This window comes from Coregonus clupeaformis, chromosome 7 (assembly GCF_020615455.1).
Source record: "Coregonus clupeaformis isolate EN_2021a chromosome 7, ASM2061545v1, whole genome shotgun sequence".
NCBI lineage: Eukaryota > Metazoa > Chordata > Actinopteri > Salmoniformes > Salmonidae > Coregonus > Coregonus clupeaformis.
Window position 1 is genome coordinate 14,183,179 of NC_059198.1, and position 144,179 is coordinate 14,327,357.

At 43.8% G+C, this 144,179-nt stretch overlaps 3 protein-coding genes and 1 pseudogene across 10 annotated transcripts; 1 reads left to right on the forward strand and 3 right to left on the reverse strand.

Annotated features, from left to right (window-relative positions):
- Nucleotides 1–6,780: 6,780 nt before the first annotated feature.
- Nucleotides 6,781–28,669, reverse strand: LOC121570630 (ADP-ribosyl cyclase/cyclic ADP-ribose hydrolase 1-like). Its single transcript, XM_041882104.1, has 10 exons — nucleotides 28,560–28,669; nucleotides 27,500–27,629; nucleotides 27,267–27,390; nucleotides 11,481–11,607; nucleotides 11,121–11,259; nucleotides 10,603–10,685; nucleotides 10,366–10,439; nucleotides 10,182–10,274; nucleotides 9,785–9,871; nucleotides 6,781–7,388 (listed from the first exon to the last, which is right to left on the reverse strand). The coding sequence occupies exons 2-10, from the start codon at nucleotides 27,552–27,554 to the stop codon at nucleotides 7,292–7,294; spliced, it is 879 nt and encodes a 292-aa protein (XP_041738038.1). The 5' UTR covers nucleotides 27,555–27,629; nucleotides 28,560–28,669; the 3' UTR covers nucleotides 6,781–7,291.
- Nucleotides 28,670–29,387: 718 nt separating this feature from the next.
- LOC121570629 (E3 ubiquitin-protein ligase TRIM47) lies at nucleotides 29,388–33,505 on the reverse strand. The gene is made up of 10 exons (XM_041882103.2): nucleotides 32,818–33,505; nucleotides 32,626–32,721; nucleotides 31,916–32,149; nucleotides 31,605–31,764; nucleotides 31,299–31,345; nucleotides 30,970–31,209; nucleotides 30,695–30,835; nucleotides 30,101–30,337; nucleotides 29,838–29,942; nucleotides 29,388–29,626 (listed from the first exon to the last, which is right to left on the reverse strand). Exons 1-10 carry the CDS (start codon nucleotides 33,403–33,405, stop codon nucleotides 29,615–29,617), a joined length of 1,860 nt encoding a protein of 619 aa, XP_041738037.1. The 5' UTR covers nucleotides 33,406–33,505; the 3' UTR covers nucleotides 29,388–29,614.
- Nucleotides 33,506–41,975: 8,470 nt separating this feature from the next.
- Nucleotides 41,976–68,893, reverse strand: LOC121569931. Of its 8 annotated transcripts, none has more exons than XM_041881282.2 (18): nucleotides 68,729–68,893; nucleotides 67,439–67,549; nucleotides 66,635–66,727; nucleotides 65,423–65,656; nucleotides 65,103–65,252; nucleotides 64,603–64,839; nucleotides 64,254–64,358; nucleotides 63,769–64,017; nucleotides 63,434–63,529; nucleotides 51,301–51,525; nucleotides 46,440–46,551; nucleotides 46,147–46,170; nucleotides 44,932–44,981; nucleotides 44,532–44,771; nucleotides 43,142–43,267; nucleotides 42,647–42,883; nucleotides 42,457–42,561; nucleotides 41,976–42,268 (listed from the first exon to the last, which is right to left on the reverse strand). In XM_041881282.2, exons 3-18 carry the CDS (start codon nucleotides 66,719–66,721, stop codon nucleotides 42,233–42,235), a joined length of 2,313 nt encoding a protein of 770 aa, XP_041737216.1. In that variant the 5' UTR covers nucleotides 66,722–66,727; nucleotides 67,439–67,549; nucleotides 68,729–68,893; the 3' UTR covers nucleotides 41,976–42,232. The 8 variants fall into 8 exon arrangements, with proteins under 8 accessions (XP_041737216.1, XP_041737210.1, XP_041737214.1 ...); XM_041881276.2 differs by having other exon boundaries at nucleotides 67,439–68,309; XM_041881280.2 differs by lacking the exon at nucleotides 68,729–68,893 and adding an exon at nucleotides 67,782–68,704.
- Nucleotides 68,894–107,781: 38,888 nt separating this feature from the next.
- LOC121570273 lies at nucleotides 107,782–118,840 on the forward strand (annotated as a pseudogene).
- Nucleotides 118,841–144,179: the final 25,339 nt, after the last annotated feature.

Consider the following 144,179-nt stretch of genomic DNA (forward strand, 5'->3'; position numbering starts at 1 on the left):
TAATGGGCAGTTGGAACGGGTAAATAAGGATGTGGGTAGGTTTCTGCGGTCCTACTGCCAGGACTGGCCGTGGGAGTGGTCGGTGTTCTTGCCATGGGCCGAATATGCCCAGAACTCTCTCCGTGACTCCTCCACTAACCTAACGCCATTCCAATGCGTTTTAGGTTACCAACCGGTTCTGGCACCGTGGCACCAGAGCCAGACCGAGGCTCCTGCGGTGGATGACTGGTTTCGGCGCGCGGAGGAGACGTGGGACGCTGCCCACGTCCACCACCAACGCGCCATGCGTCGTCTAAAGGCCAACACTGACCGCCACCGCAGTGAGGCCCCGGTCTTCGTACCGGGTGATCGGGTCTGGCTCTCGACCCGAAATCTGCCCCTCCGCCTGCCCTGCCAGAAGCTGAGCCCGCGGTTTGTGGGGCCGTTCAATGTCTTGAGGAGAATCAACGTGGTTACCTATAGGTTATTACTCCCCCCTGATTACTGTATTAACCCCTCGTTTCATGTATCTCTCCTTAGGCCGGTGGTGGCTGGTCTCCTCCAGGAGTCTGAGGTGCGGGAGATCCCTCCGCCTCCTCTGGACATCGAGGGGGCCCCGGCGTACTCCGTCCGTTCCATCCTGGATTCGAGGCGTCGGGTGGGGGGCCTTCAGTACCTCGTGGAGTGGGAGGGGTACGGTCCGGAGGAACGGTGCTGGGTCCCGGTGAGGGATAACCTCGATCCCTCCCTGTTGCGGGATTTCCACCGTCGCCATCCGGCTTGCCCTGCTCCGCGTCCTACTGGCCGTCCCCGAGGCCAGGGTCGGCACGCTGCTGGAGCTGCGCGTCAAGGGGGTGTGTACTGTCACAACTTCCTCCGAAGCTGCCTCCCCTCCTTGTTCGGGCAGGCTTCGGCGTTCGTCGTCACCGGCCTTCTAGCCACTGTCGCTCCATATCTCATCATTCCATTTGTCTTGTCTTGTCAATTACACACACCTGGTCCATATTCCCCTCATTAGTACATGTATAAGTGTTCCCTCTGCCCCCTTGTCATTGTGGGTGATTGTTTCATGTGAGATGAGTGTAGCTCGGTGGCGCTACCTGTACGTTGTATTGCCGGGGTATATTTTCCCTGTGTGCCTGTATTTGTTTCAGTGCGCCTGTTTTGCGTAACTGTGTACGATGGAATAAACTCTGTATTCTGTGATTTACCTTCCTGCGCCTGACTCATTCAAATCACACTCTCACAGCCCCTGGCCTGAGAGGATGGAAGTTCACACACACAGAAATCAGAACCATGGACAGCCACATCATAGTTAGTTTACGTTGATTGGAATAAATAGTATTTTAGTTGTCACTGTATTAGACTAAGCATAGGTGATTTCATGATGTTGGAATGTTGAAGTCAGCTTCTGATTTCTTTGCGACTTGCGGTAACTCTCCATGGTTCTAAGACATTAGTTGTTTAGCAGTCAAACATTAACTTGCTTGACCATGCTGTAGGTCATTTAACTGTTTGTTACCTGCAATATGTTTTGTGGACTTCAACGGACAGAGGTTGCTCTCTAGTTTTGTGATGAAACAAAGGTGTGGTTGAATTTATTCTGCCACTGTGTCTTCTTATTGTCTCGGCCTTAGGCTTATACAACACGGTGGCAAGGCATAAGAACTAACAGGTTATAGTGCAAACAACGCAATTATCACAACACATAGGTTGTAATATGGCTTTTTGGGGGGGCTTCCCCAGTGATTTTACCGATGCACTGCTACTGTATAAAGCTTACTTCACCGCATACAATTTGTAGATGTTAAATACCCTATAATTAAAATTTGATTTTACATCTCATTCCAGGTAGTCTAATAAAGTCATACATAATCCTAAACTGTAGTAGTTGTGGAACTGTTGAGGGAGGATTTTGTTCTGGCACAATGCAGAAGTAACCTTTACAAAAGGTAAAAGCATCACTTCGTACAAAGGGTACTGACAAGCTTTAGAGAGCAACACTGAAAAATAAAGTAAAGTTCGGACATGCCATTAAAGCTGATCATGTCAAGGTGTTTGAGAATGAGCACAAACTGGGAGAACAGGGTTATTGATGTTATCACAGTCTGACTAGTCACACCAGAACTCTGTATGACCTTTCCACTGGCCTGTATACCAATATCACCACCCATATATATAGAGCGGCTTGCGAAACTATTCACCCCCCTTGGCATTTTTCCTATTTTGTTGCCTTACAACCTGGAATTAAAATTGATTTTGGGGGGGGTTTGTATCATTTGATTTACACAACATGCCTACCACTTTGAAGATGCAAAATATTTTTTATTGTGAAACAAACAAGAAATAAGACAAAAGAACTGAAAACTTGAGCCTGCATAACTATTCACCCCCCCCAAAGTCAATACTTTGTAGAGCCACCTTTTGCAGCAATTACAGCTGCAAGTCACTTGGGGTATGTCTCTATAAGCTTGGCACATCTAGCCACTGGGATTTTTGCCCATTCTTCAACTGCTCCAGCTCCTTCAAGTTGGATTGGTTCCGCTGGTATACAGAAATCTTTGACTAGGCCATTCCAAGACATTTAAATGTTTCCCCTTAAACCACTCGAGTGTTGCTTTAGCAGTATGCTTAGGGTGATTGTCCTGCTGGAAGGTGAACCTCCGTCCCAGTCTCAAATCTCTGGAAGACTGAAACTGTGACGTTCTGGCTCCGGGACTTTTAGTAGTGAGCCAGGGTTGTCATTTTCATTTGGGTGTAGTTCTATGTGGGATCTAGTTGTTTCATTTCTATGTTTGGTTTTGATGTTGATTAGTCATATGACTCCCAATCGGAGGTAACGAATGTCAGCTGTCGGCTCGTTATCTCTGATTGGGAGCCATATTTATACTGTGTGGTTTCACCTGGGTTTTGTGGGTTTTTGTTTCCTTGTTGCTGTTAGTCATTATCAGTATTGGACTTCACTTTCGTCATATTTGGTTTGTTGTTTTGATCGTGGTTTCTTTATAATAAAGTCTACGATGTTCGCTCAACACGCTGCGCTTTGGTCTCCTCCTTTCGACGATCGTGACAGAAAAACCCACCACAAAAGGACCAAGCAGCGCGTCCAGGAGCAAAGGGTCTGGACATGGGAGGAACTGTTGGACGGTAAAGGGTCCTGGACTTGGGAGGAGATCCTGGATGGTATGGATCGCCGACCATGGAGCGAGACGGTGGAGAGGCGACGGCGAGAGGAGCAACGGCATCGGCAGGGCCATCGTCGGAAGGGACGGGAGGCAACCCCAAAAAAATTTTTTGGGGGGGGGCACATGGCAGGCGGCTGGGCAGCAGGAGGCTGCCACAGGGAGAAAAGGAGAGAAGGCTAACGGAGTACGGGAGCCATTGGCGAGTAGAGGGAGGGAAGTGTTTGTGGCACGGCGTGAAAGACTGATGTGTGTTGCCAGTCCGGTCCGGCCCGTTCCTGATCCTCGGTTGAGGCCAGTGGTGTGTGTTCCCGGTACGGACCGGCCTGTTCCTACTCCAAGCACCAGGTCCACGGTGTGCTACGCCAGCCCGGCCCGGCCTGTTCCGGCCACTCGCACCAGGGATGCGGTGCGTGTCGCCAGCCCAGCCCGGCCTGTTCCTGCTCCACGCACCAGGGATAGGTGCGCTCGCCAGCCCGGCCCGGCCTGTTCCGGCCACTCGCACCAGGGATACGGTGCGCGTCGCCAGCTCAGCCCGGCCTGTTCCTACTCCACGCACCAGGGATACGGTGCGCTTCGCCAGCCCGGCCCGGCCTGTTCCGGCCACTCGCACCAGGGATACGGTGCGCGTCGCCAGCCCAGCCCGGCCTGTTCCTACTCCCCGCACCAGGGCTACGGTGCGCCCCCCCAGCCCGGCCCGGCCTGTTCCGGCCTCTCGCACCAGGGATACGGTGCGCGTCGCCAGCCCAGCCCGGCCTGTTCCTGCTCTCCGCACTAGGCCTTATGTGCGTCCCCAGGGTCCAGCATGCCCTGTTGCTGCTCTCCGCACTAGGCCTTATGTGCGTCCCCAGGGCCAAGCATGCCCTGTTGCTGCTTCCCGCACTAGCCCTGAGATGCGTGTCCTCAGCCCGGTACCTCCAGTTCCGGCACCACGCATCAGGCCTACGGTGCGTCCCCAGGGCCAAGCATGCCCTGTTGCTTCTCCCCGCACTAGCCCTGAGATGCGTGTCCTCAGCCCGGTACCTCCAGTTCCGGCACCACGCACCAGGCCTACGGTGCGCCTCAGACGGCCAGAGTCTGCCGTCTGCCCAACGGGCCTGAACTGTCCGTCTGCCCAACGCCGTCTGAACTGCCCGTCTGCCCAACGGGCGCCTGAACTGCCCGTCTGCCCAACGCCGTCTGAACTGTCCGTCTGCCCAACGCCGTCTGAACTGCCCGTCTGTACTGAGCCTGCAAAGCCGCCCGTCTGCCATGAGCCTTCAGAGCCGTCCGCCAGACCGGAGCCGCTAGAGCTCTCCGCCAGACAGGATCAGCCAGAGCCTTCCGCCAGACAGGATCAGCCAGAGCCTTCCGCCAGACAGGATCAGCCAGAGCCTTCCGCCAGACAGGATCAGCCAGAGCCTTCCGCCAGACAGGAGCAGCCAGAGCCTTCCGTCAGACCGGATCAGCCAGAGCCTTCCGCCAGACAGGAGCAGCCAGAGCCTTCCGCCAGACGGGATCAGCCAGAGCCTTCCGCCAGCCATGAGCAGCCAGATCCGTCAGCCAGCCATGAGCAGCCAGATCCGTCAGCCAGCCATGAGCAGCCAGATCCGTCAGCCAGCCATGAGCCGTCCAGCCAGGATCCGCCAGAGCCGTCCAGCCAGGATCCGCCAGAGCCGTCCAGCCAGGATCCGCCAGAGCCAGCCAGCCAGGATCCGCCATTTAGTCAGGTGCTGCCCCTTAGTCCAGTGCTGTCCCTTAGTCCAGTGCTGCCCCTTAGTCCGGTGCTGTCCCTTAGCCTGGTGCTGCCTCTTAGTCCGGTGCTGCCCCTTAATCCAGGTGGGTTTAAGTGGAGGGTGGTCATTGGGAGGAGGTTAAGAAAGCGGGTAGTAACTATAGTGGGGTGGTGGTCAAGCCCGGAGCCGGAACCGCCTCCGGGGGAGCAACACCCACCCAGCCCTCCCCTATTGTGGGGTTGTGAGGCGCGGTCGCAGTCCGCGCCTTTAGGGGGGGGTACTGTGACGTTCTGGCTCCGGGACTTTTAGTAGTGAGCCAGGGTTGTCATTTTCATTTGGGTGTAGTTCTATGTGGGATCTAGTTGTTTCATTTCTATGTTTGGTTTTGATGTTGATTAGTCATATGACTCCCAATCGGAGGTAACGAATGTCAGCTGTCGGCTCGTTATCTCTGATTGGGAGCCATATTTATACTGTGTGGTTTCACCTGGGTTTTGTGGGTTTTTGTTTCCTTGTTGCTGTTAGTCATTATCAGTATTGGACTTCACTTTCGTCATATTTGGTTTGTTGTTTTGATCGTGGTTTCTTTATAATAAAGTCTACGATGTTCGCTCAACACGCTGCGCTTTGGTCTCCTCCTTTCGACGATCGTGACAGAAACAGGTTTCTCTCAAGAATTTCCCTGTATTTAGCGTCATCCATCATTCCTTCAATTCTGACCAGTTTCCCAGTCCCTGCCGTTCTCGGGGTGATGAGAGGTGTTGGGTTTGCACCAGACATAGCGTTTTCCTTGATGGCCAAAAATCTCAATTTTAGTCTCATCTGACCAGAATACCTTCTTCCATATGTTTGGTGAGTCTTCCACATGCCTTTTGGCGAACACCAAATGTGTTTGCTTATTTTTTTCTTTAAGCAATGGCTTTTTTCTGGCCACTTTTCCGTAAAGCCCTGCTCTGTGGAGTGTATGGCTTAAAGTGGTCCTATGGACAGATACTCCAATCCGCTGTGGAGCTTTGCAACTCCTTCAGGGTTATCTTTGGTCTCTTTGTTGCCTCTCTGATTAATGCCCTCCTTGCCTTGTCTATGAGTTTTGGTGGGCGGCCCTCTCTTGGCAGGTTTGTTGTGGTGCCATTTTCTTTCCATTTTTTAATAATGGAATTAATGGTGCTCTGTGGGATGTTCAAAGTTTCTGATATTTTTTTATAACCCAACCCTGATCTGTACTTCTCCACAACTTTGTCCTTGACCTGTTTGGAGAGCTCCTTGGTCTTCATGGTGCCGCTTGCTTGGTGGTGCCCCTTGCTTGGTGGTGTTGCAGACTCTGGGGCCTTTCAGAACAGGTGTATATGTACTGAGATCATGTGACAGATCATGACACTTATTTTGCACACAGGTGGACTTTATTTAACTAATTATGTGACTTCTGAAGGTAATTGGTTGCACCAGATCTTATTTAGGGGCTTCATAGCAAAGGGGGTGAATACATATGCACGCACCACTTTTCCGTTATTCTTTTCATTTCCCTTCACCAATTTGGACTATTTTGTGTATGCCCATTACATGAAATCCAATTAAAAATCCATTTAAATTACAGGTTGTAATGCAACAAAATAGGTAAAAACGCCAAGGGGGATGAATAATTTTGCAAGGCACTGTAAGTTATGGGCATACACACCCATCAATAACTCAGGTATGGGAATCCTATCTCCTCGTAACCTACTGTAGTGGAGCAAGGATTTGTGGCTATTTCGTCTTGCGCTCGTTTATCAACCAACCATACAATCTAATCTGACTGTAAAATAGCTGTGTGGTCATATTCACGCAAAGATGGGTATTTATCAATGTGAATGTGATCGCTTGGTGTGCACAAATCCCACGTCTGCTCTGAGCTGGGCGTACACAGGTGAACAAGCGGTGCTGGTTTTGGAATACATTATAAAATAGAACTTCATTGTCAAAGTACATAATAGACTAATAACTGAGTTTGATCAACAAGATTAGAGACCAATCAGAGAGCAGGGTTATGATGATGTCATTATGAAAGGACCAACTAGAGCAGGGTTATAATGATGTCATTATGCAAGGACCAATCAGAGCAGGGTTATAATGTTGTCATTATGAAAGGACCAATCACAGAGCAGGGTTATGACTATGTCATTATGAAGGGACCAATTTGAGAGCAGAGTTATGAGGATGTCATTCTGAAGGCACCAATCAGAGAGCAGGGTTATGATGATTTCATTATCACAGAAATATAATTATTCTGTCTTTATTTCAGTTAAAATCAACAGACATAGTAAACAAACAGCTAAATGTATCTGTGTATCTAAAGAGAACTTGGACAGAGTATAATGCATTGAAAAGTGACACATTGCCTACTATGGGGGTAATATTTTTAGGGTGGATGTAACCTCTCTATAGATGTAGCCTCTGTCTGTGCAGTAGGCTATTAGCACAGGGCAGGCAGGAGAACTGTTGAGGGTTCCGGATGCACTGGAGGATCATCAGAGTTCTGTGAGGAGACATGAAGATTAAAAATAACGATGTGCACTCTACTGTGTTTAGGGTTCTGTTCACTTTCCCCAAATTCCCAGGTTTTCCAGAGATCCTGGTTAGATGTTTCCCAGAATCAGGATTGAACCCAATTGGTAGTTACAGTCTTGTCCCATCGCTGCAACTCCCATACGGACTCGGGAGAGGCGAAGGTCGAGAGCCATGCGTCCTCCGAAACACGACCCGCCAAGCCGCACTGCTTCTTGACACACTGCTTGCTTAACCCGGAAGCCAGCCGAACCAATAGGTCAGAGGAAACACCGTACTGCTGGCAACCTGAAGTCAGCGTGCATGCACCAGGCTGCAACAAGGAGTCGCTAGAGCGTGATGGGACAAGGACATCCCATTTGGCCAAACCCTTCCCTAACATGCGCCAGGCTGCAACAAGGAGTCACTAGAGTGTGATGGGACAAGGACATCCCATCTGGCCAAACCCTCCCCTAACCCGGATGACGCTGAGCCAATTGTGTGCTGCCTCATGGGTCTCCCGGTCACGGCCGGCTGCGACACAGCCTGGGATCGAACCAGGATCTGCAGTGACGCCTCTAGCACTGCGATGCAATGCCTTAGACCGCTGGGCCACTTGGGAGGCCCTTATAGAATGTGTTTTTAAGCTCTCAAAATGTTTTAGTTTGAACATTCTAATAGTTCTGTGGCAGTGATTTCAGTTTAGAATGGAGCCTACATTCCGCACTGAAATGAATGGGGATACAACAAGCGTTATACTTTATAGTTTATAAACAAATGTGGGGAGGTTTGTAGGTGTGTAGTTATTATAATGGTCTATATTGTGTTAGTATAGTAGGCTAGAGTGAGAACTATAGCATCTTAAGCCATATAATGTGTTTTTAAGCCCCAAAATATTTTTGTTTCAACATTCTGAAAGATTTGTGGCGGTGATTTCAGTTTAGAATGTTAAAGCCTCCATTCCACCATTGAAATGAATGGGGATACTACAAGCTGTATAGGTTATGAAGTATGAATGGTTCCAAAAAGCAGTGTTGAGGCCATCTAAGTTGAGTCAGTCTGCACAACTCTGGGGCGGTGTTTGTAGCTGGAACGGATCAACGCAGCTGCAAATTAATATTTTGCCTTTGAAGTCTATGGAGCTTTTATCCTAATTTAAAATGGTTATAGTTAAAAAAGTACAAATAGCATCAACAATCTTTTGACAAGCAATCTACAATGAACAAAAATATAAATGCAACATGCAACAATTTCAAAGATTTTACTGAGTTACAGTTCATATAAGGAAATAAATTCATTAGGTAGGCCCTAATCTATGGATTTCACATGACTGGGCAGGGGCGTAGCCATGGGTGGGCCTGGGAGCACAAAAGGCCCACCCACTTGGGAGCCAAGCCCTCTCACTGGGGAGCAAGGCGTGGTTACACGTGGTCTGCGGTTGTGAGGCCGGTTGGATGTACTGCCAAATTCTCTAAAACGATGTTGGAGGTGGCTTATGGTAAAGAAATGAACATTCAATTTTCTGGCAACAGCTCTGGTGGACATTCCTGCAGTCAGCATGCCAATTGCACGCTCCCTCAAAACTTAAGACATCAGTGGCATTGTGTTGTGTGACAAAACTACACATTGTAGAGTGTTCTTTTATTGTCCCTAGCACAAGGTGCACCTGTGTAATGATCATGCTGTTTAATCAGCTTCTTGATATGCCACACCTGTCAGGTGAATGGATTATCTTGGCAAAGGAGAAATGCTCACTAACAGGGATGTAAACACATTTGTGCACAACATTTTTGAGAAATAAGCTTTTTGTGCATATGGAACATTTCTGGGATTTTTTATTTCAGCTCATGAAACATTGGACCAACACTTTACATGTTGCGTTTGTATTTTTGTTCAGTACAAGTTGAGTCAGTCTGTAACATGTCAAAGTTGGTTTGGTGTTTGTAGCTTTAACGGTTCAAGAACAGTGGCAAATCCAAATGGCATTTCTAGCTTTAAAGGTTGAAGACTAGTTATGGTCCAAACTTTTTCCATGTTAACCTATGCCCATTGAAATGCATTGGGATTTATGTAAATATGGTTATAGTGTCAAAAATAATCAGTAGAATCAACAAATATTTTTTCAAGCAGCAGTGTCAGTGGTAGTCTGGACGTTTTAAAATTGTTTTGGTGTTGGTAGCTTTTACGGTTTTGGCACTAGAGGTTCCAGCAGAAGGTGAATAATAATAATAAGTATGAACAGTTTCTAAAGTTGTGCTTTGCTTTCAGCAAGCAGACCTAATAAGCAGGAATACTCAGGATTTCTGGAAAACTAGAAAGTTACCGAATTGTTCAAAACAAATTGTGTTTTAGTGAAGGAGGAAGTGATGTTTTGGTGATGTGACTCACAGGTCACTGTCTGTGCAGGTCCAGCGGAACCCTCTGGTCTGTAGGACTTTGATCAAATCCACAATGGAGCCCTGAGTGCAGGATTCTCTAAAGGAGGAGAGAAAGGGGATACATACAGTACATAACACACAGTATTTCTAAAGGTTAGTGTATTGTAGACAAACCATTTCTATCTGATGCAACTTGACATAAACATAATTTGCATGACATTTGCATAGATAAACTGATTTCATGTTGATATTTAAAGATATGCCCAGTTTGTAACTTGGGTATTTATCTAGGGTCCGTTCCAAATGGCACCCTATTCCCAATGTGGTGCACTACTTTTGACCAGGGCCCAAAGGATTCTATGTTGGGAATAGAGTGCCATTTGAGATGCATTCCTAGTCATTCTCACATGAAAGGTCCCTCCAGGTTGGCCACCACCTTGATGTTGACATGATCTACCATCCTGGGGTTCAGGCTGTCCAGCTCTACACTCCCAAACATGCTACAGCAAGATGAAAAGGACCAGAGTGAAACAATCACTACCACTGTTAGACCACTATGTACTGTCAGTGGTTGTCACGTCTTCGCCTTACCTTTTCCTGTTGAAAGCATTCTCTATGGATCCATTGAGCAGCACTGTGATGTTGCCACATGCCACTGCAGCAAACTGGCAAACATACAGAGATGAGGCAATCATAGCCAGACACAGCCCACAATATACAGTAGACATGTCATGCAGTCACCCAGTATCTCAGAATCACAAGGCATTTCCTTACCACAAAAATACTGCATTCATGTAATTTAAGCTACCATTTTGTGAGTGAGCTTACGTTTTGTGAGGCTTGTCTCCACAAGGAATAGACAGGATGGTTTACACATGTTGACCACTCCGGGCAAGAGTTGAAATCAAAGCCTAACAAAGAGAAACACATGAAGGAGCTTCATAAGAAAGAGCCAGCCATATTTACATAGGTAAACCACCACAGTGAAGATTACATCATCTCTCTAAGGAAAAGTTAATTCATTCTACTTGTTTGTTTAGTGTGCAGAGCAGGGGGGGGGGGGGTAAAGCTCTCCGGTGCACAATTGGGAGAGTTTACCACAGAGATGGGGGTGTAACACATGGTGTTGTGAAACAGCTGTGCTACATAACACCCTATGTGGGCGATATCCCCCCTCTGTCTCAACTTCCTGTAAGCACTGACCCAAACATTACAACTGTGGCCAACCCCAGAGCCCCAGCCTGTCATATTGTGACCTCTCTCCTCATCCTTCAGATCTTTTGGGAACAATGTGAAGAGAGGAATCATAACTCTCTCTCTCTCTCTCAGATCATGATGAATCCTACCTCTGTCTTTCTCTCCCTGTCCGCACCAGATGAGGTCATTGAACATGTATCCCACCAGCGTGTCCTCCAGGGTCCAGAAACGACGTGTTACAGCTGCATAGCTGTGCATCAGCTCCCTGGTCTTACTCCAGAACAGCAGCTACAAACCATGAGGGCAACAAGCACACACCAGATACTAAAAATTAGAGGAATCATAGATACTCAATAAATCAAAGATACTCAAAAACACAACACAGTCAGTTACATCCTCAGATGATTCAGGGCCCGCATTCATAAAGCGTCTCAGAGTAGGAGTGCTGATCTAGGATCAGGTCCCCCCTGTCTTGGATGAGAATCCAGCGCTGCCATGGTGATACTCACCTTACCACATGTCAGAGTCTGTGGCGTGGCACGGAACATCCTTTTGTAGTCCTTAACCTTCACATTGCAGGGAGACTTCCTCACGACAGCCTCCTCAAACTCCCTCCAGATCTCCTCACAGTCATAGCTACAGTAACACACACAGCACTTATACCTATATCTAATCATAGATAAAATAATGAAAAATATGTCATGTTGAGAGCATGCTTATAATGAAATAAGAACCCTTACGGAAAACGACATGAATTTCAAATGTGATCACGTGATTTTATGTGACGTTAATGTGATAACATGTGGCAACATGTGAGCATATGTGAAAACATGATCTCATGTGAAATAAATGTGACAACATGGGGATGCAAAAAAAACATGTGATACCATGAAACCACACTTGACATTTGAACATGTGAAAACCCAGGTGTTAAATGCCATTGAGAATATTTTACTTTAAAATGCTTAATTTACATTAATTCAATTTAAAGAGTCATGGTCCCCTACAGGTTTTGTTTAGGTTCCGGTTTGTTCCAGGGACGTCCCCAAGAACATTTTTAAAACATAGTGTCATGGTCCCCTGGATTACTTGGGACTCAACCTCACAACCTCTTGGTTGCTACCTGAAGTTCCTGCTGCGCCAGCAGATCTGTGGACATAATGGAGATTGGCTATACATATATTGCCAAGAACACATTTATGCACTTTGCCTAAACTATATAAAACAACTTGAATGTGTTATTTCTATAAAATGAAAGTATGCTGCTCTATTCTGATTTCAATTAGTGTAAAAAGTATATATTGTTTAATTTTGTACTGTGACCACACTTGGGATTCAGCCTTAACTGGGATTTGAACTTAAAACCTCTTGGTCGCTAGCTACCTGAAATGTTCTGCTGCATGTCCTGCTACACATCCAGGTCTGGTATGGTTAGGGTATAGTGTTGTTCCCTGGGGTACAAAAAAGTCAGAAGCTACAATTCACACAGTGGCGGTCGGTGCCGTTTAAGATAAGGGAAGACAATTATTTTTTTAACGAGCATGGCCTTATTTCTATTACAGCATATTGGATGACTGTCATTCATATTCCATTCACCCAGCTCAATGTAACATCGATAGGTTTAGACTACGACATGATACTAACATTTTCCCTATACCCATGAGGTTGCTACAACCTAGCCTACGAATGAAAGTTTACAACATACAGTGCATTCGGAAAGTATTCAGACCCCTTAACTTCTATTATTCTAAAATGGATTAAATCGTCTTTTTCCCCTCATCAATCTTCACACAATACCCCATAACGATAAAGCAAAAACAGGTTTTTGCAAAAATAAAATAAAATGAGATACCTTATTACATAAATATTCAGACACTTTGCTATGAGACTCGAAATTGAGCTCAGGTGCATCCTCTTTCCATTGATCATCCTTGAGAAGTTTCTACAACTTGATTGGAGTCTACCTGTGGTAAGTTCAATTGATTGGACATGATTTGGAAAGAAACACACCTGTCTACAGTTGAAGTCAGAAGTTTACATACACCTTAGCCAAATACATTTAAACTCAGTTTTTCACAATTCCTGACATTTAATCCTAGTACAAATTCCCTGTCTTAGGTCAGTTAGGATCACCACTTTATTTTAAAAATGTGAAATGTCAGAATAATACTAGAGAGAATTATTTATTTCAGCTTTTATTTATTTCATCACATTCCCAGTGGGTCAGAAGTTTACATACACTCAATTAGTATTTGGTAGCATTGCCTGTAAATTGTTTAACTTGGGTCAAATGTTTCGGGAAGCCTTCCATAAGCTTCCCACAATAAGTTGGGTGAATTTTGGCCCATTTCTCCTGACAGAGCTGGTGTAACTGAGTCAGGTTTGTAGACCTCCTTGCTCGCACACGCTTTTTCAGTTCTGCCCACACATTTTCTATAGGATTGAGGTCAGGGCTTTGTGATGGCCACTCCAATACCTTGACTTTGTTGTCCTTAAGCCATTTTGCCACAATTTTGGAAGAAAGCTTGGGGTCATTGTCCATTTGGAAGACCCATTTGCGACCAAGCTTTAACTTCCTGAATGATGTCTTGAGATGTTGCTTCAATATATCCACATCATTTTCCTTCCTCATGATGCCATCTATTTTGTGAAGTGCACCAGTCCCTCCTGCAGCAAAGCACCCCCACAGCATGATGCTGCCACCCCCGTGCTTCATGGTTGGGATGGTGTTCTTCTCCTTTTTCCTCCAAACAGAACAATGGTCATTATGGCCAAACAGTTCTATTTTTGTTTCATCAGACCAGAGGACATTTCTCCAAAAAGTATGATCTTCATCCCCATGTGCAGTTGCAAACCGTTTTCCTTCCTGAGCGGTATGACGGCTGCGTGGTCCCATGGTGTTTATACTTGCATACTATTGTTCGTACAGATGAACGTGGTACCTTCAGGCATTTGGAAAACCAGACTTGTGGAGGTCTACAATTCTTTTTCTGAGGTCTTGGCTGATTTATTTTGATTTTCCCATGATGTCAAGCAAATAGGCACTGAGTTTGAAGGTAGGCCTTGACATACATTCACAGGCACACCTCCAATTGACTCAAATTATGTCAGAAGCTTCTAAAGCCATGACATCATTTTCTGGAATGTTCCAAGCTGTTTAAAGGCACAGTCAACTTAGTGTATGTAAACTTCTGACAAACTGGAATTGTGATACAGTGAATTATAAGTGAAATAATCTGTCTGTAAACAATTGTTGGAAAAATTACTTGTGTCATGCACAAAGTAGATGTCCTAACCGACTTGCCAAAACTATAGTTTGTTAACAAGACATTTGTGGAGTGGTTGAAAAATGAGTTTTAATGACTCCAACCTAAGTGTATGTAAACCTCCGACTTCAACTGTATATAAGGTCCCACAATTGACAGTGCATGTCAGAGCAAAAACCAAGCCATGAGGTTGAAGGAATTGTCCGTAGAGCTCCGAGACAGGATTGTGTCATGGCACAGACCTGGGGAAGGGTACCAAAACATTTCTGCAGCATTGAAGGTCCCCAAGAACACAGTGGCCTCCATCATTCTTAAATGGAAGAAGTTTGGAAACACCAAAACTCTTCCTAGAGCTGGCCGCCTGGCCAAACTGAGCAATTGGGGGAGAAGGTCCTTGGTCAAGGAGATGACCAAGAACCCGATGGTCACTCTGACAGAGCTCAGGAGTTCCTCTGTGGAGATGGGAAAACCTTCCAGAATGACAACCATCTCTGCAGAACTCCACCAATAATGCCTTTATGGTAGAGTGGCCAGACAGAAGCTACTCCTCAGTAAAAGGCACATGACAGCCCACTTGGAGTTTGCCAAAATGCACCTAAAGACTCTCAGACCATGAGAAACAAGATTCTCTGCTCTGATGAAACCAAGATTGAACTCTTTGGACTAAATGCCAAGTGTCACATCTGGAGGAAACCTGGCACCATCCCTACGGTGAAGCATGGTGGTGGCAGCATCATGCTGTGGGGATGTTTTTCAGCAGCAGGGACTGGGAGACTAGTCAGGATCGAGGGAAAGATGAACGGAGAAAAGTACAGAGAGGTCCTAGATGAAAACCTGCTCCAGAGCACTGAGGACCTCAGACTGGGGCAAAGGTTCACCTTCCAACAGGACAACAACCCTAAGCACACAGTCAAGACAACGCAGGGGTGGCTTCGGGACAAGTCTCTGAATGTCCTTGAGTGGCCCAGCCAGAGCCCGGACTTGAACCTGATCAAACATTTCTGGAGAGACCTGAAAATAGCTGTGCAGCAACGCTTCCCATCCAACCTGACAAAGCTTGAGAGGATCTGCAGAGAAGAATGGGAGAAACTCCCCAAATACAGGTGTGCCAAGCTTGTAGCGTCATACCCAAGAAGACTCTAGGCTGTAATAGCTGCCAAAGGTGCTTAAAAAAAGTACTGAGTAAAGGGTCTGAATACTTATGTAAATGTGATATTTCCGTTTTTTATTTTAAATACATTTGCAAACAAAAAATCAGTTTTTGCTTTGTAATTATGGGTTATTGTGTGTAGATTGATGAGGGGGGAAAACGATTTAATCAATTTTAGAATAAGGCTGAAAAGTAACAAAATGTGGAAAAAGTCAAAGGGTCGAGAGAACAATTTGAGTAATCAAGATGACAAACAGTGACACATTCAACACTGCCTTGCACACTCTTGCCTGCATCTAGCTGATCTAGGATGTAATCATTAGTCCAACAGTTGAGATGAGAGTTTCAATTGGGCAAAAGTTTTGTTCCGTTTGCTCCTGTTCAAGAAATGTCTTTCAACAGAATCGGCGGAATGAATATATGCCTGATCACCCGCAAACACAGTTCACTTTCGTAGCAGCCACATAAACAGCGTGATCACTTAGCTCGTTGTATAATTCCATCTTGCATTAACATGCTGTCCTCCTCTCACCTTTACCCTTCGCTTGTGGACTTCAGTGCACAACACAAAAGCTGTCTGTGACCAGGCGAAAAAACTTTCCAAGCCAAACCTTCTTACCATAACCGCTACACACAGCCGACATTGTTGTCACCATATTAGCTAATGTCATAGTCAACATAGCTATTGGAACTAACACGTGCAGTACAGTGTATAGCAAGCAGTTTAGCAGTTATACCGGTGGGCCCCGGTGGCAATACATTAATAAAACCAAAAGTTTACCTTGAATTGGAAGGGTTCCAGTGTTGGACAGCCATAGCCAGCTAGCTAACATAGCATCCCTCTCTGTTTGAGCCGGGTGTTTGAGTAGGTTAAACTAGCTAGCAGCGTTCACTAGCTAAGTAAGTGAAAGTGAACAAAAATACAACAAAATATAGCTAGCTCTCTCTCTCCTGCTTTTCCTTCATTTTTTAGGGAAATGATTTGTTCAAAACTGTTTCATATATTGTATTTCTCTCTCTTTGAGTCAACTGCAGTGCTAGCTAGCTGTAGCTTATGCTTTCAGTACTATAGATTAATTATCTGATCCTTTGATTGGGTGCACAACATGTCAGTTCATGCTGCAAGAGCTCTGATTGGTTGGAAGTTGTCCTCCGAAAGTTGTCATAATTACTGTGTAAGTCTCTGAAAGGGGGTGAGAACCGTGAGCCTCCTAGTAAAAGAAAAAGACAATGTACCCATAGGAGGACGGGAAAAACACTATATAAACAAAAGTATGTGGACAGCCCTTCAAATTAGTGGATTCGGCTATTTCAGCCACACCCATTGCTGACGGGTGTACAAAATCGAGCACACAGCCATGCAAACATTGGCAGTAGAATGGCCTTACTGAAGAGCTCAGTGACTTTCAACGTGGCACATTCATAGGATGCCACCTTTCCAACAAGTCAGTTCGTCAAATTTCTGCCCAGCTAGAGCTGCCCCGGTCAACTGTAAGTGCTGTTATTGTGAAGTGGAAACGTCTAGGAGCAACAACGGCTCAGCCGCGAAGTGGTAGGCCACACAAGCTCACAGAACGGAACCGCGAGTGCTGAAGCACACAGCGCGTAAAAATCATCTGTCCTCGATTGCAACACTCACTACTGAGTTTCAAACTGCCTCTGGAAGCAATGTCACCACAAAAACTCTTTGTCGGGAGCTTCATGAAATGGGTTTCCATGGCCGAGCAGCCGCACACAAGCCTAAGATCACCATGCGCAATGTTGTGTCGGCTGGAGTGGTGTAAAGTTCACCGCCATTGGACTCTGGAGCAGTGGAAACGCATTCTCTGGAGTGATGAATCTGGCAGTCCGACGGACTAATCTGGGTTTGGTGGATGCCAGGAGAACGCTACCTGCACCAATGCATAGTGCCAACTGATGTTACACCAGAGAGTGCTGCTGAGGCTACTGTAGACCTCTGGAACTGCCGTTCTGCTGCCAACAAGGCTGACTTCATCCCAGCCTATGCTACCCTCCAGTCCCTCGACTTCCTGGCGCTGACGGAAACATGGATTACCACTGAAAACACTGCTACTCCTACTGCTCTCTCCTCGTCTGACCATGTGTTCTCGCATACCCCGAGAGCATCTGGTCAGAGGGGTGGTGGCACAGGAATCCTCATCTCTCCCAAGTGGACATTCTCAATTTTCCCCTAACCCATCTGTCTATCTCCTCATTTGAATTCCATGCTGTCACAGTCACTAGCCCATTTAAGCTTAATATCCTTGTCATCTATCGCCCTCCAGGTTCCCTTGGAGAGTTCATCAATGAGCTTGACGCCTTGATAAGTTCCTTTCCTGAGGATGGCTCACCCCTCACAGTTTTGGGGGATTTCAACCTCCCTACGTCTACATTTGACTCATTTCTCTCTGCCTCCTTCTTTCCACTCCTCTCCTCTTTTGACCTCACCCTCTCACCGTCCCCCCCTACTCACAAGGCAGGCAATACGCTTGACCTCATCTTTACTAGATGCTGCTCTTCTACTAATCTCACTGCAACTCCCCTCCATGTCTCCGACCACTACTTTGTATAATTTTCTCTCTCGCTCTCCTCCAACACTACTCACTCTGCCCCTACACAGATGGTAATGCGCCGCCGCAACCTTCGCTCTCTCTCTCCCACTACTCTCTCCTCTTCCATCCTATCATCTCTTCCCTCTGCTCAATCCTTCTCCCTCCAATCTCCTGATTCTTTCTCCTCAACCCTCCTCTCCTCCCTTTCTGCATCCTTTGATTCTCTGTGTCCCCTATCCTCCCGGCCGGCTCGGTCCTCCCCTCCAGCTCCGTGGCTTGATGACTCATTGCGAGCTCACAGAACAGAGCTCCGGGCAGCGGAGCGGAAATGGAAGAAAACTAAACTCCCTGCCGACCTGGCATCTTTTCACTCCCTCCTCTCTACATTTTATTCATCTGTTTCTGCTGCTAAGGCCACTTTCTACCACTCTAAATTCCAAGCATCTGCCTCTAACCCTAGGAAGCTCTTTGCCACATTCTCCTCCCTGCTGAATCACCCCCCTCCTCTCTCTCTCTGTGGATGACTTCGTCAACCACTTTGAAAAGAAAGTTGACGACATCCGATCCTCGTTTGTTAAGTCTAATGACACTGCTGGTCCTGCTCACACTGCCCTACCCTATGCTTTGACTTCTTTCTCCCCTCTCTCTCCAGATAAAATCTTGCGACTAGTGACTGCAGGCCGCCCAACAACCTGCCCGCTTGACCCCATCCCCTCCTCTCTTCTCCAGACCATCTCCGGTGACCTTCTCCCCTACCTCACCTCGCTGATCAACTCATCCTTGACCGCTGGCTATGTCCCTTCCGTCTTCAAGAAAGCGAGAGTTGCACCCCTTTTTAAAAAAACCAACACTCGATCCCACTGATGTCAACAACTACAGACCAGTATCCCTTCTTTCTTTTCTTTCCAAAACTATTGAGCATGCCGTCTTTAGCCAACTCTCTTGCTATCTCTCTCAGAATGACCTTCTTGATCCAAACCAGTCAGGTTTCAGGACTGGTCATTCAAATGAGACTGCTCTTCTCTGTGTCACGGAGGCTCTCCGCACTGCTAAAGCTAACTCTCTCTCCTCTGCTCTTGTCCTTCTAGACCTGTCTGCTGCCTTTGATACTGTGAACCATCAGATCCTCCTCTCCACCCTCTCCGAGCTGGGCATCTCCGGCGCGGCTCACTACTGGATCGCGTCCTACCTGACCAGTCGCTCCTACCAAGTGGCGTGGCGAGAAGCTGTCTCCGCACCACGTGCTCTCACCACTGGTGTCCCCCAGGGCTCAGTTCTAGGCCCTCTCCTATTCTCCCTATACACCAAGTCACTTGGCTCTGTCATATCCTCACATGGCCTCTCCTATCATTGCTACGCTGACGATACACAACTAATCTTCTCCTTTCCCCCTTCTGATAACCAGGTGGCGAATCGCATCTCTGCATGTCTGGCAGACATATTAGTATGGATGACGGATCACCACCTCAAGCTGAACCTTGGCAAGACGGAGCTGCTCTTCCTCCCGGGGAAGGACTGCCCGTTCCATGATCTCGCCATCACGGTTGACAACTCCGTTGTGTCCTCCTCCCAGAGTGCAAAGAGCCTTGGCGTGACCCTGGACAACACCCTGTCGTTCTCCGCTAACATCAAGGCGGTGACCCGATCCTGCAGGTTCATGCTCTACAACATTCGGAGAGTACGACCCTGCCTTACACAGGAAGCGGCACAGGTCCTAATCCAGGCACTTGTCATCTCCCGTCTGGATTACTGCAACTCGCTGTTGGCTGGGCTCCCTGCCTGTGCCATTAAACCCCTACAACTCATCCAGAATGCCGCAGCCCGTCTGGTGTTCAACCTTCCCAAGTTCTCTCACGTCACCCCGCTCCTCCGCACACTCCACTGGCTTCCAGTTGAAGCTCGCATCTGTTACAAGACCATGGTGCTTGCCTATGGAGCTGTGAGGGGATCGGCACCTCTGTACCTTCAGGCTCTGATCAGTCCCTACACCCAAACGAGGGCATTGCGTTCATCCACCTCTGGCCTGCTGGCTCCCTTCCTCTGCGGAAGCTTAGTTCCCGCTCAGCCCAGTCAAAACTGTTCGCTGCTCTGGCACCCCAATGGTGGAACAAGCTCCCTCACGACGCCAGGACAGCGGAGTCACTCACCACCTTCCGGAGACATTTGAAACCCCACCTCTTTAAGGAATACCTGGGATAGGATAAAGTAATCCTTCTACCCCCCCCTAAAAAAAATATATATATATATATATATATATTGTAAAGTGGTTATCCCACTGGCTATAGGGTGAATGCACCTATTTGTAAGTCGCTCTGGATAAGAGCGTCTGCTAAATGACGTAAATGTAAATGTAAAATTGCAAAACAGTGTGTTTTAAACAATTATTTGGTGACATTAATATATTTAGTACAGTTTTATCTAAAAATGATAACTTTTTTATGTTTCACTATTTTTATTTTTATGAAATTCGCTGGGGAGGATGGTTCTCCCCTTCCTCCTCTGAGGATCCTCCACTGATTTCACAGCTACACATATGAACTCACATGGTACAATTCAAACCGTAAACGGGGGGACCGGAGGTCCTTTTCTACTTTTTAAAACACATTTCCTGCAATTCTAAAATAAGTGGAAGGTTAAGTGGAAGACCCCCAACCTCAGAGAGAAAAATGTGCAGCTTTATAATGTGATTCTACAAATGTTGTCATGAGTGAGAGGAACATTTGTAGTTTGTGCAATTCTACACATTTTGCCATGGAGGAGAGATTGAAATTTGCTGTTTTAAAGCTGATCTCATGTTATTCTTCACATATTGCCATGAGGATGAGAGAAAATGTTGCAGTTTTAAAGTGTGTCTGGTGAAAATCTCACTTTTAAAAGTTCATATTCTGTTAACTCACACCCAAATAATGACTTATCCTATACTCGCATTTGTGGCCAAAGCATAAATTGGAGAAGAAAACCCTTGAAAAAACATACCTCAAACCTGTATCTCAAACAGACCTTTTAAGAAATGCTTGCTATTTCCTCACAGAGAATGATTAACAAGAATGTATCTGGTCCCTACTATTGCAGTCATGACGCAAGTGGTGCTATGCTGTCAAATACTCCCACATTTCTATTTTGACCAGCTGTTTTCAGCAACTGATCTTTTTTAATTTGGTTGTCATATAAACAGGTTTGCTAGCAACAAACTATTTGGCTAATTTCTAGCCTAGTGTGTGATATCCAATGCGATCTCCTTGTAATTCACTCTTTCCAGTGTCCTGAAGAGAAGGCCAACTTTTCTAGCTCATTGTTATGGATGTATCCAAATTAATGTCAATAGAAAACAGCTACTTTGCTGTTATTCTGGCTGCAGAGGTCGCGACTGTGTTAGCCGTAGCTAGCTGGCTAGCTAGCAAGCAAGGGATAAGAACGTTGCCAGCGAGCATGGTAACGGAACATAAAGAACGAACGACTAGGTCGCGTCCATAAATATTGAACTAATCTAGCAACCAACAGATCAGAAAGTATTAATTCACTATATAAATGAAAATATCAATGAAAACATGTTTTTTCTACCGGTAAATGTGTGCTTATAGTACTGTTTTCTTTGGCAACTGTGGTATAAGCGGGATAAACAGCTTAAACAAATGCATCGGAATAAACTTTGCTGTTATTCTGGCTGCAGAGGTCGTGACAGCCACAGATAGAACAATGAGGTTTAGTTATAAAACTCTTTGGTGTAGCCGTAGCTAGTTGGCTAGCAAGGGATAAGAACGTTGCCACTGAGCATGGCAACGGAACATAAAGAATGAACGACTGGGTCGCATCCATAATATCGAACTGATCCAACGAACAACTGGGTCACGTCTCTAGAAACCAAAAGATGATTAAGTATGAATTTGCTTATAAAGATGAAAGTATCAATGAAAAAAAAGTATTTCTACCAGTAAATGTGTGCTTTCATATTGCTTTCTTTGGCAACTTTGGTATAAGCGGGATAAACGCCTCCGTTCTGTACATTACTCGGCTCTGCCTCTTCCCACTGCATCCTCCATTATTTGCAAGGTACTGTACAGAACGTCAGCGTTTATCCCTTACATATTTTAACCTCTACGGGATTGGTGTCCTGTATACGGGACGGTTGATATAAATGCGCTAATGTGATTAGCATGACTGTTGTAAGTAACAGCAAACTTTCCAAGACATAAACATGTCTTATATGGGCAGAAAGCTTAAATTATTGTTAAACTAACTGCACTGTCCAATTTACAGTGGCTATTACAGTAAAAAAATACCATGCTATTTTTTTAGGAGAGTGCACAACAACAAAAAACTTATCAAGGCAACTGGTTTGATACATTCACCCATGAAGCTAAATAATGTACTCTTGCTCTGATTTGTCATCCTAATTGTCCCAGAGATAAAATGTAGCATAGTTTTGTTTGATAAAATCAATTTTTATATTCAAATGTAGGAACTGGGTTCTACAGTTTGAACCCCTGCTGTCTCTGTCTCCACACCCACCCCGCCCGGCCATCTAGATGTGTGAAAGTTAGTGTATAAGCTAATGATCCATCATGTATGACATTCCTGGGAGTGTGTAAACTTACATTTTGTATTACCATATCATTGTTGTATGTTCTCTATAGTTATGTACTTGAAAATGTATAAATTGACCAATTCGGCACAATTGGGCAGACTTGATACAAAATAGTCCAGTATTGCAATGCGTCACTGGATCAATCTGAAACTTTGCACACACACTGCTCGTGGCCAAAATCTAAATTGCACCTCAACTACAATATTATATTGTGGCCTTTCTCTTGCATTTCAAATTTGATGGAACAAAAAAATAAATATAAAACACATGTTTTTTTGTTTGTATTATCTTTTACCACATGAATGACTTTCAGCTCTAAAGGCAGGTTTAAAACGCAGCTCATTTATGTAGCCTAACTTGCGTTTGAAAATGCATCACCGTTTATGGCAGTAAAGACAGGCTACATTAGCGCAGCGATTGTGTGTGGGAGTTCGCGCTTGCACATGTGCATTTGCGAGCGCGGAGAACCTTCGGTTTCTACCACTCCTTTTTGGGGTCGCGGATAAGTTTGAAAACCACTGGGATACATGATAGTGGCAACAAATGGATTTGGTTTGGGTATAGTTATGGGTAGGCTACAGTATTTCTTACAATCATCTATTTTGACTGGAATTGTGTTGGTCATTGTTAATAAATTCATAATTTATTCCAGTTCAATATAGTGTTGCAAAATACTCATCAGATTGGGCTGCTTTCCCCAGAGCATGATATTTTGCTCTTTCACACCGAGGCCATTTTTTATTTTTATTTTTTATTTCACCTTTATTTAACCAGGTAAACCAGTTGAGAACAAGTTCTCATTTACAACTGCGACCTGGCCAAGATAAAGCAAAGCAGTGCGATAAAAACAACAACACAGAGTTACATATGGGGTAAAACAAAACAAAGTCAAAAATACAACAGAAATACATATAATATACAGTGTGCAAATTTAGCAAGTTATGGAGGTAAGGCAATAAAATAGGCTATAGTGCAAAATAATTACAATTTAGTATTAACACTGGAATGATGTGCAAGAGATGATGTGCAAATAGAGATACTGGGGTACAAATGAGCAAAATAAATAACAATATAGGGATGAGGTAGTTGGGCTGGCTAATTTCAGATGGGCTGTGTACAGGTGCAGTGATCGGTAAGGTGCTCTGACAACTGATGCTTAAAGTTAGTGAGGGAGATAAGTGTCTCCAGCTTCAGAGATTTTAGCAATTTGTTCCAGTCATTGGCAGCAGAGAACTGGAAGGAATTGCGGCCAAAGGAGGTGTTGGCTTTGGGGATGACCAGTGAGATATACCCGCTGGAGCGCAGACTACGGGTGGGTGTTGCTATGGTGACCAATGAGCTAAGATAAGGCGGGGATTTGCCTAGCAGTGATTTATAGATGGCCTGGAGCCAGTGGGTTTGGCGACGAATATGTAGTGAGGACCAGCCAACAAGAGCGTACAGGTCACAGTGGTGGGTATTATATGGGGCTTTGGAGACAAAACGGATGGCACTGTGATAGACAACATCCAATTTGCTGAGTAGAGTGTTGGAGGCTATTTTGTAAATGACATCGCCGAAGTCAAGGATCGGTAGGATAGTCAGTTTTACGAGGGCATGTTTGGCAGCATGAGTGAAGGAGGCTTTGTTGCGAAATAGGAAACCGATTCTAGATTTAACTTAGGATTGGAGATTCTTAATGTGAGTCTGGAAGGAGAGTTTACAGTCTAACCAGACACCTAGATATTTGTAGTTGTCCACATACTCTAGGTCAGACCCGTCTAGAGTAGTGATTCTAGTCGGGTGGGCGGGTGCAAGCAGCGTTCGGTTGAAGAGCATGCATTTAGTTTTACTAGTGTTTAAGAGCAGTTGGAGGCTACTGAAGGAGTGTTGTATGGAATTGAAGCTCGTTTGGAGGTTTGTTAACACAGTGTCCAATGAAGGGCCAGATGTATACAAAATGGTGTCGTCTGCGTAGAGAGTGTTGGAAGAGTTGGAATGATTGTTCAAATACTGTGAGGAACTATTATCATTCAGGGCTGACATAATATGAGCGGGCCAGGCCCCCTAGGTCCTCCTTGCCCGTCCAAATAAAATATTGAAATATTGATAATATTTGACCGAGACGCGCGCCGACAGAAAGACGCATCAATCTCAGATAAAGCATTCGAGTGAGTGAAACAGCGCTCCTCTGTCTCCGTATGTGTAGACCATGTACAGTATCTGATGATGTCTGGAGAATGGCATGTCATACTTTTTCTGGCCAGACAGCATCAGATACAGACAGAGGGGCGCTGTTTCGCTCACTAGTTTCAGCAGAGAAGAAGAAGCGAAGGGACGGATCACTCTCGCGAAAATCTGTCCTGAATAAAAGGCGCTACATTGGTCAATCTGACATCTGCATTGGCCGTGCAGCATTTACGTGATAAATTGGCCTTGTATAAGTCAGGGCATTCATACTTCTTGCGCTTCGCGGAGCAGCGCAGAGCTGTTGAGCAGAGTTGTTGGGAAGGAAGTTGTCAAGGAAGTGAGTTTGTGTTTATACAGGACCTCCCGCCCCACCTACTGTCAACCAATCATGTCAATGCGGAGCTATGTGGAGCCCTCCTTATTGTTAACAAATTTGGGAGGCGGACAGTGATGCGGTATGGAGCTAAATTTGGCCTCTACATGCCTTCGTAGGCTCCGCAAATGGGTCACATCCTCCACACGGAGCCTCCTACCACAATTGTGGATCAAGCATAAATTGGCTTTTATCCCAATGCGTTTCTACAGGCATAATATGCAGACATAAGCTTGTCGCCTGCATTCCTGTCTTTGGGACAGCGACTCGCTTTGTTAGGGTGGAGACATGAGCATCTCGTCTCTGGTTTCAGACACTTGTGAAATAAAAAGAGGGTTGGCAGGTGCACAGTTCTGATGCTGGCTTCCCCTAAAGTAAATTGATGTTTTGCCAAAATTAAATAATTACTCCTGTTTAAATACAAAACATTCAAAAATAATTTACCAGAGAGCTTAACTTAGCCACAGAGGATCATTAGCTTCTATAATGTGTGAAGATAATGTGTCCTGAGTATAATTTTAAATGTTGTGACAAGAAGAAGGGGAGGGGTGTGTGGCGAAGATATGGGTGTCTCTCTCCAGAATGCATGCACTCAGCTCTCCAGAATGTCCTCCGCTGTCTCCCACCAATTCTTGCACATTCATTGTTTCATTGTGTGAATTGTTTGCCCTTAGAATTTTTTTTAGCAATTCCCCATTACATACTGTGTGTTTAGTTGGCCTAGTAAATGTACCATTAATCCTCCTCATTTGGTTACATTAATTTCTGTTAATCTATGCATTGCAGTCATTTACCCATTCTCATTCTTGGAGTGGAACAGTTGTTTGCAGAGCTCACAACCTGCTACACTTGTGAGAAACACGTTTTGGTTTATTTCATAACCATTATTTAGGAATTTTGTCAATGGTTTCATTGTCTTTTGTTTGGAGAGCTCCATGTGAGCAATGAGCACGTCACGTGTATGGTTTTTCTGTCCTGATAACTTTGAGGGAGCGGGCATGCCTGAGCACACCAACCTGCTGTGTTGATACAATGTTGCACTTCACTAGCTATAGCTCAAGTCAAGACAAATAGAAAGGGAGGCAGACAGGTGGAGTAGAGAGATTAATGCGATTGAAATAACCTTCATTTTCATCAAGATATTTTCTGCTGTTTTTATATGTCGGCATTAGGCCTATGCATTTTATTTAGTTGACAATGAAAGTTATAGGCCTACTGCTGCATTGCCCTATAGGCTATCTCGGAGTTCCATGGGCTAATTTCTTTAGCTGCCAATGGATCATGGTGTATCAATGTGTCCATATGGCAAAGGCTGGTGCTCTTGTATTAGTTGAACTTTAACAGTTAGATTTTTGTCATTTTAATTAAAAAATGTATGATTAACCACGTGACAATAATGTTGAGAAACTAAATAAAAACAGGCCCGCCTATAGAAATCAAATGCCCCTCAAACTGATTAATTCTGGCGCCGGCCCTGATTATCATTCACAATGGATTCACAAGTGTAGCAGGTTGTGAACTCTGCAAACAACATTTCCACTCCGAGAATGAGAACGGTAAATGACTGTAGGCCTGATTAATCCATGGATTAACATAAATTGATGTAATCAAATGATGGGGATTAATGGTGAATTTACTTCTGGAGACATATGCTTGTCTAAATATTTCGAATTATACTCAAGACACATTATCTTCATTCATATTAACACAATAAAACAATGTATGCCAAGAATTGGCGGGAGACAGCTCAGGCATTCTGGAGAGAGACAGGCCAATATTTGAAACAATCCACAGCTTTTATAAGAAGCTAATGATCCTCTGTGGCTAAGTCATGCTCTCTGGTGAAGTACTGTACTTTGAATGATTTTATTTATTTATGTATAGACAGGAGTAATTAGGCCTATACATCTTGGCAAATTTATTTCAATTTACTTTAGGCTGCAGTGACTACTGTTACCGAATCTTGTCCAATGCTTAGGCTACTCATCACATCAGCAATTGTATTTTATTGTTAGCCTGCAAATACTTTATTATAAAAGGTGGCTATTTCGCCTATGTTCCACAAACACGTTTTCACATTATTTCGCATGTTAAATCATGTGGTTTTCCGTAAGTGATTCTATGTTAGAAATACATTTGATTTATCAAGAAACTAAGTCGTTCAAACTGCCTACTTTTTCATGTCTTACCCACACTTTACCTGGAATTAGGGAAAACTAGTGTTATGTAGCTGTAACATCGACCAATCACAATGTGTTTCAGGTTAGGTGTCGTCCCCATCTCAGCTCTCAAACCATCAGTGCAAAACAAGACAATGGCAAACCCTGATGAAATAAATAACACAAGTACAATACCTCTTTGAATGTATTCATCAATGTCTACAAAAGTGTTATTTCACTCAGGTTATGGAAGTACTATGGACAAAGAACTCACATAATATGAGCATGTGGAATATCCTAGAGGTCGACGAAGACATCTGAAAGGTCATGGTGTTCAGAGGTCATGGATGGAGCTCTCCAGGTACGCCCCAAACCTCTCTTACTTTCAGAAATAGGCCCTGTTGCTGTAAATAGAGAGAGAAAGAGTGAGTGAGAGTAAGGAAGTGTGTGTATGTGTGTGCACGTGCTTGGTGACATCAATAGACATCAAGAGTGTGAGGTCAATGACGAGACTAACTCAGTGTTATCCCCAAATGTGACTCTATAATTTCATGCTGTGTGTGTGTTTGCAAGCTTGGTGACATCACGTGTGAGGTAAAAGAAGAGCCGACCCATGTGTTGTCCCAAATGTGACTCTAATTATACTTTCACACTATACTAATAAGAGGCACTTTTGTGCGATAGGAGGAGAGGTCAGCCACTGGGATTTTGCAGAAAGAAATACCAACAGGCCATACATAATGTCAGGCCAACATTTTTGGTAGGTAGTGTCAGATTTTGGTCAGTGTGTGTAATAGTGAGGAGTTGATGAGTCGGAGGGTATGACTTTAGTTAGAGATAGGGTTTATGAGTTGGGATAGTAGAGTAACAGTGGTTACCAGTGGCTGGCAGAGCTCCTTGCGTCAGAGAAACGCACTACTCTCAAGAGAACACACACTGGGTTTGTTGCCTGTTAAATCTAATCAGCCAAGGGAATGTGTCTGTCTCTTCCCACTGTCTTTGTGTCCTGTCATAAAGGTGGTTGTCTTTCAGCTGTTTACACTAGATGTAAGGGTTAACAGTCCGTCAAGCACACACACTCAAATTAAGGCAGACATTACTGATGAATGATACATCTGTTAAAAGCCAAACATCATAATCTATTTTCTTATCACTGATGAAGTACAGTACAGTTCAAACTCACCAACTCAACACCAATACCTTACCTAAGATTAGAATAAGTCAGGAAACAGTAACATGGTAATAAATTAGTAATCATGTCAAACATATTCGATAGAAACACTCAGTCAAAAACCCAATACATACAAACCAGACAAAGACCAAGAAGTGCTTACCACTGCATAAGAAGGGACACAAACATTGATGAGTTGATGAACAGTTAGCTCCACAACATCTGGATGTCCGTAGGAGTGGTGTTCATGTCTCTCCCTGCACAGTAGCAGTGTCCTGGGGTTGTGCAGTGGACATCTACCCTCCTCCCTTGGCCACAAAGAAGCCTGAGGGGCTGGGCTCCCAAGACAGACACAGCCCTTTCCCAATCCATAGAGCTGGACTGAGGGAATAAACCAGGCCTTTTCCTGCCACAGACAGACAGACGGATAGCAGCCCCGCATGACTCTCATTACAACCGTCTCCACACAGAGGGCAGGAGAAGGACTCTGGGGAAGGACACTTACCATATACAGGGACGAGCACACATATATCATATGAATACATAAAGAGACGCTCTTTGGATTGACATATCTTACTTTAATGCTAGAAAAGGGGTGGAGTGCCAATTAAGATACGATGTGTGCAGTGTCACTTAGTGGCCAGTAGGTGGTATTAACTGTCTTGTTTGTATGCGAGTTGTGGTGGGAATCCCCATCCCAGCCTTGCACTCTGTTTCAATAATACAGTACCAGGAAGTTGTTCCTTCCATCACATACAGTATGTAAATAAGAATTGTATGATTATAATTATAATTTGTAGATTATAACCCCTCTCCCCTAGAACTCTTCCCCCATGTTGCTGTAAAAGAGAATGTGGTTTCTCAGCCAATTTACCTGGTCAAATGAACACATACATTTTATTGTCGGTTTCATGCAAATCCTTATTTCTGCTGATATCTTAGTAAACCAGGTTACACAAAACTCTGATATAGAACTACAGAGACTTTCGGGTAATATACATATTTTTATTGTAGGAAATACATGTTTAATATCAGTTTAATTGTATATATCAATAGCAAATTGTCTTACATTATCATACTTAATTTCTCAAATAATTATATCTTACACACGATTTCACTCTTATTACATATTGATGTGTGTGTGTGTGTGTGTGCGTGGCGTGTGTGTGCATGGTGTGTGTGCTTCCATCTTGTCCTGTGCATATGGTCTCCCCTTTACTACAGATGAAGCTAGAGAACGAAAAACATACATACAGAGAGAAACATTACATCACTCTTGTAATGACGCAATACAATAATCAGTATTAAAGGACTGTAATTCCTACAGTTGATGCATACAAACTATACTATGCCTTGCTATTTTTTTTTGCAAGAAAAATAGGCAAGCAAACAACGTTTTTTATGTAGACGTTAAAAGAGGTTGAGGGATTACTGGTCATACCTTTCTGAGGTCCAGCACATCCTGCAGCATATAGCGGATTCTCGGGGAGGTTGTCCTGTTCTTCACAATAGTCTCAATATTCCTGTAGTACTGATTCATTCTGGGCTGTGGAGATATAGACAGGCCAAGTGAATGCGTTGACTGATTTGTAGATCTTAATCTATTGGATTGATCTATCCAATAATTTGGGATTAAAATGCACTGTACTCGTATAAATATAACAGATCAAATCAATGATTCAAAACAGACAGACAATGCTGTACCCTGGCCTTCTCTACGTCCAAGTCCTTGCCGATGGTGGAGAGCATTGTGCACAGACACTCCAGAGAGTTATCATCGCCATCATTAGATAGCTTTATGATACAGGTGTGCACAATTGACTCTGTAAGCATCTTCAACTTGAACAACTCGCAAATGAATCTGATGTTGCCTAGAGACCGTCTGCACCACATGGCCTTGGCCTCCTCCGGTTCCTCCTTCAGTCGCTGGCTGACCTCCCCCTGGAAGGTTTGGACAGGTTTCACAAGTTGTATCAGAGTGTTTAAGCACTTTTGATAAAATTCTAATTTAATTGGGAATAACAATTTATTTCCACTGCAATGTAAGGAGCAAGTTCTGATGTCATATACTGTATATCAAATATGTGTCAGTGTGTTCTGTCTATGGAGTAACCATGGAACATTTGTTTTATGACATGCATATTGCAGTGAAATCAGGGGGATAATCCCAACCGGGGCTTGAAACCTGGGAACTAGCAACTGTCAATCCAACCCCTTAGCTGTTAAAACGAGAACCAAACCTCTTGCCAAGATCACTAGGTGTCAGCTTAAGCTAGCCCCTAAAATATGTTATTGTACCTTGGTGGCGGTGTCCAGCTCCTTCTGCTTTCCTCCAAACAGCTCAGATGTATCATTCTCAAACTCCCTCTGGCATCGATTCAGCAGATAATTACGGAAATTCACAGTCACTCTCGGATTATATGACTTTGGCACTTTGAGCTGAAGAGTAAAAATTATGTTTTTACATCAAAGTTACAAAAAGTCAAAATGCCTGTGAATCAATGTTTTATTATGGCATTTGGCAAACAAGAGCTAAGACAAAGGGAGACGGGCACAAACAGTTGCAGACTTACCCCCATGAGGCAGCGGCACAAGTTGGCGTACACCACAGAGCTGGCAGGGTGTGCTATGGCCCTCTCATGTATGAGGTCAACGATGCCCTTCAGCTTGTTGTCTGTGTCAATGGTGAGCTCAGTCACTACCACCATCAACTGCTGGAAGTTCTTAGGAGTCAACCTGTCCAGGATGTGACACATAGGGACAAACAGCTTCTGCATCTGTGGATCCTCAGCTTGCATGGTTTCCTTCAAGCCCTATAGGGCAGATATGGGTGACATGGTAAAATATCACTGGCAATATTCAATTTAGAAGGTACTACAACACAACTACAGTAGGCACTTACCAGGTTCCGTTCTACTGACTCCTCACTGACAAAATTGCCAGTTATATCTAGACCAGATCCAAAGATTAGAGAGAGATAAGTAGAGAGAGACAGAGAGCAGAAAAATACATACATTAATGTTGAGGAGCTGGTGGTGTCCTAGTGGAGACTGTAGACAATGTACACTGTCTGAGCTTTGCTACCTACATAAATAGACTGTACACATCCTCAGCTGTGTAGATAAAGACATAAGGAAAAAGAGAAGGGAATTATCTTATATACAGAACAATCCATTAAGAGACACATTGAGTAATATTTAATGAGTACCTGTTTTAGAGACCTTCACCAGTTCCTCTGTGCAGACATCCTCTAGTTTGTCTTTCAGTGTAGAGGTGAACATCTTAACTTTCTCAAAATATACTTGATGACCAACAGGAATCCTGGGTATGTCTTCAAATCCAAGAGGGGCAACTAGAGACTTGCAGCTCTAGATTCAAACAGAAACAAAAGAGAGATGCAGGATTGTAAATAGAGAGAAAAAATAGCAAGACTCCTATGTACATGAAAATTACAGAGGAGCATAGTTACCAGAGCCATATATTTCTAAATGGCTCGGAGAGTTACTAATGCTGCAGTACCTGGAGGAAATGGATGTGATCCTCTGTCTGTGTAAGCAGAATAATGTTAGCATCAATCTTCCTCAGCTCAACATTGTCCTTCTCCAGTGTCTCTAGAAGTCCTTCAGTCTCGCACACCATATCCCTCTCCTTAGCTTTGATAATCTCTCTCACCTCAGAGCTTCTTCTCTCAATGAAGCGGATCAGCTCATTGAAGGTCCTCTCACTGTCCACCACAGCTTCCTGTGCAGAGCACTGATAGGGAATTCAGAAAGTAGGAATTTAATTGAAGCCGCCATCGTAATATACTTGTTTACAACCTACAGTGTTGCTGTTTACAACTTACCTGGTTGTATGTTTTAATAGTTCCTGAAAACATTCTGTGGTTTTATTTTACCATTGAAAATATGGCTCTACTTGAGCTCCATCAATCTGTTGCCCACAGTGAGATACAGGTTGAGTGGCTAATCTAACTATAGGAGAGCCGCCCGGAAATAAGACAATAAATGGCATTTACATGTTTAAGGACAACACACTGTGCTGACGAACGGTTAATTAAAAGCAGTGGGTGGCCGTCCTATCTGCTCAGACTAGAACATTGGCATTCAGTACATCATTTTCTGTTGATATCCTGACACACTGCAGCCACCCTCTACTTTTAGAGGTTTGTCTTCGCAATGTGTTTTGTCCTTTAATGTTGCCATATTTTACATCCACAGGTCAAAACTTACCTTGACAGAACCCATCACGTTTTGCAGATCCAGCATCACAGTTTCCCTCTCCTTGATTTTCTGCTGACATTCCATTTGTACCTTCTTCACCTGTTCCTGTGAATATACATATTAAACACTATTTGATAGTATTAATGCTGTGATGACAACAACAACAAGATTACATTGAAGAACAAAAGCTTTCTGGCATACCTGTTTCTTTGTCCTTTCAGCTTGAGCTACAACAATTTCATGACCTCTGTGTTGATCTATAGCACACTGATAACAAATGCACTGTTGATCAGTGCAGCAGTAGACCTCCAACAGTTTGTCATGGTGAGGGCAGATCTTCTCCTTTAGTTGTGTGGAGGCTTTACACAGACTATGTTTCTTCAAAACTGTTGATTCATAGTGAGGCTGAATGTGAGTCTCACAGTATGAGGCCAGACACACCAAACAGGATTTCACTGCTCTGTGTCGTTTATCAGTACAGATGTCACATGGCACATCTCCAGGTCCAACATACGGCAGAGAAGGTGAAACTTCTTGTCCCGTCTTCTTCAGTTTCCCCACTACTTCAGTTAGCATGTTGTTTCTGCTCAGGACAGGCCTTGGGGTAAAGGTCTGTCTGCATTGAGGGCAGCTGTAGATAAGCTTTTGATCATCCTGATCCCAGTGACCCTTAATACAGACTCTACAGTAGCTGTGTCCACAGGGAATAGTCACCGGATCGTTCAGTAAATCCAGACAGATTGAGCAGCTAAACTCATCCAGGTACACTGAAATACAGACCTCTGCCATTTTCAATGTCCTTAAAAACACTGAGAATAATCATCTAGTCACATTCAGTTTCATTTCTCTGAAACGGTTCTTCTTCTTCAAGTTTTATTGGCAAATCGCAACCAACTGACATGTGCATACACCGCCACCTACTGTACTGGAGTGTGAAGCAGCTCACAACCAACCTATACCACTATATTCTCTTAACTAACCCTACATTTCTAATAAAATAAAATAATTCCCTACAAATCTCATTACTCCCATCACCCCCACCCAAAATACCACCCACTCCCCATTCCCGTCCAACCTCTCTGACCCTGTCAAATAACATCTCCCTTTCTACATCATACATTTCACAAAATAATAATACATGTTCAAACGGTTTCTCTACCATACAGCCATTACACATTCCAGTACCATGTTTCCCTATCAATTTCAAAGATTAATTAAATCCCGTATGCCCTAATCTCATCCTACACAACATAAATTCCTCCCTTTCATTTCCATTATATGACACTATCTACAGATTTCATTGTACTATAAACATGTCTGCCCATACTACTTTCATCCCATTGTCTCTGCCAGCAATCTAACCCATTTTTCCGAATTAATGATTTAATTTCCCCTCTACCCAACTGCACCTTTTTCACTGGTCTTTTTGCTATTGTATCTACTATATCATTTCCATAAACTCCTGTATGAGCCGGAATCCAACAGAACTGAATTACGATACCATTACTTTGGAACCCCAAAAAGAGCATCATTATTGCTAACCATAAATCCTCACATTCTGACTTTCCAGATCTTAAACTACACAAAACTGATGTAGAGTCAGAACATATTACTACTCTTCTTGGTTGCGCCGCCTCTATCCATTGCAATCCAACAATTATCACATCCATTTCTGTTGCAGATACAGATAAATCATTTGTTAGTCTCTTGCATAAATTAACATCGAACTCAGGAATAAATACACCTGCTCCTGTCTTCCTATTCATGGGATCCTTTGAACCATCTGTATACACGGCAAGAAAATAATAAAACCGATGACTAATATATTGATCCACTATTGTTCCTACATTATCTTCTTCACACCACTGTTTATTTCCTTCAATCAGGCTAAGATCAACATGTGGTCTGGTATAAAACCACGGTGGCACATTTCTGAAACCGTTTTTCAATGAGTCAGATGGGGAGTGGCCTTTACCTGCAAGTGTAGAACATAGAGTTGGATAGAGGGTACGTCTTTGCCATTATGGCTTCTGTGACAGCATGGGCAGCACCATTGAGGCTTATCTCCATGTTAAAGTAGTACATTTCTTCGTCTTCTACTTCTATGAGTTTTATTGACACTCGCTAAACAAACAGAAAGGGTGCATACTGCCACCTGGGTTGGTGATTTACTGCCACATTCAGTTATGGAACGTTTACTCAGGAGTATAATTCATAGGCTGATACCTCCTGTTGATCTGGATGTTATTTTCTGTGTGATCCTTCCTTAACCTAGGGTTTCCCAAACTTGGTCCTGGGGCGGCCCCCCTGGGTGCACATTTTGGTTTTTGTCCTAGCAGTACACAGCTGATTCAAATAACCAATTAATCATCAAGCTTTGATTATTTGAATCAGCTGTGTAGTGCTAGGGCAAAAAACAAAATGTGCACCCGAGGGGTGTCAGGACCGAGTTTGGGAAACCCTGCCTTAACCCATGTCAAGTGTTAACAGTGTTTGGCCACCAAGTGCTAACAGTCAGTATCTAAATAATGTGTGTGAAATGCTAGATAGTGTATGTGATGTAAACAGAGAGATCTACTTTCTTGGGGACCTGAATATTGAGTGGTATTTATCAAGCTGTCCGCTCAAGAGGTAGCTTCTCTGTGTAACCAGTGCCTGTCATCTGGTTCAGGTTATTAATCAACCTACCAGGGTGTTTACAAACACTACAGGAACAAGATCATCCACATGTATTGATCCCATTTTTACTAATACTGTAGAACTCTGTTCTAAAGCTGTATCCGTACCCATTGGATGCAGTGATCACAATATAGTGGCTATATCTAGGAGAACCAAGGTTCCAAAAGCTGGGCCTAAAATAGTGTATATGAGATCATACAAAAGTTTTTGCTGCGACTCTTATGTGGATGATGTAAAACATATTTGTTGGTCTGATGTGATTAATAGGGAGCATCCAGGCGCTGCACTTTATGAATTTATGAAATTGCTTCTTCCAATTATTGATAAACATGCCCCTGTTAAGAAACTGTAAGGCTCCATGAATTGATGAGGAATTGAAAAACTGTATGGTTGAAAGAGATGGGGCAAAAGGAGTGGCTAATAAGTCTGGCTGCACATCTGACTAGCTGACTTATTGCAAATTGAGAAATTATGTGACTAAACTTAACAAAAAGAAGAAGAAACTGTATTATGAAGCCAATATCAATGACATAAAGTATGATGGAAAAAAACTTTGCTGTACTTTAAATGAAATTATGGGCAGAAAGACAAATTCAACTCCATCGTTCATCGAATCAGATGGCTTATTCATCACAAAACCATTTGATGTTGCCAATTATTTTAATGATTACTTCATTGGCAAAGTGGGCAAACTTAAGCAGGAAATGCCAATAACGAAAAGTGAGCCACTGTATTCATGCATAAAAAAAACAAATAATGAAAGAAAAGCATTGTACGTTTTGAATTTTGTAAAGTTCGTGTGGGACAGGTGGAAAAATTATTGTTATCGATCAATAATGACAAACCTCCTGGCATTGACAACTTAAATGGAAGGCTACTGAGGATGGTAGGTGAGTCTATGGCCACTCCTATCTGTCATATCTTTAATCTGAGTCTAGAGGAAGGTGTTGGCCTGGAGGGAAGCCAAAGTCATTCCGCTACCCAAGCTGCCTTTACTGGTTCTAACAGCAGACCAATCAACTTGCTGCCAGCTATTAGCAAACTGTAGGAAAAAAATGTGTTTGACCAAATACAATGCTATTTCTCTGTAAACAAATTGACAACAGACTTTCAGCATGCTTATAGAGAAGGGCACTCAACATGTACTGCACTGACACAAATGACTGATGATTGGTTGAAAGAAATTGATAAGAAGATTGTGGGAGCTGTACTGTTACATTTGATATTATTGACCATAACCTGTTGATGAGAAAACAGCTGTGCCACTAGAGATCCTGGTTCGAATCCAGGCTCTGTCGTAGCCGGCCGTGACCGGGAGACCCATGGGGCGGCGCACAATTGGCACAGCGTCGTCCAGGGTAGGGGAGGGAATGGCCGGCAGGCTTGTGGGTTTGTTTCCCACGGGGGGCCAGTATGAAAAAAATAAAATATTATATATATATATATATATATATATATAATGTATGCACTCACTAACTGTAAGTCGCTCTGGATAAGAGCATCTGCTAAATGACTAAAATGTAAAATGTAAATGTAATATGTTTTATGGCTTTTCAACCTCTGCTATATCATGGATTCAGAGCTATTTATCTAATATAACTCAGAGGGTTTTCTTTAATGGAAGCTTCTCTAATGTCAAACATGTAGGGTGTGGTGTACCGCAGGGCAGTTCTCTAGGCCCTCTAAATTTATACAAAATTAAAAACGGAAATATTACATTTCCATAAGTATTCAGACCCTTTACTCAATACTTTGTTGAAGCACCTTTGGCAGCGATTACAGCCGAGTCTTCTTAGGTATGACGCTACAAGCTTGGCACACCTGTATTTGGGGAGTTTCTCCCATTCTTCTCTGCATATCCTCTCAAGCTCTGTCAGCTTGGCTGGGGAGCGTTGCTGCACAGCTATTTTCAGGTCTCTCCAGAGATGTTCGTTCGGGATTAAGTCTGGCCTCTGGCTGGGCCACTCAAGGACATTCAGAGACTTGTCCCGAAGCCACTCCTGCATTGTCTTGACTGTGTGCTTAGGGTTGTTGTCCTGTTGGAAGGTGAACCTTCGCCCCAGTCTGAGGTCCTGAGCGCTCTGGAGCAGGTTTTCATCAAGGATCTCTCTGTACTTTACTCCGTTCATCTTTCCCTCAATCCTGACTAGTCTCCCAGTCCCTGCCGCTGAAAAACATCCCCACAGCATGATGCTGCCACCACCACGCTTCACCGTAGGGCTGGTGCCAGGTTTCCTCCAGACGTGACACTTGGCATTCAGGCCAAAGAGTTCAATCTTGGTTTCATCAGACCAGAGAATCTTGTTTCTCATGGTCTGAGAATCTTTAGGTGCCTTTTGGCAAACTCCAAGTGGGCTGTCATGTGCCTTTTACTGAGGAGTGGCTTCTGTCTGGCCTGATTGGTGGAGTGCTGCAGAGATGGTTGTCCTTTTGGAAGTTTCTCCAATCTCCACAGAGGAACTCTGGAGCTCTGTCAAAGTTACCATCAGGTTCTTGATCACCTCCCGGACCAAGGCCCTTCTCCCCCAATTGCTCAGTTTGGCCAGTGGTCAGCTCTAGGAAGAGTCTTGGTGGTTCCAAACTTCTTCCATTTAAGAATGATGGAGGCCACTGTGTTCTTGGGGACCTTCAATGCTGCAGAAATGTTTTGGTACCCTTCCCCAGATCTGTGCCTCAACATAATCCTGTCTCGGAGCTCTACGGACAATTCCTTCGACCTCATGGCTTGTTTTTTGCTCTGACATGCACTGTCAACTGTGGGACCTTACATAGACAGGTGTGTGCCTTTCCAATTCATGTCTATCAATTTAATTTACCACAGGTGGACTCCAATCAAGTTGTAGAAACATCTCAAGGATGATCAATGGAAACAGGATGAACCTGATCTCAATTTCGAGTGTCATAGCAAAGGGTCTGAAAACGTATGTAAATAAGGTATTACTGTTTATTTTTTTAATAGGAATTAGCAAAAATCTCTGAAAACCTGTTTTCGCTTTGTCATTATGGGGTATTGTGTGTAGATTGATGAGGATTTTTATTTATTTAATCCATTTTAGAATAAGGCTGTAACGTAACAAAATGTGGAAAAAGTGATGGGGTCTGAATACATTCCGAATGCACTATAAGTATAAATAACACATATTACAACACAAGCTAGGTTTCCATTCAATTGGCGACAGATTTCCATGCAAATATTCTAATTTCCGCATTTTCCCACCAGAGATGTCTTTCCATCAAATTGACTTGTTGCGGATAAAAGGCTGTGGGTGATGACGTAGTGCACATAAACATTACTTTTACATTTAAATTCCTGAATGTAGCAAATCAAAAATACAAGGTTTCCATCTACTGATGGTTTTGTCACAAAATATGTTGCGTTATATAGCGAATGTGCCCACTCTGGTATTGGCACGTGCGCTCTAGCCAACAGCTTGCAGAAACAGTGTGGGTATAGCCTACATGATGAGATTATTATTTGCCAAAGAGAGAGATTATTTTGATGTGCCAAACGGCAGCCAAGCATCGATCATCATGTCAGAATAAGACCCTCGATATTGATTGGAAAGGAGCATCAAGTTCATCACCTTGCACTTTCACCTCCCTGTGAAGTTCACCATAATTGATTTAATCTGTAGCCTAATAAACTGTATGCTTTCCTGAGTCGTAGTGGGAGGACCACACAACATGTCATTTTGTGACTCAAAGTTTACTTCGATATGATGGTTATTGTCCCCCATGACGAAACCGAGGAGGGGACTGTGGATCGGTCCATACGAGGAGGGGATTGTGGTCCGTCCATACGTTGGTCACACACGATCTCAGACAGCACTGGCCCGATTTCGACGAAACTTGGGTGAATGATGCATCCTGCGATAGAGATCCAGCATTTACAAAATTACACTGATTGGGCCAAGGCGGAAGCTATAATAATTAACTGAAATGTGTGAGTCACACCGGAGAGGGGAGGAGGCGAAGTGAGAGGGATAACTGGGCCCAAAATTTGTTTTCTCCAGCAGGTGGTGTTTTTTTCTTTGGCACAGTACAGGGAGTGGATTAGCTAAAGAGACTGCAGGGGTCAACATTCAGGGCTGCCTGCTGGTCCGGCAACATCTGCCGAGCTCACCGGGCCAGTTAATCAAGCTTTCACATGGTTCGCTTGGGCCAGTACATTTTCAAACTCAAAAACAAAAAAAAATAGATTTTTATTTAATCCTTCACAATTTTCCCAACGTCTTTTCGTGACAACTTTGATTTGCTGTGGGAGCAACCAAGTCTTTTTAAAAGAGACAGGATTCAACCTAACCGCAGGGGTTCCGGGATTATTTCCAGCAAAATCGCAAACGGACATTCTGGTAGTGCTCCAGTTCTCCCGGTCAGAATAAGCAACAGAGGACTTGGAAAGCATATCAACTCCTGTAGAAATGGCACTACGGTTATTGTGAGTAACCTAATTTTCATTCCTTTAACTCCGCCTTCTAGTGAGTTTATACAAACTGTCATCTCCTACCATTCTGATAGATTTAGCTCCACGGATAAATTATTAGACTGTATTAGTGATTTAAATACTTGGATGGCTCAGAACTTCCTCCAGCTAAATCAAGACAAGACCAAGGTACTTATTGTTGGAGTCAAAGCACAGAGAGAGAATCTAGCCGCACATTTTAATTCACGGGCAATAAAGATAAAACACCAGTTAAAAAACCTAGGTGTTATTTTAGATTCTGAACTCAATTTCGAATCACACTGTTGTGGAAAATTCGGCCACCACAACACATTAGGAATGTGACCAAAATAGCTTTTTACCACCTGAGGAACATTGCCAAGGTGCGGCCGTTTCTCTCTTAGGCTGATACAGAGAGACTCATCCATGCTTTTATTACAAGCAGGCTTGACTACTCTAATGCTATCCTGTCTGGTCTACCCAAGAAAGCCATTGATCAACTGCAAAACATACAGAGTGCTGCAGCACAGGTACTGACCACACATTACACTGGTTTTAAGGTCTCTGCACTGGATGCCTGTGAGTTTTAGAATTAAGTTGAAGATTCTTCTATTGGTTTTTAAATCAATCCACGATTGTGCACCCCAATACATGTCAGACATGCTTTTAAGTTATGTATCCAGCAGGTCCACTGGCACTGGCCTTTTAACTATCCCAAAGCCTAGGACCAAGAGGCATGGAGGCAGCCTTTAGTTATTATGCCCCCAGCCTCTGGAATAGCCTGTCAGAGAACATGAGGGGGGCCGAAACGCTGGACATTTTTAAAAGACATCTTAAAACACATATTTTTAGCTTTGCTTTTCCTTAGGGTGCTTTTTATTTGTGTCATTCTTTTTATTTTCATTGTTTTTTCTTCTTCTGTAAAGCACATTGTGTTGCATTCCATGTCTGAAATGAGCTGTATAAATAATGCTTGATTTGATGCTCGTTATCAACCAGCATTTGGTTTGCAAGCGGAGGCAAGAATGTCAGGGCCTTCCCTCTCTGTCTTGAGTGAGCCCCGCCTCAGTAGGCTAGGTCCTGGATAATTGCACCCTGTGCCCAGGCCTGTTATTATTATTTTTATAAATCAAGGAAATGTATACAGTATCTATTATATATATATATATATATAACATACAATACCAGTCAAAAGTTTGGACACACCTGCTCATTAAATTTTTTTTTTTTAAATTATATATATATTAATTTAAACTATTTTCTACATTGTACATAGTGAAGACATCAACATTATGAAATAACACATATGGAATCATGTAGTAACCCAAAAAGTGTTAAACAAATCAAAATATATTTTATATTTGAGATTCTTCAAAGTAGCCTCCCTTTGCCTTGATGACAGCTTTGCACACTCTTGGCATTCTCTCAACCAGCTTAACCTGGAATGCTTTTCCAACAGTCTTGAAGGAGTTCCCACATATGCTGAGCACTTGTTTGCTGCTTTTCCTTCACTCTGCGGTCCGACTCATCCCAAACCATCTCAATTGGGTTGAGGTAAGGTGATGCACAGAATGCTGTGCTAGCCATGCTGGTTAAGTGTAACTTGAATTCTAAATAAATCACTGACAGTGTCACCAGCAAAGCACCCCCACACCATCACACCTCCTCCTCCATGCTGCACGGTGGGAACCACACATGTGGAGATCATCTGTTCACCTACTCTGCGTCTCACAAAGACACGGCGGTTGGAACCAAAAATCTCAGATTTGGACTCATCAGACCAAAGGACAGATTTCCACCGGTCTAATGTCCCCTACCTTGCATCATTCATGGGGGACAACATGTTTACTGTTGCCTTGTTATATCAATATTTGCGCATGAATATGTTCCACTGCCATTTCTCACATAATACATTTTACAGACACAAAACAATCTCACCTTGTTTTGTCAAACTCTGGAAAGTTTACTGACAAATTAGCTGTTTCCATCAGGCCTGTCGTGACATTTTCTATCCGACATGTACAGATGTAGGATCTTAATTTGATCACTCTTGTAGGTGAGAATTTTCTTGCACAGCAGGAAATGCAAACTTGTAGTGTATTCAAGGTTTAAAAAGGCTTCTAAAGTTAGTAATTTCCACTTTAAAATGTCAGACCTGATTTGCCCTAACGTAAAATGCATCAACCCCTATAAAACATATCCATTAATTATAATCCACAGAATAATACACATTTACTGTTGCTGCAGGATTATTTTCCTGCTGTAACAAACTGCCTCAAATGAAGATCATACATCTGTACTTTACTTGCATAAAAAGTTTGAATTGAAACCTGGTAACACACATGAAACATGCATTTCAATGCAAAACGGCTATGTTCAGTTCTTGTGATTGGACTATACACATCAAATTAAACAAATAAACATTTACAGTAACTCGATGATGTGTGTTTGTGCATGTGTGTTGGAAAACCATTGTAAAAAACACAGTCCTGGTCTTCAATGGTCTTCCTTTTGTTCCTTGTACAAATGGAGCTGGAGAGAGAAAGTGGAACAGAGAGTGAAACATTAAATTAGACTTGAACAATCTAATATCAGTGCTTTAAGATTAGAGGATAGGTGAGAGAGAGGGAGGGAGGGGGAGAAAGAGAGAGACAGACAGACAACCAAAGACACAGAACAAACATAACAGGTAGTGGAGGTTGTGGGATAGCTGGTCATACCGTTCTGAGGTCCAGCACATCATGAAGCATATAACGGATTCTGTGGGAGGTCCTCCTTCTCTCCTTTATCAGATTAATCTGCGTGTAGTGCTCATCCATTCTGGGCTGTGGAAGTATAGACAGGCTTAGTGAATGCTGTTGACTGACAAACAACAGACGCACATCAATAAATCTATACAGACAGACAGACCTGGTTCTTCTCAGAGTCCAAGTCCTTGCCAATGGTGAAGAGTATTGTGCACAGACCCTCTAGCGAATCATCATCCCCATCCTTTATTAGCTTTACGATGCAGTAGTCTATGAGGCCCTCGGTCATCAACTTCAACTTGAACAACTCGCAGATGAATGTGATGTTGCCTAGCAACTCCCGCTGCCCCTCTGCCTTAGCCTCCTCCAGCTCCTCCCTCAGTCGCTGGCGGTCCTCCTCCTGGAAGGAAACCGGGACGTCTGTTCAGCCCGCCTTGTACTAATAAAAATGGCACTGGACTAAACAAGGTACAAGTTGTTACAAGCGTTACAATGATCAGTTGAAGGGAATACTTAAATGTAATACCAATGTAAAGTTAAGGGAAACTTAATCAATTACAATTGTTTAGAAAGAATAAGGCATTAGGAAGAGAAATTAAGTTTATGTAATGTGGATTTTGATATCTCAGAGATAAAATGTTGGTGTATGATGTGCTACCTCAGTGGTGGCGTCCAGTTCCCTCTGCTTTTCTTTTAAGATCTTACTATTATCTTTCTCAAAGCCCTTCTGGCATTGGTTCAGCAGCAGCTTGCGGAAATTTACTGTCACTCCAGGTATTTTGAGCTGAAAGGGCAGGATATGTAGGACACAAAAACCCATTGATGGGTTGTCATCAGATTATGGAGAGAGCGACACAGAGAGCGAGTTAGATTTGAATTAGATTCTGAACGTTGACCACTATTACATTTCTGTATTGGATACTTATTTGTTATATATATATATATATATAGTCACAGTCTTCACATTTTGCTGCCTTCAAATAAAAATTAAAAATCGGGATTTCTTCCTACAGATCTGCACAAACTACTTCACATTTTCAAAATGAAAGACAAATTATAGAAAATCTTCCAAATTAATAAAAGATAAAAAATGAAGACATATTGATTGCGTACTTCTTCACACCGCAAAGTTAGCCTAATACTTGGTGGAAGCACCTTTTGCAGCCATTACAGGGCATTGTTTTTAGTCAAAATTGCTCAAGCTCAGTAAATTCAGTTGGGAATCATTGATGGACAGCAATATTCAAACCTTGTCTATGATTTTCACGCAGATTTAAGTCAGGGGGGTTGATACTGGACCACTCACGAACACTCAATACTTATTGGAAAACCATTTTGGTGTGTTTTTTTTGCATTAAAATGTGCGTAATTGTCCAGCTGAAAAGGAAAACTCTATCCCATAGTTAAGTTTTCAGAAGACTATGGCGGGTTTTCCTTTAACTTTTTACCTGGGCTTTGCTCCTTTCAAAAATGTATTTTGATCTTGACAAACTCCCCAGTCGCTGCCGGTGACAAGCATACCCATAACATGTTGCCACCACAATAATTGAAAATACTTGAAAATGTTGACTCCAATGCGTCCCACAGTTGTGTCAAGTTAGCTGGATGTCCTTTGGGTGATGGACTATTCTTGATACACACAGGAAACTGTTGAGCGTGAAAAACCCAGCAGCGTTGTAGTTCTTGACACACTCAAACCTGTGCGCCTGGCACCTACTACCATACCCCGTTCAAATGGAACTTAAATATTTTGTCTTGTCCATTCACCCTCTGAATGGCACACATACACAATTCACGTCTCAATTGTCTCAAGGCTGAAAAATCCTCCATCTACACTGATTGAAGTGGATTTAACATGTGTCATCAATAAGGGATCATAGCTTTCACCTGGATTCACCTGGTCAGTCTAAGACATGGAAAGAGCAATGTTTTGTACACTCAGTGTGTTGCCCTAAGAGTTAGTAAAATCTTTAAAAAAATAATACACAGCTGTTGGTGACAGGCAAACACAAATACACACATGGAGACTTGTACAGATGCAGACGTACCCCCATGAATTGGTGGTGGTGGCACACCTTGGCATAGACCTCGGCGCCGGTAGGGTTTAGGATGGCCCTCTCATATATAGAGTCAATGATGCCCTTGAGTTTGTCCTCTGTGTCAATGGTGAATGCACTCACTACCTTCATCGACTGATGGAAGTTCTTGGGAGTCAGACTGGCCAGGATGTTATCCATTTGTTCATACATTTCTTCTGTCTTCACTGTCTCTAGGTCAACAAAGTCCTCCTTCAAGTAATAAGTTAAGAGGGCAGAAGAGGGAGTAAGCAGAGTTAAAGGGGGGTAGGGAGGCAATAACAAAGGGGCAGCATCACCAACAGATATTATCGCATCGATATTCAACCAGGAGTGTATTACACATGTATATATTAATCTGACCAGATCTTACCAAGTCCTTTTCTTCCACTGCCTGTCTGGTAGTGCTAAGAGAACTGATAGCTGAGAGAGAGCGAGAGAAAAATAAAACAAGAAGGAGAAAGAGGAGGTTGTATGTCAGTCCTGTATGTTAGGTCCTTTACTTTATGCCAGTAATTCTGCTGTGATGGTACTACCCAGCTAGCACATTTGGTTCCTTGGAAGTTGTGGGAATGTACGTTTTGGTTTCCCATTGGTTCTGGAAACGAAGTCATACGTTTGAGAACGTTTAAAAAAGTGAAAAGTAGCCTGTTCTGGGAACTTACATTTTAAGGTCTCAGGGAGGTTCTCAGAACCTTTTACTATGTTTCCTGAAAGTTTTCCTTGGAGGTTGTATTAACGTTCTGAGAACTAAAATTATAGGTAATTAAATAACGTTTTGAGAATATGTTTCAATAAGACTTTTAATAACACTGGTAGTTTAATTTAATTTATTTTAATTCCAAGCACAGATAGGACACATGGAAATTATTTTGCTTAGGCATTAATCATGCAAACACATTTATTTGTTATTGTGGCACGCCGTCAGTGAGACTTGAACCTATGATCTTCTGTTGTTTATCCATGGAATTAGTCCACTGTGCCACCACGACGGAGCTATCACACCATGTTTTTTTTACTCATACAAAACTGTTCATTTTAATCTATTTAAACAGACCCCATTTCAAAGGGAACAAGCACTCATTATGATCAGGTGTGGCCTATTAGTGGGCGTGGCCATCACACCTGAACACACTTAACAAGATAGGATATATTCGTTGTTAAATAACATTCTTAGAACCTTCTTTAAACGTTATTAATGTTTTCTTGTGGTTTTTATAGAAAGTTTTCTTAATGTTCTGAGAGCATGACTTTAAATAGAACCATGATGAAACCTGTAGAAAACCTTATCATGAAGTACTGAAATTCCCACAGAAGAACGTTGTTTCTTAACATTCTCGGAATGATTTGAGAACATAATTTTAAATAGAACCATGAGGAAACCTGTAGGAAATGTTATGCTGAAGTACTGGAATTCCCACCAAAGAAACATATGGTTTTCAGAAAATTATGTGCTAGTTGGGTAATCTGCACCATTCCCAGAACGTTGTGGGAAGGTTGTATGCAAAATAACCATAGGACAACCACGCTCTCACCAAGCTCTAAGAAACATATAGTTCTCAGAACGTTGTGCTAGCTGGGTACTTACTGTATGGTCCCAGACTTTCTTCAACTGTTGAAAGAAATACAGAAAAAAAGTGTTCACATATGAAGGAATCTTATTGTGCTTAGAAATAGTAGTCCTTGGGTTGCAAAAATCCCAGCAATTTAACCATACTTCCCAGGTTTTCCAGAAATCCCGGCTGGAAGATTCCCGGAATCAGGAGGGAATAAGCAGGGAATCCAATTGCCTCTAACCAGGATTTCTGAAAAACCTGGGCATGTTGGAAAAGTTACTGGAATTTTGCAGACCTAAGTAGGCCTATAATTTGAAATAAGCACCTGATTTAGAAAACTCCACAAATTGCAACTTGGAGGAATCCTCAAATTGTTGTTGCATTTCAGAGGCATATGTCCTCACTTCTTCAAAAGCCTCAGTGATGCTGGGCAATGTCTACAAACAGACAATGAAACATTCAGGACATCAGATATCCCACAAATCCATTTCAGAAAAACTTCTTAATACACTGCAACATGGTAAAAGTCAACATATCAGGTGTCCATATAAATAGTTATATATAGTGAGCAGAGATAGAAGTTGTCTATATCCTCTTTTTAATATAATATATATACATACACACACACACACACACCTTTTCAAAACAGTTCAGCAAAAACAGTAAAAAAAACTAAAACAAAACAATGAACTAAAGCTTAACAAGATATTAGTTAATCAAGTCTTCCTGGTTTGTGAATTATATCTATTTCTCCCAGTTACTTTCAAATAAAGGTTTTTGGAGTCTTAAGGTATATGTATGTCAAGCTTTCCATATAAAGATTTATTGGATTATACTTTTGGGGCTTCTACTTTATACCAGTTCCTGGTACTGGCTTTTTTACTTGCAGCAAGGTGACTTTTAACAAGTATCTGACTGCCCATCACATTCTCTGGGACATTACCAAGGTACATTATAGGGCAAGTTCTAGGGACTTCATATCTTAAGACATATTTTAGCACTGAGCATACATTATCCCCCAAAAATGACATCTTTGGATATTTCCATTAAACATGGGTGTGGTTGGCATCTACATGGCCACACAGCTGCCAGCATGGCTGTTGTATACCTAGCTGTTGACTTTTGATTCTAGGAGTGATAAAAAAAATGAGTTATATTTTTCAAACAGAACTCTCTCCATGTTCTTGAGTGTCACAATAATTTTGTTATCTCAATGGTTGAAGTCAACTACTTCTTAAATCTTTGAATAATTCCCAAAAGGTTGTAAATCTCTTAGTTTGAATAAATTAAACAAAGACTCAATCCTGCAATGGTCAACACGTTTATTCATGAGAGCGCTCTGCAACAAAATGGTCGTACAATATTTTTATATGCACACGTCAGAGGAGAAATCCCACCCCGCTGTAGGCGGGCTGTATTTTTCCACTGTACACATCTTGTAAGTTCACACCTGGGTCTAGCTCACGTGATTTTCCTCTGCTCTCCTGACCATCAGGTCTCACACACACACGTTCTTATCATAGTCTACTTCTTGCTCGGGCAGGCTGCATTCTTCAGTTATCGCGTCCTCACAATATCCTGAAAGCCTCTTCACTCCCCTTTCCCTGTGTGTTTTGGGAACCAGTCTCCTGTTATTTGGTTTCAATCGTTTTGCACTTCTGCTTGCCTAATTACAAGACACAAATACTCTGTTGCTGTGATATAAACACATTTGATTAACTCTCTAAGCTCTAGTCTACTAATTAGTCATACATTATTAGTTTAACTGAGGGTGTGACATTTTAGTCATATCTTACTCACACATTTCTTTATCATTGAGTTTGCAGAAGTACAGTGCATTCGGAAAGTATTCAGACCACTTTCTTTTTCCACATTTTGTTACGTTACAGCCTTATTCTAAAATGGATGAAATAAGTAAAAATCCTCATCAATCTACACACAATACCCCATAATGACAAAGCGAAAACAGGTTGAGACATTTTTGCAAATGTATCAAAAATAAAATAAAACAGAAATACCTTATTTACATAAGTATTCAGACCCTTTGCTATGATACTTGAAATTGAGCTCAGGTGCATCCTGTTTCCATTGATCATCCTTGAGATGTGTCTACAACTTGATTGGAGTCCACCTGTGGTAAATTCAATTTTACATGATATGGAAAGAAACACACCTGTCTATATAAAGGTCCCACAGTTGACAGTGCATGTCAGAGCAAAAACCAAGCCATGAGGTCAAAGGAATTGTCCGTAGAGCTCCGAGACAGGATTGTATCGCGGCACAGATCGGGGGAAGGGTACAAAAAAATGTCTGCAGCATTGAAGGTCCCCAAGAACACAGTGGCCTCCATCATTCTTAAATGGAAGGAGTTTGGAACCACCAATACTCTACCTAGAGCTGGCCGCCCGGCCAAACTGAGCAATCGGGGGAGAAGGGCCTAGGTCAGGGACATGACCAAAAACCTGATGGTCACTTTGACAGAGCTCCAGAGATCCTCTGTGGAGATGGGAGAGCCTTCCAGAAGGACAACCATCTCTGCACCAATCAGGCCTTTATGGTAGAGTGGCCAGACGGAGGCCACTCCTCAGTAAAAGGCACATTACAGCCTGCTTGGAGTTTGTCAAAAGGCACCTAAAGGATCCTCAGACCATGCGAAACAAGATTCTCGATTCTGGTGAAACCAAGATTGAACTCTTTGGCCTGAATGCCAAGCGTCACGTCTGGAGGAAACCTGGCACCATCCCTACGGTGAAGCACGGTGGTGGCAGCATCATGCTGCGGGGATGTTTTTCAGTGGCAGGGAGCAAAGTACAGAGAGATCCTTGATGAAAACCAGAGCGCTCAGGACCTCAGACTGGGGCAAAGGTTCACCTTCTAACAGGACAACGACCCTAAGCACACAGTCAAGACAACGCAGGAGTGGCTTAGGGACAAGTCTCTGAATGTCCTTGAATTGCCCAGCCAGAGCCCGGACTTGAACCTGATCAAACATCTCTTGGGAGACCTGAAAATTGCTGTGCAGCAACACTCCCCATCCAACCTGACAGAGCTTGAGAGGATCTGCAGAGAAGAATGGGAGAAATTCCACAAATACAGGTGTGCCAAGCTTGTAGCCTCATACCGAAGAAGACTCGAGGCTGTAATCGCTGCTAAAGGTGCTTCAACAAAGTACTGAGTAAAGGGTCTGAATACTTATGTAAATGTGATATTTCAGTTTTTTATTTTTAATAAATTGGCAAAGATTTCTAAGAACCTGTTTTTGCTTTGTCATTATTGGGTATTGTGTGTAGATTGATGAGGGGGGGGGGGCAGTTTAATCAATTTTAGAATAAGGCTGTAATGTAACGAAATGTGGAAAAAGTCAACAGGTCTGAATACTTTCTGAATGCACTGTATTTTGGGTACTGCATATATTGTCCCAGTCTTCCTCTGAGATGTCTATATTCAGTTCCTTTTCCCATTTTGCTTTAATATAAAGAGTTGAGTCTTTTCTAGAGTCTATCAGCCATGACAGAGTGAAGAGGTTGTCTTGGACATTGCCTATTTATATGCATTTCGAATCACATGGATAGTCATATTTGGTATCAAAGAAGGCTCTGTAATATTTCTCTTTTTCAAAAGACTAATTTTAAAAATCTGAAGAAATCTTGGTTATCCATACCATATCTCTCCTTGGAATTCTGAAAACGTAAGAGTTCTCCATCCTCTACAATGGTACAAAATGCTGTCATGCCTCTCTCAGATCCACCTCTACGCAGGCGACACCATTTTGTATACATCTGGCCCTTCATTGGACACTGTGTTAACAAACCTCCAAACGAGCTTCAATGCCATACAACACTCCTTCAGTAGCCTCCAACTGCTCTTAAACACTAGTAAAACTAAATGCATGCTCTTCAACCGAACACTGCTTGCACCCGCCCACCCGACTAGAATCACTACTCTCGACGGGTCTGACCTAGAGTATGTGGACAACTACAAATATCTAGGTGTCTGGTTAGACTGTAAACTCTCCTTCCAGACTCACATTAAGAATCTCCAATCCAAAGTTAAATCTAGAATCGGCTTCCTATTTCGCAACAAAGCCTCCTTCACTCATGCTGCCAAACATGCCCTCGTAAAACTGACTATCCTACCGATCCTTGACTTCGGCGATGTCATTTACAAAATAGCCTCCAACACTCTACTCAGCAAATTGGATGTAGTCTATCACAGTGCCATCCATTTTGTCTCCAAAGCCCCATATACTACCCACCACTGTGACCTGTACGCTCTTGTTGGTTGGTCCTCACTACATATTCGTCGCCAAACCCACTGGCTCCAGGCCATCTATAAATCACTGCTAGGCAAATCCCCGCCTTATCTTAGCTCATTGGTCACCATAGCAACACCCACCCGTAGTATGCGCTCCAGCGGGTATATCTCACTGGTCATCCCCAAAGCCAACACCTCCTTTGGCCGCCATTCCTTCCAGTTCTCTGCTGCCAATGACTGGAACAAATTGCAAAAATCTCTGAAGCTGGAGACTCTTATCTCCCTCACTAACTTTAAGCATCAGTTGTCAGAGCACCTTACCGATCACTGCACCTGTACACAGCCCATCTGAAATTAGCCCGCCCAACTACCTCATCCCTATATTGTTATTTATTTTGCTCATTTGTACCCCAGTATCTCTATTTGCACATCATCTCTTGCACATCTATCATTCCAGTGTTAATACTAATTGTAATTATTTTGCACTATAGCCTATTTATTGCCTTACCTCCATAACTTGCTACATTTGCACACACTGTATATATATTTATTTCTGTTGTATTTTTGACTTTGTTTTGTTTTACCCCATATGTAACTCTGTGTTGTTGTTTTTATCGCACTGCTTTGCTTTATCTTGGCCAGGTCGCAGTTGTAAATGAGAACTTGTTCTCAACTGGTTTACCTGGTTAAATAAAGGTGAAAAAAATAAAAAAATAAAAAAAATTCCTGTTAATGTCCAAAATGTGTCTTTATCCCCAGGTGAAGTTGTCTATATTCTAAGTGCTGAATGATATTGACCTACCAATATAGAGAAAATAAATGCCTTTGTTCAAAACGGATCAAAACATTTCCCCTTCTAAATGTCAAACTTTACACTCTTAAATGTTCTTGTGAACATCTGTAGCACTTTATTAGAGCGCTATTGATCTTACCTGTAGGAAATGGGGGTAGACCTCTATGTGTGGAAGCTGTCTGCCCTCTGTTTCAGTCCTCTTCAGCTCATCAAGCTCCTGCTCTAGTGTCTGTAGGAGTCCCTCAGCCTCACTCACCATCTCCTTCTCTTTAGCTTGGATCACCTCTCTCACCTCTGAGCACCTTGTCTCAATCAGCTTGGTGAAGAACCTCTCACTGTCCTCCATTGTAGCCTGTGATAAGCACTGTCAAAAGACAGAGAAAGAGGCGTCTGTTGAGACATTTGGCTCAGAAACTTTGGTAAGCATTGTCTGCGTCCCGAATTCTCCACACTTATCCCAAAGTATGGACTTGCACACTCCCCGTCATGATTGATGGACTGCAGTGGATAGCGGCCGTTTTACGGGCTCCTGACCAATACTGCTATTTTTTAAATTTTTTTACATAATGTCTCCACCTTAATTTCCTATGATCGAAAATGGCTTCTGGACATCAGAACATCGATCACTAACCACGATTTGGATCAAGATTTCTACTTCATTGAGTCGGCAGCTCTAGACATTCTTCTTACTCTATTGTTTAGGAGGTCTCTAGTTTTTGCTTGTCTGAGTTAGATACCTTGTAGCTGTCTATTTACCACCACAAATCAATGCTGGCACTAAGACCGCACTAAATGAGCTGTATAGGGCCACAAGCAAACAAGAAAATGCACATCCATAGGCAGAATGGCCGGAGAATTTTTGTATTTTGATTTTTTGGGTACTTTTTACCACTTTTTCGTGATATCCAATTGGTAGTTACAGTCTTGTCCCATCGCTGAACTCCCGTACGGACTCGGGAGAGGCGAAGGTCGAGAGCCATGTGTCCTCCGAATCACGACCCCGCCAAGCCGCACTGCTTCTTGACACACTGCTCGCTTAACCCGGAAGCCAGCCCCACCAATGTGTCAGAGGAAGCACCGTACAGCTGGTGACTGAAGTCAGCGTGCATGCGCCCGGGCCGCCACAAGGAGTCGCTAGAGCGCGATGGGACAAGGAATATCCCAGCCGGCCAAACCCTCCCCTAACCCAGCCGACGCTGGGCCAATTGTGCGCCGCCGCATGGGTCTCCCGGTCGCGGCGCTGGCCGGTGATTTTAATGCAGCGAAACTGAAATCCATTTTACCTCACTTTTAACAGCATTTCACCTGTGCAACTAGAGGTGACAAAACTAATCTTTGATCACCTTTACTCCACACACAGAAGCAAACACAAGGCTCTCCCTCGCCCTCCCTTTGGCAAATCTGACCATAACTCTATGCTCCTGATTCCTGCTTACAAGCACAAATTCAAACAGTAAGTACCAGTGACGTGCTCAATACGGAAGTGGTCCGATGAAGCGGATGCTAAGCTACAGGACTGTTTTGCTAGCACATACTGGAATATGTTCTGGGATGTATCTGATAACATTGAGGTGTTTACCACATCAGTCACCAGCTTCATTAATAAGTGCATCGACGACGTCGTCCCCACAGTGAACGTACGTACATATCCCAACCAGAAACCATGGACTACAGGCAACATCCGCACTGAGCTAAAGGCTAGAGCTGCCACTTTCAAGGAGTGGGACACTAATCTGGACGCCATCCGGAAGCCATCAAACAGGCAAGACCTTTAAGCAGGTTAACATTCACAAGGCCGCGGGGACAGATTGATTACAAGGAAGCGTACCTAGAGCACGCGCTGATCAGCTGGCAAGTATCTTCACTGATATTTTCAAAGTCTCCCTGACCCTGTCTGTAATACCTACATGTTTCAAGTAGACCTCCATAGTCCCTGGGCTCAATAACTCCAAGATAACCTGTCTAAATGACTATGGCCCCATAGCACTCACATCTGTAGCCATAAAATGCTTTGAAAGACTGGTCATGGCTCACATCAACACCATCATTCCAGACACCCTGGACCCACTCCAATTTGCATACCACCCTAATAGAAGACACAATCTCCATTGCACTCCACACTGCCCTCCCCACCTACATAACACCTACTGTATGTGAGAATGTTTTTCATTGACTACAGCTTAGCGTACACCACCATAGTGCCCTCCAAGCTCATCACTAAGCTCAGGACCCTGGGACTGAACACCTCCCTCTGCAACTGGATCCTGGACTTCCTGACAGGACACCCCCAGGTGGTGAGGGTAGGCAACAACACATCTGCCATGCTGGCCCTTAACATGGGGGGCCCTCAGGGGTGCATGCTTAGTTCCCTCCTGTACTCCCTGTTCACCCACGACTGCGTGGCCGCGCACGACTCCAACACCATCATGAAAACAGGCAAATATATTGATAAAAGTCACCTCGTCCTAGAGAGATCTACACAGTTATCAAAACATCACGCCAGGGTAAGCGTATACGAAACACAGCCCTTATTTGAAGTGTTTCTAAAATCCCTTATGGGAAAAATGAATGGTGGAAAAACGATTGGAATCATGGGTATTATTAGGTTTTATTACTCATACTGTGGTACTCTATTGAAAGGAGGTCAGTGACCTGGCAGTGTGGTGCCAGGACAACAACCTTTCCCTAAACGTCTGCAAGACAAAGGAGCTGATCGTGGTCTAAAGGAAAAGGAGGGCTGAGCACGCCCCCATCCACATCGACGGGGCTGTAGTGGAGCGGGTTGAGAGCTTCAAGTTCCTCGGTGTCCACATCACTAAGGAATTAACATGGTCCACGCACACCAAGACAGTCGTGAAGAAGGCACGACAACACCTCTATCCCCTCAGGAGGCTGAAAATATTTGACATGGGCCCTCAGATTCTCAAAAAGTTATACCGCTGCACCATTGAGAGCATCTTGACTGGTATGGCAACTGCTTGGCATCCGACCATAAGGTGCTACAGAGGGTAGTGCGTACGGCCCAGTACATCACTGGGGCCGAGCTTCCTGCTATCCAGGACCTCTATACCAGGCGGTGTCAGGGGAAGGCCCTAAAAATTGTCGAAGACTCCAGCCACCCAAGTCATAGACTGTTCTCTCTGCTACCACATGGCAAGTGGTACCAATGCACCAAATCTAGAACCAACAGGACCCTGATACGCTTCTATCCCCAAGCCATAAGACTGGTAAATAGTTAACCAAATAGCTACCTGGACTATATGCATTGACCCCCCTTTGCACTAACTCTTTTGACTCATCACATACACTGCTGCTACTGCTTATTATCTATCCTGTTGCCTAGTCACATTACCCCTACCCATATGTACCTCAATTACCTCGTACCCCTGCACATCGACTCGGTACTGGTACCCTGTGTATATAGCCAAGTTATTGTCACAGATTGTGTATTTATTGTGTTATTATATTTATATTATTTCTCTCTCTGCATTGTTGGGAAGTAGCATTTCACTGTTAGTAAGCATTTCACTGTAAGTAAGCATTTCACTGTAAGTAAGCATTTCACTGTTAGTCTACACTTGTTGTATAGGAAGCATGTGAACATTTTATTTTATTTGAGAACAGAGCCATGGGATGAATATCAATTGTATTTGTTTCATTCCTCACGTCCTCTCTCCTCACCACCTTCTCAAAGCGCATTGGAGGAGAAGGTCCGATGGGAGGAAACTCAGATCTTCTCCTCCAATACATTTTGAGAAGGAGGTGAGAAGAGAGGATGTGAGGAATCAAGCATTGGTTTTAGTGATCATATGGTAACCTACTGTACCCATAAGAAATCCAAAATACTACTTGAGTCAGGTAATAACTATATGAAGGTACGGTCTATGAAACAATACTCAAAGGAGCATTTTGTAGAAGTACTTGGAAATTTGTATTGGTCTCATGTACTAAACTGTGATGATGTAGATCAAGCTTGATATTTATTTAAAGATATGTTCCTGTCTGCACTCGACTCTCTGGCTCCGATGAAACAAATTAGAATCAAAACAGCGGTCAGGGAAATGGATCACTTCATAAGGAAAAGGGATCGCTACCTGGCCAAATTCAAAAGGACAAATCTACAACAAGATTATGATGGTTATATTAACTGTAGAAACCAGGCAAGATACAAAATGGATAAGGCCAAATCCCAACATTACATAGACGCTGTCAATGACAACTTACATCAGCCTCGTAAATTGTGGAACATTTTAAAGGACATTGGCTCAAAAACTCCCCATAAGATAAAATCCTGTTGTATTGGCCTGGATAATGATTATGTTTTATGCTATGACCAGGAAAAGGTTGCAAATTATTTTACCACATCTCTGATTAAGAAGTTACCGACCTGCTCTGGACACTATGGCCAGTGTTTCATTAACAACTTTTACCATAGCAAAAGGTATCACAAATGATTTGTTTGAGCTGTGCATGGTAACAGAGGACAAAGTTTCCAATCTATTATGCTTAATGAGCGCAAACAAAGCAACTGGGCTGGATAACCTTCCTGCAAGATTCATAAAGGTTAGTGCTTGTGTCACTGCTAAAATGATAACGCATATTGTAAACCTTTCTGTTAGTAGGGGTACGTTTCCCAATGATCTCAAAACAGCAAGGGTGGTTCCGCTCCACAAGAAGAGCAGTAAAGCAAATGTAGGAAACTACAGGCCTGTGTCGATCCTCAGCACCTTATCTGAAGTTGTTGAGAGATGAGTTTTTAAATCAACTTGAGGGATACCTTCTCGAGCACAAACTTCTTTATGAACTCCAATCTGGCTTTAGAACAGCTTATTCCACTGATCCTAGCCTTATCCACCTTTTTGACCACATCAAGCAGGAAAGTGAGAAGGGGAAATACAGTGCCTTGCAAAAGTATTCATCCCCCTTGGCGTTTTTCCTATTTTGTTGCATTACAACCTGTAATTTAAATGGATTTTTATTTGGATTTCAGGTAATGGACATACACAAAATAGTCCAAATTGGTGAAGTGAAAAAAAATAAAAAATAAATAACGGAAAAGTGGTGCGTGCATACAGTGGGGTAAAAAAAGTATTTAGTCAGCCACCAATTGTGCAAGTTCTCCCACTTAAAAAGATGAGAGAGGCCTGTAATTTTCATCATAGGTACACGTCAACTATGACAGACAAAATGAGAAAAAAAATTCCAGAAAATCACATTGTAGGATTTTGAATGAATTTATTTGCAAATTATGGTGGAAAATAAGTATTTGGTCGATAACAAAAGTTTCTCAATACTTTGTTATACAGTAATCCCTCGTTTATCGCGGGGGTTACGTTCCGAAAATGACCCGCGATAAGTGAAATCCGCGAAATAGAAAACTTTTTTTTTTTACAATTAGCAACTATTACATGTATACAAATACAGTGACTCACGTGTAGGCCGTTTCACTGCTCTTCAGACTGGGCCGCTGCATCCTGACTGCGCTCTGCAGTGTTCTCTTCTTCTGAAGCCCGCGGTGCAGGTGTGTTTGTTCGGGAGAAGAACATAGTGATAGGCAGCTGTTGTCGCTCTTTTTTCTTCTTTGCAAAAAGATCCTTGTACACCGACATGCCACCATCGATTACGTTGGAGAACTGTAACGAACGGCTCATCAAAGGTTCCCATTCCTCAGCTACTCGCTTAAGTTCAGTGGCCATTCGCACCATGGTTGCTAAGCGACCAAGCGTTAGTCCTTCCTCCTCATCTCTCGTGTCCTCTTCTCCCTCTTCTCTTTCATCGTCGCTTTGTGGCTTTGTCATTTCTGCCAGCTCTGCATCGGTCAGCGGCTGTGCGTCTCCATCAATCAGGGCGTTTATGTCATCCGGACTCATGTCATTAAAGCCGTCTCCTCCAATCTGTTTAGCCAGATTCACAGCTGTTTCTACGGCAGAGTGGTGGACCTCGTCAAGCGAGCCTCCGGTTGCGTTTTGATTCCGTAATGGCGAGCAACGGCTGCATAGCTTTTACCTTCCCTTAGCATGTCCAGAAGTTTAACTTTATCTGAGATAGGTAGCATCTTCCGCCGTTTGGGCCCATCCGCAGGTGCTTTTGTCGGTCCAGGCCGTTTCGTCGACATTATGGGTTTAGGAGATGTTCGAAATTACAAGATAATTTGGCCAACTTAATGTAAATTTGCCAAGCTGTTTTATGTACGTACACATAACTGCACGAGACGACAAAATGATAGCACAATTCGTAGCATGTTTTGATACAAGAAGCGGGAGTGAGTTTTTAGCGAATCAGAATGCAGAGCACAATGCACCAAAAAAAAAAAATGCATTATGAAAATCCGCGAAATAGCGAATCCGCGATAAGTGAACCGCGAAGTGGCGAGGGATCACTGTATACCCTTTGTTGGCAATGACACAGGTCAAACGTTTTCTGTAAGTCTTCACAAGGTTTTCACACACACTGTTGCTGGTATTTTGGCCCATTCCTCCATGCAGATCTCCTCTAGAGCAGTGATGTTTTGGGGCTGTCGCTGGGCAACACGGACTTTCAACTCCCTCCAAAGATTTTCTATGGGGTTGAGATCTGGAGACTGGCTAGGCCACTCCAGGACCTTGAAATGCTTCTTACGAAGCCACTCCTTCGTTGCCCGGGCAGTGTGTATGGGATCATTGTCATGCTGAAAGACCCAGCCACGTTTCATCTTCAATGCCCTTGCTGATGGAAGGAGGTTTTCACTCAAAATCTCACGATACATGGCCCCATTCATTCTTTCCTTTACACAGATCAGTCGTCCTGGTCCCTTTGCAGAAAAACAGCCCCAAAGCATGAGGTTTCCACCCCCATGCTTCACAGTAGGTATGGTGTTCTTTGGATGCAACTCAGCATTCTTTGTCCTCCAAACACGACGAGTTGAGTTTTTACCAAAAAGTTCTATTTTGGTTTCATCTGACCATATGACATTCTCCCAATCCTCTTCTGGATCATCCAAATGCACTCTAGCAAACTTCAGACGGGCCTGGACATGTACTGGCTTAAGCAGGTGGACACGTCTGGCACTGCAGGATTTGAGTCCCTGGCGGCGTAGTGTGTTACTGATGGTAGGCTTTGTTACTTTGGTCCCAGCTCTCTGCAGGTCATTCACTAGGTCCCCCTGTGTGGTTCTGGGATTTTTGCTCACCGTTCTTGTGATCATTTTGACCCCACAGGGTGAGATCTTGCGTGGAGCCCCAGATCGAGGGAGATTATCAGTGGTCTTGTATGTCTTCCATTTCCTAATAATTGCTCCCACAGTTGATTTCTTCAAACCAAGCTGCTTACCTATTGCAGATTCAGTCTTCCCAGCCTGGTGCAGGTCTACAATTTTGTTTCTGGTGTCCTTTGACAGCTCTTTGGTCTTGGCCATAGTGGAGTTTGGAGTGTGACTGTTTGAGGTTGTGGACAGGTGTCTTTTATACTGATAACAAGTTCAAACAGGTGCCATTAATACAGGTAACGAGTGGAGGACAGAGGAGCCTCTTAAACAAGAAGTTACAGGTCTGTGAGAGCCAGAAATATTGCTTGTTTGTAGGTGACCAAATACTTATTTTCCACCATAATTTGCAAATAAATTCATAAAAAATCCTACAATGTGATTTTCTGGATTTTTTTCCCTCAATTTGTCTGTCACAGTTGACGTGTAACTATGATGAAAATTACAGGCCTCTCTCATCTTTTTAAGTGGGAGAACTTGCACAATTGGTGGCTGACTAAATACTTTTTTCCCCCACTGTATTCACCCCCTTTGCTATAAAGCCCCCACCTTCAGAAGTCACATAATTAGTTAGATTGCACACATGTGGACTTTATTTAAGTGTCACATGATCTCAGTATATATATATATATATATATATATATATATATATATATATATATACACACACACACACACACACACACACACCTGTTCTGAAAGGCCCCAGAGTCTGCAACACCACTAAGCAAGGGGCACCACCAAGCAAGAAGACCAAGGAGCTCTCCAAACAGGTCAGGGACAAAGTTGTGGAGAAGTACAGATCAGGGTTGGGCTATAAAAAAAAATATCCAAAACTTTGAACATCCCACAGAGCACCATTAAATCCATTATTACAAAATGGAGAGAATATGGCACCACAACAAACCTGCCAAAAGAGGGCCGCCTACCAAAACTCACAGACCAGGCAAGGAGGGCATTAAATTTGAGAGGCAAAAAAAGAGACCAAGGATAACCCTGAAGGAGCTGCAAAGCTCCACAGCAGAGATTGGAGTATCTGTCCATAGGACCACTTTAAGCCATACACTCCACAGAGCTGGGCTTTACGGAAGAGTGGCCAGAAAAAAGCCATTGCTTAAATAAAAAAATAAGCAAACACGTTTGGTGTTTGCCAAAAGGCATGTGGGAGACTCCCCAAACATATACAAGAAGGTACTCTGGTCAGATGTGACTAAAATTGAGCTTTTTGGCCATCAAGAAAAAAGCTGTCAGATGGCGGTAAATATGGGGGGGGTTGAATAGTTATGCACGCTCAAGTTCTGTTTTTTCGTCTTATTTCTTGTTTGTTTCACAATAGAAAATATTTTGCATCTTCAAAGTGGTAGGCATGATGTGTAAATCAAATGATACAAACCCACAAAAAATCCATTTTAATTCCAGGTTGTAAGGCAACAAAATAGGGGGGTGAATAATTTCGCAAGCCGCTGTATACAGGCATGGACATTCAGAAAGCTTTTGACACTGTGGACCATGATATTCTCCTGATGAAACTGAAAGGTATGGGTCTAAATTATGTAGCAGTTAATTGGTTTAGGTCATATCTGACCAACTGAATACAAGTATGTAATGTTGGTGATGCCAAAGAGATATCCTGTGGAGTACCATAGGGATCAATTTTAGGGCCTCTCTTATTTCTTGTATACGTCAATGATATGCCAGATACAGTAAAGTGCAAACTCCTGCTTTATGCTGATGACTCAGCCATACTGGTATCAGGGAAAGATACAGTTTACATACAGGAGACCCTGAGTAAGGAATTGCATTTTGTTAGAGATTAGTTGACTGACAACAAATTGTTGCTACATTTGGGAAAAACTGAATCGATTTTGTTTGGAACAAAACGTAGATTACTTAGGGCTGACAAGATAAAGGTAAACTGTGCAGGCAAGGAGATTGAATCTAAAACAAGTGTAATTATCTTGGTGTGTCCCTAGATCAATCCCTTTCTAGAGACCTGATTGCTGCTAAAATTATTTCTGAAATGGCGACCAAATTGAAATGTTTCTATCGTAACACTATATATTTTCACAACAAGGTTAAGAAACTGCTTGTCTCAACCTTGATTCAGTGTCATTTTGATTATGACTGCTCTTCTTGGTATAGTGAAAAAGAGAATGCAGGTTATGCAAAATAATGTTATCAGGTATATGCTTCATGTCCCCCCTAGGACCCACATAGGGGTACAGGAGTTCCGGGAGGTGCGCTTGTTGCCTTTGGATTCCAGAGTGGACCAACTTAAACTTAATCATATGTTTGACATCTTAAATGATCGTGCCCCAGGTTATATGAAAAACCACATTGATTAGGTCTATAACCAGCACAGTTACAATACCAGAGCTAGTGTTATGTCTTGTAAAATCCTAAGAGTAAACAGTACAGCGAGGAGCACGTTTTTCGATACAGGCATTTGTCTATGAAATAGCCTCCCCTTGGACGTCAAGCAAAGACAAAGTAGAAATAGCTTTAAAAAGCAGGCAAAGGTTTTCATTTGGACAAGGTTGTCTAAGTAAGACAAACCACTCCACTGTCCCTTGTGCCCCTACTGCTGGTCAGGTGTATTTATTTGAATGACAGGTATGATGTGCAATGAATAGATCGTTTTTAAAGGTCGAAATGTGAAATTAATATGGTTGATTTTTAAGGTTAGGGAAAAGTGCAGAGAATAGTGCCAATTTCTAGGATGTCAATATAAATTAATGTATTTATGGTTGTTTGTAATTTTGTCTTGCCTTTTAATCATTATAGGTCTTTGTTTTTAGCATCGAGGACAACTTTGGAAACAAGCGTTTTTAATTACTACTTTTAAGTGATACCCTCTGGGTCCACATTGTACATTTTGTTGTATACAGTGCATTCAGAACGTATTCAGACCCCTTGACTTTTTCCACATTTTCTTACGTTACAGCATAATTCTAAAATGGATTAAATAAAAATTTTCCCCTCATCAATCTACACACAATACCCCATAATGACAAAGCGAAAACAGGTTTAGACATTTTTGCAAATGTATTAAAATTAAAAAACAGAAATACCTTATTTACATAAGTATTCAGACCCTTTGCTAAGAGACTCGAAATTGAGCTCAGGTGCATCCTGTTTCCATTGATCATCCTTGAGATGTATCTACAACTTGATTGGAGTCCACCTGTGATAAATTCAATTGATTGGACATGACTTGGAATGGGACACACCTGTCTATATAAGGTCCCACAGTTGACAGTGCATGTCAGAGCAGAAACCAAGCCATGAGGTCGAAGGAATTGTCCGTAGAACTCCGAGACAGGATTGTGTCGAGGCACAGATCTGGGGAAGGGTACCAAATCATTTCTGAAGCATTGAAAGTCCCCAAGAACACACTGGCCTCCATCATTCTTAAATGGAAGAAGTTTGGAACCACCAAGACTCTTCCTAGAGCTGGCTGCCCGGCCAAACTGAGCAATCAGGGGAGAAGGGCCTTGGTCAGGGAGGTGACCAAGAACCCGATGGTCACTCTGACAGAGCTCCAAAGTTCCTCTGTGGAGATGGGAGAACCTTCCAGAAGGACAACCATCTCTGCAGCACTCCACCAATAAGGCCTGGTAGACTGGCCAGATGGATGCCACTCCTCAGTAAAAGGCACATTGTGCCCACTTGAAGTTTGCCATAAGGCACCTAAAGGACCCTCAGACCATGAGAAACAAGATTCTCTGGTCTGATGAAACCAAGATTGAACTCTTTGACCTGAATGCCAAGCGTCACGTCTAGAGGAAACCTGGCACCACCCCTACGGTGAAGCATGGTGGTGGCAGCATCATGCTGTGGGGATGTTTTTCAGTGGAGGGACTGAGAGACTAGTCAGGATAGAGGGAAAGATGAATGGAGCAAAGTACAGAGAGATCCTTGATGAAAACCTGCTCCAGAGCGCTCAGGACCTCAGACTGGGCGAAGGTTCACCTTCCAACAGGACATTGACCCTAAGCACACAGCCAAGACAACGTGGGAGTGGCTTCGGGACAAGTCTCTGAATGTCCTTGAGTGACCCAGCCAGAGCCCGGTCTTGAATCCAATCGCACATCTCTGGACAGACCTGAAAATAGCTGTGCAGCGACGCTCCCCATCCAACCTGAAGAGCTTGAGTGGATCTGCAGAGAAGAATGGGAGAAACTCCCCAAATACAGGTGTGCCAAGCTTGTAGCATCATACTCAAGAAGAGTTGAGGCTGTAATCGTTGCCATATTTCCGTTTTTTATACATTTGCAAAAATGTCAAAAACAAAACTATTTTTGCTTTGTCATTATGGGGTTTTGTGTGTAGATTGATGAGGGGAAAAATCAATGTAATCAATTTTAGAATAAGGCTGTAACGTAACAAAATGTGGAAAAAGTCAAGGGGTCTGAATACTTTCCGAATGGACTGTATGTTGTGTACCCAAAATAAATTCAATTCAAAACGCAAAGACAATTGTGATTCACACATAGATGAGCCCTAAAACAGCTCATCACACCAAGTATGGGTAACTGCATATTTGTAGTGTTTCTGTGTGGATCAACAGCGATGGGTGTAACTTCAGTGGGTGGATCAATGGCGATGGTGTAACATTAATGCTCCATTATAGGTTAGACCAGCTTATTGTTTACATAGCAGGTGAAGAGAACCAACGTAGCAGGTTAGGAGAATTAACGTAGCAGGTTAGGATAATTAATGTGTCAGGTTGGGAGAATGAGTTTAAGGTTAGGAAAAGGATTAGGTTTAGCTAAAATGCGTAGCAAGTTAGGATAATTAACGTGGCAGGTTAGGAAAAGGTTTAAGGTTAGGCTTAGCTAAAATGCTACAGCTGTCAACAATCGACTCATCGTGCAGCCCAATCAGCCACGCAAAATGGTCTTGAGTGGCAACAAATCTGCCCAATTAGATGATTCGCATTCCATACAACCACTTCTGTTGACACGACCACTTTCAGACACACTCCATGTATGCAGTTACACATGACTCCATCAGTCAGCTAATGTCGCACCTTTAGACACTCCACTTCCTGTCTCAGTTTCTGTAGCTCCTCCTCCCTCTCCTGGATTATCTGCTGGCATGTCTTCAACAGCACACTCGCCTTTTTCTGTGGACAAACATACAGACAGTGGTAATTGACATCACACAATGGATCAAAACATATGCCTTTGTGATAGATATGTCAGGTTTAAATATGTCTGTCTGTTCTAGTTGATGGGTAAAGCCTGTATTGACTTCACTGACTACACATATGGACTTTGGATCAGAAACAATAAAATAATTTGATAGTCTGCCACATATCTATGTACCTCTTATACTAAGCCTATAATGGTATCCCATCCATACCTTTTTGGTAGCCCCCCGAGCAGCAGCTGAGTCTTCAGCTTTCAGTTTATCATAATGAGGACACGTGTTCTCCTGTAGTGGTATAGATGTGCTGATCAGCTTCTGATTCTTCATGGCTAATGACTTATAGTGAGGACGCAAAACAGGTTCTGTGTCTCCAGGTCCAGTGTGTTTCTCAGCATCATTGTCAGCTTGCAGCCCGGTCTTCTCAATCTTTTCCACCAACTCCGCAAGCTGGGGTGTTTCTTTCTAGAGAGAGAAAGACACACACACACACACACACACACAACAGAAACATTACATCACTCATCTCAAACATTACATCATTTTGGCAATGCAATAATCTGTAATATTATATAATTAATAGAACTGTAATTCCTACAATTGATGCATATAAACTACATACTATGGCTTTAATAGCGTAGAGCAAGAAAATGAAACTACTAAGAGGTTAGATATGGGTGTTTAAGAATAACTGGTCATACCTTTCGGAGGTCCAGCACATCCTGCAGCATGCTTGTGATTCTGGGGGAGGTTGTCCTATTCTTCACAATCTTCACAATCTGGTTGTAGTACTGATCCATTCTGGGCTGTGGAAGTATAGACAGGCCAAGTAAATGCTTTTGACTGATTTATAGATCTGAATCCCCCCCAAAAAATTATTTTATTGGATTGATCAATCCCAAAATATGGGATTAAAATGCCATTGATGCAATGCCATTGATTTTGCTGTCATGGATTTTAAAAACGAAATACAATGTTTCTATTTTGTTCAAGAACAGACAGACAGAGAGACAGACGGATGGGCGGACAGACACAGACAAAATGCTGTACCCTGGCCTTCTTAAAGTCCAAGTCCTTGCCGATGGTGTAGAGTAATGTGCACAGGCCCTCCAGCGAGTTATCATCTTGGTTCTTCAGCAGCTGTACGATGACGTCGTGCATGACGCACTCCGTCAGCATCTTCAACTTGAACAACTCACACATGAACTTGATATTGCCTAGCGACTGCCTCCGCCCCTCGGTCTTGGCCTCCTCCAGCTCCTTCCTCAGTCGCTGGCGCTCCTCCTCCTGGAAGAATCAGGAAAGTTAATAAGTAAAACTATACAAATTGTTACTAGTTAGATAACAAACCGTATTCCAATGATCAATTGAAGGGAATACCACCACAATATATTACCAATTCACAGTTAGGGCAACATAATCAATCGCACATCAAAATCATACAGAGGAATTAATATAATTTAGATCAGATTAGACTATCTCAAAAAGATGTCTCAAAGTGTTGGTCTATAATGTAGTGGGCAGTGTATCTGAAGGGATGGATGTGCTACCTTGGTGATGGCATCCACCATCTCCTGCTTTTGCTGCAAGATTTCACGACTGTTTCTCGCCATGTTCTCAAAGTCATTTTGGACTCGGTTCAGAAGCAGCTTGCGGAAATTTACTGTCACTGCTGGTTTGGCAGCGGTGGGTACTTTAAGCTGAGGAGGATATGCAGAAGGGAGCAAAAACTCTGGTTAAAAGCACAATATGTACGATTTCATCCTGTTCTCGGTGTGTGGTCACTGGCATTTGACAAAAAATTGCAATCACCTCTGTGAGAGACAGACAAAATACACACAGATGGAGAATTGTACAGATGCAGACTTACCCCCATGAGGCAGCGGCACATGTTGGCATAGACCACAGAGCTGGCAGGTTGTGCCAGGGCCCTCTCATATATGAGGTGAATGATGCTCTTCAGTCTGGCCTCTGTGTTAATGGTGAACTCAGTAATTGCCTTCATCGATTGCTGGAAGTTGTTTTGATTTACCCTATCCAGGATGTAATCCATTTGGGCATACAGTTCCTGTGTCTTCCCTGGCTCTGGATCCTGAAACTCCTTCTTCAAGTTATAAATTGGGGGACAGGTGAGGCAGTGACATAGACAAAGTTAAAGAGGGTAAGGGGAGGTCAGAGAAACAATTAGGGGGCTGTAGTGGAACAGGTTGAGAGCTTCAAGTTCCTTGGTGTCCACATCACCAACGAACTATCATGGTCCAAACACACCAAGACAGTTGTGAAGAGGGCACGACAAAGCCTATTCTACAGCTGCACCATCGAGAGCATCCTGACTGGTTGCATCACCGCCTGGTATGTCAACTGCTTGGCCTCCGACCGCAAGGCACTACAGAGGGTAGTGCGTACGGCCCAGTACATCACTGGGGCCAAGCTTCCTGCCATCCAGGACCTCTATACCAGGCGGTGTCAGAGGAAGGCCCTCAAAATTGTCAAAAACTCCAGCCACCCTAGTCATAGACTGTTCTCTCTGCTACCGCACGGCAAGCGTGCACCGGAGTGGCAAGTCTAGGTCCAAAAGACTTCTCAACAGCTTCTACCCCCAAGCCATAAGACTCCTGAACAGCTAATCATGGCTACCCGGACTATTTGCACTGCCCCCCACCCCACCCCATCTTTTTACGCTGCTGCTACTCTGTTAATTATTTATGCATAGTCACTTTAACTCTACCCACATGTACATATTACTTCAACTACCTCAACTAGCCGGTGCCCCCGCACATTGACTCTGCACCGGTACCCCACTGTATATATAGCCTCCCTACTGTTATTTTATTTTACTTCTGCTCATTTTTTCTCTCAACACTTTTTTGTTGTTGTTTTATTTTACTTTTTTATTTAAAATAAATGCACTGTTGGTTAAGGGCTGTAAGTAAGCATTTCACTGTAATATCTGCACCTGTTGTATTCGGCGCATGTCGCCAATAAAATTTGACTTGATTTGATATTATCTCACCAACAATTTAATCAGGAGGGTATTACTGAACACACGTACCTACTGTGTACATACACACTCTGGACTTACCAAGTCCTGTTTTTCCACAGCCTGTCCGATGGAAGAGGGAGCTGGTGACTGGGTTTCTTGCTTGCGTGTCTTCTTTGTCCCACTCATCTTCTTCTGTGGACAAACATGTAGTGGTATTGAGGCAATAATACTGTGGTATTACAACATTCTCTGTGTGATATACACTCTTCCTGAATGTTGTATTGTGATGCACATTTCTATCTATTTGCCTTCTCTGGTAGATGGGAGGGGCCTGTGTAATTCACTGAACTCACATGACATGCAAAGTACAATGTCCAAGTTGGCTAATTTCATACTATGCCACATTCCTATCTACATTTAATGATACTCCATGTAGTTTAGTCACTGCAGACAGGAAAAAGTTAAGATCCATATCTTTTTCTTGCTAACCAGGGGCTGATTTCTCAGCATATGTTTGCCGAGTATTTCCTCAGTATGTTTCCTCAGTATATGACTTGGAGTATATGACTATGTTTCCAGATCCAGTGTCATCAGCTTGCAGTCCAGTCTTCTCTATTTTTTCCACCACTTTATCAACCTTGGTGTTTGTGTCAGCGTCTGGGCGCAGGACACAGAACTGAGAAATAAATGGCTTTACTAGAATCCAAGTAAACCATAGTAAACCCTACACGCAGGGAAGAGCAAATCAACAGACAACGTAACAAAGAACAATCACGCACACACCCAGGAGGGAAAACAGAGGTAATATAGGGAAACTAATAAGCCTAATGAGTAACAGGTGTGAACAATAAAGACAGAACTAGTGAGACACAGAAACATCGATCGGTGCCAGCTAGTACTCACTCCGGTGACGACGACCGCCGAAGCCTGCCCGAACGAGGAGGAGGGGCAGCCTCGGCCGTATCCGTGACAGTTTGTGTCTAATGCAGGTCTTGGGGTGTAGGTCTCTCTGCACTGGAAGCAGATGTGGTAAGGATTCTTTTGGTCATCCTGATCCCAGTTACCAATACATAATTTGCAGTAACTCTGTCCACTGGGAATTCTCACCGGATTCAGTAAACCCACACAGATTAGACAACTACATTTTTTCTGATTCAAAAGATCTATAGTTTGAGCCACAGTAGTTGAGTCACTACATGTTACTAACGTGCGATACATCCGGTGCATTCTTAATACAACTACTTACTGTACAGCTACAGCGCAGTTGTTGGTTTCGTCTCTTGTACTGCTACACCAGGTCAGCCAAATATTTGTATAACTAACCCAAGACAAACCACAGCCAGTCGTTTCTAATGGGAGCAAATGACTCCTAGTGGGTAGAACAAACAAGGAGGTGGACAGAGCAAAGCACGAGCTAGCGAGAGCCTATTGGCGCGTTCTAGCATATATTTGCATTATTCCGTTAGGAAACGACTCTGAAGTGAGTGTGTGCAATTACACTCCTTCTAAACAACACCATTTTTTTGAAATGTTGGCAAAGGGTAAAAGTCTAAAAAAAAACTTTGTCCACTCTGTTCGTAACATATTTTTGTTTTGGAAACAGACAACTGTATTGTTTCTTCTCCCACTGCCGGTCACTGGACTTCCTCTCACCACCATATTTGGTAGTGAGTGGAAACGCCAACGGGAGGCTTCACATTTATACATTCGGTGAAGTATCTGTCTCATTGATCTATCTGTGGCTCAGCTGTTGGTTTCGTTTCTTCAGAAAGAACTGTGTGAGAAAGAGAGGGAGTGGTTTATTAGGTAATAGCCACGTTCAGTAGCCAAACAGTGTCGAACGTTGCAGATAGAAATGCCATGAAAAGAGGCAACACAATTCATGAAAACGAGCGTGTACACGTTGAAATTAGAACGCACAGGAGTGAACGAGAGAAAACAGTCCGGCTGTAAACTTCAACGGCGTCATAGCGGTCAAATTAGAACAGATCTATTTTTCTCGCATCTACGCTGAGCAATGCTGGTAAACTAAGCAGATAAATTGCGTAGGTAGTTTATAGAAAAGGAATTAGAGAAATTGTTATGATCTTCACTGTGCTAAGTAGATTAAAGATGTCATTTAAAATGTATTGGGCTGTTCGCTAAGGTTTATCAGTCAAATAGGCTACATATTTGAAAACAATTGCAGCCTACCTGTGTTGATTTTGATCATAGGCATTAGCCTATGCAGGCTACATTTGGGGAACTCCGAATTCAAGAGAGAATACCGTTATGTAGCTAAACGAACGAGACTAGCTAAATTCTTTATAAACTGCTGGGGTGTACTAGCTACAACTCTCCTCACATTCATAAACTAACATAACTGTTTAGCGCATGCAGGTACGGTGGCTTCCGTAGGACATATGATGAGTCAAAAGGAACACAATAATTCACAAGGGCTACATAGCGAACATAACAAATACAACAGTTTATTATGGATTTGTCACGAGATGGATTGGTAGACAGTTTTAGTATGAACACCATTTAACTCCACCAACATAGGATTTAATATGCTTTATTTTCAAATCATGGATCGGACCCTGTTTCCCCACAGTAGACTGTATGATTTCCTGGTCTGTGTAGACATAATAGAGCCTCCCTTCAGGTAGGTTACCCTCCCCCTTACTCCCTCAGGTAAGTGTGGGGCATGTGTAAGTGACACTGCAACAATATGGTGATGGGCACTACAAATCTCACACCACTGCACACAGAATTATTCTGATTTGGCACTGCAACAGTAGTTATAATAAGGAAAGGCACTTCAATCTCACTCGAGTGCTGCACACAATATGGGACCCAACCTTGGCTCTGCTCTGCCACTCCCTCTAAAGGACTCTACTGTTATGGGACAAAATAGGGAGGGGGAAAGACAGACAAGACAACATATAGAGAGGGTGGGATAGGTTCTCACTTTCTAGGCACCAACGAGAACCATATCCCCCAAAACATTTAATAATAAATGTCAGTCGGGTGATATCCAGATCCGCACAGCGCCCTCTCCTAGAACGCACCCGGTCTGAGACATTCTCTGCTCAACTCCCCCCAGCCAAACACAAAAGGACTTCAGCCATAGGGACTTGTGACTTGAATCAGACTTGAGCACAGGGGACTTGGGACTCGACCTTGAGGTTTATTGACTCGACTACAAAACTCTCTTGTATATCCTGTGTATGCATTTGTATCTGTCATGCCTGCTGCCCTAATGCAAGAAACACTAACTTCCTAGTAGGTGGAGTTTCATTTTGCTCTGAATGACATTTCAGCACTTCAGTGGTGCTTTTACTGTCAATAATCCCGTTGAACCAATAGTGGTGGTTTATTCAGCTAGGCCCTCCCCTAGTACAGTTTTTTTGTTGTTGCCTTTATTTAACTAGGCAAGTCAGTTAAGAACAAATTCTTATTTACAATGACGGCCTACCAAAAGGCAAAAGGCCTCCTACGGGGACGGGGGCTGGGATTAAAAATAAATAATAATATAGGACAAAACACACATCACGACAAGACAGACACCACAACACTACATAAAGAGAGACCTAAGACGCAACATTGCATGGCAGCAACACATGACAACACAGCATGGTAGCAACACAACATGACAACAACATGGTAGCAACACAACATGGCAGCAGTACAACATGGTAGCAGCAGAAAACATGGTACAAACATTATTGGGCACAGACAACAGCACAAAGGGCAAGAAGGTAGAGACAACAATACATCACGCGAAGCAGCCACAACTGTCAGTAAGAGTGTCCATGATTGAGTCTTTGAATGAAGAGATGGAGATAAAACTGTCCAGTTTGAGTGTTTTTTGCAGCTCGTTCCAGTCGCTAGCTGCAGCGAACTGAAAAGAGGAGTGACCCAGCGATGTGTGTGCTTTGGGGACCTTTAACAGAATGTGACTGGCAGAACGGGTGTTGTATGTGGAGGATGAGGGCTGCAGTAGTTATCTCAGATAGGGGGGAGTGATGCCTAAGAGGGTTTTATAAATAAGCATCAACCAGGGGGTCTTGCGACGGGTATACAGAGATGACCAGTTTACAGAGGAGTATAGAGTGCAGTGATGTGTCCTATAAGGAGCATTGGTGGCAAATCTGATGGCCGAATGGTAAAGAACATCTAGCCGCTCGAGAGCACCCTTACCTGCCGATCTATAAATTACGTCTCCGTAATCTAGCATGGGTAGGATTATCATCTGAATCAGGGTTGGTTTGGCAGCTGGGGTGAAAGAGGAGCGATTACGATAGAAGAAACCAAGTCTAGATTTAACCTTAGCCTGCAGCTTTGATATGTGCGGAGAGGACAGTGTACCGTCTAGCCATACTCCCAAGTACTTGTATGAGGTGACTACCTCAAGCTCTAAACCCTCAGAGGTAGTAATCACACAGGTGGGGAGAGGGGCATTCTTCTTACCAAACCACATTACCTTTGTTTTGGAGGTGTTCAGAACAAGGTTAAGGGCAGAAAGCTTGTTAGACACTAAGAAAGCTTTGTTGTAGAGCGTTTAACACAAAATCCGGGGAGGGGCCAGCTGAGTATGAGACTGTATCATCTGCATATAAATGGATGAGAGAGCTTCCTACTGCCTGAGCTATGTTGTTGATGTAAATTCAGAAGATACTTGGGGTACTCCCTTGGTGACAGGCAGTGGCTGAGACAGCAGATGTTCTGACTTTATACACTGCACTCTTTGAGAGAGGTAGTTAGCAAACCAGGCTAAAGACCCCTCAGAGACACCAATACTCCTTGGCCGGCCCACAAGAATGGAATGATCTACCGTATCAAAAGCTTTGGCCAAGTCAATAAAAATAGCAGCACAACATTGCTTAGAATCAAGGGCAATGGTGACATCATATAGAATGTAGTGACACATCCATAACCTGAGTGGAAACCAGATTGCATACCAGAGATAATACTATAGACATCAAGAAAGCCAGTCAGTTGATTATTGACAAGGTTTTCCAACACTTTTGATAAACAGGGCAAAATAGAAATTGGCCCTGTGTAGTTCAGTTGGTAGAGCATGGCGTTTGCAACGCCAGGATTGTGGGTTCGAATCCCACGGGGGGCCAGTATGAAAAATGTATGCCCTCACTAACTGTAAGTTGCTCTGGATAAGAGAGTCTGCTAAATGACTAAAATGTAAATGTAAAAAAGAACAGTTAGGATCAGCTTGATCTCCCCCTTTAAATAAAGGATGCACCGTGACACGGTTCTTGTAGCAGACAATGGGCAAGTTCGTTTTGCATGGCCCGGTGGCCCCGGTGAGTGGAGATTTCACTTATGGACCAATGGAATGGTCTAAAATGGGCAAACTCCTCCCAATCGGGGCAACGGGCTATGCAAACCGAACTCGCCCAGTGGAAAAGGGAAACACGTAGCTAGCTACAGTAAGTTGTGGCTTTCAAACGGTCATTGCTGGCAAATCGATTATTGTTATCATCATGTATATATAGGGTGGTTACCTGGTTACCTGAGTCTTTGCTGATTTTGCCAGTGAATTAGTACTGGGAATACATGCTTGTTGTCTGAGTTGGCACTAACGTTAGCACGCTAGCTAGGTTATGTCTAAAATGTTTGACATTGATCATCTCCATTTCTATTTAGAACAATTTGTTAACAACTTGTAAATTATTACTAATAGAAAGGGAGTAATAGAAAGCCTACAGGAAGCAATGTTCCTTAGGTTTTTGTCATTCCCATGTGGCTTGTTACACTGTAAGATTTTTCTGTAATTTCAATTATAAAACAATAGAATGCACAGTAAAATGCCGTAAATGTGTTTTACAGCACACTGTAAGACTTTTCTGTAATTTTAACATAAAATACTGTAGAATGTGGCAGGTAGCTGAGAGGTTAAGAGCATTGGGCCAGTAACCGAAATGTTGCTGATTCGAATCCCCATGCCGGCAAGGTGAAAAAGATCTGCCATTCCGCCCTTGCGCAAGACAGTTAACCCCCCACAACTGCTCCCCGGGTATCGTGGACATCGATTAAGCCAGCCCCCAGCACCTCTGATTCAGAGGGTTTGGGTTATATGCGGAAAACACATTTGGGTCGAATGCATTCCTCTCTGCAGACACAGCACCAATCTAGATCCCGGTTTCCACCACCAGACCACCAGACGAGGCGGAGGGACCAAACACCAGACCTTCACCCGGAGCGAACAGACCACTGGGGAGTGCCACAATTGACCTCCGGTTCTAGGTCTCCCTTGCGGGTATGCTTGCTCCTCAGGTTGTCCTTCCTCCACTCTGCAGACCCAGCACCAACCCCAGGTTTTCCAGCCCTGGTACCAGCATGATCTCCAACCCAGGTTTTCCCGGTACCAGTCCCAACACCAGCACCAACCCTCGACCAACCACAACTGCCACCTTCATCCAGCAACTGCCAGCTCAGACCCCACCCCTCCCTCAACACAAACACAACGTCAACCACTCCACCAGACCAAACATGACTGACTGACTGACAAATGGACAGATTGATGATTGTTACATGTTATTTGTATGAATGCATTTGTTTGTTGTTTTTTGGTAATAGTTTGTTTTTCTTTTGATTAACTTAAGTTGGATTGATTATTTATTGTTTGAATTGTTTATTATTGTTCAAGTTGAATTACATTTGATTTGAAATTTTAACCTGTAATGAATCTGGGAAAAATCTAATAAATTGACCTTTAATGGTTTAATATTTAACCATGTCCATTTGATATGTTTTGCCCTGTAATCACAGCCAGTTTGGAAGCCTTTGTTTAGGCCTCTAGAAGTGCAAGTAATGTAAAACACCTAGTATTCATTAATATGCTGCAATATACACATTTTTATCAGCCAACCTGCTTGCTCCAATCCCTTGTAATTACAGTAAAATACTGTAAAAATACAGTTTAATAGTCACTTTTACAGTATTGTACTGTGTTTCATTGCTTTGAAATTACAGTAATTTACAGGAAGCTGGCATCAAGATACCGGGAATATCTCAGTAATGTATTGGCACTATCCAGAGATAGTCGGAGATATCATAAGATACTGTATCTTGTTGTAATTACAATTATTTTGAAGACCAGTGTATGCTTAGTGAATATCAGAGACATAAGCATAGTACAGCACCTTTCAGGCACTTAGGAACCAGACCTGGATCAAATGCAAATAATTGTTGAGTTGTGCTTGATTTAGCTTGACCTTCGTGATTTTAAAACAGTTACAGAGTTCAATGGCTGTGATGGGAGAAAACTGAATATGGATCAACAACATTGTAGTGACTCCACAATAATGACCTAGATGACAGAGGGAAAAGAAGAATACAAATACACAGAATATAAATATTCCAAAACATATATCTTGTATGCAACAAGGCACTAAAGTAATACAGCCAAAAAACACAACAAAGGAATATACTTTTTGGCCTGAATGCAAAGACCTATGTTTGGGGCAAATCCAACACATCACTGAGTAACTGCCACCTCATTTTTAAGCATGGTGGTGGCTGCATCATGGTAGGGTTATGCTTGACTTCGGCAAATACTGCAGCATTTTTCCAAGATAAAAAGAAACGGGATGGAGCGAAGCACAGGCAAAATCCTTGAGGAATACCTGCTTCAGTCTGCTTTACACCAGCGACTGGGAGAGGAATTCACATTTCAGCAGGACGATAACCTACAACACAAGGCCAAATCTACACCGGAGTTGCTTACCAAAAAACAGTGAATGTTCCTGAGTAGCCAAGTTAAAGTTTTTAGTTAAATCTGCTTGAAAATCTATGGCAAGACTTCCAAATTGCTGTCTAGCCATGATCTCCAACATCTTGAGACAGAGCTTGAAGAGTTTTGAAAATAATAATGGGCAAATATTGCACAATCCATGTGTGCAAAGCTATTATTGACTTACCCAAGAAGACACAGCTGTAATCGATGCCAAAGGTGTTTCTAGCATGTATTGACTCAGGGAGCTGAATACTTAAGCACTATATTTTAGTTATTACATTTTTATTGATCTTTAAAAAAAAATATATATATATATATATATATATCCTTCCACTTTGACATTACAGAGTATTTTGTGTAGATTGTTGACAAAAAAGGACAAATCAATTTTAATCATCCTTTGCAACACAATAAAATGCGAAGAAAACCAAGGGGTCTGAATACTTTTGCTAGGCACTGTAGTCTAACATAGGTTGAAAGCATCTAATGTCCTCATAACCAGAGCAGCTACAGCCTTCCTGGAGTGACCTCAAGGGTTTGAGGAAAAGTAGGTTTTAATTGAAATTATCATGTGCTTACTTCCTATAGGAGTTCACTTATTTAATGCCTTAACACATTTTCTCTTTTCTTTTACCTCAGATTCCCGTCTTGTGTCGATTAGTTTTGCTGTGAAGTAAAGTTTTGCTGTGTTTGGCAACATCATGAGATTTATAACACAATAATAACTCTGTAGCAGGAATTCAGCAGGCTTTGTTTTCTTATTTCTACAGTAGAAACTTTGTAGAAAATGAAACTTCGCACTTTAAGTTAACCTTCTCTCTATGCTCTGTATTTGACTCAGAGTTTGGCATTGTTTACAGCTGCCAGGAGGACAAGATGTACATAGCACGGAAGAGGAAAGGGGCATTCTGTAACAGAGAACCCATCAAAGTGTCTTGGCAAGAAGGTATGATGTACAGCCTTGTCTGTCTGGCCGAGCACATGTGTTTCAGTTCAAATAATATGCCCTAGGCGGAGTCATTATAATACATCAAACATGAATAAGACCACAGAAAGAGAGATGTTGTAATATAACAATATATTCCATTTAGCAGACACTTTTATAGTAGTGCATCCATACAGCAGGGATCGAACACACGACCCAGGCATGCGCCATGCTCTACAAACTGAGCAACAGAGGATGTTGCCTGATGACTTACAGTGATTTAGATATTTATAAGGCTAACATGCTATTGTTCCTATCGTAATAGACCACCTAGGAGGTCGGGCAAGTACTGTATTGAGCAGAGTAGCGTGACACTGCCATCACCTTTGTTTGACCGGAATGGTCCGGTGTCAGAGGATAGGACACCAAAACTCAACAAAGATATATAGCAAACAATGATCTTTATTAACTACACAATTTCATAAAACAGCGTGCATGCAATGCTAGGCAACCTACTAAATTCCTGCAATCTCTGTAACCCAATCAGAGGTGCTGCAATGAACTGAAGAAGGTGTAAGGCACACAAGCTATTAAGTGCGATAACACGCTTAAAAGTGACACTACACACTAGTGAAGTATACGGTTAAGGAGAACTGGACATACAAGGTTCTACTACTACTTCACTGAAAACCTGGCCTAGCCCAATGAAAACCAATTGTACAAACATGCAAATTCACTGCACATGGTCCAGAGACCCACACCTGATAATAGAGTCATAGAACCCCCCACTGAGTTACACAGTGTGCAATCCCCATTCTGTTCGCCCCACATAACGCACACTGTATTTAAAAAAACTATACATTCTAAAAACATTTAACAAGACTAGGCCAACGAAAGAGGACATACAGTGAGGGAAAAAAGTATTTGATCCCCTGCTGATTTTGTACGTTTGCCCACTGACAAAGAAATGATCAGTCTATAATTTTAATGGTAGGTTTAATTGAACAGTGAGAGACAGAATAACAACAAAACAATCCAGAAAAACGCATGTCAAAAATGTTATAAATTGATTTGCATTTTAATGAGGGAAATAAGTATTTGACCCCCTCTCAATCAGAAAGATTTCCGGCTCCCAGGTGTCTTTTATACAGGTAACGAGCTGAGATTAGGAGCACACTCTTAAAGGGATTGCTCCTAATCTCAGTTTGTTACCTGTATAAAAGACACCTGTCCACAGAAGCAATCAATCAGATTCCAAACTCTCCACCATGGCCAAGACCAAAGAGCTCTACAAGGATGTCAGGGACAAGATTGTAGACCTACACAAGGCTGGAATGGGCTACAAGACCATCGCCAAGCAGCTTGGTGAGAAGGTGACAACAGTTGGTGTGATTATTCGCAAATGGAAGAAACACAAAAGAACTGTCAATCTCCCTCGGCCTGGGGCTCCATGAAAGATCTCACCTCGTGGAGTTGCAATGATCATGAGAACGGTAAGAAATCAGCCCAGAACTACACGGGAGGATCTTGTCAATGATCTCAAGGCAGCTGGGACCATAGTCACCAAGAAAACAATTGGTAACACACTACGCCGTGAAGGACTGAAATCCTGCAGCGCCCGCAAGGTCCCCCTGCTCAAGAAAGCACATATACATGCCCATCTGAAGTTTGCCAATGAACATCTGATTGATTCAGAGGAGAACTGGGTGAAAGTGTTGTGGTAAGATGAGACCAAAATGGAGCTCTTTGGCATCAACTCAACTCGCCATGTTTGGAGGAGGAGGAATGCTGCCTATGACCCCAAGAACACCATCCCCCCTGTAAAACATGGAGGTGGAAACATTATGCTTTGGGGGTGTTTTTCTGCTAAGGGGACAGGACAACTTCACCGCATCAAAGGGACGATGGATGGGGCCATGTACCGTCAAATCTTGACGGAGAACCTCCTTCCCTCAGCCAGGGCATTGAAAATGGGTCGTGGATGGGTATTCCAGCATGACAATGACCCAAAACACACGGCCAAGACAACAAAGGAGTGGCTCAAGAAGAAGCACATGAAGGTCCTGGAGTGGCCTAGCCAGTCTCCAGACCTTAATCCCATAGAAAATCTGTGGAGGGAGTTGAATCCGCATGACAATGCAGCATGACAATGACCCAAAACACACGGCCAAGACAACAAAGGAGTGGCTCAAGAAGAAGCACATGAAGGTCCTGGAGTGGCCTAGCCAGTCTCCAGACCTTAATCCCATAGAAAATCTGTGGAGGGAGTTGAAGGTTCGAGTTGCCAAACGTCAGCCTCGAAACCTTAATGACTTGGAAAAAATCTGCAAAGAGGAGTGGGACAAAATCCCTCCTGAGATGTGTGCAAACCTGGTGGCCAACTACAAGAAACGTATGACCTCTGTGATTGCCAACAAGGGCTTTGCCACCAAGTAACTAAGTCATGTTTTGCAGAGGGGTCAAATACTTATTTCCCTCATTAAAATGCAAATCAATTTATAACATTTTTGACATGCGTTTTTCTGGATTTCTTTGTTGTTATTCTGTCTCTCACTGTTCAAATAAAACTACCATTAAAATTATAGACTGATCATTTCTTTGTCAGTGGGCAAACGTAAAAAATCAGCAGGTGATCAAATACTTTTTTCCCTCACTGTAGACATAACATTGAACATTTAAATGTACAAATTAAAAACAATTACCTCTCCCAGCTGACGGGACCCACCCCCATGGGGTCTGGGCATGTGCACCCCTGTTGGGCAGGTTAATATGGTTAGTGGCAGACCGACAGTGGATACATATCCACGGTGTACTGAACTGGACAGGAACAACAAATAGGCTATACTCGGATTCAGGTTGATCACCGTAGGGTTTAGCCTGATTAATTATGTAGAATAGAGGAGCGCACTACACTCACAGTGCGCTCTGTTTACAAATACTGATAAAGCTTAGCTAATTAATTTGCATGTCCAAGTACACGCTACAACTGCTTGCAGCTGTCTCTTCCCAAAAGTCGGGGAGCAAACCCACTATCTTATCTGGTTCCCCAAATTCCCCCTCACTACCTGTCTTCGTCGCTGGCTGCCCTACCCAGCAGTGAATGACAACATCCCCCGTTAAATTGAGTGCAATGCAGATACTAGCAAAGGCTACAAGCTCAACGTTAATCAAAGCACAACTCCCCCGCCAAGACCTGCCTGTGCTCTCGGCTCTGCCTTATATCAGTTTCTCAGAGTCCCGGGCAGTGTCTTGCAAACAGGCACAGGTGTGAGAAATTAGTTAATGATTTATTGACGTCCTCCCTTACAAGCTGTTCCACAGCTACACTACACTACTATAACATCCGCTCGCCGGTCAGTCCGGCGGTCAACATGTGCCTGGTGGCGTGTGGGGCGGTTGATGCCTACTACCACATGGGCATCCACTGCTGGGACATGGCTGGAGGAGCTGACATCATTAGAGAGGCTGGGGGTGTCATTATGGACACCTGAGGTGAGTCACTGTGCACTGCAGCCATATCATAGATATCTGAGGTGAGTCACTATGCACTGCAGCCATGCTACTACAGGATCTACTACATGATAGTACTTACTGGACATTGAGTTGTAACCAGGAAGTGGCGGGCTTCTGTGAAAAAGTGTTGATTATAGATTGTATATGATCAAGGCCTCCTGTGAGTAAATTATTTAATTGATCTTAGTAACTATATACAGTGGGGAAAAAAAGTATTTAGTCAGCCACCAATTGTGCAAGTTCTCCCACTTAAAAAAGATGAGAGAGGCCTGTAATTTTCATCATAGGTACACGTCAACTATGACAGACAAAATGAGAAAAATAAATCCAGAAAATCACATTGTAGGATTTTGAATGAATTTATTTGCAAATTATGGTGGAAAATAAGTATTTGGTCAATAACAAAAGTTTCTCAATACTTTGTTATATACCCTTTGTTGGCAATGACACAGGTCAAACGTTTTCTGTAAGTCTTCACAAGGTTTTCACACACTGTTGCTGGTATTTTGGCCCATTCCTCCATACAGATCTCCTCTAGAGCAGTGATGTTTTGGGGCTGTCGCTGGGCAACACGGACTTTCAACTCCCTCCAAAGATTTTCTATGGGGTTGAGATCTGGAGACTGGCTAGGCCACTCCAGGACCTTGAAATGCTTCTTACGAAGCCACTCCTTCGTTGCCCGGGCAGTGTGTTTGGGATCATTGTCATGCTGAAAGACCCAGCCACGTTTCATCTTCAATGCCCTTGCTGATGGAAGGAGGTTTTCGCTCAAAATCTCACGATACATGGCCCCATTCATTCTTTCCTTTACACGGATCAGTCGTCCTGGTCCCTTTGCAGAAAAACAGCCCCAAAGCATGATGTTTCCACCCCCATGCTTCACAGTAGGTATGGTGTTCTTTGGATGTAACTCAGCATTCTTTGTCCTCCAAACACGACGAATTGAGTTTTTACCAAAAAGTTATATTTTGGTTTCATCTGACCATATGACATTCTCCCAATCCTCTTCTGGATCATCCAAATGCACTCTAGCAAACTTCAGACGTGCCTGGACATGTACTGGATTAAGCAGGGGGACACGTCTCGCACTGCAGGATTTGAGTCCCTGGCAGCGTAGTGTGTTACTGATGGTAGGCTTTGTTACTTTGGTCCCAGCTCTCTGCAGGTCATTCACTAGGTCCCCCCGTGTGGTTCTGGGATTTTTGCTCACCGTTCTTGTGATCATTTTGACCCCACGGGGTGAGATCTTGCGTGGAGCCCCAGATCGAGGGAGATTATCAGTATGTCTTCCATTTCCTAATAATTGCTCCCACAGTTGATTTCTTCAAACCAAGCTGCTTACCTATTGCAGATTCAGTCTTCCCAGCCTGGTGCAGGTCTACAATTTTGTTTCTGGTGTCCTTTGACAGCTCTTTGGTCTTGGCCATAGTGGAGTTTGGAGTGTGACTGTTTGAGGTTGTGGACAGGTGTCTTTTATACTCATAACAAGTTTAAACAGGTGCCATTAATACAGGTAACGAGTGGAGGACAGAGGAGCCTCTTAAAGAAGAAGTTACAGGTCTGTGAGAGCCAGAAATCTTGCTTGTTTGTAGGTGACCAAATACTTATTTTCCACCATAATTTGCAAATAAATTCATTAAAAATCCTACAATGTGATTTTCTGGAAAAAAAATTCTCAATTTGTCTGTCATAGTTGACGTGTACCTATGATGAAAATTACAGGCCTCTCTCATCTTTTTAAGTGGGAGAACTTGCACAATTGGTGGCTGACTAAATACTTTTTTCCCCCACTGTATCCATCATCACTTGCTTTACTTGCAGACCACTTGCTATAATATCTTTATATTTTATTGTTCTCCTACCCTGGAGGACCATTTTACCTGATATCCAGGATGCTGATCATAGCCAGCAGTAGAACCATTGCAGCGTGCATGTCCTAGGTGATCAAAGAATCCCCTGTAGGAAGGGAAAGGAATACACCGAGGACTAGCGTACCATCACACACACCCCAGCTAACAACAAACGTTACCACAACATAAGAGAATATTCCCTTAAGTCTTATTAGGTCATTACCTAACGTTTTCATAGGAATGTTCCAATGCTGTGCAACGACTGTTTCCTTAAAGGAAAACTCCACCAAAAACTATATTTTGGTGTGTCCTCACGTGGGATTTGAACCTCTTGGTTCACAGTACTCTGATGTTCCTGCTACGCCACCAGGTGTCAGTTAATCTGACTATACTCTCATCATTGATTTGATTTACTTAATTCAGCAATTTAAGTGCTTTCTGTATAATTGTCTAATGTTGGTGGGGCATATTAACCTATTCTAATGATATTCCCGAATCACTATGATCAATATTTGTATTATGTTGTATTTATAAGGTTGTGTATGTGCAGGGCTGCCTTGTAAAATAGATCTAAATCTCAATGGAACTCCCTGCAAAACGTTTTGGGTGAAATAAAATGAAATACATTTATTGAGCGTACTTTTAAAAGAGCTAAGATTTACTTCAAAGTGCATTCACTCTTTTGCTTACACCGATCCAGTTGTTTCAGAGCAACACAAGTGCCTAGGCACTAGGGAGAAGGGGTTAGGGTTTGCTTCTGGACAGGGCTTAACTGTATTGGCCCAATATGTCATCGGGCCTGGTGGCCTGGGTTTGAGACCTACTTGGGGAATCCCCCTACGCTTGCATTGTTAGCAATATACAGTGTATTCAACCCCTTCCCTTTTTCCACATTTTGTTATGTTACAGCCTTATTTTAAAATTGATGAAATTAATTGTTTTCCTCATCAATCTACGCACAAAACCCCATGATAACAAAGCGAAACAGTTTTTTAGAATTTTTTGCAAATGTATTTAAAAAAAAACAGATACCTTATTTACATAAGTATTCAGACCCTTTGCTATGATTCTTGAAATTGAGCTCAGGTGCATCCTGTTTCCATTGATCATCCTTGAGATGTTTCTACAACTTGATTGGAGTCCACCTGTGTTAAATTCTATTGATTGGACATGATTTGGAAAGGCACACACCTGTCTATATAAGGTCCCACAGTTGACAGTGCATGTCAGAGCAAAAACCAAGCCATGAGGTTGAAGGAATTGTCCGCAGAGCTCCAAGACAGGATTGTGTCGGCACAGATCTGTGGAAGGGTACCAAAAAATATCTGCAGCCCTTCGCATTGTTACAAAATTTGAGCGGTGCCTCCGGAGGCCTCTGTGTATCTCCGGAGGCTTCGCAATTGCGTCACACCATCCATACAGTCCGGCCACAACATTTTTCAGATGAAGCATAAATTGCCTCTTACCAATGAGGACTCCGCTGTAATTGCTGCCAAAGGTGTTTCTAACATATATTGACTCAGGGGGTTGAATACTTATGCAACGACTATATTGTAGTTATTTAATTTCTATCAATCTTTACAAAAAAAATTATAGAAATCGTCCACTTTGTGTAGATTGTTCCAACTTTGTAACAATAAAATGTGAAGAAATCCCAGGATTACTTTATACTATTCCAGGTATTCCTTAAAAAGGTAGGGTTTCAAGTGTCTCCAGAAGGTGGTCAGTGACTCCGCTGTCCTGGCGTCGTGGGGGAGCTTGTTCCACCATTGGGGTGCCAGAGCAGCAAATAGCTTTGACTGGGCTGAGCGGGAACTGTGCTTCCGTAGAGGTAGGGGAGCTAGCAGGCCAGAGGTGGATGAACGTAGTGCCCTCGTTTGGGTATAGGGTCTGATCAGAGCCTGAAGGTAAGGAGGTGCCGTTCACCTCACAGCTCCGTAGGCAAGCACCATGGTCTTGTAGTAGATGCGAGCCTCAACTGGAAGCCAGTGGAACGTGCGGAGGAGCGGGGTGACATGAGAGAACTTGGGAAGGTCGAACACCAGACGGGCTGCGGCGTTCTGGATAAGTTGTAGGGGTTTAATGGCACAGGCAGGGAGCCCAGCCAACAGCGAGTTGCAGTAATCCAGACGGGAGATGACAAGTGCCTGGATTAGGACCTGTGCCGCTTTCTGTGTAAGGTAGGGTCGTACTCTGCGAATGTTGTAGAGCATGAACCTGCAGGATCGGGTCACCGCTTTGATGTTAGCGGAGAATGACAGGGTGTTGCCCAGGGTCACGCCAAGGCTCTTTGCACTCTGGGAGGAGGACACAATGGAGTTGTCAACCGTGATGGCGAGATCATGGAGCGGGCAGTCCTTCCCCGGGAGGAAGAACAGCTCCGTCTTGACGAGGTTCAGCTTGAGGTGGTGATCCGACATCCACACTGACATGTCTGCCAGACATGCAGAGATGCGATTCGCCACCTGGTTATCAGAAGGGGGAAAGGAGAAAATTAATTGTGTGTCGTCTGCGTAGCAATGATAGGAGAGACCATGTGAGGATATGACAGAGCCAAGTGACTTGGTGTATAGAGAGAATAGGAGAGGGCCTAGAACTGAGCCCTGGGGACACCAGTGGTGAGAGCACGTGGTGCGGAGACAGACTCTCGCCACGCCACCTGGTAGGAGCGACCTGTCAGGTAGGACGCAATCCAAGAGTGAGCAGCGCCGGAGATGCCCAACTCGGAGAGGGTGGAGAGGAGGATCTGATGGTTCACAGTATCAAAGGCAGCGGCTAGGTCTAGAAGGATAAGAGCAGAGGAGAGAGAGTTAGCTTTAGCAGTGCGGAGAGCCTCTGTGACACAGAGAAGAGCAGTCTCAGTTGAATGACCAGTCTTGAAACCTGACTGGTTTTGATCAAGAAGGTCATTCTGAGAGAGATAGCAGGAGAGTTGGCTAGAGACGGCATGTTCAAGAGTTTCGGAGAGAAAAGAAAGAAGGGATACTGGTCTGTAGTTGTTGACATCGGAGGGATCGAGTGTAGGTTTTTTGAGGAGGGGTGCAACTCTCGCTCTCTTGAAGACGGAAGGGACATGGCCAGCGGTCAAGGATGAGTTGATGAGCGAGGTGAGGTAAGGGAGAAGGTCTCCGGAAATGGTCTGGAGAAGAGAGGAGGGGATAGGGTCAAGCGGGCAGGTTGTTGGGCGGCCGGCCGTCACAAGTCGCAAGATTTCATCTGGAGAGAGAGGGGAGTACTTAAGCACTATATTTTAGTTATTACATTTTTATTGATCTTAAAAAATATATATATATATATATATCCTTCCACTTTGACATTACAGAGTATTTTGTGTAGATTGTTGACAAAAAAGGACAAATCAATTTTAATCATCCTTTGCAACACAATAAAATGCGAAGAAAACCAAGGGGTCTGAATACTTTTGCTAGGCACTGTAGTCTAACATAGGTTGAAAGCATCTAATGTCCTCATAACCAGAGCAGCTACAGCCTTCCTGGAGTGACCTCAAGGGTTTGAGGAAAAGTAGGTTTTAATTGAAATTATCATGTGCTTACTTCCTATAGGAGTTCACTTATTTAATGCCTTAACACATTTTCTCTTTTCTTTTACCTCAGATTCCCGTCTTGTGTCGATTAGTTTTGCTGTGAAGTAAAGTTTTGCTGTGTTTGGCAACATCATGAGATTTATAACACAATAATAACTCTGTAGCAGGAATTCAGCAGGCTTTGTTTTCTTATTTCTACAGTAGAAACTTTGTAGAAAATGAAACTTCGCACTTTAAGTTAACCTTCTCTCTATGCTCTGTATTTGACTCAGAGTTTGGCATTGTTTACAGCTGCCAGGAGGACAAGATGTACATAGCACGGAAGAGGAAAGGGGCATTCTGTAACAGAGAACCCATCAAAGTGTCTTGGCAAGAAGGTATGATGTACAGCCTTGTCTGTCTGGCCGAGCACATGTGTTTCAGTTCAAATAATATGCCCTAGGCGGAGTCATTATAATACATCAAACATGAATAAGACCACAGAAAGAGAGATGTTGTAATATAACAATATATTCCATTTAGCAGACACTTTTATAGTAGTGCATCCATACAGCAGGGATCGAACACACGACCCAGGCATGCGCCATGCTCTACAAACTGAGCAACAGAGGATGTTGCCTGATGACTTACAGTGATTTAGATATTTATAAGGCTAACATGCTATTGTTCCTATCGTAATAGACCACCTAGGAGGTCGGGCAAGTACTGTATTGAGCAGAGTAGCGTGACACTGCCATCACCTTTGTTTGACCGGAATGGTCCGGTGTCAGAGGATAGGACACCAAAACTCAACAAAGATATATAGCAAACAATGATCTTTATTAACTACACAATTTCATAAAACAGCGTGCATGCAATGCTAGGCAACCTACTAAATTCCTGCAATCTCTGTAACCCAATCAGAGGTGCTGCAATGAACTGAAGAAGGTGTAAGGCACACAAGCTATTAAGTGCGATAACACGCTTAAAAGTGACACTACACACTAGTGAAGTATACGGTTAAGGAGAACTGGACATACAAGGTTCTACTACTACTTCACTGAAAACCTGGCCTAGCCCAATGAAAACCAATTGTACAAACATGCAAATTCACTGCACATGGTCCAGAGACCCACACCTGATAATAGAGTCATAGAACCCCCCACTGAGTTACACAGTGTGCAATCCCCATTCTGTTCGCCCCACATAACGCACACTGTATTTAAAAAAACTATACATTCTAAAAACATTTAACAAGACTAGGCCAACGAAAGAGGACATACAGTGAGGGAAAAAAGTATTTGATCCCCTGCTGATTTTGTACGTTTGCCCACTGACAAAGAAATGATCAGTCTATAATTTTAATGGTAGGTTTAATTGAACAGTGAGAGACAGAATAACAACAAAACAATCCAGAAAAACGCATGTCAAAAATGTTATAAATTGATTTGCATTTTAATGAGGGAAATAAGTATTTGACCCCCTCTCAATCAGAAAGATTTCCGGCTCCCAGGTGTCTTTTATACAGGTAACGAGCTGAGATTAGGAGCACACTCTTAAAGGGATTGCTCCTAATCTCAGTTTGTTACCTGTATAAAAGACACCTGTCCACAGAAGCAATCAATCAGATTCCAAACTCTCCACCATGGCCAAGACCAAAGAGCTCTACAAGGATGTCAGGGACAAGATTGTAGACCTACACAAGGCTGGAATGGGCTACAAGACCATCGCCAAGCAGCTTGGTGAGAAGGTGACAACAGTTGGTGTGATTATTCGCAAATGGAAGAAACACAAAAGAACTGTCAATCTCCCTCGGCCTGGGGCTCCATGAAAGATCTCACCTCGTGGAGTTGCAATGATCATGAGAACGATAAGAAATCAGCCCAGAACTACACGGGAGGATCTTGTCAATGATCTCAAGGCAGCTGGGACCATAGTCACCAAGAAAACAATTGGTAACACACTACGCCGTGAAGGACTGAAATCCTGCAGCGCCCGCAAGGTCCCCCTGCTCAAGAAAGCACATATACATGCCCATCTGAAGTTTGCCAATGAACATCTGATTGATTCAGAGGAGAACTGGGTGAAAGTGTTGTGGTAAGATGAGACCAAAATGGAGCTCTTTGGCATCAACTCAACTCGCCATGTTTGGAGGAGGAGGAATGCTGCTTATGACCCCAAGAACACCATCCCCCCTGTAAAACATGGAGGTGGAAACATTATGCTTTGGGGGTGTTTTTCTGCTAAGGGGACAGGACAACTTCACCGCATCAAAGGGACGATGGATGGGGCCATGTACCGTCAAATCTTGACGGAGAACCTCCTTCCCTCAGCCAGGGCATTGAAAATGGGTCGTGGATGGGTATTCCAGCATGACAATGACCCAAAACACACGGCCAAGACAACAAAGGAGTGGCTCAAGAAGAAGCACATGAAGGTCCTGGAGTGGCCTAGCCAGTCTCCAGACCTTAATCCCATAGAAAATCTGTGGAGGGAGTTGAAGGTTCGAGTTGCCAAACGTCAGCCTCGAAACCTTAATGACTTGGAAAAAATCTGCAAAGAGGAGTGGGACAAAATCCCTCCTGAGATGTGTGCAAACCTGGTGGCCAACTACAAGAAACGTATGACCTCTGTGATTGCCAACAAGGGCTTTGCCACCAAGTAACTAAGTCATGTTTTGCAGAGGGGTCAAATACTTATTTCCCTCATTAAAATGCAAATCAATTTATAACATTTTTGACATGCGTTTTTCTGGATTTCTTTGTTGTTATTCTGTCTCTCACTGTTCAAATAAAACTACCATTAAAATTATAGACTGATCATTTCTTTGTCAGTGGGCAAACGTAAAAAATCAGCAGGTGATCAAATACTTTTTTCCCTCACTGTAGACATAACATTGAACATTTAAATGTACAAATTAAAAACAATTACCTCTCCCAGCTGACGGGACCCACCCCCCATGGGGTCTGGGCATGTGCACCCCTGTTGGGCAGGTTAATATGGTTAGTGGCAGACCGACAGTGGATACATATCCACGGTGTACTGAACTGGACAGGAACAACAAATAGGCTATACTCGGATTCAGGTTGATCACCGTAGGGTTTAGCCTGATTAATTATGTAGAATAGAGGAGCGCACTACACTCACAGTGCGCTCTGTTTACAAATACTGATAAAGCTTAGCTAATTAATTTGCATGTCCAAGTACACGCTACAACTCGCAGCGCGGTCTCTTCCCAAAAGTCGGGGAGCAAACCCACTATCTTATCTGGTTCCCCAAATTCCCCCTCACTACCTGTCTTCGTCGCTGGCTGCCCTACCCAGCAGTGAATGACAACATCCCCCGTTAAATTGAGTGCAATGCAGATACTAGCAAAGGCTACAAGCTCAACGTTAATCAAAGCACAACTCCCCCGCCAAGACCTGCCTGTGCTCTCGGCTCTGCCTTATATCAGTTTCTCAGAGTCCCGGGCAGTGTCTTGCAAACAGGCACAGGTGTGAGAAATTAGTTAATGATTTATTGACGTCCTCCCTTACAAGCTGTTCCACAGCTACACTACACTACTATAACATCCGCTCGCCGGTCAGTCCGGCGGTCAACATGTGCCTGGTGGCGTGTGGGGCGGTTGATGCCTACTACCACATGGGCATCCACTGCTGGGACATGGCTGGAGGAGCTGACATCATTAGAGAGGCTGGGGGTGTCATTATGGACACCTGAGGTGAGTCACTGTGCACTGCAGCCATATCATAGATATCTGAGGTGAGTCACTATGCACTGCAGCCATGCTACTACAGGATCTACTACATGATAGTACTTACTGGACATTGAGTTGTAACCAGGAAGTGGCGGGCTTCTGTGAAAAAGTGTTGATTATAGATTGTATATGATCAAGGCCTCCTGTGAGTAAATTATTTAATTGATCTTAGTAACTATATACAGTGGGGAAAAAAAGTATTTAGTCAGCCACCAATTGTGCAAGTTCTCCCACTTAAAAAGATGAGAGAGGCCTGTAATTTTCATCATAGGTACACGTCAACTATGACAGACAAAATGAGAAAAATAAATCCAGAAAATCACATTGTAGGATTTTGAATGAATTTATTTGCAAATTATGGTGGAAAATAAGTATTTGGTCAATAACAAAAGTTTCTCAATACTTTGTTATATACCCTTTGTTGGCAATGACACAGGTCAAACGTTTTCTGTAAGTCTTCACAAGGTTTTCACACACTGTTGCTGGTATTTTGGCCCATTCCTCCATACAGATCTCCTCTAGAGCAGTGATGTTTTGGGGCTGTCGCTGGGCAACACGGACTTTCAACTCCCCTCCAAAGATTTTCTATGGGGTTGAGATCTGGAGACTGGCTAGGCCACTCCAGGACCTTGAAATGCTTCTTACGAAGCCACTCCTTCGTTGCCCGGGCAGTGTGTTTGGGATCATTGTCATGCTGAAAGACCCAGCCACGTTTCATCTTCAATGCCCTTGCTGATGGAAGGAGGTTTTCGCTCAAAATCTCACGATACATGGCCCCATTCATTCTTTCCTTTACACGGATCAGTCGTCCTGGTCCCTTTGCAGAAAAACAGCCCCAAAGCATGATGTTTCCACCCCCATGCTTCACAGTAGGTATGGTGTTCTTTGGATGTAACTCAGCATTCTTTGTCCTCCAAACACGGCCAATTGAGTTTTTACCAAAAAGTTATATTTTGGTTTCATCTGACCATATGACATTCTCCCAATCCTCTTCTGGATCATCCAAATGCACTCTAGCAAACTTCAGACGTGCCTGGACATGTACTGGATTAAGCAGGGGGACACGTCTCGCACTGCAGGATTTGAGTCCCTGGCAGCGTAGTGTGTTACTGATGGTAGGCTTTGTTACTTTGGTCCCAGCTCTCTGCAGGTCATTCACTAGGTCCCCCCGTGTGGTTCTGGGATTTTTGCTCACCGTTCTTGTGATCATTTTGACCCCACGGGGTGAGATCTTGCGTGGAGCCCCAGATCGAGGGAGATTATCAGTATGTCTTCCATTTCCTAATAATTGCTCCCACAGTTGATTTCTTCAAACCAAGCTGCTTACCTATTGCAGATTCAGTCTTCCCAGCCTGGTGCAGGTCTACAATTTTGTTTCTGGTGTCCTTTGACAGCTCTTTGGTCTTGGCCATAGTGGAGTTTGGAGTGTGACTGTTTGAGGTTGTGGACAGGTGTCTTTTATACTGATAACAAGTTTAAACAGGTGCCATTAATACAGGTAACGAGTGGAGGACAGAGGAGCCTCTTAAAGAAGAAGTTACAGGTCTGTGAGAGCCAGAAATCTTGCTTGTTTGTAGGTGACCAAATACTTATTTTCCACCATAATTTGCAAATATATTCATAAAAAATCCTACAATGTGATTTTCTGGAGAAAAAAATTCTCAATTTGTCTGTCATAGTTGACGTGTACCTATGATGAAAATTACAGGCCTCTCTCATCTTTTTAAGTGGGAGAACTTGCACAATTGGTGGCTGACTAAATACTTTTTTCCCCCACTGTATCCATCATCACTTGCTTTACTTGCAGACCACTTGCTATAATATCTTTATATTTTATTGTTCTCCTACCCTGGAGGACCATTTTACCTGATATCCAGGATGCTGATCATAGCCAGCAGTAGAACCATTGCAGCGTGCATGTCCTAGGTGATCAAAGAATCCCCTGTAGGAAGGGAAAGGAATACACCGAGGACTAGCGTACCATCACACACACCCCAGCTAACAACAAACGTTACCACAACATAAGAGAATATTCCCTTAAGTCTTATTAGGTCATTACCTAACGTTTTCATAGGAATGTTCCAATGCTGTGCAACGACTGTTTCCTTAAAGGAAAACTCCACCAAAAACTATATTTTGGTGTGTCCTCACGTGGGATTTGAACCTCTTGGTTCACAGTACTCTGATGTTCCTGCTACGCCACCAGGTGTCAGTTAATCTGACTATACTCTCATCATTGATTTGATTTACTTAATTCAGCAATTTAAGTGCTTTCTGTATAATTGTCTAATGTTGGTGGGGCATATTAACCTATTCTAATGATATTCCCGAATCACTATGATCAATATTTGTATTATGTTGTATTTATAAGGTTGTGTATGTGCAGGGCTGCCTTGTAAAATAGATCTAAATCTCAATGGAACTCCCTGCAAAACGTTTTGGGTGAAATAAAATGAAATACATTTATTGAGCGTACTTTTAAAAGAGCTAAGATTTACTTCAAAGTGCATTCACTCTTTTGCTTACACCGATCCAGTTGTTTCAGTGCAACACAAGTGCCTAGGCACTAGGGAGAAGGGGTTAGGGTTTGCTTCTGGACAGGGCTTAACTGTATTGGCCCAATATGTCATCGGGCCTGGTGGCCTGGGTTTGAGACCTACTTGGGGAATCCCCCTACGCTTGCATTGTTAGCAATATACAGTGTATTCAACCCCTTCCCTTTTTCCACATTTTGTTATGTTACAGCCTTATTTTAAAATTGATGAAATTAATTGTTTTCCTCATCAATCTACGCACAAAACCCCATGATAACAAAGCGAAACAGTTTTTTAGAATTTTTTGCAAATGTATTAAAAAAAAAAACAGATACCTTATTTACATAAGTATTCAGACCCTTTGCTATGATTCTTGAAATTGAGCTCAGGTGCATCCTGTTTCCATTGATCATCCTTGAGATGTTTCTACAACTTGATTGGAGTCCACCTGTGTTAAATTCTATTGATTGGACATGATTTGGAAAGGCACACACCTGTCTATATAAGGTCCCACAGTTGACAGTGCATGTCAGAGCAAAAACCAACCCATGAGGTTGAAGGAATTGTCCGCAGAGCTCCAAGACAGGATTGTGTCGAGGCACAGATCTGTGGAAGGGTACCAAAAAATATCTGCAGCCCTTCGCATTGTTACAAAATTTGAGCGGTGCCTCCGGAGGCCTCTGTGTATCTCCGGAGGCTTCGCAATTGCGTCACACCATCCATACAGTCCGGCCACAAAATGTTTCAGATCAAGCATAAATTGGCTCTTACCAATGAGGACTCCGCTGTAATTGCTGCCAAAGGTGTTTCTAACATATATTGACTCAGGGGGTTGAATACTTATGCAACGACTATATTGTAGTTATTTAATTTCTATCAATCTTTACAAAAAAAATTATAGAAATCGTCCACTTTGTGTAGATTGTTCCAACTTTGTAACAATAAAATGTGAAGAAATCCCAGGATTACTTTATACTATTCCAGGTATTCCTTAAAAAGGTAGGGTTTCAAGTGTCTCCAGAAGGTGGTCAGTGACTCCGCTGTCCTGGCGTCGTGGGGGAGCTTGTTCCACCATTGGGGTGCCAGAGCAGCAAATAGCTTTGACTGGGCTGAGCGGGAACTGTGCTTCCGTAGAGGTAGGGGAGCTAGCAGGCCAGAGGTGGATGAACGTAGTGCCCTCGTTTGGGTATAGGGTCTGATCAGAGCCTGAAGGTAAGGAGGTGCCGTTCACCTCACAGCTCCGTAGGCAAGCACCATGGTCTTGTAGTAGATGCGAGCCTCAACTGGAAGCCAGTGGAACGTGCGGAGGAGCGGGGTGACATGAGAGAACTTGGGAAGGTCGAACACCAGACGGGCTGCGGCGTTCTGGATAAGTTGTAGGGGTTTAATGGCACAGGCAGGGAGCCCAGCCAACAGCGAGTTGCAGTAATCCAGACGGGAGATGACAAGTGCCTGGATTAGGACCTGTGCCGCTTTCTGTGTAAGGTAGGGTCGTACTCTGCGAATGTTGTAGAGCATGAACCTGCAGGATCGGGTCACCGTTTTGATGTTAGCGGAGAATGACAGGGTGTTGCCCAGGGTCACGCCAAGGCTCTTTGCACTCTGGGAGGAGGACACAATGGAGTTGTCAACCGTGATGGCGAGATCATGGAGCGGGCAGTCCTTCCCCGGGAGGAAGAACAGCTCCGTCTTGCCGAGGTTCAGCTTGAGGTGGTGATCCGACATCCACACTGACATGTCTGCCAGACATGCAGAGATGCGATTCGCCACCTGGTTATCAGAAGGGGGAAAGGAGAAAATTAATTGTGTGTCGTCTGCGTAGCAATGATAGGAGAGACCATGTGAGGATATGACAGAGCCAAGTGACTTGGTGTATAGAGAGAATAGGAGAGGGCCTAGAACTGAGCCCTGGGGGACACCAGTGGTGAGAGCACGTGGTGCGGAGACAGACTCTCGCCACGCCACCTGGTAGGAGCGACCTGTCAGGTAGGACGCAATCCAAGAGTGAGCAGCGCCGGAGATGCCCAACTCGGAGAGGGTGGAGAGGAGGATCTGATGGTTCACAGTATCAAAGGCAGCGGCTAGGTCTAGAAGGATAAGAGCAGAGGAGAGAGAGTTAGCTTTAGCAGTGCGGAGAGCCTCTGTGACACAGAGAAAAGCAGTCTCAGTTGAATGATCAGTCTTGAAACCTGACTGGTTTTGATCAAGAAGGTCATTCTGAGAGAGATAGCAGGAGAGTTGGCTAGAGACGGCATGTTCAAGAGTTTCGGAGAGAAAAGAAAGAAGGGATACTGGTCTGTAGTTGTTGACATCGGAGGGATCGAGTGTAGGTTTTTTGAGGAGGGGTGCAACTCTCGCTCTCTTGAAGACGGAAGGGACATGGCCAGCGGTCAAGGATGAGTTGATGAGCGAGGTGAGGTAAGGGAGAAGGTCTCCGGAAATGGTCTGGAGAAGAGAGGAGGGGATAGGGTCAAGCGGGCAGGTTGTTGGGCGGCCGGCCGTCACAAGTCGCAAGATTTCATCTGGAGAGAGAGGGGAGAAAGAAGTCAAAGCATAGGGTAGGGCAGTGTGAGCAGGACCAGCGGTGTCATTTGACTTAGTAAATGAGGATCGGATGTCGTCAACCTTCTTTTCAAAATGGTTGACGAAATCATCCACAGAGAGGGAGGAGGGAGGGGGAGGAGGAGGAGGATTCAGCAGGGAGGAGAAGGTGGCAAAGAGCTTCCTAGGGTTAGAGGCAGAGGCTTGAAATTTAGAGTGGTAGAAAGTGGCTTTAGCAGCGGAAACATAGGAAGAGAATGTAGAGAGGAGGGAGTGAAAAGATGACAGGTCCGCAGGGAGTCTAGTTTTCCTCCATTTCCGCTCAGCTGCCCGGAGCCCTCTTCTGTGAGCTCGCAATGAGTCGTCAAGCCAAGGAGCAGGAGGGGAGGACCGAGCCGGCCGGGAGGATAGGGGACATAGAGAGTCAAAAGATGCAGAAATGGAGGAGAGGAGGGTTGAGGAGGCAGAATCAGGAGATCAGAAGGAGAAGGATTTAGCAGAGGGAAGAGATGATAGGATGGAAGAGAGAGTAGTGGGAGAGAGGGAGCGAAGGTTGCGACGGCACATTACCATCTGAGTAGGGGCAGAGTGAGTAGTGTTGGAGGAGAGTGAGAGAGAAAAGGATACAAAGTAGTGGTCGGAGACTTGGAGGGGAGTTGCAGTGAGATTAGTAGAAGAACAGCATCTAGTAAAGATGAGGTCAAGCGTATTGCCTGCCTTGTGAGTAGGGGGGCGGTGAGAGGGTGAGGTCAAAAGAGGAAAGGAGTGGAAAGAAGGAGGCAGAGAGAAATGAGTCAAAGGCAGACGTAGGGAGGTTAAAGTCACCCAGAACTGTGAGGAGTGAGCCATCCTCAGGAAAGGAACTTATCAAGGCATCAAGCTCATTGATGAACTCTCCAAGGGAACCTGGAGGGCGATAAATGACAAGGATGTTAAGCTTGAATGGGCTAGTGACTGTGACAGCATGGAATTCAAATGAGGAGATAGACAGATGGGTCAGGGGAAAAAGAGAGAATGTCCACTTCCTGTGCCACTGCCGTGCTGACCAGATGCTCTCGGGGTATGCGAGAACACATGGTTAGACGAGGAAAGAGCAGTAGGAGTAGCAGTGTTTTCTGTGGTAATCCATGTTTCCGTCAGCGCCAAGAAGTCGAGGGACTGGAGGGTACCATAGGCTGAGATGAACTCTGCCTTGTTGGCCGCAGAACGGCAGTTCCAGAGGCTGCCAGAGACCTGGAACTCCACGTGGGTCGGGCGCGCAGGGACCACCATATTAGAGTGGCAACAGCCACGTGGTGTGAAGCGTTTGTATGGCCTGTGCAGAGAGGAGAGAACAGGGATAGACAGACACATAGTTGACAGGCTACAGAAAAAGGCTACAACAATGCAAAGGAGATCGGAATGAAATGAACTAAACATCTGGGAAAGCGAGAGAGTGCGGCTTCCCTCACTTACGTTTCACTGAAACACTCAAATATAACTCTCCCAACTTCCACTTTAGAAATTATAATTGTTGTAAACTACAGCGGTTCAATGTTTCTAGGAATAGACTCTAACTTAGTTTATTCAGCTAGCTAACTTGGAACAGTATTCTTCCGTGAAAACCGTCCAGGGCACCGAATCCTATGACGCCAAAGCCAACTAGCATGCCAGCCTCCAATAACACGGTTTAGCACCAATACTCGGTTACAACAAACCACCAGTGTGTTAACACGCCAAGCAGATCATTCGTGTCCGTGTCTAACGTTGTGTAAAGTTTTGGGTTAGTTTTGACAGTTTGAGTGAGTACGTCGTCAACTTATTCAGCCAGTTAGTTAACTAGAATAGTTAGCATACTAGCTAGCCATTGCTCTCTGCCAACGAACTAACCCCTCCTCCCACGGCACGAACACACAGAGAGCCAAGCTAACGTTAACTAGTCACCCATGTCCCGAATGCCCTTGAACGACTCTGGTTACCAGTATGTGAAAACAAAACAAAAATAAATGTAGGTTATAACTTACCCTTAGTAGCTACTGTTAGCCAGTTAAGTGCAAAGCTAGCCACTGATTCGATTCAGCCAGTTCGCGTCTGTCCCAACGGAGAGAAAGCGTCTCCAAATATTAATGCTAGGTTGTTCCAGCTATTGTTTAGTTAGCTATCCAGGTAGCTACATTTCGAGTACAGTAGCTACTAACTACCTAACGTTAACGCTTCAGATAATGAGGTTAGAAAAACAGCTGAATGGTAGGTAGCTAGCTGGCATAATTACAGGTACTCTTAAGCATGAAATAACATTGGAAACAACTATCCACTGTTGCTAATAGTTACCAGTAGCTACCCGCTAGCTAGCTAGCTTTATTGGTCCAGGTAGTGAGTTAGCTAGCCTCGTGCTTCACCGGGCTCAGCCGAATACAATACTTACCTACAATAATTACCTACAATAACCTACAATAACTACCTAGATAAACTACCTACAATACCTAACTACAATACCTACCTACCTACAATCTAAATACATGGTTTAAGCTTTACTCGACACCATATAAGCCAAGCTTACCTCCCGGCAGAGAGAGACACAACCTCACCCGACGCTGTCCTCACCAATCAATCAATTACAATTTTGTCTAATCGCTGCAACTCCCCAACGGGCTCGGGAGAAGATAAGGTTGAGTCATGCGTCCTCCGAAACATGACCCGCCAAACCGTAATAGAAGTGTATTTGTAAAAGTATATTTGAAACAAAAAGTAAATAAACTTTTTATTGTATAGAAAATACAAATATTCTAATGCAAATACCCTTTTAGTGTAATTGAAATTTGAGAAATATACATAAAATGTACTTAAGGTGTATTCAAAGTATATTTGTTTTGCTCTTTATCTAATATACTAAGAATATACTTAAGTACAAAAAAGTGTCCCAATTGAGATAATTTTAAATGTATTTTAATGCCAATAAAATAAAAATAAAATTTAAATGAAATGTATTTATAATTGTTTCAATTTAGATAATTTTATATATACTTAAATTTAAAGTATGATTTTGTATATTTAAACATATACTTTTCCTGCTTGGGTACACAGCCTTCTGAGCATGTGATGATACAGTATGTGAATTCCTCCAAGACTCATTGGAACAAAGTTTAGTCTAGTTTATTTGACCATTTTAAAACACATAAAAAGACAACATTAAATTAAAATAGGTTGGCTAGTAGCTCAAAGTTATAAGGGTGTGTCCCAAATAGCACCCTATTCCCCTGGTCAAAAGTAGTGCACTAAATAGGGAATAGGGTGCCATTTTGGACGTTACCAAGGGGAGATATGGGATAGCCAAGACTACCATGTTGAGTGTGTAGCGGTATCTTTATTTACGTTGAGTGTATAGTGATGTGCTGACAGGGTTCTAAATTCGAATTGCTCATAGATAGCACTGGTGCTCCCAAAGTTAGGAGCACAACCTCAAATTTAGGAGCACCAGAAAAGCAGATTTATTAGAAAATTGATTTAGATCAAATCAAATGTTATTCGTCACATGCTTCGTAAACAACATCTGTCACGAACAGTGAAATGCTTACTTACGGGCCCTTCCCAACAATGCAGAGAGAAAGAAAATAGAAAAATAATATAAATATAATGGCGCCAGAGGAGATGGCTGCCGTTTTACGGGCTCCTAACCAATTGTGCTATTATGTGTTTTTTAGCGTTATTTGTAACTTATTTTGTACGTAATGTTTCTGCCACCGTCTCTTACAATCGAAAAGAGCTTCTGGATATCAGGACAGCGATTACTCACCTCGTACTGGACAAAGATTTTTTATTCAACGAGTCGGATGAGAAGGATTTACTTCAGATATCCGACAAGGCCCAAATCCCCATCATTCGCAGGAGAAAGAGATGGAGATATCGGGGATGTAGGTCGGGGTGCCTTGTAAGGATCTGACGGAGAGTGGGTAATCTGCCTCTTCCATCAGTCCTATTAGCCAACGTACAATCATTGGATAACAAAATTGACAAGCTATGATCACGAAATATCCTACCACCGGGACATTAACTGTAATATCTTATGTTTCACCGAGTCGTGGCTGAACGACAACATGGATAACATACAGCTGGCGGGGTTTACGCTGCAACGGCCTCCGGTAAGACAAGGGGTGGTGGTCTGTGTATATTTGTAAACAACAGCTGGTGCACAAAATATAATATTAAGGAAGTCTCTAGGTTTTGCTCGCCTGAGGTAGAGTATATCATGATAAGCTGTAGAACACACTATTTACCAAGAGAGTTTTCATCTATATTTTTCATAGCTGTCTATTTACCACCACAAACCGATGCTGGCACTAAGACAACACTCAATGAGCTGTATAAGGCCATAAGCAAACAGGAAAACACTTATCAAGAGGCGGCGCTCCTAGTGTCCCGGGGACTTTAATGCAGAGAAACTTAAATCTGTTTTACCTAATTTCTACCAGCATGTTAAATGTGCAACCAGAGGAAAAAAAACTCTAGACCACCTTTGCTCCACACACTGAGATGCGTACAAAGCTCTCCCACACCCTCCATTTGGCAAATCTGACCATAATTCTATCCTCCTGATTCCTGCTTACAAGCAAAAACTAAAGCAGGAAGCACCAGTGACTCGGTCAATAAAGAAGTGGTCAGATAACGCAGATGCTAAGCTACAGGACTGATTTGCTAGCACAGACTGGAATATGTTCCGGGATTCTTTCGATGGCATTGAGGAGTACAGCACATCAGTCACTGGCTTCATCAATAAGTGCATCGATGACGTCGTCCCCACAGTGACCGTACGTACATACCACAACCACAAGCCATGGATTATAGGCAACATCCGCACTGAGCTAAAGGGTAGAGCTGCCGCTTTTAAGGAGCGGGACTCTAACCCGGATGCTTATAAGATAAGAAATCCCGCTATGCCCTCCGACGAACCATCAAATAGGCAAAGCGTCAATACAGGATTAAGATTGAATCGTACTACACCGGCTCCGACGCTCGTCAGATGTGGCAGGGCTTGCAAACTATTACAGATTACAAAGACAAGCACAGCTGCTAGCTGCCCAGTGACACAAGCCTACCAGATGAGCTAAATCACTTCTATGCTCGCTTCGAGGCAAGCAACACTGAAGCATGCATGACAGCGTCAGCTGTTCCGGATGACTGTGTGATCACGCTCTCCTTGGCCGATGTGAATAAGACCTATAAACAGGTCAATATTCACAAGGCCGCAGGGCCAGATGGATTACCAGGACGTGTACTCCGAGCATGCGCTGACCAACTGGCAAGTGTCTTCACTGACATTTTCAACCTGTCCCTGACTGTGTCTGTAATACCAACATGTTTCAAGCAGACCGCCATAGTCCCTGTGCCCAAGAACACTAAGGTAACCTGCCTAAATGACTACAGACCCGTAGCACTCACGTCTGTTGCCATGAAGTGCTTTGAAAGGCTGTTAATGGCTCACATCAACACCATTATCCCAGAAACCCTAGACCCACTCCGATTTGCATACCGCCCCAACAGATCCACAGATGATGCAATCTCTATTGCACTCCACACTGCCCTTTCCCACCTGGACAAGAGGAACACCTACGTGAGAATGCTATTTATTGACTACAGCGCAGCGATCAACACCATAGTGCCCTCAAAGCTCATCACTAAGCTAAGGACCCTGAGACTAAACACCTCCCTCTGCAACTGGATCCTGGACTTCCTGACGGGCCGTCCCCCACGTGGTAAGGGTAGGTAACAACACATCTGCCACGCTGATCCTCAACACGGGGGCCCCTCAGGGGTGCGTGCTCAGTCCCCTCCTGTACTCCCTGTTCACCCATGACTGCATGGCCAGGCACGACTCCAACACCATCATTAAGTTTGCCGATGACACAACAGTGGTAGGCCTGATCACCGACAACGATTAGACAGCCTATAGGGAGGTCAGAGACCTGGCCATGTGGTGCCAGGATAGCAACCTCTCCCTCAACGTGGTCAAGACAAAGGAGATGATTGTGGACTACAGGAAAAGAAGGACCGAGCATGCCCCCATTCCCATCGACGGGGCTGTAGTGGAGCAGGTTGAGAGCTTCAAGTTCCTTGGTGTCCACATCACCAACGAACTATCATGGTCCAAACACACCAAGACAGTCGTGAAGAGGGCACGACAAAGCCTATTCCCCCTCAGGAGACTGAAAAAGATTTGGCATGGGTCCTCAGATCCTCAAAGTTCTACAGCTGCACCATTGAGAGCATCCTGACTGGTTGCATCACTGCCTGGTATGGCAACTGCTCGGCCTCCGACCGCAAGGTACTACAGAGGGTAGTGCATACGGCCCAGTACATCACTAGGGCCAAGCTTCCTGCCATCCAGGACCTCTATACCAGGCTGTGTCAGAGGAAGGCCATTAAAATTGTCAAAGACTCCAGCCACCCTAGTCATAGACTGTTCTCTCTTCTACCGCAAGGCAGGCGGTACCAGAGCACCAAGTCTGGGTCCAAAAGGCTTCTTAACAGCTTCTACCCCCAAGCCATAAGACTCCTGAACAGCTTATCAAATGGCTACCCAGACTATTTGCATTGTCCCCCTCCCACCCCCTCTTTTACGCTGCTGCTACTCTGTTAATTATCTATGCATATTCACTTTAACTATACCTATATGTACATACAGTGGGGGAAAAAAGTATTTAGTCAGCCACCAATTGTGCAAGTTCTCCCACTTAAAAAGATGAGAGAGGCCTGTAATTTTCATCATAGGTACACATCAACTCTGACAGACAAATTGAGGAAAAAAAATCCAGAAAATCACATTGTAGGATTTTTTATGAATTTATTTGCAAATTATGGTGGAAAATAAGTATTTGGTCACCTACAAACAAGCAAGATTTCTGTCTCTCACATACCTGTAACTTCTTCTTTAAGAGGCTCCTCTGTCCTCCACTCGTCACCTGTATTAATGGCACCTGTTTGAACTTGTTATCAGTATAAAAGACACCTGTCCACAACCTCAAACAGTCACACTCCAAACTCCACTATGGCCAAGACCAAAGAGCTGTCAAAGGACACCAGAAACAAAATTGTAGACCTGCACCAGGCTGGGAAGACTGAATCTGCAATAGGTAAGCAGCTTGGTTTGAAGAAATCAACTGTGGGAGCAATTATTAGGAAATGGAAGACATACATGACCACTGATAATCTCCCTCGATCTGGGGCTCCACGCAAGATCTCATCCCGTGGGGTCAAAATGATCCCAGAACCACACGGGGGGACCTAGTGAATGACCTGCAGAGAGCTGGGACCAAAGTAACAAAGCCTACCATCAGTAACACACTACGCCGCCAGGGACTCAAATCCTGCAGTGCCAGACGTGTCCCCCTGCTTAAGCCAGTACATGTCCAGGCCCGTCTGAAGTTTGCTAGAGTGCATTTGGATGATCCAGAAGAGGATTGGGAGAATGTCATATGGTCAGATGAAACCAAAATGAATGAATGGGGCCATGTATCGTGAGATTTTGAGTGAAAACCTCCTTCCATCAGCAAGGGCATTGAAGATGAAACGTGGCTGGGTCTTTCAGCATGACAATGATCCCAAACACACCGCCCGGGCAACGAAGGAGTGGCTTCGTAAGAAGCATTTCAAGGTCCTGGAGTGGCCTAGCCAGTCTCCAGATCTCAACCCCATAGAAAATCTTTGGAGGGAGTTGAAAGTCTGGGTTGCCCAGCGACAGCCCCAAAACGTCACTGCTCTAGAGGAGATCTGCATGGAGGAATGGGCCAAAATACCAGCAACAGTGTGTGAAAACCTTGTGAAGACTTACAGAAAACGTTTGACCTGTGTCATTGCCAACAAAGGGTATATAACAAAGTATTGAGAAACTTCTGTTATTGACCAAATACTTATTTTCCACCATAATTTGCAAATAAATTCATTCAAAATCCTACAATGTGATTTTCTGGATTTCTTTTTCTCATTTTGTCTGTCATAGTTGACATGTACCTATGATGAAAATTACAGGCCTCTCTCATCTTTTTAAGTGGGAGAACTTGCACAATTGGTGGCTGACTAAATACTTTTTTCCCCCACTGTATTACCTCAATAACCTCGACTAACCGGTGCCCCCGCACATTGACTCTGTACTGGTACCCCCTGTATATAGCCTCTCTACTGTTATTTTTACTGTTATTTTACTGCTTTTATTTTTTACTTATCTAATGTTTACTTAACACTTATTTTTCTTAAAACTACATTGTTGGTTAAGGGCTTGTAAGTAAGCGTTTCACTGTAAGGTCTACACTGGTTGTATTCGGCGCATGTGACAAATTTAAATTTGATTTGATTTGAAAAGTAAAACACGTAATAATAAAAGTAATAACCCCTGAGGGGCCCCAGTGTTGAGTGTCAGCTTGGCGGATGTGTTGTTGCCTACCATCACCACCTGGGGGTGTCCCGTCAGGAAGTCCAGGAGCCATTTGCAGAGGTAGGTGTTCAGTCCCAGGGTCCTTACTTTAGTAAAGTGTTTGGAGGGCACTATGGTGTTGAACGCTGAGCTGTGTTCAATGAAAAGCATTCTCTCAGCATTCTGGTTCACTGTTGCTTGCCTCGAAGCGAGCATAGAAGGCATTTAGCTCGTCTGGTAGGCTCGCGTCACTGGGCAGCTCTTGGTTGGGTTTGTCATGAGCCCTCTCACTCCACCGGGTTACCACCTTAATTGGTTTCCACTATCTTCCACTCTGCTCACCTCCCTCTCTCTACTCAGCCTAACTAGCTCCACCTGTCCCTGCTCTGCTCGGCTCTAATTACTCTGCCAGCTGCGCTGCATTACCCACTACCTCTCCCAGTATTTAAGGCCCTGTCTTTCAGCTCTCCGGTGTCAGATCGTCTGCAAAGCTCACACCCGGAACCTGTTTGCTCGCGCTTCTGGCTCACCCTGGTTTTGTGACCCCGGACCTGCCTGTTTTTGGATACTCTTCTGCCTCAGGAGATCCAGACCTGCTTCTGCCATTACGACTCCTGACTACTCTTCAATCCCGGTAACTCTGACCAGCCTTCTGCCTTGCTACTACGTATTTTGGATTGCCCTTGAACTGTACTGCTGCCTGGTTTCATTCCGCCCCGTTGTGTCTGTGTTTCCTCCCCCCCCCAGGACTTCTGGACCACCAACCACCGGCGTCATCGGACGCATCGCTGCCACTGGGGGGAGGCACAGACCCAGCACATCGGACGGGATAACCCCTGGAGCCTTCACTCACTCCCTACATCCCTTTCCCTTTAAGTTTAAATAAACTTTCTGGTGTGACGCAATTGTGGTCCTCTTGTCGTCTGTCTGAATCGTGACAGTACGATCTGACCATCATGGACTCAGCGCACACTTCCCCCGACATGGAAACCGAAGAGCCTGAGCAACCCACCGCCATGCTACGCCTGGAACACACTGAGAGAGAGCTAGGCCGCATGAGCGGCGTCATCTCCTCTCTGCTTCAGGTCGGCCACCAACAGCATCAGCAGTTCCAGCAGCACCAGCAGCAGTCCCAGCAGCAGCAACAACAACTCGCCATGATCATTCAACTCCTCACCAACCTGACCCCAGCCAGTCTGCCCACCAGCCCTGCCCCCGAGTTACCTGCCCCGGTCATTGCAGCCGCTGCTCCGAACCCAAGATTGGAAACCCCGAGCGGTTCAACGGCGATTCAACCCAGGTCCGGCCATTCCTGACTAGCTGCCGACTTCAGTTCTCCTTGCAGCCAAGGACCTTCGCCACGGAGGGGGCTAAAGTTGGGTATGCCATCACTCACCTGACGGGCCGAGCTCGACTCTGGGGAACAGCAGAGTTCGAACGTCAAACCCCCGCATGTGCAACCTTCGACCTGTTTGCTGAGGAGATGCTGAAGGTGTTTGACCTGGATTCCCCAACCGCAGAGGCGTCTCGTGAACTGTTCAGTATTCGACAAGGCAGACGTACAGTCGCAGACCATTCCATCGACTTCCGAACCCTGGCTAGACGAAGTTCTTGGAACACACCATCGTTGGTGGACGCGTTCTTCCATAGTTTGGCTGACTATATCAAGGACGAGTTGGTCTCCCATGAACTGCCTTCCACTCTTGATGAAGCCATCGCACTGACTGTCAGGATCGACAGTAGGATACAGACCCGTCGTCGTGGGAGGGGGCGCCAAGGTCCACCTACTACCGGCATTCGGAGAGATCCGACTGGGCTCCTGTCATCTACTGCCACTCACCCAGGTCAGCTTGATCAGTCTGAGCCTATGGAGATTGGGCGAGCCTCTCTCACTCCTGCAGAGCGCCAGCGACGCTCACCTCAAACCTCTGCCTCTATTGTGGAGGTGATGGACATCGTGTGGTAACCTGCCCTTTAAAGGGCCGAAGCTCACCGGGCATAGGGGGAGTCCGGTTGAGTTCAATGACCATCCAGTCCTCCGACCGCAAACCCCTGCTGCAAGTTCACCTCCGCCTCCTGACTCAACTCACACCCTGGCTGCTCTGGTGGATTCTGGCGCCGAAGCCAACATAATGGACATCAAGCTGGCACGCCAACTGGGACTGGAGAACCTCCGTTTGACACCTCCTATTCCTGCCCGGGCACTGGACGGACACTTACTCGGATCGGTCACTCATGTCACGGCCCCGGTCTCGATGGGTCTGTCCGGAAACCATCAAGAAACTATCCAGTTTCACCTGCTCCCCTCTCCAGGCCAACCCCTCATCCTGGGTTACCCATGGCTCCGCCGGCACAACCCTCAGCTCGACTGGGTGACCGGGGTGATCAGGGAGTGGGGAGAGGACTGCCACCGAACCTGCCTGCTTGCCGCCGCACTACCCCCTCGGCCAGTACCTACTAACTCCGCTCCTGACCCCTCCAAGGACCCTGTGTCGATTCTGCCAAGTCCCTGCATCGTTGCAGCTCTGACCTGGGCTGTTGAGGAACAGGTGCTGGAGGCTCTCCGTAACCAGCCAGGTCCCAGCACTTGCCCAGCTGACCGCCTTTTTGTCCCCGAAGACCTGAGGTCCCAGGTCGTTCAGTGGGGACATGACTCCCGCCTAGCTTGTCACCCTGGCTCCACCCGCACTTACAACCTGCTCGCCCAGAGGTTCTGGTGGCCCTCTCTGAGGAAGGATGTACGGGAATTCGTCCAAGCCTGCCCCATCTGCAACCAACACAAGTCGTTCTGCCAGCCCCCAGCCGGATTGCTGCAGCCCCTGCCTGTGCCCAGGAGTCCGCTGGTCCCTGCTGCGCCTTGTCCTCCTCCTCCACGGCTCGTCGATGGTGGTCTGGTTTACACCGTCCGCCGCCTGCTTCGGTCCAGACGGAGGGGTAGGGGTCTCCAGTACCTCATTGACTGGGAGGGCTATGGACCTGAGGAAAGGACCTGGGTGCCAGCTAGTCGGATTGTGGATAGGACTCTCATCACCGCTTTCCACCAACGGCATCCTGATCAACCTGCAATCCGTAGGGGCCGCCCCAGAGGGATCCCTAACCGTCCGGCCCGCTCGGCTTCCTGTCCTGTGCCTGATCCTGTCTCGGGACCTGTCCCATCTCCCGACCACGGCCCTCCGGCTTCCTCCGAGGATGAGGACGTTCACTCGGACCGTTCGGAGGAGTTCTAGCCCTCCTCCGGCTCCCCTCCTCCCGCCCGGCGTGGTGTTGCTCTTGGGACTTCTGGGGCCGTCCCTTGGGGGGGGGGTTCTGTCATGAGCCCTCTCACTCCACCGGGTTACCACCTTAATTGGTTTCCACTATCTTCCACTCTGCTCACCTCCCTCTCTCTACTCAGCCTAACTAGCTCCACCTGTCCCTGCTCTGCTCGGCTCTAATTACTCTGCCAGCTGCGCTGCATTACCCACTACCTCTCCCAGTATTTAAGGCCCTGTCTTTCAGCTCTCCGGTGTCAGATCGTCTGCAAAGCTCACACCCGGAACCTGTTTGCTCGCGCTTCTGGCTCACCCTGGTTTTGTGACCCCGGACCTGCCTGTTTTTGGATACTCTTCTGCCTCAGGAGATCCAGACCTGCTTCTGCCATTACGACTCCTGACTACTCTTCAATCCCGGTAACTCTGACCAGCCTTCTGCCTTGCTACTACGTATTTTGGATTGCCCTTGAACTGTACTGCTGCCTGGTTTCATTCCGCCCCGTTGTGTCTGTGTTTCCTCCCCCCCCCCCAGGACTTCTGGACCACCAACCACCGGCGTCATCGGACGCATCGCTGCCACTGGGGGGAGGCACAGACCCAGCACATCGGACGGGATAACCCCTGGAGCCTTCACTCACTCCCTACATCCCTTTCCCTTTAAGTTTAAATAAACTTTCTGGTGTGACGCAATTGTGGTCCTCTTGTCGTCTGTCTGAATCGTGACAGGGTTTCCTTTTGTATTCGTTATAACTTGCAAGCCTCTCCACATCCAAAAAGCAGAGCCGGTGTAGTAGGATTCAATCTTAGTCCTGCATTGACGCTTTGCCTTTTTAATGGTTTGTCGGAGGGCGAAGCAGGATTTCTTATAAGCATCAGGGTTAGTGTCCCAGTCCTTGAAAGCAGCAGCTCAAGCCTTTAACTCAGTGCGGATGTTCCCTCTATTCCATGGCTTCTGTTTGGGATATGTACGTACGGTCACTGTGGGATGACTCGTCGATGCACTTATTAATAATGAAGGCGGTGACTGATGTGGTATGCTCCTCAATGCCATCAGATGAGTCCTGGAACATATTCCAGTCTGTGCTAGTGAACCAGTCCTGTAGCTTAGCATCCGCTTCATCGGACCACGTCTGTATTGAGCACGTCACTGATACTTTCGGTTTGAGTTTTTGCTTGTAAGCAGATATCAGGAAGATAGAGTTATGGTCAGATTTGTATGCGTGGGAGAGCTTTGTATGCATCTCTGTGTGTGGAGTAAAGGTGATCTAGAGTTTTGTCGCTTCTAGTTGCACAGGTGACATGCTGGCAGAAATGAGGTAATTTCAGTTTTCCTGTATCAAAAAGCCCCTGTATAGGGCTTGTGGTCATATACAGCTCATTGAGTGGGGTTTGTGGTGGTAAATAGGCAGCTATGAAAATATATAAAAAGTATGGTCTACAGCTTATCATGAGGTATTCTAACTCGGGCGAGCAGAACCTTGAGACTTCCTTAATATGATAGATTATGCGCCAGCTGTTGTTAACAAAGAGAAAAACACCACGCCCCTTGAGCTTACCCGACGCTGCTGTTCTGTCCAGCCGATGCATAGATAAACCAGCTATATGTGTATTATCCATGTTCTTGTTCAGCCGAGTTTCAGAGAAACATAGGATATTACAGTTCTTCAGGTCCTGTTGATAGGATAGTCTCGAACTGAGCTTGTCCAGTTTGTTCTCCAGTGATTGTATATTCGCCAATAGAACAGAGGGCATAGGGGGTTTATTTACTCACCGCCGTAGTTTCATCAGGGTGCCCGCAAGTCAACTTCTATATCGCCGTCATTTTCTCTTCCAGTTGTTGGGGATTAGGGCCTGGTCCGGGGTTAGCAGTATGTCCTGCGCAGCCGACTCATTGTAGTAGAAATCTTCATCCAAATCTAGGTAGTGATCACTGTTCTTATGTCCCAAAGCTCTTTTCGGTCATATGAAAACGGTGGCGGAAACGATATGCACGAAAAATAAGTTACGATCATCATAAAAAAGAAAAACGGCCGCTATACATTCCAGCGCCATGTTACATAAAGCCTATATTGGGCCTATGATAAATTTTTTGACTGTCTTATTTTGCCATTTATGAATGTGTTATTCAATGTGTTTCAATGGGCTATAGTAGTAAAGGCCAAATAAAAAGAATTATACCTAAAGGGGTCCTAAAATTCAAAATGAAATCGCTAAATGAACCATAGTGTGACCATCTTAAAACAATTCCATATGTCAGTGAGTCTGAGTTGCGGGATGCGGAGATGGTTTGGGTCGTTGGACGCGTTCCATGGTGTCCACAGGGTCAAGGGTTATATCAATCTCCCCAGGGTGGGACTAATACATTGGGTGGTTCACTCTCTGTCCACAAGAGGGCACCCCTCCCTATAGGTGGCACATTTCTGGGATTCATTGCTGATTCCTGCCTGTAGCTCACTAGTCCCTATGAGGAAGGTGTCTAGTGATACAGGTTATGGACCCTGTAGGTGATTGGTGGTCGGTAGCAGAGTCGAGGGAACAAGCAGGGTTGGACATGTTGTTTTCCCATACACTGTCTCTGTGGTTCGGATGAAACCCCAAATTAGCTGTCTTCCTCCAGCTCAGCGCTTTTTATTCCTGGGAATAGGCGATATGCACAGGCGAGCATGACATATTTCCGGTTAAATCTCAGGATGGATGTAAACTTCCGGTTATCGTAGAATGCTGTGCTACCGTATGCTAGCATTGAATGCTTGTCGTCAAAAACATCCGAAACGGTTCATTTTCGTCGTTGTTGTTGTTTATCTTAATGTTTATGTTAATGTTTTTACTTGTAATACTTCGTCTTGACTTATAACACGATGACGTGTAAACGTACGAAAGTGTCCTTTCAAAAACGGGATGACAGCTCTTCCAGCCATCACTGCTGTGTGCCGCAATGTACAGTGTCTGCCAGATGCAATTCTTCTGTTGGTTTTTTTTACTTTTCCCAAAGACAGTGAATTACATAAACGGTGGGTGATTAACATTCGACGAGTCAACTTTCTTACAACAAACACACGACTCTGCAGCCGACACTTTCTAAGTGAAGATGTGATAGAGCCTCCGACTCCAGCTGGGTGCAGACGTCTGAAGAAGGGAGCTGTTCCAGTGCTGTTTCAATGGAACAATTTCAGTCTTCCAGTCCCACGGCCCGGAGTTTGGGAAAGGACCGAGCGTCCCAACACAGAAACCATGAATGATCCGTCTGTGGAATTGGACTGTCCTCCTGACCATGACTACTGCAACAGTACTGAACATGCTGCGCTGGATATGTCCCTTGACCACAATGAAGAACTTAGTGTAGAGATAGCAAGGCTCCGAAATCAAATTGAGGAGATAACTATCAGCAGCAAGTTCTGCTTGGAGCGGTTTGCTGGATCTGATGATGACATAAGGTTTTTCACAAGGTAAATTAAAATGTCCAATATGTTTAATATATAGGCCTATGTATTTGAGCTGTCAACAATGACTAGTATTATTATCTGTTTAAATGTTGCATGTGTGATGTGTGTTGTTGTAAGCTACTGGAAACCTTGAATTTCCCTCGGGATGAGTAAAGTATCTATCTAAAACTATCTAGATCTAGGCTATCTACTAGCGCATTAATTGTATTTAAAAATACTAAGAGCAGTAAGCAAAAGGACTGACGTGTGCGTGGTCCAGTTTCTGACTTTAGTGCCAAATGTTCTAAGATGTTGTATAACTGTCAATAAGGATGCTAACATGCTTGCAATTTAATGTTGTGTATGGACACTTAACATATAGAAATGTAACACGTATGTCCCACAGGTTTGCAAGTCATGCCCACCTGATGGCCTTTTGGAAGCAGATAGAGCCAGCCACCTGCAAGATCATACGGGTGACAAGAGCACGAAGTGTAGCAAAGACTGATGAGGTCCCTCACACTGGCAATGCCAATAATCTAGTCCTACTCTCAGCTGGTGTGGTGGCTTTGGTTTCTTTATTGAGCGGTAGCAGTGGGCTCTCACAGAGATCTCATTTGTAGCCCTGTTTTTACCTGATACTTTCATAAAAGTACAAACACATGAAGTGAGAGGCATATACACATGATTAAACTTTATTTAAAGCATGATTAACCTGAAGCAGGACGGAGTCATGACTTAAAACACCAAAGCAAGGCTTCTAGCTCAGGCTAGCTAGCGTTAGCATATTACCTTCAAAGTTGCAAAGAAAATAAGAAACGTAAAATTTGAAGCCTTTATCCAGTTTGCTACGTGGTGTCGTACTGGATGTCCGGACGACCCTCCGTATATCATTAACAGATACTTTAGGCAACTCCAGCAAACACCTTGTAAACTTCATCTCTGCCATCATAACGGTCTACTGTCACTGTCTAATGTTTTTTTCCGGTAACCGGAAATGCCCAAGCATCCTTACGCCAATGCGGAAGTGATGCGTGCATAGAGCCTATTAGATTAGATTATGAATAGCCACTGTCTGTTACCACAGAAGGGGGCTGTTTTTCAGAGCTGTCTGTCCCATTCCCAGCTAGGTTACAAGGCACTTTGTTGCCAGTAGGCTGCCTATGACTGGTCAGTAGGGTAACCTCCATGATAACGTTGTGACAACAGGCTCGTTGTGACAACAGTACCCCCAGGTGGCACTTAAACACTGTTTTTTCAACCCCAAGTTCCACAGTGTTCAGGGATGTCAAAGGTGTTGTGTCTCCCGCATGTGAGTTAGATGAAAAGTGTCCTTTCTCCACGGTGGACATGGGAAAATAACCAATCTCTCTTTCCACAAGGTGACGTCCCGCCCCTTCAGATGGCACTTTACGGGAGGCTCACTGTCTGCTCCGACCAATGGTGCGCATGCGCAGTGTGACCCTGGATCATGCGAACAGTGACTTCAGGGTACAGGCTACAATTCAGCGCATTCCGTTTCTTGGTCTCATGCTAGACTCACTTGCTTATCAAGCTTTTTTATCCATATGGAGGGTGTTCGGGTTCCGGCTCTGCTAAGCCAAATTTCGCCTTGGTCACACAATGAGTTTTCGGCAGTGCCTACGCCTACTGGGGGTGATGTCTTCTGTGATGGAAGTCGTTCCCCTGGGGCTATTGTTAATGCGGCCCTTCCAGTGCGGAGGGCTAGCCACTCACCTGGACTCATCTCGCAGCCTAAGCCGGTTGCTTTGGGTGTCCCCGTCAGGCCTATGGGCCATGGCCCATCGGTGGGACCCTTTGCTATTGCCAGGGGGCTCCCATGGGCTGAGCTGCATCCCGCAAGGTGATCACGACAGACTCATCCCCTCGAGGAACGTATGTTTAACACAATGCTGCTTCTGTAATAACCTGTCTTGGTTGGGTTCATGCGAGTGACTGATTGATTGCACAAAAGAGGAAACCACACTATCACTCCCAAGCAATTTGGCAGTTAGCCCAGAATATTGTTTTGGGACTAGATAAGCGATACAAGGTCTCAGCTTTGAGAGAAGAATACTCGTGAGGTATCAGTCAGTCACATGCAGGAACCAACGTTAATAATGAACAATGTAAATCATGCTTATAACTTGTTTGTGTAGCAGTATAAAAGGACTGAAAGGGAATGCCCCCTTTTAGAGTTTTCATCAAGCTTGTATTGAGTTTGTGAACCTCTCTGCGCGTTAAATAAAAATTGCTTAATTTACTTTGACTTTGAGTCCTTAGTGTTGAATTTCCACGACAGGCTCCTGACTGGCTGAGTAGGTGCCGAGTGTTGGTGGATTTTTCGAAATTCAGCAGACATGCATCGCATTAACCAGCATGATAGTAGCTCGTTTCCAATTTGATTAATTTCTCTCAACTCTGAATAGAATAGGAATGGAGCTTTAGGCCTACTCAGGCTGGTTATAGGAAGACTATCACATTTGAATTATACCATAGCCCATCTAGCCTATCTATCCTATTTATAAAAGGACTGAAGACAGAAAAATGTGGTTCCATTTCAACATACAGTACCAGTCAAAGGTGTGGACACACCTACTCATTCCAGGGTTTTTCTTTATTTTTACTATTTTCTACATTGTAGAATAATAGTGAAGACATCAAAACTATGAAATAACACATATGGAATCATGTAGTAACCAAACAACTGTTAAACAAATAAAAAAATATTTTATATTTGAGATTCTTCAAAGTAGCCACCCTTTGCCTTGATGACAGCATTGCACACTCTTGGAATTCTCTCAAATTAAAAGCCTATTGCACAGAAAAACATGGACAGTGGGATACATCGCTAATTTTATACCACTGACAGCAACATATACTAAAGCAATAAACAAACACTTTTCAATGAGAACAGAAATCCACAAAAACTACTTAGCCTACATTTTAACACGACCACATCTTCCCAATTAAGTAGCCTAGCTTAGTTGTTTGGCTACTTGAAGAGAACTAGTATGAGTATAATAGTATGAGTAATGAGTATAACATCCTGGCAAAATTTACATACCATAAAACTTGAACACAAATATAAACACAACATGTAAAGTGTTGGTCCCATGTTTCATGAGCTGAAATAAAAGATCCCAGAAATGTTCCATTCACAAAAAGCGTATTTCTCTCAAATTTTACCCACAAATTTGTTTACATCCCTGTTAGTGAGCATTTCTCAATTGCCAAGATAATCTATCCACCTGACAGTTGTGGCATATCAAGAAGCTGATTAAATAGCATGATCATTACACAGGTGCACCTTGTGCTTGGGACAATAAAAGGCCACTCTAAAATTAGCATTTTTGTAACACAACACAATGCCACAGATGCCTCAAGTTGAGGGAGCGTGCAATTGGCATGCTGACTGCAGGAATGTCCAGAGCTGTTGCCATATAATTGAATGTTAATTTCTCTACCATAAGCCGCCTCCAATGTCGTTTTACAGAATTTTGCAGTACATACAACCGGCCTCACAACTGCAGACCTAGGTTCTGTATGGCGTCATGTGGGCGAGCGGTTTGCGTCATCAGCGTTGTGAACAGAGTACCCCATGGTGGCAGTGGGGTTATGGCAGTGGAGGCTCCTCAGAGTAGTCGGCGAGGTGAGGTGAGTAGTCATGCTGTACTTCGCTCCGCAGGTAATATGACACATTACATTGCAATGGAACGATTTGATTAGTGTAATGTTAGCTAGCTACATAGTTGTATTTGTATCAAAGATAAAGGTGTAGTATAGAGAAACTATCGAGGTTAGCTAGCCAGCTACATTCGTTCGCAGCGACGCCGTTTTTCAAACAAAGTCAACACAACAGCCATTGCTAGCTAGCAGTACTGTAGCAACTAAATACAATATCCTTTTAGCCAGCTACATTCGTTCGCAGCGACGCCGTTTTTCAAACAAAGTCATCACCGCAGCCATTGCTAGCTAGCCAACGCTACCAGCACTGTAGCAACTAAATACAATATAATTTTAGCCAGCTACATTCGTTCGCAGCGAAGCCATTTTTCAAACAAAGTCAACACAGCAGCCATTGCTAGCTAGCCAACACTACCAGCTAGCTGTACTGTAGCAACTAAATACAATATAATTTTAGCCAGCTACACTCGTTCGCAGCGACGCCGTTTTTCAAACAAAGTCAACACCACAGCCATTGCTAGCTAGCCAACACTACCAGCTAGCAGTACTGTAGCGGCTAAATACAATATAACTTTAGTCAATGAGAATTTTGCAACATAAAGCTTCCCTTTCTGAACATTCGAGATGTGTAGTCCACTTGTGTAGCTAGCATGACTGACTTTGTGCTAGCTAGCCAACGTTTAATTATTGCTGCGTTATGAAAGGAACTGGACACGAATTATCTGTTTAGTGTGTTAACACACTATTGGTAGTTTGTTGTAACCAAGTATTGGTGCTATACCGTGTATTATTGGATGCTAGCATGCTAGTTAGCTATGGCGTCATAGGATACGGTGCCCTGGGCGGTTTTCATGGAAGAATACTGTACCAAGTTAGCTAGCTGAATAAAGTAAGTTAGAGTCTATTCCTAGAAACATTGAACCGCTCTAGTTTACAACAATTCTAATTTCTAAAGTGGAAGTTGGGAGAGTTATATTCAGGTGTTTCAGTGAAACAATTATAGTTTCTGAGGTGGAAGTTGGGAGAGTTATATTTGGGAGTTGTGGTGAGGGAGGCCCCGCTCTCTCCTTTCCCAGATGTTTAGTTCATTTCATTCCGATCTCCTCTGCATTATTGTAGCCATTTGCTGCAGCCTATCAACTATGCCTCTGCCTATCCCTGTTCTCTCCTCTCCGCACAGGCTACACAAACGCCTCACACCGCGTGGCTGCTGCCTCTCTAACCTGGTGGTCCCTGCACGCACCACACACCTGGAGTTCCAGGTCTCAGGCAGCCTCTGGAACTGCCGTTCTGCTGCCAACAAGGCAGACTTCATCCCAGCCTATGCTACCCTCCAGTCCCTCGACTTCTTGGCGCTGACGGAAACATGGATTACCACTGAAAACACTGCTACTCCTACTGCTCTCTCCTCGTCTGACCATGTGTTCTCGCATACCCCGAGAGCATCTGGTCAGCGGGGTGGTGGCACAGGAATCCTCATCTCTCCCAAGTGGACATTCTCAATTTTTCCCCTAACCCATCTGTCCATCTCCTCATTTGAATTCCATGCTGTCACAGTCACTAGCCCATTTAAGCTTAATATCCTTGTCCTCTATCGCCCTCCAGGTTCCCTTGGAGAGTTCATCAATGAGCTTGACGCCTTGATAAGTTCCTTTCCTGAGGATGGCTCACCCCTCACAGTTTTGGGGGATTTCAACCTCCCTACGTCTACATTTGACTAATTTCTCTCTGCCTCCTTCTTTCCACTCCTCTCCTGTTTTGACCTCACCCTCTCACCGTCCCCACCTACTCACAAGGCAGGCAATACGCTTGACCTTATCTTTACTAGATGCTGTTCTTCTACTAATCTCACTGCAACTCCCCTCCATGTCTCCGACCACTACTTTGTATCCTTTTCTCTCTCGCTCTCCTCCAACACTACTCACTCTGCCCCTACACAGATGGTAATGCGCCGCCGCAACCTTCGCTCTCTCTCTCCCGCTACTCTCTCCTCTTCCATCCTATCATCTCTTCCCTCTGCTCAATCCTTCTCCCTCCAATCTCCTGATTCTGCCTCCTCAACCCTCCTCTCCTCCCTTTCTGCATCCTTTGACTCTCTATGTCCCCTATCCTCCCGGCCGGCTCGATCCTCCCCCCTCCAGCTCCGTGGCTTGATGACTCATTGCGAGCTCACAGAACAGAGCTCCGGGCAGCTGAGCGGAAATGGAAGAAAACTAGACTCCCTGCGGACCTGGCATCTTTTCACTCCCTCCTCTCTACATTTTCTTCATCTGTTTCTGCTGCTATGGCCACTTTCTACCACTCTAAATTCCAAGCATCTGCCTCTAACCCTAGGAAGCTCTTTGCCTCATTCTCCTCCCTGCTGAATCACCCCCGCGGCTCACTCTTGGATTGCGTCCTACCTGACCGGTCGCTCCTACCAAGTGGCGTGGCGAGAAGCTGTCTCCGCACCACGTGCTCTCACCACTGGTGTCCCCCAGGGCTCAGTTCTAGGCCCTCTCCTATTCTCGCTATACACCAAGTCACTTGGCTCTGTCATATCCTCACATGGTCTCTCCTACCATTGCTACGCTGACGATACACAACTAATCTTCTCCTTTCCCCCTTCTGATAACCAGGTGGCGAATCGCATCTCTGCATGTCTGGCAGACATATCAGTATGGATGACGGATCACCACCTCAAGCTGAACCTTGGCAAGACGGAGCTGTTCTTCCTCCCGGGGAAGGACTGCCCGTTCCATGATCTCGCCATCACGGTTGACAACTCCATTGTGTCCTCCTCCCAGAGTGCGAAGAGCCTTGGCGTGACCCTGGACAACACCCTGTCGTTCTCCGCTAACATCAAGGCGGTGACCCGATCCTGTAGGTTCATGCTCTACAACATTCGCAGAGTACGACCCTGCCTTACACAGGAAGCGGCACAGGTCCTAATCCAGGCACTTGTCATCTCCCGTCTGGATTACTGCAACTCGCTGTTGGCTGGGCTCCCTGCCTGTGCCATTAAACCCCTACAACTCATCCAGAATGCCGCAGCCCGTCTGGTGTTCGACCTTCCCAAGTTCTCTCACGTCACCCCGCTCCTCCGCACACTCCACTGGCTTCCAGTTGAAGCTCGCATCTGTTACAAGACCATGGTGCTTGCCAATGGAGCTGTGAGGGGAACGGCACCTCCGTACCTTCAGGCTCTGATCAGTCCCTACACCCAAACGAGGGCATTGCGTTCATCCACCTCTGGCCTGCTGGCTCCCCTTCCTCTGCGGAAGCATAGTTCCCGCTCAGCCCAGTCAAAACTGTTCGCTGCTCTGGCACCCCAATGGTGGAACAAGCTCCCTCACGACGCCAGGACAGCGGAGTCACTCACCACCTTCCGGAGACATTTGAAACCCCACCTCTTTAAGGAATACCTGGGATAGGATAAAGTAATCCTTCTACCCCCCACAAAAAAAATAAATAAATAAAAATAAAAAATAAAAATAATAATAATAATATTTGTAAAGTGGTTATCCCACTGGCTATAGGGTGAATGCACCAATTTGTAAGTCGCTCTGGATAAGAGCGTCTGCTAAATAACGTAAATGTAAATGTAAATGTAGTCCCGTGTAGCTCAGTTGGTAGAGCATGGCGTTTGCAACGCCAGGGTTGTGGGTTCGTTTCCCATGGGGGACCAGTATGATTTTTTTTTTTTTTTAACGTATGTACTCACTAATTGTAAGTCGCTCTGGATAAGAGCGTCTGCTGCTAAATGACAAAAATGTAAATGTGGGGAGGACCGTCCTCCTCAGTGAATTACATGAAAATAAAAATAGTGAAACATTTTAAAAAGCTATCCTTTTTAGATAAAACTGTACCAAATATATTAATGTCACCAAATAATTTATTAAAACACACTGTTTTGCAATGAAGGTCTACAGTAGCCTCAACAGCACTCTGTAGGGTAGCACCATGGTGTACCCAGAGGACAGCTAGCTTCCATCCTCCTCTGGGTACATTGACTTCAATACAAAACCTAGGAGGCTCATGGTTCTCACCCCCTTCCATATACTTACACTGTAATTATGACAACTTCCAGAGGACATCCTCCAACCTACAGTGAGGGAAAAAAGTATTTGATCCCCTGCTGATTTTGTATGTTTGCCCACTGATAAAGAAATGATCAGTCTATAATTTTAATGGTAGGTTTATTTGAACAGTGTGAGACAGAATAACAACAACAAAATCCAGAAAAACGCATGTCAAAAATGTTATAAATTGATTAGCATTTTAATGAGGGAAATAAGTATTTGACCCCCTCTCAATCAGAAAGATTTCTGGCTCCCAGGTGTCTTTTATACAGGTAACGAGCTGAGATTAGGAGCACACTCTTAAAGGGAGTGCTCCTAATCTCAGTTTGTTACCTGTATAAAAGACACCTGTCCACAGAAGCAATCAATCAGATTCCAAACTCTCCACCATGGCCAAGACCAAAGAGCTCTCCAAGGATGTCAGGGACAAGATTGTAGACCTACACAAGGCTGGAATGGGCTACAAGACCATCGCCAATCAGCTTGGTGAGAAGGTGACAACAGTTGGTGCGATTATTCGCAAATAGAAGAAACACAAAATAACTGTCAATCTCCCTCGGCCTGGGGCTCCATGCAAGATCTCACCTCGTGGAGTTGCAATGATCATGAGAACGGTGAGGAATCAGCCCAGAACTACACGGGAGGATCTTGTCAATGATCTCAAGGCAGCTGGGACCATAGTCACCAAGAAAACAATTGATAACACACTACGCCGTGAAGGACTGAAATCTTGCAGCGCCCGCAAGGTCCCCCTGCTCAAGAAAGCACATATACATGCCCGTCTGAAGTTTGCCAATGAACATCTGAATGATTCAGAGGAGAACTGGGTGAAAGTGTTGTGGTCAGATGAGACCAGAATGGAGCTCTTTGGCATCAACTCAACTCGCTGTGTTTGGAGGAGGAGGAATAATGCCTATGACCCCAAGAACACCATCCCCACCGTCAAACATGGAGGTGGAAACATTATGCTTTGGGGGTGTTTTTCTACTAAGGGGACAGGACAACTTCACCGCATCAAAGGGACGATGGACGGGGCCATGTACCGTCAAATCTTGGGTGAGAACCTCCTTCCCTCAGCCAGGGCATTGAAAATGGGTCATGGATGGGTATTCCAGCATGACAATGACCCAAAACACACGGCCAAGGCAACAAAGGAGTGGCTCAAGAAGAAGCACGTGAAGGTCCTGGAGTGGCCTAGCCAGTCTCCAGACCTTAATCTCATAGAAAATCTGTGGAGGGAGCTGAAGGTTCGAGTTGCCAAACGTCAGCCTCGAAACCTTAAGGGAGAAGATCTGCAAAGAGGAGTGGAACAAAATCCCTCCTGAGATGTGTGCAAACCTGATGGCCAACTACAAGAAACATCTGACCTCTGTGATTGCCAACAAGGGTTTGCCACCAAGTACTAAGTCATGTTTTGCAGAGGGGTCAAATACTTATTTCCCTCATTAAAATGCAAATCAATTTATAACATTTTTGACATGCATTTTTCTGGATTTTTTTGTTGTTATTCTGTCTCTCGCTGTTCAAATAAACCTACCATTAAAATTATAGACTGATCATGTCTTTGTCAGTGGGCAAACCTACAAAATCAGCAGGTGATCAAATACTTTTTTTCCCTCACTTTAGCAGCAAGGGGCAAGGGTTACCTAGCGGTGTACGCGCCCACTCCACCAGGGGTCTGGCAGCGTCTTGAGCGTTCTTTAAAGCAGGGTTTCCAAAACTCTGTCCTGTGAGGTTTTATCGCTTGGATGTCACTGCTCCCAGTGTGCTTACAGCTGGGACAGGAGAATGTCACTAGGCTGCGCTGTATGCGCAATACCCAGACTGCCGCATCTGGCGTCTCAGCTGCAGTTTGGTCAGACTGCCGCATCTGGCGTCTCAGCTGCAGTTTGGTGTTGTGTACAGCTGCATAGAGGACAAGATGTACACAGGAAGAAAAGGGGACTTTCTTTGATGGAGAGAGATTGCAAGTGTCTGATGTGACAGGTAAGACCGAGACAAGAGTATCCACTGCCAAATGGTTATATGTGAATACACACTTGAGCAACTGTCATGATAATAGATGCACAGATTCCTGTGCAGCAGTATTCAAAAACAGAACATAATTTGATCATTATTCTTAGGTATGTTATATAGCATCTAACAAATATTGCACAGGCTGATACAAACATACACAATGTGTGTTTCATTTCTTCGTTGCAGAGATAAAGAAATCGATGATTATCAGTGAGCTGGGTTCTAACAGACAGCCAGAGACGGTGAGCAAGATCTTCTAGTTGTTGAGGTCAAAGTAAAAAAAGGTATTTCTCATAAAGTTATGATTTGCACACAAAAAGTGAATATTTATCCAGAGTGACTTACAGGAGCAATTAAGGTTAAATTCCTTGCTCAAGGGTATGTCAACAGATTTTTCACCTAGTCAGCTCGGGGATTCAAACCAACAACCTTCCGGTTATTGGCCCAATGCTCTTAACTGCTAGGCTACCTGTATAGTTTAGAATATGTTAGTAATTGAGGTCTTAATTAACACCCAATCCTCCTTCTTTCTTTTGCTCCCTCTCCCGGGATTTGAGGTCAGGTACAGCTGCTACCAACATGTGCCTGGTTGCATCGGGGGCAGTGGAGGCCTTCTTTGAGATCGGGATCCATTGCTGGAACATCGCTGCTGGGGTGGTCATTGTCACAGAGGCAGGTGGAGTGCTCATGGATGCGGATCGTATGTACAGACTCTAGTTCAGTGATACAGACAATCAGCCATGATAACTGCTGAGCGTGAGGAATTGCCAATAAAATATTGTTGATAACATTTGCCAATCTTTTTCCATTTACAAAATAAACTACAGTGTATTTATGCCCTTTGAATTGTTTATCATATATTTGCTGTCTTTGAGTAAAAAACAACCTGTAATTCTGTGTAGTTATACTTAAATGCTATAAATATGTGTATTGTCCATCCAGGAGGTACATCTGACTTGACGTCTAGAAGAATGGTTTCAGCAAACATCAAAACCATTGCGGACCGTATCATTAAGGAGATAGACATCTTCCCAGCGAAAAAGGGATGACGCTCCAAAGGAGAATAAATCACTGAATGTTTCTGCTGTTACAGTTTTATCTTGATATTTTTCTGATATTTGCTTATGCCAGTAAAGGTCCAAATGCCAATAGTTAAAGGCAGTATTACTTCATACCTAGCCTGATCCCAGATCTGTTTGTGCTCTTGCCAAATCCATTGCTCATTGGCATGACAATGTGACAAGGAGTTGGCATGGCAGCACAAACAGACTGGCATTCAGGCTACTTCATACCCATTGTGAACCAACAGTCTTGTGTTGTTGTCAGAGTTTACAATGTCAAGCAGCCTCATGTCTTCAATCCACAAGGGGCATTATATAAAAACTTGAATTGTGTGTGTTCTATGCTAAAAGTACATGCTTTCCCATGTGTATTAATGTGTAGGCCTACTGATGATTCTCATAAAAAGACCTGAATGAAGATAGCATATCACAGTGACCATAGAAACACTGTTGCTTTTTTTGCACAAGTTAAAAAAGTAGATTACATTATAACTTACTTTATTTTGTGGAAGGCCTATTCATCATCATTAAATTGTCAAATGTATCTCACTTTATCCACCACCTATTTATAGCAACTACCTAGAAGTTTATAATTGGGTTTTTACTTTATCTTTCCAATTGTTAAATTGGCCAAGTTCAGGGAAATGTATTTAATTAAAAGTTGAGAAAGTTATATAGACTCAGGTGTGTTTTGGAGACAGTCATACAAGGTTAAACATTGATGAGTGTGCTGCTATACTCCGGAAATGACTGGAACAAAGTTAGTGTAATGCTCAAGCTGTTGGCCAAGGAGGTTGATTATTTCTTGGAACAGCAGACAGATACAGTATAATAACCTAGATGGGATCTTTTGAGATAGGGGCTCAATTTATTGAAAACTCTCCAAAAGCAGATTGAATAAACAGTAAGCCTACAGTACTTCTCAGGGTTATTGTTGAAATTCTATTTTTGTACCTATAAGTGCCATCAATGTTCATGAGAAAGTAGACGTTTTTCTATCGACAACAGTCATCTGACCTTCAACCACCCCAGGCCCTGTTAGGACAAGTATTTCTACATCTTTTAACGTCAATTTAATAGTTATTGTAATTGATCATTTAAACAGTGCATCTGTTTGCTCAATGTTTTCTATCTTATTTAAATGTTATTATCTGATGTCAGTGAAATCATCATGAGTGTAAGTACCTTCATCAAGAAGAAAGCAATTACTTTCACAAAGTGAATTCAATGTTCAATACAACCTCTATACGGTAGATCATTTGGTCTGCAGAGAGATAATTGAGATTGAGAAAGTTTGAAAATCTAAAGTCAGCATTGCAGTTGGAGCTCTGCTATTGTTGCCAGTGCTCTCATCCTTGGCAGCCGCTAATATTAGTATTTTTAGTCTTTCAATTATCAGATATTTACTTATTTGACTCGCACAGTGAGCTTCCAACCACTAGAGGACAGTAGTATATCAGCCATTTTGAATGGTACCAAAAAGCTGACAACGTTACGTTAGTAATTGAGCTTGCAGTCTTTTTTTGGGAATAATTAAATTATTATTAATTTTTCTTGTAGAGTTATCATTAGTTTCAGTCATAATCATTAGGTCTAAATGACATTGCATCTTCTGAAGTTCTTCAAAGCTGCTGAGCCGACTGGTTTTCTGCCCTGAGGATGAGAGAGAGAGCGAGAGAGAGAGAGAAGGGAAGCTCTTAAATAAAACTACTATACTGAACAAAAATATAAACGCAACACGTAAAGTGTTGGTCCCATGAGCTGAAATAAAAGATCCCAGAAGTTTTCCATACACAAAAAGTGTATTTATCTCAAATTGTGTGCACAAATTAGTTAGTGAAAATGTTTCCTTTGCCAAGATAATACATCCACCTGAAAGATATGGCATATCAAGAAGATGATTAAACAGCATGCTCATTAAACAGGTACACCTTGTGCTGGGGACAATAAAATACACTTAAAAAATGTGCAGTTTTGTCATACAATACAATGCCACAGATGTCTCAAGTTTTGAGGGATCGTGTAATTGGCATGCTGACTGCAGGAATGTCCAGGAATGAGCTGTTGCCAGAGAATTGAATGTTCATTTCGCTACATTTACATTTACATTTACATTTTCGTCATTTAGCAGACGCTCTTATCCAGAGCGACTTACAAATTGGTGCATTCACCTTGTGATAGCCAGTGGGACAACCACTTTACAATATTTTTATATTTTTTTGTTTGGGGGTTGGGGTAAGGGGGAATGATTACTTTATCCTATCCCAGGTATTCCTTAAAGAGGTGGGGTTTCAAGTGTCTCCGGAAGGTGGTGAGTGACTCCGCTGTCCTGGCATCGTGAGGGAGCTTGTTCCACCATTGGGGTGCCAGAGCAGCGAACAGTTTTGACTGGGCTGAGCGGGAACTGTGCTTCCGCAGAGGTAGGGGAGCCAGCAGGCCAGAGGTGGATGAACGTAGTGCCCTCGTTTGGGTGTAGGGACTGATCAGAGCCTGAAGGTACGGAGGTGCCGTTCCCCTCACAGCTCCGTAGGCAAGCAACATGGTCTCGTAGCAGATGTGAGCTTCAACTGGAAGCCAGTGGAGTGTGCGGAGGAGCGGGGTGACGTGAGAGAACTTGGGAAGGTCGAACACCAGACGGGCTGCGGCATTCTGGATGAGTTGTAGGGGTTTAATGGCACAGGCAGGGAGCCCAGCCAACAGCGAGTTGCAGCAATCCAGACGGGAGATTACAAGTGCCTGGATTAGGACCTGTGCCGCTTCCTGTGTAAGGCAGGGTCGTACTCTGCGAATGTTGTAGAGCATGAACCTACAGGATCGGGTCACCGCCTTGATGTTAGCGGAGAACGACAGGGTGTTGTCCAGGGTCACGCCAAGGCTCTTTGCACTCTGGGAGGAGGACACAATGGAGTTGTCAACTGTGATGGCGAGATCATGGAACGGGCAGTCCTTCTCCGGGAGGAAGAGCAGCTCCATCTTGCCAAGGTTCAGCTTGAGGTGGTGATCCGTCATCCACACTGATATGTCTGCCAGACATGCAGAGATGCGATTCGCCACCTGGTTATCAGAAGGGGGAAAGCTACCATAAGCCGCCTCCAACATCATTTTAGAGAATTTGGCAGTACATCCAACTGGCCTCACAACCAAAGACCACGTGTAAGCATGCCAGTCCAGGACTTCCACATCAGGCTACTTCACCTGTGGGATCGTCTGAGACCAGCCACCCGGACAGCTGATGAAGCTGTGGGTTTGCACAACCGAAGTATTTCTGCACAAACTGTCAGAAACCGTCTCAGGGAAGCTCATCTGCGTGCTCATTGTCTTCACCAGGGTCTTGACCTGACTGCAGTTCGGAATCGAAACCGAAATGCTCACATTCGATGGCCACTGGCACGCTGGAAAAGTGTGCTCTTCATGGATGAATCCCGGTTTCAGCTGTACTGGGCAGATGGCAGATGGTATGGCGTTGTGTGGGCGAGCGGATTGCTGATGTCAACGTTGTGAACAGAGTGCCTCATGGTGTCAGTGGGGTTATGGTGTGCGCAGGCATAAGCTACGGACAATGAACACAATTGCATTTGATCAATGGCAATTTGAATACACAGAGATACCATGTAGAGATCCTGAGGCCCCTTGTTGTGCCATTAATCCATCCTCTCATGTTTCAGCATGATAATGCACGGCCCCATGTCGCAAGGATCTGTACACAATTCCTGGAAGCTGAAAATGTCCCATGTCACCCACTGAGCATGTTTGGGATGCTCTGGATCGACGTGTACGACAGCGTGTTCCAGTTCCCACCAATATCCAGCAACTTCGCCCAGCAATTGAAGAAGAGTTGGACAACATTCCATAGGCCACAATCAACAGCGTGATCAACTGCATGCGGAGGAGATGTGTCATGCTGCGTGAGGCAAATGGTGGTCACACCAGATACTGACTGGTTTTCTCATCCACGCCCCTACCTTTTTTTAAAGGTATCTGTAACCAACAGATACAGTACATATCTGTATTCCCAGTCATGTGAAATTCATAGATTAGGGCCTAATGAATTTATTTCAATTGACTGATTTCCTAATATGAACATCAACTCAGTAAAATCTTTGAAATTGCTGCGTGTTGCATTCATATTTTTGTTCAATGTATATAGTGAAACAACAATAAATAATGAAATATAGAAGGGCTCCCAAACTGGCAACATTATGTTCAGAATCTGAGAGATCGATAGACATACAGTACCGGTCGAATGTTTGGACACATCTACTCATTCCAGGGTTTTTCATTATTTTTTGCTATTTTCTACATTGTAGAATAATAGTGAAGACATCAAAACTATGAAATAACACATATGGATTCATGTAGTAACCAAAAAAGTGTTAAACAAATCAAATAGCCACCCTTTGCCTTGATCACAGCTTTGCACTCTTGCCATTCTCTCAACCAACTTCACCTGGAATGCTTTTCCAACAGTCTTGAAGCAGTTCCCACATATGCTGAGCACTTGTTGGCTGCTTTTCCTTCCCTCTGCGGTCCGACTCATCCCAAACCATCTCCATTGGGTTGAGGTCAGGGGATTGTGGAGGCCAGGTCATTTGATGCAGCATTCCAACACTCTCCATCTTGGTCAAATAGCCCTTACATAGCCTGGAGGTGTGTTGGGTCATTGCCCAAACCAGATGGGACGGCGTATCGCCGCCACTAGCAAAGCACCCCCACACCATAACACCTCCTCTTCTATGCTTTACGGTGGGAACTACACATGCAGAGATCATCCGTTCACCCACACCGCGTCTCACAAAGACACCACGGTTTGAAACAAAAATCTCAAATTTGGACTCCAGCCCAAAGGACACATTTCCACCGGTCTAATGTCCATTGTTTGTGTTTCTTGGCCCAAGCAAGTCTCTTCTTCTTATTGGTGTCCTTTAGTAGTGGTTTCTTTGCAGTAATTCGACCATGAAGGCCTGATTCACACAGTCTCCTCTGAACAGTTGATATTGAGATGTGTCTGTTACTTGAACTCTGTGAAGCATTTATTTGGGCTGCAATTTCTGAGGCTGGTAACTCTAATGAACTTATCCTTTGCAGCAAAGGTAACTCTGGGTCTTCCATTCCTGTGGCGGTATTCATGAGAGGCAGTTTCATCATAGTGCTTGATGGTTTTTGCGACTGCACTTCAAGAAACTTTCAAAGTTCTTGAAATGGTCCTTATTGACTGACCTTCATGTTTTAAAATAATGATGGACTGTTGTTTCTCTTTGCATATTTGAGCAGTTCTTGCCATCTTCTGTATACCCCCCCACACACACACACACACACACACACACACACACACACACCTTGTCACAACACAACTGATTGGCTCAAACGCATGAAGAAGGAAAGAAATTCCACAAATTAACTTTTAACAAGGCACACCTGTTAATTGAAATGCATTCCAGGTGACTACCTCATAAAGCTGGTTGAGAGAATGCCAAGAGTGTGCAAAGCTGTCATCAAGGCAAAGGGTGGCGATTTGAAGAATCTTAAATATAAAATATATTTTGATTTGTCTAACACTTTCTTGGTTACTACATGATTCCATATGTGTCATTTCATAGTTTTGATGTCTTCACTATTATTCTACACTGTACAAATTTTTAAAAATAAAGAAAAACCCTTGAATGAGTAGGTGTGTCCAAACACTTGACTGGTAGTGTATGTTCACTTACTTTTCACTATCCACAAAGAAGCAACCTTATTGAAACATACAACAACAAAGCAGACTGCCCTCTGGCCAAATCTGCAACTGCTCATTTGTATTAAAATATGCTTTGAATGAGGTAATTGATAGACATGGTAAGTAGTTGTTTAGAAATCAAAATTAGGTAACTGTAGCATGCTGGCTGACTATTCCTTGCCCTTGATATTTGATTTTAATCTATTAAAATTTTCACGTATGAGCCTATCTACCACTTGTTGATGTCTCTCTGTAGTGCAGATGAAGTCTTGATGTTGAAACAGAGATGTTGCATGTCTTTCAAATGACAAATCCAATTTCATTGATCAGAGAAATTCCCCCCAAAAACTCAGCAGTGGTGTATCAAGAGAGTCAGATGACTGCTGTATTTAATCACTTCAAAGTGTGAAGCAGGTGTTTTCTATTCAGTGTTTTATAATAAAATGGAAATAGTGTTTTAGTAAACACAATATTGATTTAATTGAGGCAATCGTGTTGTGGTAAATGTGTTATATTGAGCACCTGTGTATTGGCGGAGATGGTAATTGCTTCATGATAAAGCATAACATTACCTCAGTGTCCATAATTTGCCAATTGAATGCAAATGTTGCACACACAAATACAACAGAAAAATTATTAACAGGTCAAAGCAGTTAAGGATGTTCTTACAATTAACTCCCAATCAAAGACGCTTTAGGAAGCAGCAAAAAACACCTGCCGAAAAAGAAGAGAAAGAATAGAAAATGAAATATGGAAAAGCAATGGGAATAGAAGAAAAAAACAGTCAGTCAGAGGATGAGGAGAAAGCTCCCAGCAATGTCCAATGCAGGGAATGTGCTAAGAGCCCAACTTTCTGCTTCAGTGGACCCCAAAAACAAAGCAGTCAGGCCATGGCAGACTGTTGGTCCTAGTGGGCATGCAGTAGAAAAACAATGTTACCACTGACTCACAAATAATCAAGAGAGAGGAGAAAGGCAATTAACAATGTTATACTTCTTATCATTATCCATGATCAGCCCAACTGATTCTCAGTTGCTTACGATGTCTTCAGATCACACAATTAAACATATATCACGGTGCTACAGCAGGCTATCCTCCTTTTACTGGAGGGAATGTAGGCTATGTACAGGACTTGAACCTCCTGACCCTAATCTTTCCATTACCTTACTTTGTTAGTCACTTACTTTGGTCAATCTGTTTTTTTTGGCATAGTCATTGATATGCTAAGTATCTCAATACTGAGACCAAGCCAAATGAATTAGCTTGTCCTGGCTACCAGCCAGCCAGGCTCAGGGCTAACATAGTTCCCTTTGTTTTTAGTTCTACATTTATGTTTGTTTGAAATCTGGTTGAAAAGTTGAAAGGGGTATTGATTTGTCCTCATAGTGCTTTACGATAGGATGAGTTGATGTATAGCTATCCTTGAGTCTAATTAAATGATTAATCATGTCATTGTAATCAAGTCCAATTCAATTAATCATGTTCCTTCACTGCATTGAGTATTGAGTCTTTAACCCTAAAGAGATACAGATTGTTTTTCTAAATTGATGTGAGTTCAGTCATTGATATGACAAACCCCCACACATTTATACATACTAAAGTAGTACATAGAAAAAATACAATAACTACCGCCTTGGTAGTAGTCCTTGTCGTTATGTGGATTTGTCATGCCTACGCCTTTGGTCTCAGTGCAATTTCTTTGATGTGTTAATGCATGGTGTGTTTGCTTAAGTGGTCCATTTTGCCTCCATGTTGATGAATCAGTGTCCTTTGTCTTGTCAATCCGCCATTATCGATTCCTTTAAACGAATGCTGTCTTTGCTTTTTAAACCTGAGATTTAATTACATCTATTGGAGCTGTTTTTTCCAAGTGAACATACTTTTGGCACGATTGAACTTTTGCCTCCCCTTCTAATCGACCAACCATTTCCCCCTTGTCACCACCTCACTAGACAAGAGACAGCATCAGAAGAGATGTCCCAGCACCTCTGGAAGAGTACAGTATGACATCAGAAAGGGGCACACCATCACAGTTAGCCATCATGCTACAGGAAGACAGGAGTATTGTGTTACCCTCTAATGCAACACCCTATCTCCATCGATTTCCATGTGTTATTCAAGTTGTTTGAAATGTTAGGATGAGGAATCAATAGGATCCACTGGCGCTAGCTAGTGTAGGTGTTAGCAATTAGCAGTTAGAGCTGTCACGTTTGTTTGGCTGGTGGTGGCAGACAGACCAAACAAACATTCAGTCGGAAGTGAACTCACATCACTCCCAGCCCAGTGTGATGCACACTCCATTGACAATATGTTTATAGGATGGGATTGTGTTCAAGAAACCACAGCAGAGGTAAGACTACACAATCATTTAGATTACGGCTCTTTCCTCTTAATTATAAAAAGTAAGTGGAGGAGGGGATATTCCCATTAAAACAATGTTTGAGTTGATTCCCTTTTTGTTCAAGCTGGGCAGAAGCCCGTTTGGGTACACCTTTCTAATGCTTGAGTTCTATTTGTCTCACAGATATTGTCCTACATCTTCTATTCTTCTCACAGATTAGCTTTTACCTGCTGCATTTTACCCCCTGTTGTGGTAACAGTGTTGCATTTTGAGGTTACTACCCTCTCCTGTACTGTTTGAAATATATTTTTGTAAAAGGAGTGCTATTCAAAAGAGAAATATAGAACTATCTCTGAATCATGCCAGAAGGTATTTGTTCCAAGCTTTGTCAGCGGTGAGTTAGACCTCTCCTGAAGATAAGTAGTCAGCCATAAACTCAGCCCTTGTGTGGGTGGACTGTAAGCCCATGGGCGACCATGTCACCTTGTTTTACCCAGGAGTCTGTGAAAGCAGCCACTACTCACCGCCCTAGGCACACCCCAGGGAGTCATTAAATATGGGGAGTGACCACAGCCCTCAAACAAGGCGTCCCAGAGGCAAAGCAGCCCCTCATTTGCATAAGCTAGGTCTCTACACCAATGCATAAAATGTGCATGTCCGGGCATTTCCGAGGCAGTGCATTGGACATTGTGTGTGCATCTCGGTCAAAGATATTTCTACACAGAACCTACATTCATGTTGCTTTTGATTCACCCCATTCACAAATTATATTCATGCTGATCTGGCCATAAAAATAGTTGATGTATTGTTTTGTTGATAATGCATCAGTAGATTACGTTTTCTTAATACTTCACAAAGAAAGGATGAATCAATATCTACTAACCTCCGATAATAGCCCATAGTTTTAATCAGAGATTAAACTAAACTATAAAGATGGTGATTTAAAAAACAAAATTGTATTACATGTTTATCTCATTTATAGCAAGTGCTAAATGTAACAATAACCTGTTAGTGTGCTAGTGTGTTAGTGTGTTGTGCAATGAAGCAGCTTTTTCATGGTCTCTGCCTCCTGCTTACCTCCCATAGATCTGGTAATGGATACAGCCTCTACGGGATTTTAGGATGGGCGGCTTGCTCACCTGTTAAATAGGGCTAGCTCGTAAGTCCATCCTCTAGCAAGGCTTGACGAAGCATGGCCATCCCACTGCCAGAAAACCAGCAATAGAGGGTTTGTTATTTGTCCCCCCTCTCTTGTTAGAAATGTTTTTTGAAAATTGAAGCGTTCAAGGTAATTAGGCCTCTTTTTCAACCGCTTCCAAAATACTTTGGTTACGTTGAGTCAACAGATGCAGTGCCAGCCAACAATTACTGTGCAATCGATGGGAAACATGTTTTAATGAATACGGTTTGTTTGAGCATAACCGTGTCCACCAGTGCTCTGTTTTGAATCTCCACAAAGAGGGAACACAATGGAAATGAACCTTTGCCTTTTCCATTGATATTGTTAGGGCTGCTCCGAGGGAACAGGCACCGCAGAAGGCGACAGCCATAAAATATGTTTCCTCTGCCAGTCTGTCACAAAAGCAGCATGTTACTGTGTGATTGGCAGAGCGTACTAGCTCCAGGTCCTTGGAGACTTCACTGGGTGGTGGTGGTGTTACAGAGTCACATCTCTGGAAACCTCCTCTCATTTTCTGAGGCAGACGGAGTGAGTAGAACAACCTGCATGGTCTCTCAGAGCAGATCATACCAAGGTCTTGTTAGGCGGTTATGTTGGAAACGCTTTACGGTTTATGTCGAACAGAAAGTCTGTCCAAGAGGAAATGTTCTGAAATGAAAATAAAAGTGTTGATGATGGAGCTGTTCATTGAACTGGCAATGAAGTCCCACAGGATTGAGGCTTGAAGAGAAGGTCCTGCCAAAGGCCCACACCAGAGTCAAGAAGAGTAGCCGGGACCTTCGCCAAAGCACTAAGAGGCCATTCTCATTGACAAACATAAGGAGAGGCAGCACGACGAGATTTCAATTTACATACAGTAATATGTTCATAAACATTTCAATTGACATTACATTCTTGCTTTCCTTTCATTGTGGCTGGCAATGTGATATTCTTGCTCTGCAGATCCAAATTTACTGTAAAAATCAGTATCACAGTAGCCAGTAGCCACTGACTAGCCAGTAAGCTTGCAAACTATTAAACAATGCAAGCAAGATTTCCTCTAAAACATATTAGCTAGCTAGCTCCACTCTTGAATAATGTACCCAAACCATATTACACTCTTGAATAATACAACAATTCACAAGCAAGCACAGTTTAGGTTATTACAGTTACCTTAGAACAAACCAGGCATTTTATCAATATCATGGAAGTCATTATATGAGGTAAATGATAAATTGTGGCTGAAAACGTTGATACCCTGGTGAGTTGATCAGTTTCTTGCTGCATGCTTCTTGCCTGTATGGTGGCTCAGAGCAGCCAAGGGGGGAAAACACTGTTGAGCTTCCCTAAAGCTAAGGTGACAATTTCAGAAAGCCCAGGACCGAGTTTGGGAAACCCTGGCCTAACCAATAGCTGTACTGTGTAGGCCTACGGTGGCAGTTCAGGAGGAGAGTCAAAGGCTTCTTCCTAAAATAATTTTTGATTAGGCTCACACGCGGACTAGCCTATAGCCTATGTTCTGTTCAGTTTGAGAAGAAGAGCGCGAAGATGAGGAGGACCGGAGGTCAACTTTGATAGCTTGCTACTACTATAATTTATTTGATTAAAAACAATATGTTTCTTGCCAATGAGTTATTGACGTCACAATAAGACAGATCAGAGTAACTTATATTGTGGTGCTAAAACTTGAAGCAGCAGCCGCGGCACAATCGGAAATGGACAGCTCATCAAATCAAATCAAATCAAATGGTGTTGATAGTAGGCAAATTCGAGTAGGCATAATTAATTTCAACCCTCTTCATTTTAATTAGACTTTTACTAACAACAAGAGGGCTTTGTGTTGGAGCCTATTTATTTATATTTAAGAATTAAGAGGTAGGCCTACCTGTTTGACAGACTAAATTAGGCTATAGGCTGCTATATCCATAGATTTGCCGGTCAATTTCTCCACCCTCCATGCACTCTTTAAATAGCCTACTTTCGTGTCAGTGAAGGGCTGTTAAGTTAAAACCAAGACTCGAATGGAGGGGGTATGAGAGGTTATGTCATAGGCCTACCTTTTATTAAAGAAAATGGCAAAAAGCATAGGCCTACTTTTTGTTCATTTAAAATTTTAAATAAAATAAAATGGATCAGATTATATAAAGATTATATAAACAGCGCTTTTGCTGGGAAAGAAGTGACTCCGATGCATATAGGGACACTGTCTGTAGCCGAGGAGACAAAAAATAGAATTTGCTTGAGAAGTAATCCAATTCTGTCACTATCTTTTGATTAAGCTCTTCACTTTCTGTACAATAGAAAATGTTTAAACCCAGACAGCTTTTAGGGAAACACTTGTGACCTTCTCTCATTGGGTTAAGAAGAAGAGTAGCCAGCAGTTAAAGCTTACATTTTTCTGCGTCTGTAGGCCTACTCTGTCTGGGGTGGAAAGGTAGGCCTAACTTTTGAAAGTAACGTGCTCAGATTCTCAGATGTAATTATTTGCAAACAGGGACAGTTTCGTTGCAAACAAGACACACTCATTTGGCATCAGAGAAATATGATAAGATGAATACATAGCCCTATCTCTCTGTCCACTCTTAGCCTGTAATTTTGGTAATTTGTGTGTCATCAAATAATTATTGAATAAAATATTTATAATATAATAATAATAATAATAATAATAATAATAATAATAATAATATGCCATTTAGCAGACGCTTTTATCCAAAGCGACTTACAGTCATGCGTGCATATTTTTTTTTGTTTATGGGTGGTCCCGGGGATCGAACCCACTACCTTGGCGTTACAAGCGCCGTGCTCTACCAGCTGAGCTACAGAGGACCACCATTTATAAAAGGCAATTTTTTCTCGGACCCGCAAATACGATGATAGATTCATGCAATACTTTTACTATAAACGAGATCTTTCCGCTCCTACTCTTGTCCAAGGTGGTCTGCGAACCCACAACCTTCTGGCCCTCAGCCCTGTGCGCTATCAAAATTGAATAATTACAGGACAAAAAAACTGTTTCTAAAATTAGAACCGATACCGCTCGAGAATCTCACGAAAATGTCCTTAATTCTCGTCAACAAGAATAGACCCTAAGTTTACTTTGGGTCCTGCTGCCGTTGCTTAGAAACAAAGCAAGCCCTCTACATTTTAATGAGACATTTTGTGATTCACAAACTCTTCTGTTTATACACTCTCCTTCAAAGTTGTCATTCCAAGAATGCTAAATCAGGTGCAGTCATTGTTTGTTTTGATGTTTGATTGGAGCCAAAATTCTATATATTCTACCCTACCCTTAACCAGAAGATATTTGCTCACGCAGTTTGTGGGTGGATTAGTGCTAAAAGGTCAGACTCACAAACTCTGTTGATTCCAGTCCCCAGGGCAAAGCTTGTTATGTTTCATATTATATCACCACATAATTGTAGAAAATCACTACTTTGCATTGGTATACTAGACCGCCTTTAACAAACAGTAGTACAATTCCATAGCTTTCTTGAAAGCTTCAATCGCACCCCTGGGACTGTGGTTCTTCCAGTGATTAGGGTAGCTGAACTCTCAAGGAGTGTGCTCTTTCAATGTGGTCTCAGGGCAATTCGTATTATTCTGTACGTAAATCCGTGATACTCCATTTAGTATGACATATTACCCTGGATTGCTAGACGGTCGCACATTACGCCCACCCATCCTCCCCGACCAACCTCCCTAGTTTCGTTTCTGTCTAAAGTAACTAGACCATAAGTAGGTATGATACATCTTGGAGGTGCTCATGAATACGTAAAGTGTGTTTCGTATGGCTCTGAGGCTAGGCTGGCTCTTTGAATTAAGTCCCCCTCCCCCTTCTAATACACGCTGGCTGGGCTGATCTGGAGGCTAATTGGCCCCTGGGTCAGGGCGAGCAGTGTTTACCAGTGTTCCTCTGAGAGCCAGATGAACCGGTGGGGGGAAAGGGAGGGTGCTGTGGAGGCTCCACTTAAGACATAAGTCTCCTTTAACTCCCCTGAATTCCCTTTAAAGACCATGCCCATGCCCCTGCTCATAACACAACCAGCCATGGAAGACAAACTTGAACTCCACTTTGAGTTGATGTGAAGTGTCTATCAAAACTATAATTTATGAAGATCAACCTTTTATACTTTCCACAGCAAAGCTATTTTATGTGCGAGGGGTAATGTTACCTAAGACTTGTTTTCATTTTTTTCATGCTATAACTTAAAATGTATTGGGAAGATCTATGGGCTCATCGTGATTTGGGATGTTGTGATATGCAAATCAGGGGTGGAGAAATGTTGCTGTTTCCACAAATGAATTGGGTCCACATCTGCTGTACATTAGCCAGACAGTATTCCTTGGAAACGGGACATTCATTTCAATTATGGAGAAAGGGATGAGTGTGAAGCTGTGGACATTTTTGCTTGTCTTGCATCTTTTCAGAATTGGGTAGGGAGGCAGGTGGGAGACACAGGAACACAGTAGCAGCATGCTCCAGGCGCATGGCATTCACACCCAATGAAAGACAAATCTATTTGAGGTAAATGCCATGAACGCCAACAGAATACTAAGATATTTTCAGAAAGAAGGTTTCATTGTGGAAGTCAATCTAGTCTGCACTGTTGGAGAAATAACATTGTCAATGTGTAGGAAAAAAAACGAGTTTTGTTTTGCATATGCATTCACATTGTTGAAGTAGTTCTGCTATTACAAAACCATTCATCTTAGAGGTAAGAACAGCTGTTTACTGAAGTGTGTCAAAACAACCTCATCTAGTCCCTTGTTCAATATAACTATTTTTTGCTAAGGAAATGTTACTTTATAGTACACTGCCAAAAAAAACACAGAACAAAACTCTAGGTATTACATAAAACACTGTATAATCACAAACAATGTGTATAATCATGAGGGACACAAACTTACATCCCCTCAGATTTGTACCATTAATATTGTTCCAGGATAGTTTTTGCATTTCATATTTGAGGTAAAAGAAAATCAACACAATTTTCACCAACACCAAACCTCAATTTACATCACAAACAAAACAAGTGTTGGCTGGTAATGGATCAAACCTTGGCAGCCTTGTCCACTTGATACTTTTGGGCTTTCTTTGTTTATTTATGTGGTGGGTGAGTCCACTTCCCTGTTGCTACTACCCAATTAGGGAGATGATTATTGATCGTAGTGTTGAAAGTACACCGCTAATCTCCCCTCTCTCAGGATGGGCTCGACCAACCGGTGAACGTAATGAGCAATCCTGCTTGTTTACAGATAATACAATAGAATACGAGTAGGAGGGGATCAGTGGAGGCTGGTGGGAGTAGCTATAGGAGGACAGGCTAATTGTAATGGCTGGAATGGAATAAATGGAACGGAGTCAAACATGTGGTTTCAATGTGTTTGATACCATTCCATTTATTCTATTCCAGCCATTACAATGAGCCCGTCCTCCTATAGCTCCTCCCACCAGCCTCCTCTGGAGGGGATACATATGTATAAAACGATATGTTAAAGGACACGAACATCCCTCTAAAAACAGAGAAAAAGGCTCACAGAGTAATAGCTAGTTGTGTTTGTGCAGCAAATACACACATTCAAGTTTACACAGACACACAGGGATGCACATATTTAGATATTTTTATGCATTCTTTGCCAACATATTATACTGTAACATGGCAGTAAATCATAACATCTGCCACAATATCGACAGCAAATGTAGTGAGATGAAAGTGTTTTAATCCTTTAAACCACACAACATGGTCGTAGACGCTCTCAGTCACCACTGCCCTGACCCATAACTCTGTAGTTTACAGGTGAACTGCAGTGAGCTTGGCCTTGACAATACCCACAGAAACCACTAGCAGCCTCAGCACATCACTGAGACCAACGGTGCTAAGTTTTGAAAACAAAGCTACCTCCCAATGCTAGCGGTTGTGATCACAGGTTCCTGTTCAGTCCCATGGGGGTTTCATATGCAAATGATAATTAGGAGCGAATGCCACCAATGGTCACAAAACAGCGTGAGTGTCACTAATTACCAACTGAAGTTAATTATCTCGCTACTCTTATTTATTTTCCTGCACCAAACTTGGTTATGACCAGAAACTGCCATCCAAATGAACTGCTGTGAGCTAGATTAGCCTGTTGCACAGGACTCGAAGCCGCCTGGCCCATCAAAGACAGCTGCACCACAGTCTGGTTTTGAAGTTTGGTGAAAGGCATGAAATGGCTCCCTGGTCCGATGCCTGAGGAGCTAAGCGGGGTAATGATAGAATGATGGCCAATCGTGTGCAATTGTGTGCTTCTGAATGAGAGCATTGTCCAAGTCAGTGTGATGAGGGAGTGTGATAGAGAATGCTATCTCTGGTAGGCTACATGTACAAATGTGACCCAGTTAAAGTCAGGCATCCCTTGTGTGTTTTAATATCAATTAGGCTATATGCAACATCATAAGAACAATAGCTTGAGTATCAACACAACATCTGTGCTATTACAATACTAAAAGAAGCTTTGAAACCATAAAAAGATGTCCGAAACACTTTATTTACTGCAGTAACTTGATCTTACCGCTCCCTCAAAAAGTGAAGGCCTCACCCCGCAACGGCCCCAAAGAGAAACCTCAAGCAAACAAACAAACTTTTCTTGGGCTAATTTGCATAGCTAGGTTAAGCTTATGTAAAAGAGATGCATTATGAGTGCTTTGGAGGCCCGGAAATAAACACTTTCACCTTCCTCCTCCCCTTTGACAGGCGAGTGACAGCTATTTAAATGCAAACTGTCATTAACAAACACAACCCTGCGCGACACCTGCTTTAATCATGGCAACAAAGGCGCAGCGAGTGGCCGGGCAGGAGCCCCCTCTCTGTGTGATATTCAAATGATGGGGAGGTGCAACGCACAAAAACAACAACATCAAAGAATAGGGAGTGCAGAGAGGGAGATGCTGCACTGTGCGCCTCCAAGCACCCGAGTGTTAATCAGCCAAATTTTCAAAGTGATTAAAAGAAAAAGGAATCACACAAAAAGTTACTGCATCACCACTGATGTGAAATTGCCTCCTCCTGTCCAGCGGCAACAAACTTTACCTGGTGCCAAAGGCCTGCCTTTCACTGTCTGTGCAGTCAAAATGGCTGCCACATTGACAATGTTTTAGGTAACATTTTGGGTCCTGTATGGGTGCACCTATGTAGCCTACACTTTTCCTCCTCTTTTGATTTGTGCATGTTTTTCTGTAAAATAAATAAATAAAACATCCCTATGGAAATTCCACCACCAAGATAAAACCTTTGTCTGATCTACCATGTTCAATAAACTTGATAAGGATACATGCGTTTGATTCCGATCTTTATCTTAGTATAATTTCTCAGCAGCAACAGAGTGTGTGTGTGTGTGTGTGTGTTACTATAACTTTGGGACCAATGTAACCACAGTTATTAGACATCTGCTGCCATCCCCGGAGAGAATAAATCAACAGCCACTCTGAGTAATCAAATTGAATCACCAAGGCACCAGTCTACTGGGTATCATTAATTGACAGAGCACATAACATATATCTGTGGGAGACTGCCATGAATCTCAACCCATAAATAAAGCAATAAATTGTCACCTTATGTTCCTAGGTTGTCCTTTGACTTCCACAAGCCATAAAATAGAAGTTGTCCTCAAACCACATGTAGACCTATTTCAAAACCTGGAAATAATGATAATGGTTAGAGCTTCCCAATAGCCTATAGTGAAAGTATTTCTCAAGCGAACAGCTACTGATGGTATAATTTTTTAAATAAAATAATTGCTGCATACTTAACCCTTAACCCCTTTAAATTGTTTGTTTCAAGGCTATTGTGCTGGTCCCATAAGTTGCAGTCTATTTCCCCTCTCAACTGTTCTCCCTCTCCAACTCAACTGCCTACAGAATGGCTAGGCCTACCCACTTCCTTTTGTGCCAGCCTCCAACATATAGCTCACCTTTAGTTCTTATACAATAGATTTTAAGTGGAATAACCATGACCAGAAAAGAACATGGTCCTTGTTTGTAAGGAAAAGTCATTTGGCCTTCGGAATTGAGTGTGTATGTTATCTATTCTCTCACTTCTCCACCCCACTGGGAACTATGTATTCAACTCCGGCTCAGACCTCGTAATGTCACAAAAATCTGCTCCCTATGATCTGAATCACCTCACTGAATCATGGGAATTTTGTTAAATCTCTATATTGACTGTGGTAAAATAAGTGAATGTATACATGCAATGCCTTCTAATGCACCTCCTTACACAATTTTACACATCTTTACTTCCAGGTTAATGAGATTTCCTCAGGTGTTGCTACAGATGTTAAAGGGATAGTTCACCCAAATTACAAAATGACACATTGGTTTCCTAACCCTGTAATACCCCATTCTATGGACAAGGTATGACAGGTAGTTTCCCTGTGTAAGGACAGACACTGGGAGACGAGAAGCAAGTACAGGGATTAAACATTTAATGAAAAAAAACAGGCAGGAGCAAAACACAGACAGCGTCTGGACAATGGAAACTAAAAAACATTAATGCAGACATGGGGATCAAACTGAGGAACAGACAAATATAGAGGAGGTAACCAAGCAGTGATGAAGTTCAGGTGAGTCCAATGAAGCGCTGATGAGCGTAACGATGGTGACAGGTGTGCGTAACGATGGTGACAGGTGTGCGTAATGATGGGCAGCCTGGTGCCCTCGAGTGCCAGGGGGAGCAGGAACCCACCCCCCACCCCCCTCTCTTGGGATGCCACCCAGCGTCCCACTTGGGTGAGCCTGAAGGGCCGGCCAAAGGCATGGGAGCAGGACGAGCCGGCCGAGGAGCAGGAACCTGCTGAGGAGTGGGAGCCTGACGACCCGGCTGAGACGTGGGAGCCTGATGAGCCGGCTGAGGCGTGGAAGCCTGACGAACCGGCTCAGGCGCGGAAGCCTGACGATCAGGCTGAGGCGTGACGTGGGATGGGAGCCTGCCGAGCCCTCTGAGGCATGGGAGCCTGACAAGCCCGCCGAGGCATGGGAGCCTGAAGAGCCAGCTGAGGCATGACGTGGTATTGGAGCCTGCCGAGCCAACCGAGGCAAGAAAACCTCACGAGCCAGCTGAGGCATCCCCGGTTCCTTCGGCAGCTGCACCCAGACCCGACGTCACCAACCCAAACAAAAACAAAAAAAATCCCTGATACTTCTTATATTGGTGTCTGCATTCTGTAAGGACAGACGCTGGGAGACGAGAAGCAAGTACAAGGAGTGAACATTTAATGAAAAAACAGACAGGAACAAAACACTGACAGTGTCTGGACAACGGAAACGAAGCAGCATTAATGCAGACACAGGGATCAAACTGAGCTCAACAAAGTCACTTGTAGATTATTTGAACATAATGCATGAAAAATGCTAACATCGGTGCCATGACTTGAATGGGATTTGTGCCACAAATGCTAAAACCATGTGGAAACAGTGCCAAGGAAACCAAACCAAAGCATGGATTGCTATCATACCTTATCCATAGACTGCTTACAGGGTAAGGAAACCAATATGTCATTTTTTTATTTGGGTGAACTATCCCTTTAAGCTCTGAAAGCGTGTGCCAGTAACATTTGAATAGACACAAAACCAACCTGTTCCTTTCCTGTTCCACTAACAAGTTCTCGAGCTCTTACCTTGGCACACAAAGCCCATAGGCTTTCATCAGATAAGGATTTGGGGATTTTCCTTGCAGCGGATGTGGAGAAATCCCCAAAGCCCTGAACAAGACAATCCAGATGACATTTATGAAAGGGTCTGAGGGAACATGTTATAATAGAATAGGAACAATACCAGGAAGTATCTTTCTTAAAAAGCCATGCCATGAATGTGGTTTAGTTTAGCAGACAGCTCAAATCAAAAGTTAGTTGTTTGTGTGTGCCTGTTAATCCAACATGAATGTGATACCTTGGATACTACCCTTCATGCTGTATATAAGCTGTTAAATATCCTACTGTAACCCACAAGGTTCCATGCTTCTGACACCTTAGACCCACTACAATTTGCATACCACCCCAACAGACCCATGGATGACATAATCGCCAGCACACTGCTTTTTCCCATCTGGATAAGAGGAATGCCTATTTAAAAATGCTGTTCAACTACAGCTCAGCCTTTAACGCCATAGCACCCTCGAAGCTCATCACTAAGCTCGGGCCCTGGGTCTGAATCCCGCCCTGTGCAACTGGGTCCTGGACTTCCTGACGGGCCGTCGCCAGGTGGGGAAGGTAGGCAATAATACCTCTGCTATGCTGATCTTCAACACGGGGGCCCAACAAGGGTGCATGCTCAGCCCCCTCCTGTACTCCATGTTCACCCATGACTGTGGCCACGCATGTCTCCAACGCAATCATCAAGTTTGCAGACGACGCAACAGTGGTAGGCCTGATTACCAATAACGATGATACAGCCTACAGAGAGGAGGTGAGGGCCCTGACTGAGTGGTGCCAGGAAAAATAACCTCTACCACAACGTCAACAAAACGAAGGAGCTGATCGTAGACTTCAGGAGACAGCAGAGGGAGCGGGGCGTGCTCATCCTCATCAACGGGGCCACAGTGGAGAGGGTGATAATCTTCAGGTTCCTCGGCGTGCTGAAATGACCACCTGAAATGATCCATCAGGAGGCTGAAGAAATCCGGCTTGGACCCTAACACCCTCACAAACTTCTACAGATGCACCATTAAGAGCATCCAGTCGGGCTGTATCACCTCCTGGTACGGCAACTACACCGTACGCAACCACAGGGCTCTCCAGAGGGTGGTGCGGTCAGCCCAATGCACCAACTAGTGCACACTGCCTGGCCTCCAGGACATCTACAGCACGTGGTGTCACAGGAAGGCCAAAAGGATTGTAAAGACCTCAGCCACCCGAGCCACGGCCTGTTCACCCCGCTACCATCTAGAAGGTGGAGACAGTGCAGGTGCATCAATGCTGGGACTGAGAGACTGAAAAACAGCTTTTATCTCCAGGCCATCAGACTGTTAAACAGTCACCACTAGCCGGCCTTGCCCTGAACTTTAGTCACTGTTACTAGCCGGTTACCACCCGGTACTGAACCTTGCACTATGTACACAGTCATTGAACACTGGTCACTTTAATAATGTTTACATACTGTTTAACCCACTTCATATGTATACTATATTCTAGTGAAGGCTCATCCTATATAACTACTGCTGTACACACCTTTTGAATTCATATACTGGCCATAATGTCTATACAGATCATCATATACAGTACATATATATTTATATTCCAGACTCTGACATTGCTCAGTCTAATATTTATATATTTCTTAATTCCTTTTGGATTTGCGTGTATTGTTTTGTATTGTCAGGTATTACTGCACTGTTGGAGCTAGGAACATAAGCATTTCTCTACACTTGCGATAACATCTGCTAAATATGTGTATGCGATCAATAAAATATTATTTGATTTGATTTAAAGGCTGTGGGCTCCACCCCCGTTACGCCCATTTCCAAACCCATAATCACTTCCTGGTTTGAGTGAAATAAGGAGTGGGAAGTGTTTGGTAAATAGGAAACTGTTAATAGTTTAGATGCCATATGTGTTCACTCCTTACAATAAATAACTTTCTCAAGGCTTGTAAGGAATATTGTATTGATCAAGAAAAGTTTTCTTTGTGTGGACTGTAGGAATTGACTTGGTTTAATTTCCATGAACCAAAATGTGGAAGGCTGTTTCTAAGGCCTACTTATATATACGGGGAAAATAGTCCACCTTTGGATTATTACACAGATGAACAACTGATTGGTATACTACGATGATATTCAAGATTTTCTAAAGTTAGCCAGCTTCATTTTCTAAAGCTAGCCAGTATGCTCCCTCTAATTCTCTCTCTCTCCCTCTCTCCCTCCCCTCCCGGAGGACATGAGCCCTAGGACCATGCCTCAGGACAACCTGCCCTGATGACTCCTTGCTGTCCTCAGTCCACCTGGTCGTGCTGCTGCTCCAGTTTCAACTCTTCTGCCTGCGGCTATGGAACCCTGACCCTGACCCTGAACTCTCTCACTCTACCGCATCTGCTATTTCAACCTCTAAATGCCCGGCTATGAAAAGCCAAGTGACATTTACTCCTGATGTACTGACCTGTTGCAACCTCTACAACCACTGTGATTATTGTTTGACCCTGCTGGTCATCTACGAACGTTTGAACATCTTGGAGAAAAATCTCGCCTTAATGGCCATGTACTGTTATAATCTCCACCCGACACAGCCAGAAGGGGCCACCCCTCAGAGCCTGGTTCCCCTCTAGGTTTCTTCCTAGGTTTCTGCCTTTCTAGGGAGTTTTTCCTAGCCACCGTGCTTCTACAGTGAGGGAAAAAAGTATTTGATCCCCTGCTGATTTTGTACGTTTTACCACTGACAAAGACATGATCAGCCTATAATTTTAATGGTAGGTTTATTTGAACAGTGAGAGACAGAAAACAAACAACAAAAATCAAGAAAAACGCATGTCAAAAATTTTATAAATTGATTTGCATTTTTATGAGGGAAATAAGTATTTGACCCCTCTGCAAAACATGACTTAGTACTTGGTGGCAAAACCCTTGTTGGCAATCACAGAGGTCAGATGTTTCTTGTAGTTGGCCACCAGGTTTGCACACATCTCAGGAGGGATTTTGTTCCACTCCTCTTTGCAGATCTTCTCCAAGTCATTAAGGTTTCGAGGCTGACGTTTGGCAACTCGAACGTTCAGTTCCCTCCACAGATTTTCTATAGGATTATGGTCTGGAGACTGGCTAGGCCACTCCAGGACCTTGATGTGCTTCTTCTTGAGACACTCCTTTGTTGCCTTGGCCATGTGTTTTGGGTCATTGTCATGCTGGAATACCCATCCACGACCCATTTTCAATTCCCTGGCTGAGGGAAGGAGGTTCTCACCCAAGATTTGACGGTACATGGCCCCGTCCATCGTCCCTTTGATGCGATGAAGTTGTCCTGTCCCCTTAGCAGAAAAACACCCCCAAAGCATAATGTTTCCACCTCCATGTTTGAAGGTGGGGATGGTGTTCTTGGGGTCATAGGCAGCATTCCTCCTCCTCCAAACACGGCGAGTTGAGTTGATGCCAAAGAGCTCGATTTTGGTCTCATCTGACCACAACACTTTCACCCAGTTCTCCTCTGAATCATTCAGATATTAATTGGCAACCTTCAGACGGCCCTGTATATGTGCTTTCTTGAGCAGGGGGACTTTGCGGGCGCTGCAGGATTTCAGTCCTTCACAGCGTAGTATGTTACCAATTGTTTTCTTGGTGACTATGGTCCCAGCTGCCTTGAGATCATTGACAAGATCCTCCCGTGTAGTTCTGGGCTGATTCCTCACCATTCTCATGATCATTGCAACTCCACGAGGTGAGATCTTGCATGGAGCCCCAGGCCGAGGGAGATTGACAGTTCTTTTTTGTTTCTTCCATTTGCGAATAATCGCACCAACTGTTGTCACCTTCTCACCAAGCTGCTTGGCGATGGTCTTGTAGCCCATTCCAGCCGTGTGTAGGTCTACATTCTTGTCCCTGACATCCTTGGAGAGCTCTTTGGTCTTGGCCATGGTGGAGAGTTTGGAATCTGATTGATTGATTGCTTCTGTGGACAGGTGTCTTTTATACAGGTAACAAGCTGAGATTAGGAGCACTCCCTTTAAGAGTGTGCTCCTAATCTCAGCTCGTTACCTGTATAAAAGACACCTGGGAGCCAGAAATCTTTCTGATTGAGAGGGGGTCAAATACTTATTTCCCTCATTAAAATGCAAATCAATTTATAACATTTTTGACATGCGTTTTTCTGGATTTCTTTGTTGTTATTCTGTCTCTCTGTCACGGTTTCGGCCGAGGCGGCTCCTTCTCCTTGTTCGGGCAGGCTTCGGCGGTCGTCGTCTCCGGAGTACTAGCTGCCACCGTTCGATGTTTCATGTTTGATTGGTTTTGTCTGTTTGTTACACCTGTTTATTGTTAAGTGTTCATTAGGCACCCTATTTAGTTCTCTTGTGTTTGGTCAGGTGTTGTGTGTAATTGTTCGATGTCACGTGTTGTTGTTGGTCCTCTGTTTTGTGCTCTCTGTATTCGTTTTGCTTAGAGAGTCCTGCACGCTGTGCGTACTTACTTTGGACAGTCCGGTGTGCGTTTTGTTTTCGCCTATGGCCTGTTGCCGTGTTGGCTTGTATTACGGACTTCACTAAAGACATCTGTTTTCGAATCTCTGTGTCCTGCGTGTGATTCCACGTTTCCTCTACACTCAACCCTGACACTCTCACTGTTCAAATGAACCTACCATTAAAATTATAGACTGATCATTTCTTTGTCAGTGGGCAAACGTACAAAATCAGCAGGGGATCAAATACTTTTTTCCCTCACTGTACATCTGCATTGCTTGCTGTTTGGGGTTTTATGTTGGGTTTATGTATAGCACTTTGTGACATCTGCTGATGTAAAAAGGCCTTTATAAATACAATTGATTGATTGATTTTGCTTCACATTCCAACTCAGGCTTCATCCATGTTAAGAAGGTGGAAATTGATCATGCACCTATCGCTAACTCAAGCCAAGCTTGTAACAGGCTTGTAACTGTGCGTGTATGTCGCACATTGTTACGGATACAGGTATCCTGTGTTTTTTTGTGTTTTTCCTCTCCTTCTGCCCTAATCACAGGTGTCCTGTATGTTCCTGATTGGTGGTCGTTGGGGTGTCTGCTGATTGCTAAGGTGAACCAATCAGTGGACATTCCTCTGCATTGCACCACCTGTTTCTGGTTTTTCAATCACACATCCCATTGTTTAAAAGCCAGTCAGTTGTGTTTGTAGAGAGAGACTATTTTCCGTATGTGAGTATGGATACTGTGGTGTCCTGTGTTTTGTGTACTCACTCATTTGCTTGTTACTCTATTTGGTAACTTTGTTGTGTGTTTCTGGGAAAAGGGGAATTTAAGCAAGTTGCCCTTGGGCATACATTACCCGTAGGAAGAAAACTGTCTAAAAACACTAGTTAGACCTGAGCGGACCACCCACTGTAATTTTTGTATGATTAGCAGTAGCTTAGCGGTTCTTGAGGCAGGCAAGATCAGTTTAGGTTTTTTTTTACACTATTGTTTCATTTCTTGGGTCCTGCTCAGCCCTTTTTCCCAAACCTTTACCGTTTGTTTAAAAATAAACATTTTATGTTTGACGGTCGTTTATGGTTGTCGTGTAGTTTTTGTTCTCACTGTTCCATGTCACGATTCTAATTTGCATGAATTATGTTACGGGTCTCTTGTCCATCCACCCTAGACGTTTAAAGCCACGGGGTTCGTAACACACATGGATTGCCCAATGAATCAAACGCCAAACTCTTGATTGTGAAAATGCTGAAACAGCAATCCATGGGCGAGTCAGTGCAACATTTAAGTTTTGCGGATATCAAAATGAAAGAAAAGTTATCCTCCAAATTCAGGCTTTTTTCCCTCACTCCTATCGATAAACATACGAACGTTTTACTGCGCATGAAGTATCAAATGGATCCTGTCATTACTAAATATGTAGTGTGATAGGTATTTTAATATTACTATTTTTAACAAGAAACAATTTGATTAATAAAATATTGAATCAGTCGTCTTCCTCAAATGAAGGGGATTTTGACGCAATCTTTGCAAGCGGGAGGGAATCTGATTTCATTGGTCCTCAACTCGCGGTTCAGACATTCGTGATAAAGTGGAGTTAGCCTGGCCCGGAGCAGGTTAGAGCTGAATGATTCGTTGCCATAGAAATGTACCTGGCTAAAACGTGTCAACGGTTATCCCGAGTTGAACTCAGAATTGACCAAAGTCATTGACATTCGCCCTCAGTGTACATCTAAGTGCAATATGTGCTGCTCTGTTCTGGACCAACTGCAATTTTCTTTAATCCTTCTTTGCCGCACATGACCACACAACTGGGCAATAGTCCAGGTGCGAAAAAACGACGGCTTGTAGGGCCTGTCTGGTTGATTGAGATGTCAAGAAAGCAGAGCAACGCCTTTTCATGGACAGACCTCTTCCCATTTTAGCAACCATTGAGTCTGTATGTTACACCCAGCAGTTTAGTCTCCTCAACTTGATCAATCCCCACATTATTCAATAATAGATTGAGTGATATGTCCCAAAAATTATGCTTTTATTTT

Bases quoted from the DNA above. Each gene is read 5' to 3' on its own strand.
- LOC121570630 (XM_041882104.1), bottom strand. From the start codon at position 27,554: ATGACCTTTCAGATGTCTTCGTCGACCTCTAGGATATTCCACATGCTC. The intron at 10,275-10,365 runs GTAAGGCGAAGA...ATCTTGCTGTAG, and splicing joins AATGCTTTCAACAGGAAAAG to CATGTTTGGGAGTGTAGAGC. The intron at 7,389-9,784 runs GTGAGTCACATC...GTCTCCTCACAG, and splicing joins ACCTGCACAGACAGTGACCT to AACTCTGATGATCCTCCAGT.
- LOC121569931 (XM_041881276.2), bottom strand. From the start codon at position 67,762: ATGCACCGGATGTATCGCACGTTAGTAACATGTAGTGACTCAACTACT. The intron at 63,530-63,768 runs GTATGGATGGGA...GTTTGTCCACAG, and splicing joins CTCGGGGGGCTACCAAAAAG to AAAAAGGCGAGTGTGCTGTT. The intron at 42,562-42,646 runs GTCTGTCTGTCT...ATACTTCCACAG, and splicing joins TGGACTCTGAGAAGAACCAG to CCCAGAATGGATGAGCACTA.
- LOC121570629 (XM_041882103.2), bottom strand. From the start codon at position 33,405: ATGGCAGAGGTCTGTATTTCAGTGTACCTGGATGAGTTTAGCTGCTCA. The intron at 31,346-31,604 runs GTACTCATTAAA...GATCTGGTCTAG, and splicing joins GGTGAAGGTCTCTAAAACAG to ATATAACTGGCAATTTTGTC. The intron at 30,836-30,969 runs GTAAGTCTGCAA...TTTACTCTTCAG, and splicing joins TGTGCCGCTGCCTCATGGGG to CTCAAAGTGCCAAAGTCATA.